The sequence below is a fragment of the Poecile atricapillus genome, chromosome 3 (genome assembly GCF_030490865.1).
Source record: "Poecile atricapillus isolate bPoeAtr1 chromosome 3, bPoeAtr1.hap1, whole genome shotgun sequence".
Lineage (NCBI taxonomy): Eukaryota > Metazoa > Chordata > Aves > Passeriformes > Paridae > Poecile > Poecile atricapillus.
Window position 1 is genome coordinate 6,517,193 of NC_081251.1, and position 144,179 is coordinate 6,661,371.

At 40.5% G+C, this 144,179-nt stretch overlaps 2 protein-coding genes and 1 long non-coding RNA gene across 5 annotated transcripts; all 3 read left to right on the plus strand.

The window, feature by feature from the left end:
* Positions 1-11,340: 11,340 nt before the first annotated feature.
* On the plus strand, positions 11,341-17,826 carry LOC131577822 (uncharacterized). 2 transcript variants are annotated; one of them, XR_009277295.1, is made up of 5 exons: positions 11,341-11,382; positions 11,657-11,897; positions 12,025-12,192; positions 13,000-13,106; positions 17,534-17,826. It is a non-coding gene; the product is annotated as an uncharacterized LOC131577822 (long non-coding RNA). The 2 variants fall into 2 exon arrangements; XR_009277294.1 differs by lacking the exon at positions 13,000-13,106.
* Positions 17,827-24,847: 7,021 nt separating this feature from the next.
* CD2AP (CD2 associated protein) lies at positions 24,848-101,753 on the plus strand. Its single transcript, XM_058836016.1, has 18 exons — positions 24,848-25,085; positions 47,109-47,269; positions 62,273-62,426; positions 65,995-66,095; positions 70,122-70,242; positions 72,603-72,787; positions 76,142-76,250; positions 79,580-79,671; positions 81,208-81,312; positions 83,628-83,664; positions 84,033-84,095; positions 87,373-87,532; positions 89,354-89,496; positions 95,621-95,736; positions 96,549-96,635; positions 97,253-97,437; positions 98,193-98,256; positions 99,447-101,753. The coding sequence occupies exons 1-18, from the start codon at positions 25,082-25,084 to the stop codon at positions 99,486-99,488; spliced, it is 1,929 nt and encodes a 642-aa protein (XP_058691999.1). The 5' UTR covers positions 24,848-25,081; the 3' UTR covers positions 99,489-101,753.
* A 5,623-nt stretch (positions 101,754-107,376) lies between these two features.
* On the plus strand, positions 107,377-115,727 carry ADGRF4 (adhesion G protein-coupled receptor F4). 2 transcript variants are annotated; one of them, XM_058836902.1, is made up of 8 exons: positions 107,377-107,454; positions 107,845-107,881; positions 108,002-108,162; positions 109,159-109,431; positions 110,141-111,505; positions 112,376-112,417; positions 112,497-112,556; positions 114,776-115,727. In XM_058836902.1, exons 1-8 carry the CDS (start codon positions 107,377-107,379, stop codon positions 114,779-114,781), a joined length of 2,022 nt encoding a protein of 673 aa, XP_058692885.1. In that variant the 3' UTR covers positions 114,782-115,727. The 2 variants fall into 2 exon arrangements, with proteins under 2 accessions (XP_058692885.1, XP_058692884.1); XM_058836901.1 differs by having other exon boundaries at positions 112,497-115,727.
* The last annotated feature ends 28,452 nt before the right edge of the window (positions 115,728-144,179 follow it).

Here is a 144,179-nt window from a genome sequence, read left to right on the forward strand (position 1 = left end):
GCACAGGGCACATGTCTGGCCTCTTTTCTCTGAGCCGGGCTTTCCTGCTGGCATATTTACACTTCTGGGGACAGGGGCTGAGATGCATTGAACAAATATTTCAGTTCTGTGTCTGCACAAAATATTGATAGGAATGGGCAGGTGCTATGTATTGCGTAAATAATAAACATGTTAATTCTCTCAAAAAAAAACAACCATGTGTGAAATAGCACGTTACATAATCCAAAAAAGAGCTTCTACTTTGTCCATTATATTGAAATGCACCTTCATTTGTGTATCATCAGTGCATTTCAAGACCAAAGTGCGAAAAAAGCCCTTTATGTATTTGTTACTTACTTATAACATTTCATTTGTTTGATTATAAGGATTTTTTTATGACCCAATAGCAAACCTGGGCTGAAACATGGTATTTCTGGAGTATTTTCATTAAGGCAGCTGTGGCTGGAGTGCTTTATTTGCCTGACTGATGTGAGACATCTGTCTTTTGCACCACATTCCCTGTAATATTTTATTGTCTTATTCGGTGTTACATTAAAGAACATTTGCAAGTCAGAGACATTCTTCAGTGGCATGTAACAGCAGAGTGACAGTGCTGTTCTCAGCCTGCTGCCAGTGTGAGACACACACAGGGACATGGTGCTGCAGGTGGAGAGGTGCCCTTCCTTGCTGGATGATGAGAACAGTCCTTCATTTCTTTCTGGGAAGGTCTGCATGGCTTAGGAGAAGAGGGAGATGGTAACAAATTAGGCTCAGGAAAGTATTGGAGCAAATCAAACAGCAGATCATGGAATCATTTAGGCTGGAAAGGACCCTTGAGATCTAATCCAACCACTGACCTAACACACCAAGCCCACTACTGAATCGTGTCCCTGAGTGCCATGTTCTACACATCCTTTAAATACCTCCAAGGAATGGTGGCTCCACCACTTCCCTGCTCTGAGCTGGGCCAGTCATCTTCATCTACTTTGCACCAGCTTGGTCTGAATTCTGAATACAGACTTGTTTTCTGTTTTCACTTGACATCTTTCCCAGAACTGCTGCATGTCAAAGACATCAGGTGACAAACACTTGGCAGGGCCACCTGCTTCCCTCCAGCCCTGCTGAGACCTCCCTGCACTCCCAGGAAAACATCTCAGGAAAACATCTCTGAAAAACTGCCAGAAAGCATTGGAGTCTGGGTCACTGCAGGCTGCTGTGACATTTGCAGCCTCCTGTCTCTGCTTTGTCCCTGACAGAATGCAGTGGAGAGCACCAAGATCACATGAAGGTAGCACTGATCAGTGTGGGAACCACACTGAGGAGAAGAACATCTCCTCAAACAACCTCCTACACGTTTGTTTGCAGCCAGCCTTGCTCAGCTTTGGTCTTAGATCCATCTTCTCCATCTCAAATCCTTTTTGGATGAGTGCTATGACCAAGACACAAAGGAAAAATATGGAGGTTTTTTTGCCAAATGCTCCTTTCCCTTGAGGACTTCTTGTGCAATCTTAAGTTTGACCTGGTTTGGGATGTGTTTTTTGGAGTAATGTGACATCGTCTTAGGCAATGAACAGACTGAACTTTGTGGACCAACCCTCCTGCTGGATGTGCAAAAATGGCCAAGTGCCCTCTTAAGTGGGGCTGTGATTCCATGGAAATAATTTTTGGCATAAGGCTAACTCTGTGCCTTTAGTTTTGCTTGGAGAGCTTTCTTAATATTTACACCTAGGAAAGGATGCACAGAGAGAAACACATCCCTCTAGAGAGCAATGCTGGAAGGCAAATTATTCATGTATTTACTTAACACAGGATCTTTCCTATGCTATAGTAACTTTAATATTCCTACAAGAAATTTCCCATTAAAAACATCAGGTTCTGTAAAATCTCTGTGGTTAATTAAGGGTTGTGCATGCCAGTGCTAATTATACTATGTTAGATTATAGTTAAAAAAGGTTTAATTTCAAAAATTATGTAATTAGTGCAATTTAATCTTTGGCATGACTTCATTAAATCATTATGAATAGGAAAAATATTTGAAAATTAAAAAAGAATAATATTTTTAATGCTCTTTTGAGGTTCATTGGCTTCCAGTTTTATTTGACTCTGTTATACCAGAACATATATGTTAGAAAGATTTCAAAATTTCCATAAACTTGTAAAAATGAATTTCTATGTATGAATCATAGCCCAAGTCGTCCTGAACTGCTGCCATAGGTAGATGAGTAATAGGTGCTTTTTTTAATATCACCTAATCACTAAACCAAGAATTTTACCAGTGTGTTTTCTGTATGACAGGACTATCCAATATATGGCTGAAGAACAACCTATGCAGGCTTTTTGCAATATATATTTGATAAAAAATTTCAAATTAAGAATGAGTCTTGTGAAATTTCACTTTGGTCACTGAGGAAAAACTAGGACAAGGTTTTATATTTTTTTAAAAAATATTTTCTTGAAATAGTTTTCTCCCCTTTTACATTATACAATAAAGTATTTTAAGCATGCTGCTGAAATGAGCCCAAATACACACCTGCCAACAGCTCCTGCTGCAACACAGGGGGCTGAAATGCTGCTTTAATCTCAACATTGATTAGTTTTTTATCCAGTGGTCACATAGAGTCAATTCATCTTTTATTAGTTCTGCTTTCTTCAGTATGTCAAGCATTAGTTGTATAATTCCCCATGAACTTTTCTCCAGTACAGAGTGGCTCTCCAGAAATATAGGTCTAGCATGGTTCTTCACATATCCAAACTTCACCTTTCTGTATCTGCCTAAATTAGATCAGCTTTATTCTTCCCCTCTAGCAACTTTCCTGTACAGGCTATTTCCTTTGTTTGCTGACAAAGTTTATTCAGTTTATTCTGAAAGAGACATATCCATTCATGGCTCCTCCCTGAATTAGTAGAGAACATGTAAAACTTTAGTGATTTTCAGGGTCAGCTTGTATGAAGACAAAGCCCAAGATCTGCTGAAAAGACTGTTCCTTGCTTCATGAACATCTTATGCAGACATGGGGCATGCAGAGGAGAGCACAGATGCCTTGTATAATACAGAAAACACCTTATTTACAGAAATGGTGATTGAATAGTTCAGAATTCAAAGTCAGCTCAGATCAGAGCTCTTGCTAAAGCTGAAGCTCAGGAATCCTGTAAACTCTGAGTGTTGCACACCCTGGATGAGCTTCATGTAGGGATATGTTTCTGTCAGAGAGGAGGGACAGTCCCAGAGACACGGCTCTGTGATCCCGATCCACAGAGCAGCTGCAGGAAAACACAGCTCAGCTACTCCCATCAGACATCTCAGAGCATGAGTGGAGAAGAAGCTGGAGAGTGGAGTTTGGGCATGGGGAGCCCACGGTTCTCCTGCTCCTTCTGCATCATTTCCCTGGCTTAGGAGGTTCTCAGTGTCAGCATGAGGAAACACTCCTTCTTCTCTGGGGTGAATTCAAGGAGGGGCTGCATGGTGGGAATGGATCAAGCTTTGCCTGTGATTAACAGAACTCCAGGCTTGGAAAATGCTAAAATTTTTATGTTCTGGGTCATGTTTGATTCTGAAAAGCACAGGGATTTATTTCTGCCAGGTGATGAAAAACTGGCAGTTCAAGGGTTAACCTGGACACCCCTAAGATGTTTCATGACAGAGCTGCCAAGCAGGTGGGAAATAACTCCGGGTTAGCAGTGAATCCTGCAAGCAGAGATGAGGAATCACTTTTCTTGGCTCAGCCCATGCAGAGGTGCTACAGACCCAGGAACAGAGCAGTTCACCCCCAAGCAGAGACAGATCATATGCACAGACCCAGCACCACAAGTTATTACTTATTTTTAAACTTTCTTTTGTTGGTTTTAGGGTTTGTTTGTTTGTTTGTTTTTTTGTGAAACATTAGAATACTTACACTTTATCTTTTGCCATATTTATTTAGTAATGATGCATCCAAAAAGGAAAGGAAGTATCAGCTGGTGTTCTTTAGCTCAAACAATATATTTCTTGTAAAACCTCACAAGCAATTCATATCTGATTAAAGTTGGGCAAAACACTTTTCCCCCCTAACTTCAGACCTGCCTTTCTATTATGCTTCTCATGAAGGAAAATGTTTGTTGTGAACAATAAAAGGAAAGTCCCACTTTCCTGTGAATAGCTGTAACATCAAACCTCAGGCTTTTATATAATGGGTTCCTGTTCTCTCCCTGGACTGAAGGGCAGCCTAAGTGAAACATTCCCAAGAAGAGCTTTGGAAAAAAATCTCCTAGAAACAATAAAAAAAATTCCAAACAACCAAACACTCGGACTTTGTCTTGTGCCAAATCTCTCTGCTTTGCTTTTAACCTGTCTGCCAACAAATGCTCAGATTATCCCAGAGCAAGACACAGGATCCTTTTCCCTGCACCACAGCTCTCACAGGGAAAGCAGAGACCAAGCAGATGCAAAAATAAAAAGGAGTAGAATTTCTCTGTAAAAAGCAAGAGGACAAAGATATGCAATGTAGATGTGAAAGAGATGGATGACTCATTGACTAAAAGGGGAGATGCAGCCATTTTTGCCATCATGTAAAGATTAATTAAATCATGTTCTGAATGGGGGCACTGATGGGGACTCCCTCTGTGCCTCTTCAACTCACTGTATCATTTTGTCTCTTCCTGCCAGGCAGGAAGAAAGAACTTTACCTGCACTGCTGAGGTGTGAGAGATCAGTTAATGATTGAAGAGGATTTTGAAGATGGGAAGTGTGGGGCAATAAAACTGGTAAATACCAGGTGGCTCAAGCTTTGCCCTCAGCTCACAAAGGCAGTCAAGCATCTGGACTTTTACATTTTCTTTCTATTTGGAACACGCTCAGTTTGTGCTTTGAATCACACTTAGAGAAATGTTGCAAAAAGCTACTGTCAAAACTCTTAATTCTATTTAAATAAAAACATATTAAACTGTAGAAATAAGAAATATCAGAGAAAAACAGTATTATGGAAACACATCAGAACTGTCAAAAATACTGTTTCCTGGCTAGTGTGGGAAACATTCAGAAAATACTCAGAAAATATTTGAGTTTGGGTTTATCCAACCTTTGCTAGAGCAGCTGTTTAATCATACAGTTAGGTTTCGGGTATTCAAACAGAATAAAATGTGCTTTCGGTGGTCAAATTGTTCCTCTTTTGCACGTCTATTTATAAAAATGAAGAAATATAATTACAAAAAATATCTGTGGTATTTTAGTTAAAATGTCTGCTTACTGTTATCTGTCAGAGAAAAGCTAAGCCACCACCCTGCATGACAGAAGTCCTGAATCAAATGGGTTTGGGCATGATGAATTCCTATGACTATTATAAACATAGGGACAAAAATGAAGAGCAGAATAAGATACAACAAGGAACTGGAATGAAAAATAAGATAAGGATATTCTCCAAAGATATGAAAGATAAGTTAGTCCAACATATGATGGGAAAGGAGAAATAATAATGGGTGACAGGTTTAAAGCCTTTTTCCCTTCAGCAGTTGCTTTAAAAAAGGAAGTTTATTTAAAATGGTTAAGTAGCTGTTGTGAGCAGGATGAGATGTTAGTGATCCTCCCAGAGAAGGCAGTGAGGACAGATGAGGTTCCAGGGTGGAACAGGAGAAGAACAATCAGGGTGACTGCTTTCAGGAAAGAAGGAAGGGAGGTGCATTGGAATTGTGACTAATCAACCTGATTGCATTTTCTGAAAAAAATAACAGAACAGTGTTTGTAAGATGCAGGAGACATCTAAATAAGAAAAGTCAAGGCAGGTTTGCAGTAATCAATTCCACCAGTAAGATGCTGAAGTATCCTTGCCTGTCTAGATAGCACTGACAAGGCTGGAGTCCTTGGTTTGGGAAAAATAATTCAGAAATGATAAGCCAACGAATCCATTTCTAGAAACTTCTAGACATTTCTAGAAAAGAGAGCAGCTGGAAAATATTTTAGCAACCCTTAAACACAAAACACCTCCTGAAAAGAGGAAAAGGTTTGTTCTTCTTGAGCACTGTGAAAGGAGATAGAATAATCAAATTACAGAAATTACACTTGCACTGATATTTTGAAGTCCCAAGTGACTGAACTGTTCCAGCTTGCATTTGCTGCAGTAAATTCTGTCCTCTCTTGCACTGCAAACCAGTCCTGTCCCACAGTAAGTGGTCTGTTTACATTAAATGCTCTCCTTTGTGGGAAGTTGATCTGGCAAAAATCATTGTTGTACCTCAAACAGTGAGTCACTGAGCTTCCTCTGTAGCAGGACAAATGAAACAACTCTCACAGTCATCCAAATAATCCCTGCAGATCATGAATTCAGATGGTTGGAAATCATTGCAGGCAATCATTATAAAATTTCCTTCCTCTGTACAGAGGCTCCTTCTGAATAATAAATATATAAATAAAGAGTGCAAGAGAGCCAGGGTAACCATATGGTGCTGCTCCTGGTCAAAGAATATTTGCCTACGATATTTTTTCTTTGAACCTATGTACAAGAGGGTGGAAGATAGCAGAAACAGGGGCAGTTGCCTGGAAATCTGAAGATCTTTTCTTCCTTTCCACAGCAGGTTCCTAAGACAGGCCTGTAAGGCAGATGGCAGCAGCAGACACTTCAGGAGAAGACACAAAGCCCAAATTCCCTGTGGGCTGAATGGAGAATTTTCCAGACCAATGTCGGGATGGTGGCCACCAGCAGGATGCTCGCAAGGGTAGGAGCTTCCTGAAGGTCTCTCTTTGCTTTTTGCCAAATTTTGGCTTTACAGATTCTCATAAAAAAGCCAGCAGGCAATTCCTGAAGGGGCTCTGGCACCAAAGAAACACCCTCCCAGTCATGCCATGGATGTTTATGGGCCTGTAGGGGCCTTCCCTTAACAGAGGTGGAGGTGGAGTCTTTGCTGAGACAATCTTGCTAGAGTACAGTACAGTGGGGATTCAAAGCATTTCAGGAAAAACTGCAGCTGTAATATGAAGTTTTCCTCCTGGGCAAGAGATATGGGCAGTGGGGTTCCTACAAAAGGTAGGCATTGCCCCTGGCTGTGCATGTGGGATCACAACATTGTGTATTGTGTATGTTACACAACTGGAATGAATCAGACCAGACAAGGGTTGCCCAATTTCTAAATTCTAAGTAGCCCTTGGCCAAAAATGAAGTCCAGAGAGGTTTAATCCAGACCAGTGTTTACTGTAAAACATGTAAACATTCACATGTACCACGTTCCCACTGAAAATGCTAAAAGCTCCAAAGCAGGTTGTGTGCTTCAGATGTTTTCAGTGCTAGTGAGTGATTTTTTAGCATCAGAATTTTAACTGAGCTTGCTGTGGTATGGAGCCCCTGCCAGTTAATTTTAAATTGTGCTCCTGTGAACAGAAATGTGCCATTCTGATGCAGCATGTGTGCAGTGTAGATATGGGGCAATTATTGCTATGGCCTGCTGCCATATCACCATATTATTATCCCTTGAGAGGGAAACAATGTAGATTTATGCTTTGCTTGAGTTCTTTATTTTGGTTATTTTTTCCTGCCTGGTTATTTTTAGTTCAAAATTGTTTCAAATTATGTCAAGGACAGGAGAAGTTGAACTAAAACCATCGGAAGTGCTGCTGTCTGTGAAGGATGTTTCTGTGAACAACAAAAGCCAGTGATATGTTCTATTGCATAACCCTAAAGAAATCTTTAGAAAGCAAAGTGCTGCCTCTGTTATCTCCTGACAGTCTCCAATCCAACCCGTCCTGATGTGAAGAAGCTGGCTGTCAATTTTAGCGGCTGCAGGATCACAGGCTCTGATGTGAAACAGCCACTTTCAAGAAAAAAACATGTCTCTGTGTAAGGACATGAGTTAGCTGGCACAGTCCCTCCACTTCCACTCCTTTTGAAGAATACACATTATTCAAACCCCGACATCACTTGCAGGTTTATATCCTCTGCTCAAGACATTTTACATCTCCCTGGGCTATTTGCTTTCGGAGACAGACCCATGGTGTTTCCCAGAAATTAATTAACAAATTCACAAGCTCTTTTTCTGGCTTGGGAAACAGCAGCATGGATGAATGCTCCACTGATAAGGTTTTAATGTTGAGTTGTCAGAGGTACAGGTACCTGACAGCTCTTGAAGATTAATTATGGAGCACAGCTTTCTCTGTTCCTGTCTGCCTGCTCCAAAGAGACAACTGTGTTTCCTTCCCTTTAATGAATGTGTTCTGTAATAACAGCTTGCAAATATTTTACCTCTGGAAGCAATTACTGAGTTTGTTTTAAAAGCTGAGCTAACACTGAAGACATGTTTGCTCTCCAAGTAGACACCCTGTATTTGAGCTATTACATTTCTTGTTACTATTTTTAAACCAGTGTTCTGCAGTTGTGAATGCAAGTTGCTTCATCTGCTACAGCAAATACCCTAATTTGTTAATAAATTAGCAAAAGGGGAATTGAGGGAGAGGTTTCAAGCAAAACAACGTGTTGGGAAATCACCTCAATTCCAAATTCAATTAGAAGTGTGTGATGCTGCCAGACTTTGTGGAAGCCATAATGAGCTGTGTAATGCTCGCAGCCCCTCTGCTCCCCTCCCTCTGAATTCTTCTCCACTCCCTGGTGCCTGCAGCTCCTGCTCCATTGCCTTCTGTCTCCTGTGAGAAAACAATGGCAGCAGCCACTGTCAGGGCTGGGACATGTTGGCCTCCACTGTCACTTTCAAAATCCTTTCAATACTACTGTAAACCTTTATCTCAAACAATCTGTACAGATTAGGGCAAATCTCCATTAGTCTGCTCTTGGGAGTAGCCTCAGATGATTTTCTTCTCAGCTAATAATCGTCATGTCAACGATTACTAATTTAGTGGAGACCACCTTTGGAAGTGGCCAGGAGGTTGGCAGGAGTGTGAGTCACGGAGTCAAATTCAAGGCAATTGTACTTTTCTGAATATGAGGGAGCTCAGGAAGATGCAAACTGGACAAGTGAAGTTACAATTTTTCTGTGTTATTTTTCCTTCCTTTCCTGGAGGGAAGCTTGGTGTCAAAATCCTTCTCTAGCAATTAGGAAATGTAGGCAGTGTATCACACATCTTGTGTTCATGGTTCTCTGCGTAAAAACTAATAACACACCTTTGAGAAGAAGGAGGCAGCATTATATCCACAATGGGTCACACTGAATTTTGGGAAGGGTATCCCATTTCCCCTCAAAAATACTGTGCTACAACACCAGCACAGTGTGGGAGGCATCAGAGCCACCTCCCCTCTGCCACCACCATGACACATTTGAGGTCAGGTTGAACGGGGCTTTCAGCAACGTGATGTAGTTCAGGATGTCCCTGCTCAATGCGGGGGCCATGGACTTCAAAGCTCCCTTACAACCTAAATATCTCTAAGATTTTATGGTGTTATTTTGACTCAGTGCAGCCCTCTACCCCCATCTTTCCTTTGCTCCTTCCCCTTGTACCTCCACTGATCCTTTTTGGTCCATTGCTTGTCTCCTTTTGGCATTTTGGTGAAGAAAAAGGACAACAGATGGAAAATTTCTGCTCCTCCTGTCCCTGGGAGCAGAAAGCCAGTGCAACACAGCCCTGGTTCTGCTTCCTTCCTATACAGAGGAGTTTAGGATTCCATCACACAGTGAGAGTACAAAACTGCCTCATTGTCCCAAAAAGCAATGTAAGAATCTAAAATAATTTTTTGCACAATCAAAGTTGATGAGCGGTCTTCCCACCAAATTCACAAGCAGCAGGACCAAGCCTGTACAATTAAAATGGAGCTCAAACATCAAAGGCAGGCAAAGAAAGGGCACAGCATGAGCTCATGGGATTGTTTACTATGCAACTGTGCTCTCCATATTTTTAAACCTTTTGCTTGAATTTCATTTTCCTTTGAACTCCAGACATGTTAAGGCCCACTAAAATACATGATGTTTTCTAACAAACTACAATGCAGATTAGATCAATTCTTTAATCTCGTTTTCCTCTTGAATGCTGCAATCAACCATTTTATGCTCAGTTGGATATAAAATTAACCCAGGCACTTTAGCTTTATTTCAGAATGTTCTGTAACACACTGCAACAGTTCAGTATTCTAAACTTTCTAATTTTGCTGAGAATATGCCAGGGTCTTCTCATTCATAAAGGTGAACATAGCCCAGATCTAAACAGAAGGTTCATAGATACTTTATAGTGAAAAAATTGGGTGAGGTGGAAGCACACAACATTTTGATGGGTATTAAAGAGAGGCCACAATCACAGGCACTTTTGTCCAGGGAAAATGAACAACGTGGAGTATGCTAGTGAATTTGAATAAATAACTTCAAAAGAAAAGGCAGCTCCAGAGAACATGTTAAAGTTCTGAAAATCCCAACAATAAAACCACAACTGGCAATGTTACTTTTTTAACATTTGCAGTTACTACTCCAGCTACTCTCTGCCAGTGACTCTCTCCTACAGGCGAGTTTTTTCCTTGAGCACATGGATGGTAACAGTCAGAGAGCTCTCTTCTGTAAAAAAAGGTCTCAAGAGTATTGGGAAGCTTGTGAACAGGTCCTTGTGGTACTAGAAGGGAGACAGACCTTTATGTAATTTACAGGAAGTGCTTTTAGCAACTTTATGACTACAATTTCTATAAATATCTGTTGTAGAAAAAACACAAGGACACAAAGCAGCTTTCTCAGAAAAACAATGAACTGTTATAGGCTGACTACGCTTTGCAAAAACTATGTTCAGAAGCTTTGGTTTACATTTTGAAGAAGTAACCTGCAGCCTTCAGATCCCACTGGGCTAAACTAGATTGCTAGATTCCTCTTCTTCCATTAAGTCCTTTTGATTCTCTACCTGGGCTGGACTAGCATTGTTTTCTTGTAATACAATTTGATCCTGGGCAGAATTGTGGACATGTAGTTTCCCATATTTAGGACTTTTGGGAGCAGGTTTTATGGGGACAGGTGTTTCACAGTACTTAATGCAGCTGCAGCCTTTTTCCAACAGACAGGTAAACCATAAAAGTGTTCTCAGCTTTTCTACAATATTTCTGGAGGGCCCTGGATGGCAGCTATAGGGGATGGCTTTGATTATCAGTGAAGGACTGTTGGGAAGATTGGTTTGAGTCCCAGCCCAGACACCTGAGAAAATTTCTTTTCCAATCACATTAATGAATCACTGTGATTAAAATGACAGAAATTTGTTAAAGGTGGAGAAATAGGATGTAATGACCAGGAGCACTTGTCCTATTAAGCAATATTAAGCAATTAACAAAGTAAATATTATTAAGCAATAAACAAAGTAAACCAATTTGAAGTCTCCTTCTGTAATTTAAGGATTTGTGTCTCCAGTACTAACACCCCACTGGGCAGACTCTATGCCTGGTCTCTCCTCCCAGGATAAAAAAAGCTGATGACTCAATTCTGAGCAACCCTTCAGCCAACCCGAGCTCCTTCTCTCTTTTGACTCCTCCAGTAAGTAGTCCCTTTTTGACTTTTACTCCTCTTCTTCAATCATTTCTACCCCCAAGACCCAATTTCCCTCAAGACCCTCCTTACCATGATTCCTTCTCTCTCTTGTTTATTATGTATTTTCATGTCCTAAAGCTACAAGCTGTGAAAGATCAGACCAGTCACTCCAGGCCTGTTTTGGCTTGCTGAATTGGCTCAGGTTTTTCTTGTGTTATACTAATTGTGTAATTTCCTCCCCTTTCTCATGTCTTTTTACTATCTTTATTTTTTTCAACAGAAATTCTCCAAATATGAAGAACTTAAATGAAAATCCAACATTTTCCAGATGGCTTCCTCAAACACAATAATTAATCCATTTCCCTAGGTGCCTTGCCTGCTTCCAGACTCCAGCTGTTTACTCCCTCTTTCCAGGCTGCCATCCTTTTAGAGCTTTCTGAGTGGAGTTCCCTCCTGTAGACCTCAGGCTTTTGTCTGCAAGGCTCAGCTCAGATCTATCTGATACAAATCCTTTGTGTGAGGTAAGTTTCCTCTCCAACATTTGTGCTCATTTCCTGGAGAAGGCCTTTTTTTCCCTGGTCTGTGTTTGCTGTGTGGGCTACAAGTCCTTATCAACCTTTTCCTCCCTCTGACCTCCTATCTTTTCAGCTTTTCTGTTTTCCATCTGTGCCTGGAGCTACTTTGCGTTCCCAGACCTGTCTATTGGAGCTGTCTATTCTCCTGCTCTGGTATTGCCTCACTGCTGCTTGGATCAAGCTGTGCTCCCATGTACAGACTGTCTGAGATTGGGAGTAGAAGTTACTTTATGAAAACCAGGTGACTTATAAAATTAGACAGTCAAAAATACAGGTAGTTATAACACATTTGTGACTGCTATAACCTCTTTGGGGAATGACTTGAGAGGGTTTTTAAAGCAGTAGGTGAATAGCTGGTGCTTCAAAGACAAGTATCATCCTGAAGCTCATTACAAAAATCATCAGCATTTCCTACAAATGGCAAGATACACAGAACAGACATCTGCATTAGATATCAACTCTTTTGTAAATTGTTTTACAGAAAGAAATTAAAATGGATACACAGTTTAAACAAATATGAATAGTGTATGTGGAGGTGAGGAGGAAAAGGAGAAAAATGGTATGGGCAAAGGGAGATTAAGCTGTTGAAAAAAACCCCAAATACTCATGAAAGGTGACACAGCAGAGGAATAGGAGACTGAGGAGTGCATAGGGCAGCGCTGTTGTACTGACAAAAACAAGTAAGTAGAAGGAATAAAAATCTTCTCATTTTCTAAGAAAAGAAGTTACCATGAAAAAAATGACATAATGGCTCTTGTTTGTTTTTTTTTTTTTTCTCCCTCCCTCCCTCCTTGCAAATGCAGTCTAGGAGAATGTGATTACTACATCACATGCATCCCATTTTCTAATGGAAGTTACAGTGCTGTTGCCAGATACTGCCATGACTCTCATCCCACTACAACTTTCTTCAAGGACCTTGTAGAGCAAAACTCCAGAGTGTAGTAAAATTAGACATATTTTGTGTCTCTTTCCTGTCTTTGGTAGGGGTGCAATTCAACCCTCTGCATATTTTATGTGTCTCGTAATAACACCCACTCCTTCATTGCAGAAGAGGTACTCTGTTGTCCTCCTGTGACACCTCCTTGGGATTGCAGCTGGAAGATGTCACTGGGACTTCGCTTTGCTCCCTTGCTCTGAACCAGACGCTTATGGCAGGTGCTGGATTGGGGATGTCACAGAAATAGATACTCTTGGCCACAGCTTGCACAAGTGGATACAATTGAAGTGTCTGGCTTGTGTATAGCACATATCACTGCTGCCTGAGCAAGGAGGTTAATCAGCAGCTGTCAATCAGCACTGTTCCAGCTCTCCTGGGCTGGGGTGGTAACTCAGTGCTGTGGGACTACAGCCAAAGCAGAGAGATTTCAGTTCTTGATTTCACCTGGTTTGTTTTGGTTGTTTGGTTTTTTTTTTTTGTTTTTTTTTTTTCCTTTTAGAGCAGGAGAGAGTTGTAGTCATTACTGCAGGTCTGTGCCTCTAGCTGCTCCTTTAAGGATGCCCTTCTGGCAATCTGAAGACTGTCCTTCCTGGGAAAAAGAAACAGAGGGAAAGTGGGACTGTGATAGGACATTATTAAACCCAGTCTGATGAGGAGCAGCTGAGGGAGCTTGAGGTGTTAAGCTTGGAAAGAGAGAGGCAGAGGAGGGACCTTCTCATTCTCTACATCTCCCTGACAGGAGGTTGTAGCCAGATGGGGGGTGCTTTGTCCTCTCAAGTAAAAAGTGACAGGACAAAAGAAAATGGCTTCAGGTTGCATTGGGGAGGTTTAGATTGGATATTAAGAAAAAAATTCTTCCCAGAAAGGATGTCAAGCATTGGAACAGGCTGCCCAGGCTAGGGGTTGTGTCACTATCCCTGGGGATATTTAAAGGATGAGTGAGTGTGGCCCTTGTGGACATGGTTTAGTGGTTGTGTGAACTTGGCAGTGCTGGGTGAAGGGTTGGACTCGATGATCTCAAAGGTCTTTTCCAACCTAAACAATTCCATCCATCCATTCTATGACTTCAGACTGCAGACTGCCCTGCTTGTTGAGATCTTTGCCATGACTGCTGTCACCAGGACTCAGATTTGGCACTGCTAATCTTGCTCTGGACCTGTGTTCTGTGTTGGAGTTACTCCTGGATGTTTGCATGTCAAAGGCAAAATGGGAATAGTGAAAGCCACGTTGTGCATCCTATCAGCCTATAAAGACACACAAACACCTGTGCCCTTTGTTTTCCATGAGCTGGCAAAAACTTGACCCTTGTGTCCAGAACTTCTAAAAATGAATAAATATGTACAGCACACACACACATACAAACATACATTCTATATGTATGTATGTTAATACATGAACTTAGGGAAATAATGTAACCAAGTCCTTTTTCCTGCTACTAAAGCAAATCACTGAATAATAATCCATTATATAGAAGGAACAAGCTTCACCCTGAGAGCCATTAAAGTCACTTCTCTCCAAACTCCTGTATGAATCTTGTTCCAGAATATCATGGCAGTGTTTTGCCATAATACCTCTTTTCTAATTTCCAGTCTAAGCACATCCACCACCATTTTTTGTGTATTGACTCTGAACAGTGCTGCTTGTAAGCTTTAGTCATGAACTAAATCTAATTCTGGATTGTCCAAACTGCATTGTTGATTTTGTTTGCAAGGAAAAGAGGTTTAGCAGAACATAAAGGCAAAACTAACACAGAGATGCTGCAAAAGGAACTTGTATGACGGCATTTGCTTTATCAGACTTCAGTCACCAAAGTCTAAGGTGGTTGTGTGTTTTCCCTCCACAATCACCAGAAAGATGCTGGCACCTCTCCAGGGTTTTTATCACTCAGGCACATATTTCATGGTCTGAAGAACTATTTCCCATCAGTGCCTGCTTCTTTCTTTCACAGAAGTGAATCTGTATCAGCAGAGTAGCTGAAGTATGTACCTAAAAGCAGATGAAATGAACCTCTCTTCACTGTTGATCTTAAAATCCAAAAGAATATTCCAGTCAATGACACTTGGATTTTTTACTCATTGAGAGGAAAAGGGATCACAGAGAAGTCACCTGATATGTCAGAGAACAGTTTTAAAAGAACTAAATTCCCTAAATCTGGTCTTTATTGATATGTTCTGAGACAAACACTGAAAGGAAAACATGGAATGTTTAAACCATTTTTCTTTCCCCAGAAGCAAGTGGCTTTTAGAATATTCATTGCACAAATTGCTCTAATTACAAATTGGAACAAGAATGTTTTGGAATTCTGATTTCACATGAGATAGGACTGATACTATGGTGTTAAAAATGGCTGAAATAGAAAATTTCCTCCCTTCAATCCTAGGTTGCTCTCTGCCCTTATATCAGACCAATTCTATCTTCTAGGATAGAAATCTGAAATCATATGATCCTTTAGCAGACCAGTGTGTTTAAACAAAACTATTGTTCTCCCTCTTGTTTGTGACAAAAGGTAATGAATGGAGACTGGGAGTTCCTGAGTACAGCAGGAGCTCTGGGATAACTATTCACATGAACTTCTGAAAAATAAAGAATTTGATGTGAAGGGCCAAGGCACAAAGACAAATTAGATAGAAGAAGAGATGCTGATTTTCCAGTCTGGGCTGGAAACAACACAGATGGAGAAGTGAACAAGAATAGTAAACATTGTGTCTGCAAACTGTTCACTGAGTGGGTGTTTTTGGGAGAATGCCAGCTAAAGGTTCAACTTTTGGTAGGATAAGTATGTGTTACCCATGCCCAAATTTGTGGGTAATCAACTCAAAAATCAGCTGATGAATTAGTTAAATGTTGCTTCCTTAGAAAAAACACTCAGGTTTGCAAATACCTTTGATAATACACTTTTGGGAACTCAGGGACATGCTGGGGCACGTTCCCCTTCTCTGTTGCACATCCCCCCTGCATTTTCCAATGGGCAAATGCAAGTCCAAAAATGCAACTAACTATTCTGTATTAACTTGGTGGTGTTTTCCTCTGCACACAAAAAAATTCCAGTTCTTTGCATATTTATCAGGAAAAGTAGCAATAATCTCAGCTCACCATCTCACTTAGAATGGGAATTCAGAAACATTTTACTTGTCAGGCCGTAAATACCATCTTCTGTTTGTGTCTCTAACTTCATTGGCTCTGAAAGCAGAACAGGAGCTGCTTTTCCTCTTTCAGGATGAGATTTTGGTAACAGTTAAAGTGGGAATACAGAGTCAAAATGTACACTTGTAGCCAATGAGTGAAAAAGAAAATTCATATTCTGCTGCTTTTGCGGGAATACACTGTGGTGAAATGAATAATCCCCAGTACTTTAACTTCCTAGGAAGGAGAATATAAGGCAATCAGGTGCTTCTTAAGTGCTCAGTCTGTTGTGCTGTTGGCTCAGTTTGCTGCCTCTCTAGAAAACCTGATGTGTATTCTTGGCAGCAGGCATCAGTGTCCCGAGGGAGAGGATATACAAGCCTGCAGGAATGTAGATAAACATATCAGTTCTTACTATACATAACAACAACAAAAAAAAAAACAGTGAAAGCTTTCAAACTACTGCCAAGGGGCCCTTCTTCATAGTCACAAGTACCTTACTAAGAGGAGAGCTTACACTCCTAATTGAAAATATTTCATATTTAATGGATTCAATCATAATTCTGACTTTTTTGACAACAGAAAAAATAATAATCTATAGGGTTTTATTTTTCTGGGGCCAAGTAGGGAGAGATGTGTGTCCTTTCTAGCACTGGGAAATGTTTTCATTGTAGAAATGTCTAATGGTTTTGTCAGTTGTTATTCACATAATAATTTTCAGAACCAAAAATGCAGGAAACATTTTTTGGTAAAGTTCAGTAGCTTGCTGGAAACAATTATACACTGCACACAAGCATCTACTGACTCTAGAAGCACATACAGTTCATCTGGTATAACTGAAGGTGAGGGTGTGTGACTGTCAGGGGAAATAGTGTTTTATTATAGAACTTTTTAACAGTGGTATTTGGTCATCTCTGGCAATTCCACAGACGTACAGAATGACTGCCCTTTGGGAATGCTATTTATAAACTCCAAAGCGGCTGAACAGCACTCACAAAAAGGCTGCCAGTTTCAAGAAAATTAATGACAATCTGACATTGTTGGACGATGAAGAGAGAAGAGCCTTTGTGCTGAGCTTAAGGCATGAAGTGTGTTTGCACTGCTTTGTCTTGGCCTCTCTGTGAAAGCCTGGGGTATTGATGGGATCACCCTGCTCATGGCATTGTCAGCTTAGGCAAATCAATACAGAAAAATGTAAACTTACAGGTAACTTCACTTTCTCCTAAAGGCTTTCAAGAGAAAACTGTGTCTTTGTGTCCTGGAGCCTTCAGGGTATGTCTTTGCTTTACTTCCATTAATAAAGAATCCACAACAAAACCACAAAATGCCCCCCCAAGACAATCACACCCAAAATAGTACCCTGAGTGCAAGTAGTTTGTGCAGAGTTTCTGCACCTAATCCAGGCTTTTGGTGACAGACTGGTTTTATTTGGAATTTTAAAAATTCCAGTTAGACATAGGTCAACTACAAGTCCACACTGATCTAAAGACTAACAATTTCCTGCTTTAAATTTTCCTACCAGGTATGGAAACTGAACTTAACTAAGCACAACCATCAGATGAGCACCAGAATTGGCACAGGAGTGAGAGAGCCAGAAAGAGAAATTCAGGGTCAAACAGTGACACATTCCAGCTGCTGTGTCAGTGCCTCAGCTGCTGTTGGCAACCACACTGCCAGCACAAAGGGCCTGTACCGATATCAGTGACTGTCACTGAATAAAAAAGCACTTTCAGTTGATTCCATCATCCTGCCTGTGGCACAGGAATGCAGGCACATAAATAACATGTGTGCACTTACTGTGATAGGAGTATTTCTGTATCAAATGTTTTAATAAAACTCACTGACTTCTGAGCAAACTTTGTATCTTCTGCTCACTTCAAGTTGGACTACATTGCTGTTACTGATGGAGTGAGGGGAAAATTACGTTGCCAATTCTGTATGTTTTGTGTGAAGTCATCTCTGCAGAAAAAAGGCTCTGTATCCTGCTCGTAGAGCATGTGTGAGAACTGTTACAAGAAGCAGCTTCCCCTTTTATTTTGGAAAGACAAAATGGCTGAAGGCCACAGCTGTTGATTTATTCAGATGCCGAAGGAAACCATTAGCCCATTGGACCCTGAAGATGAGATTCCTTTGTGCTAAATGTTAATATAAGGAAATCCCAAACCGGGGCTGCCAAAGGGACATAATACAAATGCAAAATGCCAAATGCACCTAGAAAGGAAGGAGGTAGATGGTTGTTTATTAGAGAAGAGGGGAAAAAAGCCAGTGAAAAACACAGTTTTCTTTCTTTCTCTTTCTTCCAAAGTACAGTGTGATGTACAAACTGTGGGATGAAAACTCTCCTGTGTTCAAATCAAACAGAATATCTTTGAAACATGCAGCTCCTCAAATGGTTGTACCACTAATGACTGCATGTCCATGGTTTTTATCAGCATAATGCTGCTCCACACATTCCCTGCTGTTTGCAGCTTTATTTTAATTAGTTATAATAGCCCAGTATAAATGAATTGCATCCACAGAAGAGAGGTCACAGAAAAAACATAATAGCTGTCATCAGGGTAGGCAACTCCTCTTTCAGGCTGCTGCTGTAATGGCCTCATGGCAGAAACATGATTAATCATTGCTGGTACTTAGCCTGAATTTCGCAAACATCTCCCTCTCTGCCAGTTCTTTTCCTTCAAGATTCAACAGTTCCAAGTACTTTATTTCATACCTGTGCAGAAGTGACATTTCTAATACTTCATTCAGAACTTTAAAAATGTTTAGTACAGGGCAAGCTGTCATCTACAACAATGTTTAAATCAAATGGAATCCTATTTAGAGGATGTATTTTATATGTCACAATGAGGCCACAGAATTGAAACCTGTCCTGGCTCCCTGTCTTGTTCTCAGCCCAGCAAAATGGAGTTTTGGCATGTGGCAAAGAAATGACAGGAGGAAAAGGAACAGAACTCTCTAGTCAAGTGTGAATTGAATATAGCAAAGAGAACATCATTGACTGAGGAGGTTGATAATAATGGAGGAAATAGACCAAGAGTGGTTGAAACAAAGGACAGAGGAATTTGTTTCCGCTGGCTGATGTTCCTCCACTTTTCCAACTAAGATTTTAACCAATAAAAAACAAACCATGTTTGTGGTGTTGCCATGACAGTTTCCAGTCAAAGACAAATCAAATCAGGATAAACTTCAGCATTCATATAATTTCCCTCATTTTGGTTGGTTGCTTGCTTAATAAGTGAGAATGCAAAATATGATTGGTTTACAAAGTCATTAGCAGTTATTTGCACAGCAGTTCTCATAGAGTTCTTACAGATCAGCATTGACCCACATTCCATGGTTTCAAAAATATGGCACATGATTCTTTCAACAGCCTGAAAAACAGCCCCACCAATTCCTTAGTGTCACTGGCTGTATTCTGGGGTGTCGCCCTGAAAACTCAGCTTCTGAGCTTGCTAACATAGTTTTCTAAAGACTTTCCCAGGACAGTAACTGTAAACATAGATATGTGTACATTCTTTCTGTTACACGTCTTGTGATGGACATCTCTCATGGCCAGTGCAGTGAGAAAGTGTTATCCTGACCACCCAATCCCTGGCTGTGGTCAGGAGCCTATAAATCCTGGAGGGAAAAATAAACTCTCTCTTCTCTTCACCACACCTCGACCTATGTCCGTGTGATCTATTCATCTTCAGCGGCAACACTGGGGATCTTTGCTGTGTCCAGCTGGTTACAGTTTTTCATCCTCCTTTAGCAATCAAGTGCACGATGGCCTGTGACCAGCTGCTCTTGGCCTGGCTGGAGGGAGCTGTGCTGTACCCAAAGGGTCCAGCCTGTGACCCTGTGTAGCTGCTAAGGTGTCCCTAATGGAGTGTCTGCAGTGGGTAGGAAGAACAGGAAAAACAAAGTTTGCTTTGCTTCTTTGAATAATGATAGAATCTGAAAATCATTAAAGTTGGTAAAGACCCCCCAAGATCATTGAGTCCAACCTTTGACTGTGCTAACTAAACCAAAGCACTGAATGCTGCATTCAGTCTTTCTTGGAGATTTCCAGGGATGGTGACGCCACAACCTCCCTGTCAGCCCATTCCAGAGCCTGACAGCCCTTTCACTGATGAAATTCTTCCTGATGTCAGTCTGAACATCCCCTGGCACAGCTTGAGGCCATTTCCTCTTGGTCTGGCTGCCCCCCACCTGGCTGTCCCCTCCTGTCAGGGAGTTGTGCAGAGCCAGAAGGTCCCTCCTGAGCCTCCTTTTCTCCAGGCTGAGCTCCCTCAGCTCCCTCATCTGCTGCTCATCAGAGCTGTGCTCCAGACCCTTCCCCAGCTCCATCCCCTCTTCTGGACATGCTCTATGCAACCACCTCCACAACAATCCAAAAACCGGTTCAATATTATTATGCAAGCTTCTTTTTTCCCCTTGCTTGAAAATCTGCATGTTGACACAATTTTTATTTACAAAAGAACTGCTCTGTGGTTTTATATTTTCTCCCTTATTTTTTAAAATAAGAGTCCTGCCTCCTTCTGTGGAATAAACAGATTCACTCTTCACTGATTATGCAGTGAAGGGAAAAGTACTGTATGTGTTGAATGAGTATTTTCCCAGTTTGTATGTTTTAAAATGAAATATATCTGCTGCTGCTTCAAACCAGCAGAGGGAGTTTGCTCATCCAAATAATTTTTAAACTTCTCAACACAATCCTATTTTTTCAGTACTGTTGTTACCTGGCAGGAACTGCTGCTGAAAAGAAAAGGTGAAATTTTACCATCCAGACAGTTTAACTCCTTAGTGATAGAGGCTGCTTGCTTCCAGTCAATTTTTATGGATATCATTGGGCAAGAAGTTGCTGCAATCAAAAATGCATTAGAGAATTAAAAGCATAAAAAAATCAGCTCAGCTGGAATGTTTGGGAGCAAAATATTTGGTTAAAGGGGAATGTACAGTTATTGCAATACATGTGCCAGTCAAATGTGCATGAAACCACTGTGTGGTAACAGTTGACACAGGTTTTTTTGGAAAAAAAAAGTCAGTTCCTTTATTTTTACACTCTAGAGAGAAGCTTTAAAGTTCCTGGTTTAGGTTTCTTTATTTGGAAATACTGGAGTAATTTTAAGATGATCACAGTGGCAAAAAGGGTCAAGTGAAAAGTTCACTGTAACTGTACCAGGGAAAAATTCTCATTATTGCTAGTTTTTTTTGTGAGAGAAAAGAAATCAGCTCCAGTGGTGACAAATTGTATCATTCTTATCTTGTGTTATAAACCTGCATAGCAGGAACTATACAATGATCTCTCTTGTAAAATGAAATTATACCAGCTACTGACGTTAACAGTGGATATTATCTTGATCTGCAAGTATGTCACAACTCTTTCTCTCTCAAAAGCAAAGTAGAAATCCAGATATTCTATTTAGCTCAATCATAAAACACTTAAAATGCTAATCTTTCATTTTAAAAAGTTTTGTTGAACAGATCTGTGAGACGATTGTGTTGTTTTTGGGAACCTAATTGGATTTGAAAATACTCTGAAACAAATTGGCACTTTTATAATTACATAGAATCAGAATATCAATTCTCTACACCTTGAACTGAAAGGAGGGTCTGAATAAAAAGCAAGAGCCACTCTTCCTTGTATATCTGCTCGAATATGAGCAAAACTATTTTTAAAGGACTACATAAATACCAATTATTGACTAATATCCAGGGGAAAATGGCTTATTTAATTTTTCAGCTTTTACTGAAATGGAAAATGAGGAAGGAACTCATTGTAGGTGATCTAGAAGGTAATTTTTGGTAAATAAGCATTTAGCACATGCCACCAGACATAGAGCATAGAGAAAAGAAATGAAGTAGGCACGTGATTTTGTGATTTAACAGTTGAGTGAAAATAGTCAATAGCCTGGCACAGATGTATTTTCTTTACATGTATTACAATTGCCAGCTCACATGAGAATGCTAAATACGGGTCCCGATGCTGCTCTGAGTCACACGAGCAGATTTGCACTTTTGCAAACCTCAGTGCTGGGAAGTCTTTTCAAACTCAACAAAGCGTGGGGCAGACACAACTGCCAGGGCCACACACCTCACGGGCCACAGCCCAGCTTTAGACAGAAAGCTGCTCAGGCAGCAGGTGATGGATTCAGCATCATCACAGGCAGACACCACTGAGAAAGAGACTCGGGCTCAGCAGCCACAGGGGCTCCCTCCTTTCTGCCTCCCTGGTACTGGAAGGAGGATGGAGACTGAAGCACAGGACCAGTGGATGCTGGTGCATTATCACTGGAGCAGATGGGCTTAGAATAAAACTCAGGTTTTTTTTACTCAGACTGCTAAGAAACTTTGAGCCAGCCCTGGCCAGAGTAATCAAGGCATGTTGAAATAAAACAGAATCTCACAAAGCCATTGTTTTATCTGTCCACGGTGTAAGAACCAAGAGCCAGGGCTTTGGTCTCCAGTCTGTTCTAGGATGAAGGGAGGGGCAAAGGCAGCTTTATGTCAGCATGAGTGAATATGAACGGCAATGAAATTTGGCCAGCTTCCAGAAAGAAGCTTCCAGAAAGAAGGCTACATGGTGCTCCTTCAATGCTCTGTAAAAATGTACACTATTGATATTTATTTCTCACCTCTTGTTTATGCACAGTTAGCTTAGTGGCAGAGTTTGAAAAAGTAAAAACTGCTACATCAGATAAAATTTATAATTCCTTTAATCCTTTGTCCTGTTTTAGCACGTAGCTCTACAAAGGAAGTGGAAAAAAGTGATACTTTAGACAGATGAGGACAATTAATTCTCATGGAAGTTATTTTCTGAATTTTTATTGGGAGCGATTTCAAACTCCTAGGCTCATGTTTCCTTTCTGTCCCAAACCTCCTCTTCTTGTTAACAACTTTAAACATGGGGCTGCAGGAGGGTTGTAGTTTTATAAAAAATAAATTCTCCTTTAAAGGGTAGTATCGTGGGGCCATTTATCAACAAAACATTGTACCTGCATCAAGGAAATTCTGACTATGACTTGTACATTCTCAGTTGAAAAACACTGAAGCACCTGCCTCAGAGTATGGTGAAGCAGATAAAATACTATAATAAAATGTGATATATACTTGTTTATACACTCAGACTTCATGTTTTGTCTTTAGTGCTCATGATCTGACTCATTTTCCCTTTCTGTGCCATGAGAAAGATGCTAAGCAAAAGCTGACTCCTGGAAATACTTGACATTCTTTTCAGGCTAATTTTGTCCTGAGCTTGGCTGAAACAGCTCATTTGGAACCACTCATAAAAGGATGTCTGCAACAAGGAAGAGGGAATATTTTCATTTCAGAGAGCCCTGCTGTGTTATATTCCCTGATTTTCATCAAAACCAGACCATGTTTACTTGTCCTTTTGGCCTCAGGGTCAGGGTTTTTTCTTTAAATTGCTTCAGTTCTAAGTAGTTGTTTCATTCATTCCTGAGTTTCCCACAAAAACCTTAACAGGGGCAGCCCGCTATTGCTTGGAGCACTTTCCGACATGCATCTGAAGTAAAACCCCACCCAACAGAAAAGACCCCTACCCTATAAACTCTTCAAAAGCAGTGCACAAGCCCACAAACACATGCATGATGTTAATGACATTGGCCAAATGGATGGTTAGGTTGGAAAAACCTCTCAGATCATCCAGTCCAACCTGTGACCAGACAGCACCATGTCAGCTAGACCCTGGCACTCAGTGCCACGTCCAGTCTTTGCTGAACATCTCTGTGGGGATGGTGTCTCTGAGCTGCCCATTCCAGTGTGCAGTCACCCTCCAACCTGAGCCCACTCAGCTCCCTCAGCCTTTCCTCATAAGATTTGTGCTCCAGACCCAGGGGAAGAGGACTTTGTGCCAGGAAGCAGGGCAGGAATGTAGGGTGGCCCCAGCAGTGAAGGGAGTGGTGAGGGGGTGGTGCTGTTTTTGAGCCCTTGAGGCCAAAAAGGCAAAAGGAATCCTGTGTGCATTAGGAAGAGCATTGGAAGCACCTCAGGGAGCTGATCCTGCACCTCTTCTCAGCCCTGCTGAGGCATATTTGGGGTGCTGTGTCCTGTTCTGGGCTCTGTGAGAGACATGGAGCTCCTGAAGTGAGTCCAGTGGAGAGTATGGAGATGATGGAGTGGAACATCTCTCTTACAAGAAAAGACTGAAGGGATTGGGGCTGTTCAGCTTCAAGAAAAGACAACTGAGAGTGGTCCTCATCCCTGGGTGTCCCTGTGAACAGTGACCAGGCTCTGCTCCATGGGGATCCAGCAATGGCACCAGAGGAATGGGCAGGAACTGATCCCAGCAAGTTCCACCTGAACAGGAGGCAGAACTTCTTCCCTGTGCAGTGACCAAGCACTGAACAGATTGCCCAGAGTGTGGAATCTCCCTCACTGAAGATATTCCAGAACTGTGGACACAATCCCATGCCATGTGCTCTGGGTAATTCTGCTTGAGCAGGAAGGTGGAACCACTGTGGTCCCTTCCGGGCTGACCTATTCTGTGATTGCATGAAGGAGGCTGTGAGGGATGTGAAGGGGGTGATGAGGGGAGTGATGAGGGGAGTGATGAGGAGGTGGCTGAAGGGGTTGTGAGGGGTGGTGAGTGAGTTATGAGAGAGCTGTGAGGAGGCTGACTGGAGAGTGATGAGGGAGCTGTGAGGGGGTTATGAGGAGGGGGTTTGAAGAAGAGAGGAGTGCTGAGGGGGATGCTGAGGGTGTGGCGACAGGGCGGTCCCGGGGCGGTCCCTGCCCTGAGGGGCGGGTCAGGGGGCGGGGTCCTGTGAGTGACGTCACCACCGCCTGGCAACGGCTTGGGGGCGGGGGCGGTGGCGGCGCGCGGCTCTCGCGGGACTTGGCGCCCCCCGCCGTGGGCGGGGCGGAGCCGCCGGTGCCCGAGTTCGGCTGAGGCGGCGGCAGGAGCGGCGGGACGAGACGGGCGAGCGGCCCCTCTGCTCCGGGCCGCCTGCGGCTTGGAGCCGCCCCTTCCACGCCTGTAGCGCCACGGATGGAGCCGCAGTGTCCGGTTTGAGCGCGTCGGCGGGACCCGGAGCCGCTCCGCCGAGCCTGGGCGGGCGGGCGCAGTATGGGTGAGTGCGGCGGGGAGGGCGGCAGGACCAGCTCCCTCTTCCCACTTCTTCGGGGGCGCCTTCGCCGTCCTTTGTTTGAGGAGAGGGCTCGGACCCGCGAGCCCCGGGGAGCCCCCGAGGTGCCCGTGGCGGGAGCGGTGCCGGTACGCAGGGGCCGGTGGAGGAGTTGCCGGGCCGGCGAGTGCGGCAGGTGCTCGGTGAGCGCTCCCTCCTGGAGAGGCCAGGGCCGCTCCGTCCCGCCCGGCCGGTCCCGGGGGCTGCGGAGGGGCCCGGGCTGGGAGGAGGCGCGGGGAGTCCCGTGGGTTTCGGTGGGGAGAGTGAGGTGTACAGCAGTGCCTGGTGCTGCTTGGACGAGTGGCTTGGTGAAGCATAAAACTTTTTCTGGTTAAATCCAGCTCTTTCGCCTTTTTTGTAAATTTTTTTTTCCACTGAACGTCAATTTGAACTACGTCTTCGCTCATTTCCCCACCAAGGCGAGAAGCACTCACTGTATTTTAAAGAGAGGGAGCGTAGAACTACTGGGAGCGTTCCTGTGTTCAGGATGTGCCAGTTCAGGTTCACACTGGGAACAGTAAGTTGTGATGGATCTAATTTTTAGTGTAAGCGTCGGTATAGGGAAGTATGAACGAGTGACTTGGACACCGTTCTTGAGACCCCTCTGCTTATAGCGACTTCCCTTTTATAGGGACTTTGGACCTCGCTGGAGTCGAAAGAGGTGCGCGGATCATTTTGTCTGTCTCTGGTGCTTCCACCCTGCTGTGCTGTGTAACACCGGTGTAATCCTGGAGGGTGGCAGCGGCTTCAGTGCCCTGTGTGCTTATGCTGTTGTGTGCAAACATGCTCCGTCAGAACGGGAGTAAAGCTTTTGAAGTGGAAGGATACCTGGGTTTTGGATAGCTTTTCTGCCTCCCTGTTGTGCATGAAAATGAAGAAGTGCACGGTTTGCAGATCAAACGTGCAGTTGTGTAGCAAGAAGCACTCCTCCTGGCTGGTGTTTTGCTGATTATCAAGATAGGCTTTCTGTGTGTTCATCTCAGTGGAAGCTCTCTTATGGAGTCAAAGCAGACTTTAAGTCATTTTAAATGAAATATGAAAATATAAAATTAAATTAGTGTTTTAAATTCTGGGAGAAACCAAACATCTCACTTTTCGAGGCTTTCTGTGATTATTCAGAATAGGTAGATTTGCTCTTCATTTCTTTTCGGGCTGCATTGTTTCATTTGCAAGTGAGAAATGTCTGCCCAGGTCATTGTAGTGGCCTGTGATGGTAGTTCCTAAAGCATAAAGACTTAGTGTGCTAATTAAATGTATTGAACTCAGGCTGTAATGCTGAAATGACAAATACCTCAGGATTGACATATGGTAGGTTTGGGTTATTAAAATCCTTAGTATACTCAATTAGTATAGTTAGGAATACTGTGTAAGGGCTGAGTCCAGTTTATGATTGTATATGATTATTCTGTGACATGGTTTTATGTATTTTTGTCCTTAAGTTTCCTTTTCTAAAGGAAATCCTCTTCTGATGACCATAATGAGCATGTTATTACTGTTCTAGATATGAGTGAAGTGAGCGGGTGCACACATTGTCAAGTATTGCTGTTGTGTGGGTTATTTGTTACCATAACAATTTGTATGTATGTGGAGTTACAGAGCAGTTCCTGCCAGGATGGTGGCCAAGCTCTAGAAAGAATTGTATGATAATCCCAGAGCCTTTTAAACAGATTTTCTCTGAAGGTCTTGTCCTTTATTCAGATTTCCAAGTATTTCTTTCATGTGGTCAAAAGGAATGTACAATAGAACATCACTAAAAATAAGAGTGGAAAAAGAAGTAACTGTAACTTGCTCTGTACTCACTGTAATTAGTAGTTGCCTCACAATTTACCTTCAGAATACATTAGTTGATTATTTTATTACTGGCGTCATGGTAGAGCTGGCTCCTGATAATAGATTGTCTTCTATGTCAACTTGTGGAAGAGGTTTTACATATGAGAGATAGCTTAGAGGGGAGTGTTGAGGTATCTTTGGTGAACTCAAGGCTTTTTGAGATTTATGAAGTAAGAACAGCCAGTATGACTCTGGAGGAACCAAAAAGAGAAGGGCAGAAGTACAGAATGTCTTGGAAACAAGTTCTTTCATGTTCTTCTGGTAGCTGGAAATTAATTTTTCAAGAGCGTATGTCATTCAGGTGTCTGAAGGATGGGGAGGGGGATGTGATCAGAGGTGACACACACAAGACCATATAAAGTTATTGGTAATGTCCAGTGACATCCTTGAGCCCTGTCATTATAATTCTCTGCCTTCTGCACCAGATTGATAAGCAGATTAAAAGGAAAAAATATATTCAGATGTTCTAGGTAGAAAAGGCTTTATTTGATTGAATTGTCTTTTGCTGTCTTGGGTTGATAGTAACTTGGAGAGATTAGCTTCCAGCTAATTGTCATATAGCTTTATAACTAGGGAGGAAATATTCCAGAAGCAGCTGATAAATTGCCACAGTAGAATACTGCAATCCACTGAACATCTGTCAGTATCTTCTTAGCTATATGCATGCCCCCAACTTTTTGCTTCCAAAAAATTTGTGCAGACTTTGATTTGTGGTTATATATTAGTATATTTATTAGTATAGTTAGTATATTTGAATTTTCTGCATGTGATCTTCAGAAAAAATTATAATTTTGGAATGCTTTAAGAAGCCACATAGACTTCTTCATTGCCAACAGAGTAAGTATATATATTGTTGGTAAGTTCATTGAACATTAAACTTGTGTGATGCCTTTTCCTAACTTCATGTTGGCAACAAAAACAATCTAGAAGGTTTTTGTAAGCAGACTTAATACTTTTAACATATTGTCATGGAGACTGTGACAGTTTCGGTATTCACCAGTAGTATTCCAAGAACCTCTTTAACATTACTTCAGGATTTGTTCTTCAATTAAAAAACAAACAAAAAACCCTTACAGAATAATGCCCCCACCAGAAACCAAAAATCTACTCCATACAGCCCCAAACAAATGGGATAGCATAGATGAAGAGTCCTGCTGCTGGTATTTTTACCAAGAAATGTGTAAGGTGGGATGTGCAGTTGAGCTTCAGTCAGACTTTATTGTAAAGTGACAATCAGAAGTTCAAGTTGTTAAACCCTTCTGTACTCAGGTACTTGATGAGCCTGATGTTGACCAGCTGTACTTGTGGTGATCAGCAAACTGGTTTCTCACTACCATTTTCTTTATTGTAGACAAAACCATATGGGAGTGTGATGTAAAATTGACTGGAAGTTACTTGCCTAAGCTACTGGGAAACCAAATTGAAGTAAGATCCTGACTTTGTGTCAAGACAGAGTAGAAATTGCATCAAAAGGTGCTAGAGATTCTGTCGGCTCAGCTGCTGCCTTTTCTGGTTTTTGTTTTTTGGGTTTTTTCCCCCAAGAAGTTAAGAACTGCTGTGCTGAGAGTCCTGACTGTGGAGACAGGTAGGGAGGAAAAGGATAGGTGAAGCAGGTTTGTTATGGAAAGTTTCTTTCTTTTTTTTTTTTTTTTTTTTTTTTTTCTTTTAATAAAACCCCTGGTCTGGCAGTTAGTGATTTATGAACTTTCTCAGAGGTGTTTGTGGTTTCACCAGATCGCTTTTTATAGCTGGTTCAAGTCCGTGGTTGTCCCTCCCTAAGGGGCTCAAAAAACCCCTGTGGTTTTTGCCAACCACCACTGTCTGTGACAGTGGGAGTCCTTGTTTAACATATATAGGAATGCATGGGGGAAATACAGCCTTTCAGTGTGAGGTTTTTTTTGCCCCAAAACTGCTCCTTGTTCTGCCAGACTCCTTTGTATTTTTGAGAAATGGTGGGTGATTATTTGGTGGCTTCATACTGAGAGTTCCTTCATCTAGTTTTGTCATGTGCCCATCATTCCAGGTGCTGGTCACCTTTACTGGATAGTTATTTTAGTATTGATTGTGTTTTCATCTTGTTGAAAAGAATTTTTCATGTTCTTTAAGAATTACCTTCATGTAGGGGTGCAGTTATATTTGCTGTCTTGGTTTCTTCTTGCAGTTTCTTTTTTCTAGCAGTTCTTAAGAGCTTTAATTTCAGCTAGGTAGGACCTTGCCCTTGAATTATCACCTTCACTGGCTTTCTCCATTATCTGCCTGTGCTTGTTTTTTTTTCCCTGAGTGGGTTTTTATTGCGTAAACACAGGAAGTGTGTGGTTGGGCACGCTGTGCTGTGTGGGGCTGAGTGAGGCGGCTGCCTGCTCTGTCCCACTCTGGCTGTCACAGCTCTGCTCTTCTCGTTCATTGTGCTTCCCTGGAGATGCTGTTACATATGACTGCTGGTCTGGTAGTTCCTCAACCTGGCTTGATAAAAATAATTTGTTAGGAAAGAGGAGCAATGAAAATGCTTAAAGTGACTAAAATCATCTTGACAGAATTGGTGGGTCAATCAGGTGAAATTTGTTGCTAGTGGGTCTGGGGTGTAGCAATTTTTAGCAGCTGTGATTGCTACCTGGGCACTTAAAATGTGTCTCTAGTCCTTGGCAGGTGTTTAACTTTTTTCTTCTACTCCTTTTGAAGTTGGTATTTGTTTGTCTTTTTTTAAACCGGCATCCTGTATTTTGTAAGGTAGCTAAATTCCATTCTGCTTTTTCTTTCCTGATACTTTTAATTTCCATGATGTTACTTTTTGTTTCTGCTCTGAGCTGTGAATATACTAATGATCTAAAATGTGTTCGGTGGAGGTGATGCCTGAGCCTTTGCTGTCCCTTACTTTGGATGTGGGGTGGTGAGAAACAGATTTCTCCAATGCAGTGGTGGTGGAAATATAACCCTGCTTGAGCATCACCCATGGCTGTCCTGGTGCACTGGTGACAGCAGGACTGAAGCACTAAAACTGCCTTTCCAGCTGCCTCTTTTCTGGTCCGAACTCTTGGCACATTAATAAGTTTCCTTTTACCCTAAATTATTCCCTGTTTCCCAGCATAAATTTAAGACTTCATTTCACCAGCACTGCTATTTACTTTCTCTGAATAATGCCAACAAGAGTTTTTGGGTGGGATTGTGTTTTGCTTCATTACTTCCATGTAGAATTGACTTTCTTCCAATACAATCGGTATTAAATACTTCTTTTTCAGAAACGATACATTGTAGATATTTTTGAACAAAAATTTAAGTCTAGCCAGAGTCCTAAATCAGACTGAAGGAAAAACCACAGTATGTGTCTGTCTGCCAAATGAGTTAAGTCTTTCCACTTTCAGGGTGATGTTCACTGTAGAGAGTATAATATGAGGTAATTTAGAATATTAAAGTTCACTTTTTTAAAAGGAATATTTATTGCCTATAATATGCTCATGACCCTGAGATTGGCTCAGCTCATCAGAGCCTGGTGCTGAAAACACCAAGGTTATGAGTTTAGTCCCTGTATGGGTCATTTATTTAAGAGCTGGACTCCATGGTCCTTGTGGGTCCCTTCCAACTCAGAACATTCTGTAAAATCTGTATTAGGCCAGGATTGCTTTCAACAGAATAAATTAGAATATAATATTTTGAATAATTAAAAAAATGAAGCATTTTTCTTTAATTTCAGCAGTTTGCACAGTGCTGACCTGTGGTGTTACAGGTGAGGGTTGTAGCTGCTCTGCACTTAGTGCTGAAGAGCTTTGTGATTGCAAATTGAGTTTAAACTTAACATTATTGTTAAAGAACTCAATGTTATTGCTTTCATTGTTTTAACTAGATAAAGTGTTGCTTTAAATTATTTAAATGATTTAAGATTGCACTGTTTCTTAACAGTAAGTAAATCACTGTAAACATGATAACTTTTTGTCATTTACAGGCAAATGGTTTTGGAATTAAGCAGTACTAGGCAATCTCATTATTTTTGCTTCTGCAGCAACTGTGAATAGATTTTTGTGGATGGGAGTTATTAATGATTTTTTACTTTAATTTTAAATAAGGCAGTTTTACTAGAGTTCCTGGAAACTTGCCTTACTATTTAAAGAAGACTTATGTCATCAGTTTGTGCTTCTTTGATAAAATTTCTAAGTGGTTGGCTATTGTCAAATGTTTTTGACTGTGGATATAGTTTGGTCTTTTTAAGCTGGCACTGAAGTTAAGTCTGAGCCTTTGCTTACCTCTGGCTGATGAGCATTGTCCTCTTCCCTTGCTTGTATAAACCAAATAATCTGAAATTTCCCTGTCTTCCTGAGTCAGCTTTCAGCCAGGCTGGCTGTTCAAAAACTGAGACTGAGCTCATGGCTGCAGGAGGAGGATGAGGATGCTACTGACACTGATACCAGCTGCAGTACACTTTCAGCAGTTGTCAACTTGGCCCCTATAGAAATTGTTTGTCTTCAGTTTTGGCTCTTCAGTTCAATTGTGGCTTAATTGGTAACATAGCAGTATACCTTCATTCCTCTTAGTGTGGTTTTATTTCCCCAAGTTGCACTGTTTCTTCATTTTTCAGGAAATATTTAAAAGCAAACTTGTCAGAATGTTTCTAGTTGTTTCTTCTCAATGCATCTTTGGCACTTGGAGAGAAGAGTATCCATCTTTGCTGCTTGAAGAAATAAAACCATGGTTTCATGAAGTGAAGGAGAATCTCATCACTTAACTCTGAACTTGTACCTTGAGCTATGAAGAGATTTGTTTTAAGGCTGCTTTGCATATAATCTCCCCTGTCCCAAAGTCACGTGGTGGGTGCAGTTCCAGGCTGTGCTTCAGAGATAACTCCAGGCGGCTGCCGGAAGGGGCCCGAGCTGTGCGGTGCCTGTATCTGGTTTGCCCTGGCTGTGAGCCCTGCTGGGAGCTGATGAGCTGGCTGGTGGGGACAAACCCCTGTGCCAGCTTTGCCATCACAGCAGCAAGCTGGATGGCCTCACTCTGGCTGCATCCTTACCTCCGGGTGAGAGAGTGGAGGGGACTGAATTCCTGGAGTCAGAGACTGTGGAGTATTTTTCCTTTTCCATTTTAACCTGCAGTTACTTTACACTAGATCTACGCTAAGATTTCAGAAGTTTCTTCTGTCTGTATTAATTGTTTTTCCTAAGTGTTCATGATCCACCAAACTTATTTCACAGCATTCTTTTTCTGTATCTTTAAAGGGGTATTTTTATCCCTAGCAATCCATTTTAAGCCAGCCATTAAATATTGTTTTTAAGCTGTAACTCTAATTTGCAATTTATTTATTGATTTAATAATATCTTTAAAGAGAAAATAGTTTCTAAGCAGCTAGAACCTGTTACTGAGATGCCTTTTGTATTTATGTAGGTGTTGGTTTTGGTTCTCAATAATGTGTATGTCTCAAGAAGAGGACTGAGCACAATATGTAAAAATATGCATCTGTTCTTCTGTATCCTGATTTTTGCAGGTGGGCTGGACTTGCAACCTTCCCATCACTTAAATGCTTTTATGGAGTTTGGCTTGTGTAGCACTATCATAAACTAGTAAATGCAACATTAAGTAGAATAAGCCTGTCTAAAACTTGAGGTAAATCACATTGCTATTTGCAATCATTTTAACATCTAAATGTTTCTGTCAGGAAAGTCATTAATTGCTAGACCAAACTGCCAGGAGAACGCTAAATCCATCATTTCTTGGTATGGTCAATCCCTGGATAATGCAGATATCAGTGTGTTCTTTAATCTCCCCTTTTGGCAGGTTTAATGATCATGTGTCCATCCAATGATCTAGTTCAAGACACTGGCCATGGTTGAATCCAGCTGGAAGAGAACCAGCTGGCTGATTTGGCAGCAAACTAGACTGACACACCCTGGAGCAACACAGCTGTGGGACCAGCACAGGGAAGAGGTAATAAAATGAGAATGAGTAGAGAGAGACCATGCAGGGTCTCCCCTTTAGCCTCAGATTGTTGGGAGTCACTGTAAAACTCTGCTCTCTCTAAGCGACTAAAGCAGTTCCTGGAAAGCAGAGCCTGTTTCCCTTTCCTAAGAGGTTAAGTGAAGAATATTCTTAAGAGATTTTGCTATAAGACTTGACAAAATTAGCAGGATTTCCAAGTGGCATGAATGTCTGCAGGGTGGGCCATGGGCTTTTTGTTTGAAACCCCAGTGTCCCAAACAACATTTTTGCTGTGTTCAGCTGAGTTGGTGCTGTTCTGAAGCCAGGTGGAATGAGATGCTGTGCTGCAAGTGGGGCAGTGGAAGTGCTGAGGTGAGCAAGGCTTTTGAAGCTATGAGGATAAAAGCAAATATGTTAATCCCATGTTAATCCCAATGTTACGGCATGCTGTCGTGGATATGTGGTAGTTAAGGAGGCAGCAGTTTTTCTTGAAAAGTGCAAACAGCAGAATGTAGCCTTTTAATTAAGGATAAATTACCGTGAACTCTGCTGTTTTGCTTTTTAAAATCAAACACAAGTCTTCTTTGCCTGACCCACAGGTTACTGGAGATACATCTCATCCTTCAGCACAGGGAAGGAGACTGTCTGTGAAGTGGAAGATGATAATAAAAACCATTATACTGACACATGGGCTTGATAAGAAACCTAAGTATAACAGGGTCTGCTTTTACAGCCTACCAGTATCTGAGTAAGGATGCGGTGCAAGGAGGTAGGGGAGTTGCAGACAACCTCAGGTGATACCCTTGGCAGCTTGAGGAGAGCTTGAAGGCATTTCTTAAATCATGGTGTCTGTAGGGCTATATGTATAAATTAAGTGTGAGGTTGTCAAGTGAAAGCACAATTAAGAGTGTATAAAATTGCTTCCTCTTGTTTTCATGTGCTCATCACCTTACTAGATGCTTATTTTGTGGGAATAGCTTGCTCTTTCAGTCTTAGTGCTTCATCCTTACTGAGAGAAAACTCTAAGGCACATGTATGGATTATAATGTAAATAGCTTCTAATATGTAGGTTGTTGGAGCAAACCTGCCCTGCTAGATAGACAGAAAGCCTCAGGCTGGATGAACAGCAGATGAAATAGAGCTGTTTATGAAACAGGAAATGTGCTGTCAGTAGAATAAGACACAGCCTGCCATCTCCATGCAGCAAGGAGACTGTACTGATTTCCCATCAACACCGAGTTGCTGGATCCTGCTGTTTGCTGCTGTATCCTGGATTTTCAGTTCTGAGCAGCAACTGAAGTGGTGAATCCTGGCGTTGGTGTTTGAAAAAGCCAAAGTTGTATTGCTGGCTCTTCTCTCCTGATTTCACTTTTTTTTGTGTGTATGTAGCTGGGTCCCCAGGATTATGCCTGTAGCTGTGAATATGTGGGAACAATCAAGAGTGTTTCCTATGTGTTTCTGAAATCCGAGCTACTCTTTCAGGTGACTGTGTTGAGAACAGTTGAGGTGAGAGTTGGCTTTCTATGAACTTGCCTTGGGTGCTTTGTCTCCTCATGGCAGCAACTGCTATCCCTTGCCCAGGCTGCTTTCCATAAACTCTGGTAAGGCCTCTGATCCCTTCTCAAATTCTTCAAATACCAATCAAGGTGCTATTATCAATTAGCTCTGCAAGATGAAGCACATGCTGTAGCTGCTTCCAGGCTGCATATTTGGTGATCAGCCAGCCATCAGGTTAAAAGGGCAAGTGTTGGGGCAGTCCTGAAGTGTTTTCCTTGTGAAGGGCTGAGATTTGAGTGCTTTAGTGCTGGCTCTACAAAAAACCCTAAAAATAAAAAATATAGAGCTCTTATTTTAGAGGTACTGCTCTTCTGGCATGTTTCAGCCAAATGGGTGTACAGGTGAAGAATTATTTGGAGTGAAGCGGGAGGACAGGCAGGTAGGGATGTTCGCATATTGCTGATTTCTTCAAATGGTCAAGATTATGACCAGTACCTGCAAAAAAACTCCACAGTTAATGTGGTGGGGGATGACTGATGTGCTGCAGTAGTAATGGACTACCTTACTGTCTACCAGGGGGCACGAGCAGGATAGTAGCCAGCAGGTCATGGGCGGTGGTTGTTCCCTACTCCCTGGCACAGGACTGTCTCTAAAATTCTGTGTCCAGTTTTGCTCCTCTCTCCCCTCAAATGCAGTGGGAATGCCATTGAACTGGAGAGTTGAGGGTGGTTGGGAGAGTGGTGAGTATGGTGTGCAAGAAGTAGGTGTAGCCTGGAGAGAACAACCTACTCTCCTTGGAGGCACAGTGAAAAATTGTGAACCAATGCCTGAAGGTTAGGACAGTGGTAATTCCTACTGAATATAATGTGGAAAAATTATTATGAGGATACAGTATCAGAAAAGGTGCTTGGGGTGGTTGTTTTATCTCTTTCAAGACTTGTAACATTTAGCTGGCCAAAGCCTTGAACAACCTGATTTGACTTTGACATTAACCTTGCTCTGACCAGTTCGGAATAAATAACCTCCAGAGTCCTTTGAAATGCTGTTTTCCTGTGAATGGAAGTGTTACAAACCATGCAGATGGAAATAATGATATTAATAAGAATTACTTCAATCCTTCTAAATACCTGTAAAAATAGGTATTTAAAGGACTTGATCTCTGAACTTTTAGAACATGATTGACCAAATGAAACAATTTTTCCTTCTTTAAAACTGTCTGATTGAGATTGTAGGGTGCCCTTGAATGTTTGCTGTTTTGACTGACTTTTGTAAGAATCCATAACAATTTCTTTCTGTGCTTTTCCCTCAGAGGTTCAGTATGTCTTGACTAGAATGTCCACACTAAATTGTAAATGAACTTTATGTCACAATTAGTATGCCCTGACAGCATGCAGTCAGATACAAACACTTGCTCCTGTTGTAATGCTAAGCATACTTTGTGGTTTTTGCAAGATTCCAATCTGGGACCATTCAGACTCTTGCATCATGTCTGTTTTTACAGATGAAGGGAACACTTTGTGCATGCTCCAAATAATGCTTATAAGTTCCTGTAAATTTATTTCAAAGCCAGATTCTTGCCATGTTTGCACAAGTACTAATTGTCATTCAGAATTAGAGATGTGCCAAATTGTAGGCTGTCTATCAAAGCATTTCTGCATTTCTTTGGCGTGTAAAAGGAGTTTTCATTTAAATCTGAGAGGCTTTCAGAAATTTTCCTGTTTTCATAACTCTTGAATTCATAACCTGGGGCTATGATCATGATGTCCTTTTTGGCTAGGAGAGTCCTGGAAAAAAAATCTGGAGGAGGAGGAGCTGAAGCTTTTGTAGTAGTGTGGAGTCCTGATAGAAGAAAGGAAACTTCAAATAGAATTTTTTATTTTTCAAGGGAATGACTTTGTAAAAAGAGTTCTTAGATAAAAGTTAGCTTGAAGCTCTGTTGCTTGTGAGCTAATTATCTAGTGAAGGCTTTAAGGGAGCACCTATAAATACGGTGTTGACCTCATGGTACTTTCACTGCTTAATTTGGTGCTTTGGGTTTGAACAAAATATAAATGAGGTATGATTCTTTTGTTCTTCAGTGCTTTTTGGCATGGCTTTGTTTTAGCAGAATTTGTAATTCAGTGTTTTGTGACTCACCTTGAATGCTTTGCCAAATAGATGTTATAAAATTAACTTTAGGGAAGGAACAGAGGAAGAGGCATAAATCTATATATGGAACAATGTCTGAGTCATGGCATTAGAAAATGTGGTTTTTTTTTTTTAAATACATTCCCCTGTGACCTCAAAGATCTCTGTTTTTCTCTGCATTGTGAATTAATAGCATTTTTTCACTTCTGCTTGTGGAGACATTTGCTGCCTTTCCTGCGGGTGTCACCTCTCATTTCCAGGCTGCTTTCTTGCTCTCAGCTCTGCTCAGACTGAGGGAAATAGCACGTAGCACAAACCATCACTTTCTGCTTCATGTCACTTCCCAGGTGAAACGTTTTGACCTCCTCTATCCTTACAAGGTATTAAATAGCTGGAGGTGGTTGAGGTTTTATTCTAATACTTCCTGTTTAAAGTCTTGTGCTGTAAATGGAAGAGCCCAGCAATTCTGCTTATGGAAGTGAAGGGGTAAATTAAATCCACAATTGTAACATTTATTAAATTTATGACTGACTTTAAGGAAAGTATTTCTGATAATATTGGAGGAAACATGATGGGGTACTTGTAGAGTTGATAAATCTACAGTGGAGTATTCTTAAAACATTTTTCTTCCCATCTGGTTGAAAGTCTACCATCTACATGGCATCCTGTCATCTACAGAATACAGTTGTAAAATTATGAGGGGATGTGTGAAGACAATTTGCTTTAGGTAAGTGAAAACTGACAAACGTTCAATTTTCAGCTGTATTTTATCTTATACAGTATTAAGTGCTGTAATGCACTTCAGAAAATTACAGGAGCCTGGAGTAGGAAAATGAGGCATATGTGGTTTGTGTCTTTCAGGGCAGGGTTTCTGCTATACTGTTTAGTTTCCTTCTCAAAGTCTCTTGCTAATTGCACCCAAGCCAGCACAAGAAAGTGACGTTTGAGGTGGTTGCTGTTAGAATGCAGTAAGTTTCTCATTAATTGAAATAATTTAGGAGGAAAAGCCTACATTTTTAACTGTTTTCAACTGTTTGTTTCCCTAATTATTTCAGGCATTCTTACTGGGCTGTAAAATTCAACACAAACTTTTTATTAAAAATGCGTGGTGAGTCATATCTTGGAGAATGCACCATTGCCTTACCCAATCTAAAAATGCCAGGCGGATCTAGGGCGGCTTCCAGATGGACGAGTTCTGTGCTGACAGAACCAAATCTCCTGGCTTCAGACTGTCTCAAGGGTAGACTGCTATTTTTGTTTTTATTTTCCTTTTTTTTTTTTTTAGGCAAGCTATGGATGTAGAGGAATTGTTGCTTTAAGCAGAAAATATTTGTGCTAGAACTGGGTGATGCAGCACGCAGCAAGTTACAAAAGAAGTAAGGAAAAATAGCAGATACTGCAGGGTGGACAGAAAAAAAAGGAAAAAGAAGCTTTAGTTAAGTTGCCTTGTCACTTAAGACACTGACCCAGGCTGCTCAGAGAAGCTGCAGATGTGTTATCCCTCGAAGTGTTCAAGGCCAGGCTGATGCGGCTTGGAGCAACTAAGGTCTGGGGGAAAGTGTCCCTGCCCATTGATGATCTTTAAAGGTCCCTTGCAACCCAAGCTATCCTGTGATTCAGGCACAAATATCTTTTACGATATTTTGTCTTTATAGACCATACAAATAAATGAACTAATCACTGTCATTAGCATGTTCTTTTTCAGAGACATTCTGTACCTTTCACAGATTTCTTATAATCCACAAGGTCTCTCATATCACTCACAGAAGTTTCTTACTTACACTTGTGATTTTACTTTTACAGCTGACAGGAAATTCTGCAGAAGTTGGCCAAACTGAAATTAGTTTCAGCTACTAAACACTCCTCCCAAAAATATCTTCTTACTGCTATGCCACTGACATCTGAATCATGAACTCTCAGACAGTACAATCCCCAGCCATCTCCAGGTGCTGTCTAACCATCTGCAGGAGCAGGAGCTCCTTCCTGAAGTCTAATCTAAATGTCTTCTCTGTTAGTTTAGAACCAGTGCCCCCAGTCCTGTCACTACAGACCTTGGGAAAAAGTAGATACTGAAAGGATGCAATAAGGTACCTATTATCATTACAAAGTAGAAAATGTGGTGAGACCCCATACTTCAGGAAAATAACAGAACTGCCTTTGTACCATCTTGTTCCTTCCTTTCTTGCAATGCAGTTTTTTCCCCCCTTAAGCTCATAGTACTTAATCAATGTGGGAAGCTGACAGTAGCTGGGCTGTTGTTGCTCTAGTGTGTGGAAGTAAAGGCTTACATGAGATATTGGATATTGCGAGAGTTTCAAAGTTGCTTTGTTGCCATTTGTCGGTTTGCTTGTTGTTGGTTTTCTCCGTGGTGGGTGTTTATTCTGACTTCAGTCTTTTTTTTCCTAAAAACTATCTTTATAGCAGTTTAAAGTATCCTCAGTGTAAGCACTGGAGAGTTCTTAGGAAGTTTTTAACAGGTCTTTTAAACCATCACATATCCAGTGGCCTTTTGGTAGTGACTTGGGATAGTTAAATTATTCCAGAAGAATGATATATTTTCTTGATAACAGTGCAGTGATTTTTTGATTGAGAAGACTCTTATATTTAAATTCCTGAGTTTTTTTAGCATCTGATAGAGGAATGGGAGCTGCAGTTGAAAGACCGAGTTGCCCAGGCACAGCACTTTGTCCTGGGGTGTATCAGGCACAGCATTGCCAGCCAGATGAGGGAGGGGGTTGTCCTTCTCTGCTCTATGCTGAGGTGGCTTCACCTTGAATATTCTGCAATTGTGGATAAACAATGGAAAAAAGATACTGAACTATTGAAGAGGATCCAAATGAGGGTAACCAAGATGGTGAAGGCTCTGGAGAGGAAATCCATATGAGGTCATTTGGCTTGTTCAGCCTGGAGAAAGAAGAGACTGAAGGGAGACCTCATTGTGGCCTACAGCTTCCTCATGAGGTGAAGAGGGAGGGTAGACATGGATCTCTGCTCTGTGGAGACCAGAATGGCCTGAAGTAGTGTCAGAGAAGGTTAAGGTTGGATAATAGAAAAAGTTTCTTCAAGTAGAGAGTGGCTGGGCACTGGAACAGGCTCCCCAGGGAAATGGTCAGAGCAGCAGCCTGACAGAGTTCAAGGAGTGTTTGGATGATGCTCTCAGGTACAGGGTGTGACTCTTGGGGATGGTCCTGTGCAGGGCCAGAAGTTGGACACAATGATCTTTGCGGGTCCCTTCCAACTCAGCCTGTTCTGTGATTAATTTGATGTTGGCTCAGATGGGGGATGGTGCTCTGACTGGTTAGCCCATGTGCTAAGGAAGTGGAAACAGGCTTATTGAGAAGTTAGCCTGACTGCAACAGAGTGTCTGATTGCCCTCACTCATCTAATGCTGCTTTGAACTTGCTGAGCCTTCTGAGATGGGGTGTGTTGAATAGACATGTATAGTTCATAGTCACTTGGACATGAAGTTGCTTTAAACAGAGCAAATACAGTTGGCATCCAAACTGAGTTGCCAGTGGGTGACAGCAGGGTGTTTGTGGTGCTTCCAGAGAACTGGGTGGACATAGCTAGCTCGTTTTGTGTAGAACCAGCTTGGGTCCAACACTGTGTTTGTATGTATTGGAGGCATCTTTAGTGCTTGAAAGGATTGTTTGTTTGCCCAGCAACATGAACTAATAAATTGTGGATTTAGGTTCTCTGTCTTTGAAATAATCCATGACTGGAATAATCAGTTTTCAGCAAATTGGGAATTAATTGTATATGCTTAAAAGAAAATGTAAATAGAATGGCATGACAATCTTTCTATTTCATTGGCATTATGTTGTATTATTATAAACTAATGAAAGAATTCTCATGGCTCTGGGCATTTTGCTTTAAATAAGACCATAAGTAAATATTTGAATAAATGAAGTCAGCATTATCTTAAACTGTAGAGAACCTCCTCTGCAACATCCCTTCCTTGTGGCAGCAGAGTTTGCTTGGCTGGCACACAGGATCAAAGCTTCAGGAGCGGAAGGAGGTGCAAGTGCTGTGGTACAGAGCTGTTTGGCTGGACTGGAGCTGGCACGACTGGTGTGGTTCCCTTGGGAGGAGGCACAGGTGGAAATGGCTCTGCCATGTGTCACTGCTACTCCAGGGGCCTTCAGGAGGCACCCGACCTTCTGAGCTGCTGTGAAGGTAAAACATCTCATTGGTGATGTTCAGTGCTTGCAGTAGCCCTTGTGATGCAACTGTTTACAAGTCCTCCACGTGAAATGTGAATGTGATGGCTCTGCATGGCTCAGCTCAGTGAAATGTCTGCTCTTCTGTGTGGTGTGGCTCAAAATTAGTGACTGTACTGTTAAATATGTGTGGACTGCATGGTCTCCATTAGCTAATTACACTTGTTCAGTTTCTTAATAGCATGGAACTGCATCCTTACCATGAGAGTTGACAGGACTTCTATCAATAATGTGTTATGTTAGGATGTGGTTTCATGGCAGATATTGGCTTTGAGCAAAGCAGCAAGTGGTGAGGGGCACACTGAGTGGATCTGTAGGGGGAAATTTCTTGTGTGAGAGACCATATTCAGGTTTCAAGTTTTGGACATTTTTATATCCTTGTACTTTGAGTCTTGTCCTATGGGCATAATGCCTGTTAAAGATTAATGTGTATTAAGTACTTTCTTGGGTTTCGTTTCAGTGAAAATTCCAGATTACTTTGTGAGACTTCCACACTGAACTGAACGCCACAAATGAGGGTGGTTGGGAGCTTCACTGAGCAGTGTGCTCGTGATCTGGGCTGTAACAGGGATGTAGAGGTTGACCTGAAGTGGGTTTGAAGCAGTCCTGTGTCTGACCCTGCAGTGAGACATGTTAAGGAAATTAACTTGCAGAAAGTTGTCACTACAAGCTTTCTCTTGGGCTGTGTTCTTTACCTGATTCACTAGTATTATTTATAACTACTAATTTAAGCAGAGAGCAGGGGGAAAGGACTGGTGAATGCACACAGAAGAAAGCATGGAATCACAACATCCTCAAGTTAATATGTCTTGGAAATACAGCTTTGTGGGTTTCCCACTCTCTGTTGATGTAGCTTTATTGGGCACCATAAGAAGGAAGTAAGAAATACTGAATATGTCCATCTGTTCAAGGTTCAGTCCCTCGTCTGGTTTTCAGTTGGATGGTTATTGGGGTGTGAAAGGAGGGGAGGGACTTTTGCACAAGACCAGTGCTCAGAGTGGTTTCCCTGATAGTGGGAAATGCAAGATGCTCCCCTATTCAGACTGAGGAAGAGCAAACCCACATGTTTACCCCAAAGGAATACTTGGATCTTTGGGGAACTGGTTTTTATGGTAATTTGTAAACAGGAGTGTGAAGCAGGTGCAGAGCCTGGAGGAAGCCTGGCTGCAGAGCAGTGGGAGCTCCTAGCCAGGAGGGATTTGTCTTTGGTTCTCAAACCCTGGTGTGCACCATGTGTATGTTTCTTTACAGGAGAGCTTTCTAGACAAAACTCACAGTTTTGGGAGCAAGAACTAGATTTTTAAGAGCAGTGGGAAGTCTGTCAGGCCTTTCTATTTAAGCATCTGGGTTGTCATCAGTGACTCAGATCAGGGTGACAGGAAATTATATGGTATTGTAGGGGAAAGAAAACATCCTTATAACCACTACTTATGTTTAACACTTACAAAGGTGTTTTCATTGTTCAGCACTGAAGCTGCTTTTTCAGTGTTAAGGTCTGTCTTAAGTGGCTGAACATATAGTATTATATTAGTATTAAACCAGCTGGAATTCCTATAGCTCATAAATGGTAGAAACATTTTTGTGGGAATGCAGTTGTAAGGATTATTAAGTTCAGCACCTGATTTTGAAATAGTTGTGAAGAAAAGTATGGTAGTTAAAAGGGTAAGATTGTGTCGTCTGTGGTCTTTTGTCTCTAGTGGAAACTTGGTCTGCTATAAAATGAAATACCTTTGTAATTCTATTCATACATAATAACAAAATTGTTAGGCTTTGTTTTATAGGAGACTAAACTTAGAAGGTTTTACATGATTAATGTACAAGTGGAAATAACAGTACTAATGAAGTTCGTTTTAGGCATCTAGCATCTATTGTCATAAATTGGAAAAGCAAAAGCTCAGTTTCTAATGTAACTGCAGTTCTGCTGGCAAGGTACTTCTGGAGGTCACACGACTTTCCAGGGTTGTTGTTCCAGTAAATGACTTTGAACTGGCCTGAAACCTGCCTGAAGAGACCTTTGTGGAGAACCGCAGCAATTCTTGCTGCTTCCCGTTGGATTCTGTCCTTCCAGGCCTGCAGCAAGTTTCAGCAAGGCTTCCCAGTAGGATTTCAGGTATCTGATGAATCCCTCTCCCCTCTTTAAAATAAATGTATAATCTATTAAAGTGTGTTTTTCATGGGATTTATTTTAAATCTGATTTGTCTTTTTTTGGCTACTACAGAAAGGTCCCTGGCTTCTGACAGTATTGTATTACCCTAAACAAAGTACTAAGAATGTGAAATTGTGCTCTTTGCTGGATGAGTGTCTCTTTCTATTGAAGATACAGGCGTGCTATAATTTTGATATATTTTCCACTCTTTTTTTAATTTATGTTTTGATTTCTGCTTCGGAGCTACTAGAGGGCCTTAGTTACCTCTAATAGGCAACTTCAGAAAGACTGTGAGTAGCTGAAGGCATCCTTTGTTTACAATGAGAGAAGATGGGTATAATATGGCCATGCTTGTTGGGAGACTTGGCCTCTTCCTTGGCACTGGGATGTGGTTGGCAGAAGAGCTGGTTGTGGAAGGTTTTTAGAAGCGGGGAGTCCAGCTATGCCAGCAGTGACTGAATGCCTGGTGCAGGGAGTGTTGCTGCCTTGGTTGACAGTGGGAGCTGTTTTGTCAAAGAGGTGCTAGGTAGGACAGTTTGTCTGTGCTGTGGGGAATAAGATAGTCTGTAGCTGCTGACTGGCATTGATGTGTTCGGTCTGTTTTATCACAGAATCAGTCAGGTTGGAAAAGAGCTCTGAGATCATCAAATCCAGCCTGTGACCACCATCATGTCCACCAGACTATGGCACTAAGTGCCACATCCAATCTTCCCTTAAACACCTCCCTGGGCTGTCCATTCCAGTATCTGATCACTCTTTTCACCCTTTTGTGAAGAATTTCTTCCTAACGCCCAACCTAATTGTTTCATTCTCGTTTTGTTAGTGAGGTTGTTGTCTTACTAAAAAGCAAGAGCTGAGCAGACCCTTCCCCCAGAGCCATTTTCCTCCAGAGATGACCTGTCAACAAATTGTTTTTTTTTCTGTTGATTTTAATCAGTCAGTCGCCCCTGAAAATGGGTCAGAACCCTCAAAAAACACCATCTGGAAGGTTCCCTAAGTATGTTGGAAAGCTGTCATGGCTGGATGAGACAGTGTGTTTATATATGTTTAAATGGCATTTGTTTGGTTTCATTGTGTCCCACTGCATCTTGTGTTTTCATGGGGCACTGCTTGGTCTTTTCCACACCCTGATTGATGAGATATCTCTGAGCCTTTTTCCAGCTTTTTCAGCCTTTCCTTGTATGCAGATACTGTGAATACTCAGGAGGAAATTGTCTCCCCCTCTCAGGTGAACTTTGGTGTTCCTGGATGTGCTAGAAGAGCACAGTAAACCTCACAGTGTTCCTGCTTAAGCCTAAGATTGTTTTTCATTTGAGACTTGATCATTAAGGACTTTAAGCTACAGATAATTCATCTGAGTGGGGTTTGAAATGGCAAAAGCAGTGTAAAAAAAAAAGCAGAGGGGAGATAGGTGGTTTTGACAGTTTTGACAGCTTGTGTTGCTGAGGAGTTCTGCTGCACCTTCAACCTCTAGTTGAGAGGTTTTTTAAAAAAATTTAGACCAGCTTATATTACTGGAATCTACCTCCTGACAGATTGCAGTGTATCTGTTCTTGAGAAAAGCTTTTAAGTGAGAACCTGAAGTGTTCAGAATGAGTACAAGCATTAAGAAGTATAATCAGTAAACTAATGTAATTTCTTGTTAGTGTTATTGTAAGGAGTTGTGATTCCTTAAAAACATTTTCTGTCATTGCTGGACTCTGCTTTTACTTGGGTAAATATTATACTTCACAATGTTTCAGAGATTTATTTAATCTGGACTGTTTAGGCAGTATGGAGGTTTCTTGCCCATCACCTGGATGATTCAACTAGTGCTACTTGCTAATATTGAAAAGCAAAACTACTAAGTGTTCTTCTTGAGGACAATGTATTGTAGTAGCAATACATGGGATGTGTAGCTCCTTGCTGTTCCTCTGCTATCATATGAAAAAAAAACTATGGGATGAAACTATTTTGACATTCCCTGTGCTCCCTTCCACTTTACAGATGAGGCAACAGAATTCATATCTGGTTTGTCTATGTATCCATGAGAGCAAGGGTGGCTTTGGGTATCACTGACAAATACAAGAGGAAATTTAGCACTTAAATTTCAAGTGTAAGAAGCTGATATCTGTTTACTGCTATTTGTCTTTGGAACATAAAGACATATGGATGATGACTGAGAGGTTCTTCAGGTTCTCTATTTTTTGTTGGCATGACAGAGTCGATGTTTTATAGTCTGGAAAGGTGACCAAATGAATGTGCTGTGTATTTCAAACACAAATACAGAAATGTCCTCCCAAGGTAGTAAATAAGCTTTCAATAGAATTGGTTCATGTTGACACAGTGTGAGTCTGATTATCTACTGCTGCTGTGGAAAGAGGACCAGGTGTTCAGTAGTTCAAGTCACTGCTGTGAACATTTGCCATGACTGACAGTCTGTTGTGATCAATTTTCCATGTTTAGCTTTGTAAAGCTGTCCTATGGTATGTATATTGAAATATGCTACCTGCTAATGTACTTCAAAACAGTGTATCATGAGAAAAATATGTGTCATGGAAATTTCTTACATTTTTCTACATTTATAAATTTCCAGAATAGCTGGGTTGAATTGGTTGGAAGGTGATGTTTTCATTTCCAGACTCTTAGGTGATGAATGGCTGTTGTCTTTATGATTTGTGACTGCCAGAATTTCCTGTATGTTTGGTAATATTTTATGTCAGCTACTCAAGAGACAGTTCTGTGCAGAAGCAAGACAGAACTATTCTGCTTGCTGCAGGCAGTAATGGGGGAATATGATGCTTTGAAACAAACAGAGAGTACATTTGGCAGAAATAAAAGTCTACAGTACAAAAAGTGTGTGCTAGAAGTTCCAGGTGCGTAACACAGGTAACTCTCGTGATGACTTCTGTTCATAAAGAAGAAAATTATTTCTTTTGTTAAAGGAAAAAAGCAAATTTAAGTCTTTCTGTATGCACCTGTTCCTTTGTTAACAGGTGCATACAGAAAATAGTTTGCCAGACATATCATTCAAGCATCTCTTGCATCTGTAGCACCATCACGTAGTTCTGTTTTTTACTAAGGGTTTTCTGGCTTCATCCATAGGCAGCAGAGGGATAAAGGCTTAATTGCAATCACTGCAGCTGCACTTGTGATTAAAACTGCCCACAGATTGGAATTACACACTGGTTTAATGCAGCTGTAAGTTCAATGACAAGGAAATAATACTTCTTCCCATTTGATTATTTTGTTTTTTAATTAATTGTTGGGTATTATTGTGCACTGATAAAGTAAATTAACCTGGGAAAGCAACTTCTACAACCATTCAGGATTTTCTGTTTTAACCTTGTTGTGCTCTTCTGTATTGTGATCTGCAGAGGAGAGGGAGGTTTCAGTAAGAACAGCGTTTTAATATTTGGGAGTGGATATTTGACTGAATTTGATGAGAGGGAAGATTATTTGATTGCTGCAGGATTCTGGAAATTTCAGGCATGAACAGAGTTTCTTGATGAACAAATGGGTCTTTATTGCCAAACAAGTCTTAAGCTGTCAGTGAGCAACTCTCATGGATCTTGTGTAACAGATTGACAAGTATGTGGATACACTGCTGAGCTTCTGAGTAAACTTAAGTGTATTAAAAGTAAAGCTCACTTGCTTATTCTACTTCATACAAACCAAATTACTCTGAGAGAAGGTGCTTTTAACATCTCTGTGTAATTTAAGTTGCATGATACTGTCAATCACACACCTTCTGGCTATATTGCATTTTTTGGATCAAACCTGCAGAAAATAGTGTGCAGCAGTTAATTTTTTTGCAAACATAGTAACAGGCTGAAGTGTGAGAATTAACAAAGCGTTACTGTACACACAGTGTCTGATCCCTACTGGGCACTGAGTGACAAACACTTGCCCTGTGGTTGGTGATTCATAATTGGTAAATCTTCAGCTGGAACTTGGTGGGGAAAAAAAAACATTGCCAGCAATTCCTTCCACCAGACATGAACAAAAATCTGCCAGCCACCACCAAAATATGACCCAGTGTCATATTCCTAAATTTATTTTATTCTAATAGCTGGCTATGCAATTGTTTCTTCCTCCCAAAAATACATGGGACTGTCACAAATGAGCACTGCTGTGAGGGAAATGCCTTTTGTTAGCAGTCACTTTTGTTAGGTTTGTCTTTTGAACATGCATAACTTTCAAGTTGCATTTCCCAGTCTGGGTTGTATTCATTGTGCATTTTATTTTTTTTTTTTTTTCCTTTTTAGTGGACTATATTGTGGAATATGACTATGATGCAGTGCATGATGATGAGTTAACAATCCGAGTTGGGGAAATCATCAGGAATGTGAAAAAACTGGAAGAAGAAGGATGGTTGGAAGGGGAGTTAAATGGCAGAAGGGGCATGTTCCCTGACAATTTTGTGAAGGTGAGTATTCTGCACTGGCTTGATTTTACTGTGATGGTGTGGCTGGGTCATTGTTACTGAAGTAGTCGGAATACAGAACAGTTGTATTTGTAACAGGATGATTTTTTTTTTTAATAGGAATGCATTCAAGGTGCTGACAATTTTTTTATATGCTTTTGAAGATTTTTTTAAATTTAAGTTCTGCTGTCTGTTCTTACTTTAGCATTTCTTTTGGTCTGTACCCTTGCATTATGTGTTCTGTGTCACTGACTTCTGCAGTGCACCAAGTTGCCTGTGGCCATGGTTACCTGCTTTAGTGGGATGAACTTACTAAAACAACAAGAATATAAAAAACCCAAAACCTACCTCTACAGAAGACATCCAGTCATGAGAGAGTTGGGAAAGTGGGGTCACAGGTCAGTCAGCTCATCTGTAATGAGAAGCTGCATCCTCAGGCTGTGCTGATGTGGATTCTTCAGCCTGGATCAAGCTGCTTTATATAAAGGGGCAATTCTCCTTTATCCTGGACTCTGCTGCTGGCTCTGCCTTTTTTGTGACTCTATAAACTCCTTGGTGTAACACTTCCATATAGTCCAAGTGAATGTAGCTACTTCTGCCCCTTTTACTTATTTAAATTAATTCTTTGCAAACCAGAGCTATCCAGTGTATCTTATGGTGATACTTTCATGTTGTAAAACCCAAGGGGGCATTGGTCCAGTGCTATAAACACTTCTTTACACTTGCTTATTTTAAATTTGACAAATTTTCTGAAAAATTGAAAAAGCAAAATTATTCTTTTCACTTGTCTGGCATTTTCAAGTTGTTGGCAGTTAGTTTGAAGTAATTTTTGGGTTTTGAGTCCTGTATAAATAGTAATTTGACCTCAAGTGGTGTTTTGATGATTATTGTGCTGCTGTTCTTAATTAGCCCTCAAGTGCTGTGTAGGAAGAAAGCATCAGACTCTGCTCTTTGCTGGTTTGTGTGTCATCAGTTTGTCCTGCTGAAGAGCAAAGATGGGTCAGATATGACATGTTTCTGTGTTAATTACCATACTTATTGGTGTTTTCTTGCCCTTCTGCAGCTGTGGCTTTTATAAACTTTGTTTAACATTATTTCCATCCTGGCATCTCAGCTGCAGGTATTTTTAACTTTCCGGCTGTTCATATGTGCATGGCATCGTTGGATGTCCTGAATTACAGGGGGCAGTCAGTTTTCTAGAAGGCATAGGGCTTGGAGAAGTGGAAGGGAAGTTGTGTAGAAGAAAATTATCACTTTTGTTTCATGACAACAGGGGTGGCTTGCCTTCTTGGTGCTGGAGCTGAGTTCAGTTATGAGGCTGATATTGGGAACTTTTCTTCAAGAAGGTATGTTTAGGCTGGAAGGCTGTTGTGCAGTGGTGAGATCATGGGGAAGCATTGATTGTTAAAAAGGTGAAAGTTGTGTGCTTTCTTCATGGTTAATTTGATTATAATTTCTTTGTAAAAGTTAATTTACAGGTAGTGATAGTTTTGAGAGACTGTTTCTGGGAATGCTGTTGCAGAAGAGTGTTTTGGTGTTTTTTGTTAGTTTTTTGTACCTCCTCCCAGACCATTCTCATTTGCTGCTGTAGTAGGTTGTTGGATCATGCTGCAGGATCTATGGGACGCTGCTCTGACCAGTCTGCTCCAAGTACCAAGCCTCAGCAACTAAACTCAAATGCCCCTTCTTGGCCTGGTGTGCTGTTAACACCTGCAAGGTGTGGGTGACCTGCTGGAGGGAGGTGGAAATAAGCTCAAACAGGGCTGGACTTTCGCCCTGTGATCAGGAAAGTCCCTCAAGAAATGGGTTTATTTTTTTGCTGCTGAGAGCAACCCTCCACCATTGGGAGTGATAAGAACAGTGAGGATACTGACAAGAGGAGAGTGTTTTTATTTCTCATGACACACATGAAAGGGAAGGAACACAAAAGTCTGGAAGAGGACAAAAATGTGACCAGAGAGCACAAATTGCTGTGGACAGTACTAAGGGTTGCACCAAGTTTTACATATTTGGTTGCAAAATTCTGGGACTGTCCTTAAATATTTATTACTTCCTGGAAGGATCATCTTACTCTCCTGTTATAATTTCATGCATTAAATGAGGATCTGGCCTGAATGCATTATGTGGTTAAATTCGTGGTAGCTTTTTGGTGACATATAGATACACACTGGTTTGTTAAGGAATGAACTGAGTCCAGGATATAGCCTCCTCGTGCAGACTATGGATGGTAAATTATAATCTGTGCTATCTGGAAAAGATTAAAATTTGAAACTGAAAGTGCATGTATTATCCACTAGATTTGCCTTCATGTGTAAAATTTAAAAACAATAAATATGACAGATGAAACTTGGTGAAGATAAACATGTTTTCTTGTTCAAATGTTAGATGTTATTAGAGAAGATAAATTATTTTTTTAAAAATAAGTGAAGGCATTTGATTTTCATCAACTGTAGGATAATTGGGATGAAGGTTCTAATTCTAGTTTGTTTTTGCTATTTTGTTAGTTTGTCTCTTCTTCATCCTGTGTGAGGGCAGGAAAAGAGCTTGTTGCCTTGGTGCCAGCTGTACAAGGCTGCTTCTTGCCTGTTTGAAGGACAAGAAAAATTTGGACAGGAGGATTATTTCTGTGTGCTGCCTGAATATGTTGGATGCCCCAGATTCAGACTGTATCCTCACTGCTAAAGCAGATCAGTCCCCTTCTGTTCCCTCCTTCTGGGCTCTGCCCATACATTGGATTTACTGACATTTTATGCCACTTCTCATGCTTTGACAAATGCATCTTTCTGTTTGAAGTATGACTAAGCGCTGTCAACTTCATTTTGGGCTGTTAAAACAGGAAATAGTTTTTTGATTGTCTTCCTTTTATTTCTCAAGTCTTCTAGACATTGTAAAATAATTTTAAATTGCGATAGTAGGTCTGTTTCATGTAGTGGTAGCAGTTGGATCTTTGCTGTCAGAAGTGCAGCAGAAGAAGCTGAGACTGTGTTTTTAATTGGGTTAATTTGTTGTTCAGTGTGGGTGAGCTAAGCACTATGTGACTTTGAAACACTCCTACAAAGAAGGGAATTTATGGAAGCTTCCTGTGGATACTGATATAATGCAGATGCTTGGTACCTTATAACATCATCTAGTAACTTCTTGGTTGGGTTTTACTGGCTTCTACCCAAGCCTTTTGCATATTGATGGGGAGATCTGGGAGCATGATCAGAGCTTGGTGATGTCTGGTTCCTGGTGCCAGTTGGGGCCAGGATGTTTTCTGTGAGCGCACCGCTTGATGGGTTAATGAGCAGTCTGAGATGGTCTGTCCCAAAAAGTGAAGTTCTTGGTGCTGACTTGCATCATTTTGCTTTAAAAGAAAGAGAGCTGGTAGTCTCAGCTGAGGGGAACTCCCTAAAGGCTCTGAAACATCCTCAGATACTACAGTGCAGTGCCACTGCGTGGGGTGGGGAGTGGGAGGTGTAGTAAAGGTTGGGTGGGAACTCGATGTGTGGGATGTCCGAAGCAATCCTAAAACCAAAAGATGGTGGTAAATGTACAGTTGAAGACAAGTAGGTTAAAAAAAAATGCAAGCAATTACACTGCCTACTTGTGAAGCTCATTTCCTTGAATTCACTTTTCAGTGCTGTAGCTTCTTGAAGATGTTCTGCCTCTATTGCAGAGCTGGATTTTGGCGTGCACAGGTTTCCAGTGTTACTAACAAAACCTGGTGTGAAGTTCCTGTTTGAACTGTGTGCATATCCTCTTTGAAAGGAGTTGAATTAGAGTTCTTGTTTCTGTCAATGTTATTGCCATTTTTCTGCTTCTTCCTGTATGGGCAATTTAAAATAAACAACTTCATGAATTTCTGAAAGGAATTAGCAATGGAACCTAGGAGACTTTTATTGTTTTCTTTGAGAGCAGCTTTTCCTTTCTAAAATCCATCACAGTGAAAAATGTGCACATATTTGTTTGTTTCCAGTGTGATTTAGAGAAGTGCAGTAATGCTGTTTGATGTAATGTGTGAGATTTTTGGAGATCTTAAGGTGTGTGGAATGTGGAAGAGTTTTTGGTTTTGGGCTGGGATTTATTTCTGTTTGCTTCTAGACTTTATGTAATATACAGGAACAGTTCTCTGAAAGTAAAGATTAAGAGTCCAGGCCTTCCTTCCTTCAGGAAATCCCCCCGACCTCCCTCTTTCTCTGACCCAATGAATCTTAACTCCTTTTTTTGCATTTACTTTGACAAGATATGGACTAAGATTAATTTTTGTTGATTTATTCGTTTTGAGTAGTTCTATTCACTCTCCAGACACCTGTTGGTAACTGAAAGTGATGATTTGGTATTCATCCTTCTGCTTATTTTCTTAAGGTTTTTGTCCCTACATAGCTGAGTTTTTTTAAGAACTGAAGTTCCTGGTTTTATTTCATTTATTGCTATCTTAGTTTTGTAAATAGCTGTATTGTGAGTAATAGGCTTTACATGGTAGTAAAACCAGTTTGATCATAAGCTCAAGGCAGTAACTCGGATGAGGGAGGAGCAGTGGATAGATTAATCAGTAGCTTTCTCCAGTCAAGGCAGAGAAGTTTGCCAGCAGGCTCTGGGGACATTCTGGTGAGCGAGCTGGACACTTCTCTGAGCAAGTTTGGGACATGCAGCCCCTCAGCCTTGGAGCTGGTGCAGGGACAGCTTCCTGCCTGCACAGGTGTGAGCAGCTGCTGCCGCTCTAGTGCCGAGCCTGGATCCTCTCCAGGCTAACACGTGAACTTTGCTCACTGTGACATTTTTCTTCCTTCCCCCTAAATAAAAAAAACCTGCAACACTGGGCGTGTTCGAGCAAATATGTCCTTGGAAGTGGTAAGCTTGTTTTATTTTCTGTATGTTCTTAACATCAAATGTTGTAAACAGACTTTGTGTTTCAGGGTAGTGAATGGAAACAGCATGAATTTAAAAGTTATGCTTGCAGTATGATTTTGAGAGTTTTAGTATATGGTGTAAATTCTTGGTTTAAGAATTGTTTGTGTAATAAAATTTCTTGGGGTTGGTTTAGCTCGTGTCCCCTTCTGTAGTATAGGGAGATGCTTAGAGATTGCAGACAACTACTGTGCTTGCAGAAAGAGTTCCTTTTTAAAAGGATGATTTGTTTTTAGGTGATTCTGCCTGTTCAGCTTCCTGGTCTGTGTGTTTGTGGAAACAAAACACAGCCCAAGCCTCTTTTCTTCTCTTTTCATCACCCCTGGAGGAACGCTTTAGAGTATTAGCACAGCGGACCTACCTTCTTAAGCCTGTCTTTTCTGCCTATGTCCTGTGTTCTCACTGGAGGGATGCTGTTGTACACAAGTGTGCTCTGAGCCAGGGAGAGAAGTTTTGGCTGAAAGCTCCTTCAAGCGTAGCATCTTCCTTATTTCCTTTTCAAAAATTGTAAGTTGACCTTATCCAGAACTTTAAACAGGAATCATGGAGTTGGGAGGGATCGTGACAAGACAGACTCTTCTAGATTAGTTCCAATCTGAGCATGATTAAAAAGTGTAGTAACATTAGTTTAAAAAGAAAATTAATAAATAAACTTTTAAACAATGTGTATTGGTTAAGCCATACTCATTAGCTTGGAATAAGTAGGATGTATTTAAGGAATAGAATAAAATACCTATTTCCCAAATGTTGGTGTCTGCTCCTTGAAGTATTCTGTCCAAAATCTTTGCATCCAGGTAAGGCTTGGAGAAAACAAGATATACAGTAATTTATCAGTCCTGTTGGTTAAATTACATTTCAGTTTATACAGCCTTTTCCTTTGCTTTATTATTGTTTTGAAGGAACTGTCCCCACTAGCAGTGGGTTGTGCAGGGAGGTGACGCTGAGTGCTCGGAGCAGCACTGCTTCCCAAGCAGCGTAGGCAGCCCTGCTGGTAAGAAGGTGATGTTTGCTTCGAAGCTGGCAGTTCTTGTTTCTCAGAAGCAAAGATTACATGCAAGATTGAAAGCCATATTAAGTAATTTCGGTTTCAGTGCTGAGTGTATGAGAGAAGCGCTGGGCTCTTTGTCTTCAGGCAAGAAGTGAAGCTGAGCATTCAGGCAGGTGCTTTAAGATCTGTTGCCAATGCTATGGTGCCACCCATTGTTCCTGCCGATTTTAATTCGGGCTTTTGGGGGAAATAGGGCCACTGGAGGAGAGTGTTGTATCAGGGGGTACCTTGTGCAGCCTGAGCTGCAGCTGCTAATCCCATCCATTGGCACATGTCTGGATTTGTGAGAACGGTGATGATGATTCCTGTGCTTGTGGGGTGAGAGACAAGTCTCTGCTCTCCAGCTGTTTTGGCCTGAATAAACAAGGAAACAGTTTTTTTTCTAACTGGAATGTCGGTAATTGGCTTGGGTGGGCCTTGCTTATGATGGGGAAACTATTATTTCTAAAAGCAATAGTAAAGAAAATTAAATCAACTGAAAAAATTGACAGATATGACCAATGGCGCTGATATGTCAACATTTTCACTGTCTTTGAGCTCACCTCGATTTATTCTTATTCCTGTGACTTTTCCAGTTTAATCACTGGATTGACTGCTTGGGTTCAGACCAGCTGGGTCCTGACTCTGTGAAGTCCCTCTGTGCTGTGACTGTATCTGGCATGAAGAGGGGGCGTCTGGAGGTGTATTTGACTTAGCACTCTCGAGCTGCTGTTGCTGACACAGCTGGGCCCACGCAGCCATTTGTGGGCACCTGTGTGTCAGGTTGTCTTTTCAGCTGTCACCATGTCCACACAGGAATTTCCTTTGTCAGTATTGGTTGGGGATGTGTGAATTATTTCATATTCTGAGGCAGTATAAGTGTCTTGTTTGGGAAGAAAGAGCATGCAAGTGAGTTGACTATTAGAAATATTTATCTTGATAGACTGTTAGATCTGAAATGTCACGGATGCTTTCCTCAAAACTATTTAACTGCAGGAAATTCATTGAAATGATGTGGCCCTTTCTCTGTTCAGGGTGAGCACCTGTGCTTTAAGATGTTGAAAAAAATCACCTGAGAAGATTTCACTTTGCATTCTCACACTATTGTTTCAGTGTAAGAGTAAAAATTTGTGGCATTGTTAAGTCTTCGGTGGCTGAATGTGGACACAATGGGGAAAACGCTGGTGGGTCTTGCAATATTTAGTATCTTTTCAAATATGGAATATTATATATGTTGATACTGTTATATCAATACCATGTGTTGTCAAGAGCATGAGAGAAATGGAAAATGCTTCTAACTTTTGACTCAGTGGCAACAATGGTATGGAACTTTAGGGAACTTAAGGTGCTGTTCTGAAGGACAGCAGGATGAAGTGTGATTAATGATCTGTGTGAATACTGCTTAATATGCTAATTATTCCCTCTGATTTTAATTATCTAAGTTTGTTGATCTGTACCTGTGCCTCTTGCTTTTCTAAATGCCATATCAGCTTGTGATGTTTCTCTGTGGTAACTGCACACTCCTGGATACTCCCAGAGCTTCTCTGATAGAGGGTAATGGTTTGTGTGGAAGCAGCAGGTTTATACATGTCTTTATTCCTGTAATCACATGAAGCAGTCTGCTCCTTTGTCTGTCCTTATTTAGTTGTTACACTTGATTAGTGTGTAATTTTATAGCTTCCTCTCCAAGCACAGGAGCAAGGCAACCGTTCCCTGCCTGGAGGCTTCAAACAGGGTGTGCTCCATCAGAAGGTGTTTGCAACCACCAGAGTAAACTGCACAAAGCATTGCTGGCGTCTCAGGCAGCAGGGACTGTGTGGGCTTGTACAGGAACATGACTTTTAAATTTAGTCTTTCCCTGTATACAAAAGTCTAAAATAGAGCTATAAATATGCACTCTGGAATTAGCATATGTAGTATAGACCAGAGAGATCAGTTGTCCAGGTGCTGTTTGCTGTAATGTTTGTTACAGCCTGGGAGGCTCTGGCTGCACGTTCCAGCCATGTAATTGTAGTCCTCTGCCATATGTCTCATAAATCAACGTGTGTGTACACCCAACAGAGTTAATATTAAATCTCTTCTTTTGCTTTTTTATGAGGTGAAGTAATCTAAATGAACTTGAAGCTCAAATCTTCACAAGGGTAGTTCATCTCTGTCCTGTCATCTCTTAACATTTACACCAGTTGTGAATTTTTTTTGGTAGCTCATCATTTTAGAGGGGGAAGTTAGCTCATCTCTACTGTAGTGCTTTCAGTATTGAGTTTCAGATGTATGTGTTCCTTGAACACTGGCTTTATTCTGTGAGCTGATCTGAAAGTTTCTTGTGGTAAATATATTTTAGATTTAACAATCTTCTTCAATGCTCTTCACTTCGTAAAAATGTATTTTGGTGTATGTATGTGAATTCATTAGCTTTGGACTTGGTGTAATAAGCTTCTGAATTCTTTGAAACTGATGGTGATGGACATGTTACATAGATGTTTTTAAAACAGGAGCAGAAAGCAAGATGCTTTTTCAGTTAAAAATGTTAATGTATGAATCTTAAAGGTAACACTTAATCTTTAAACCTTTTCTAATCTACACTGAGACTCCAGATTTATAATTTTTAATATTATTTGACAATCTCTTAAGCATTTACTTTTGTGTCCTAGGCAAGACTTGTGAAGGGATGTGGATGTGTCAGTGTTTTAACTTGTGGCCATGAGTGAAGTGCTGCAGGTTTTACAGGGAATGCAAAGAAATGGTGCCTTGGAAAAAGGATTCAGGGGAGAAGAAAGCTGAGTGTGGCAGAGTGGATGCAGAAAGACAGTATGATGGTGAGCAGGAACAAGGGATGTTCTGAGTTAAACATCAAAGTGAACCTGTAGTGATTGCTGGATCCCACATTTCTCTGGACCAGCAGTAGAGGCAATTAACTGGGAGAAAGGGAAAACATGTCTTCCTGCCTTCCTGTGTTGGGAAGCTGATAAAACACATGTGCTGTGGGAGCTGGAGCTCTGTCTTGCCCTCTGCCACGTGTGATTCCTGCTTTCATTGATATGAAGCACTATTTTGTGGCTGGTGGTTGCCAGGGCATTAGCTGTTATTCTATAAAACAATTACAAGAAACAGAATTAAATTTTCATATATATGTATTAGGAAATATAATACAGAAGAAATGCAATGAGCATTTTAAAATGGTTTTATCTGGCTATGAACATGGCAGCACCATAAAATATTCTTAAGCTGTTATTTTCAGAAGTATTTTAAAATGAACTTTTTTCTTAATTAAATGGTTAGGAAACATTGATGTAAAGATCTGTGCTTCCTCTAGTTACTTCTGTTAATTTAGGATTCCTTGCTCTGCTGTTGGTAGACCTGGTGAGCTGACTGAGCTTTCCTGCATCCGGGCTTTCATGTTTTGTTTGAGGACTCTTGTGTTTTGACAGTATTGACAAGACTTTGTGTCAGATTCTGTTTTGACACTTGCTTGGTGCAAAGTGTGTGTATCCAATTCTCCATGACAAAATTGAATTATTTTTGTATATAAAAACTATATGCATGTCTTTTTATAATCTGTATCAAAATCTGAAACTTCAAGCCTGCTTCTACATTAGCTCTATAGAGTGTTCCTTATGTAGGAAAGTTCAGCTCTTTGTTCTTGACCTTCAAGTATCACAATTATTCAGTGACTCAGGTTTTAGTCTGTAAATCTGCAGCAGTTAATTTTTTATGCTTCCCGGAGATCCCACTTACTCCACATGTTGCATATTGTGAGGAAGAAGTGGTACCTTGCCTGATTGATGATTGTTTTCCTCCCACACAAGGAGACAATACAGATGTTTTAATCATACTTAGCATAGATTGCCAAATATGTAAAAATGCTGGTAACTTGTTAAACCGTGTTGTGTGATGTGGGTGTGGTTTTATGGAAAGCAGCAAGTCAGACTATGAAGGGGCAAAGGCAGGGAGTGATGCTGCCTTGCTGTTGATTCAGCCTGACTGTGGGTCAGCACTTAAACACAGTGATTTACTGTTAAGCATTCCCTACTTCAAGCATAAATTGAACCCCCAAAAATCAACCCTTGACACGTGTTACACTCTCCAGGAGGTAAGTTGTCTTGCAAAACAAAGGTTATCCATCTTGTCTGTTCTTGAGATGGTAGCTGCTTTCATCTTTAGATGTTTGTTTTTATTTTCAAAAATAACGTTTAATCTTCTGGAGAGTCAGGGGCAGCCTCTGACCTCTCCCAGTCATGCTCTTCTCTTGGGAGGTGGAGCCTGCTCTGATCTCCTGAATGCTCCAGGGAAGGAGCTCAGCAGCTTCTCAGCTATTTTGGTCCATGGATTTTCTTGATGTTTCCCTTTAGTTCATGTAATGAGACAGATAGGAATAGCTGCACATTACTCATCTTTCTTTCATTGTCTTTATTAAATATTGTGCCTCTGGGCACCTACATTGAGGATGAGAAATCATGTTTTCTACTCAAGGAAGAGACACAGGCAAAATGAAAGGGTGTGGGATATCTAAGATTTAAGGTGACTGGAACTGTTAAGGCTGCCATGTGCCTGCCTCTCTTTTGCTGCTACTAAAACTGGAAATGTGGTGCCTATATAATTAGTTATGGGAAGATATTTGTGCTCCAGGAACTGAAGTTTCATTGCCCTTGAACAGGTTATGGATGACAATTACCTCCTCTGTAGGCAGCTGTACAGATTTTTATATGTATTTATATACAGTCACACTTCTATGTGTTTTTTTTCAGGAATGGGATTTTGCAGGCTGTGAACTTGTATAAACAGAACTATTGCCTGCTTCCAATCCCTCCCTCTCCCCTAAAATGACAGATTCAATTCTGAGCTACTTATTTTCTACTCAGTAAAACATGAATCATTGACTTAATTTGCCAGTCCATGGGTTCTTTATTGCTGTTCTGATGGGGAAGAAAAGAGACAAGATAATTGTATGTGTAGGCTCAGACATTTATCTTTGTGTGTTCTTTATCTCAGCCTTTTTAGAGATTGAGATCATTATCTGCTGCTTGAGGTCTTGCTTTAAAATGTACTCAGCTACTAAGAGTACTGCACATCATTTTTGCACAAACTGGTGTTACAGTGGATAATAGTTAATATAAGAAGTCTAAAGATGATTGTGTAATGGCATATATAGGAGGAGATGGCAGCTGAAGCCTTAGTATTTATACTTGAAGAATCTAACTAAGGATTTAGATTTGCTGGATAATGAACTTCCCTGTGCCCTGTAATTCAGAAATAGACTTTGTATTTCTAACTCCTGGCCTTTCAGATGCTCTGACCTGCTTTCTGCATCTCCACTGCCTGGCTGATTAGAGTGCTCCTGGCTTCTGGCGAGGGAAGTGGGGAGGATCCAGCTGTCCCCGCTGGAGCCATGGGTGGGCGAGCAGCTGATGGAGGGGAGGCTGCTCCTGCTCTCCTCAGAAGTAGGTCAAGAGCACCCGCTTATTTTAACAGCATCATGAGGCTGTGCATGCATTTACATGTGTTGTATTTGTGTCTGCATCTAAAGAATAGTTTTTGCATGCACTTAAACGATTTTGATATTTTTATTTGTAAACATACATATTTCCTTGAGGGGTTATTAGACTGTAACAGATGCAATTAAAGCAAAAACTGCTTTTTCTTTTTTTTTTTTCTTTTTTTTTTTTTTTGTGCTAGTTAAATTTATGTACTTTTTGTTTGCCTATCAGGCTGCAGTGAGTTTGTAAGTGTTGCAAAATACACATTTAGTGGAGACTATGAAAATTTCAGACCTTTATGACTATTGCTGTAGCTCACAGAACAAGTGGGCGCTTGCTTCCCAGCGGAGTGTGTTTTACAGCAAGAGACAGTCTCTATTGACCTTGTACTGCCAAGTCATAAATTCATAAAATCTGTGCTGCTCATGGAAACACTGACAAGCCTTGAACTGCAGTGGATTGGCAGAATAAGAATAATAAAATTTCCAGCTGCAGTTAATGTCAGAGTTTCATTTTGGTTTTGCTGGCTGGCAGTGGCCTCATGGTAGAACAAATGAACTGTCCTGGAGCTTTTTGTTGATATTGTCACAACACAGATTCTCTCTGATAATTTGGATATATGAGTCTGACCTAAAACCAACCCACCAAAAACAAAGAAGGAAAACTGCCTTGTGAAACCCATGGACAGGAGTCTTGGGCATGTTCAAGTTGGATATAGTAGTGCCTCAGAGGTGAGACCCGTGGGCAGTGTCATTTTCCAACCACTGAAGTGCAAGCAAGCTGTTTGGAAGAGATGTAAGAATTGCAAACTCTTATTAAAATGTTATTAATGGGGCACAAATTAACGTTTGCATCAATAACTATCAGTTTTGAGATATCCAATCTGTCTTTGTGTAGAAATTACTTCCTTTGTGAAAGGAGTAGTAAGGATGATGCCCAGGATGAAGGTGCTGGCAGGGGTGATGGGTGTATATGTCAGAGGATCCTGATGTGTGCTTTTGAAAATGAATCTTGGAGAACTTCCTTACTGTTAGAAGACTGATGTGAACTACAGGGTTGTGGCATAATGGGCCGCATGCAGGTGTGGACACCAGAGATTCCTGAATTTGTTAGAGCTTGGTTTACTTTTAATATGATTTATAATGCCCCAAGGAAGGATAATTAATGTTGCAATTCTTCTTTAACAATGAGAACAAAAAAATAATTCTTGCTTTACAAGAATGTTACAAAGGGTAGAGAGGGTTAAATATGAAAAAAGCAGTTGCTGGCCCATTTAGGCATTGCTTACTGATGCCTTCTGTAGTTCTTTGTCAAAACCAGATTTATTCCTTGCATTTAGTCTAGATTTATTCATAGATTTATTCTGCTGTGGCAGAACTCTCTCATGTGTTTGTTTTTTCTTTCCTTGTTGCAAAGCAGCTCCCTGTGATGCTCCAGTGCTGCTTTCTGACACACAAAGTAAAACATCATTGTCAGCTCTGATTCAAAACTGGCTGGTACCAGTCCTGTACCCATGTCTGCTCATTGCAGATCTGACAGATTTGCATCCTCTTGGCTTTTGTGTGTCTTGGGTTAGGATGATTTCTCTTAACTGTGTATTTAAGTGTTCCCAGTTTTCCTATCCTGGCTGTGGTAGGAAGGTACAGAGAATACCTTTCTGGTGCTACTGCACTCTCCCACTGTCTATTCAGAAGCACTCTAGGAAGATTTTCAAGTACCAGTCTGTTTTTAAGGTGAGCAAAATGGCCTTGTCAGCAAGGCAGCTAAAAAGGTGTTTTGGAGGTGACAAACTTTTCAGCTGTAGCCAAATTTAATTGCTTATCAATTCTGTCAGACTTGTTTGGCCTTGTCAGGCCAAAAAACAGCCATAGGCCTGAGAACGACAAAATCTTTGAAATGTGAAATGGCTACTCAAATGGGAGGTAGATAGGATGCTATGCTATTCAAGAGGGGTTAGTTTTTTTGTTTTCGTGGTTTTTTGAACTTGGAAGATGGGATGGATCTCAGCAGAGCTAAGATCTCCAGGGCAGAAGTTACTGTGGAGGAAGGATAGTAACAGCAGGAAACTACTCGACTGCTTTTTAAAAAGCCTTTTTTCTGTAATGTAGATGAGTGGAAGGAAAAATCCTGCTGTCCTTAGTCTTGCTCTGTTCTTTTGAGAAATAGGAAGATAGTTTGGTCTGTTTAACTTGAGGTTCATAGTACATTTGAAAGCACCAGTGGCTGTTCAGACCTGCGGAGTTTCCCAGCTGGACAGCTACAAGTAAGAAAGCTGGGCTTTAATGGTCCAAAAAGCACCAGACAGACAGGTCCTGGGGAATATGTTTCTCATATTTTTGGCATTTTATCAATGTGTGTGCTTTGTTGTCTTGAAGCTCATGTTCAAGAGTTCACATGAGTAAGTGTATATGTATGCCTTGCCAATTCTGTTTTCAAGTATTAAATATTTTATTGCAGCTACAGCTGCAATAACTCATGAAGCTGTTAACCAGTGGCTACTGATGGTGGATACAAGAATTGTTCTGAAGTGGATCACAAAAAGCTGCAAGTACTTATGGCTGTTTGCATCCCCAAGAATGCTGTGGAGGCAGACAGGACCGTGGGTGCAGAAAGGGGTTAGACAGCTCCAGCTGCAGGCACAGGAGGGAGAGGAGGTGATCCATCTCCCTGATGGAACCCTCATGGGTGTTCTGGGAATGTGGGAGGATCTGAGCTGCAGGAGCTCTAAAGAGCATCTGGGATTTTGGCTGCTGGAAGCTGTGTCTGCAATTGATGGACCATTGATCCGACTTAATGGGTTTGTTCTTGTGCAAAGTGATGATTTCCTTCTTTCAGAATATCTGTTCTCCGGTGGAATCCCGTTTAATGAGCTGATGCAGTAGAGTGACTGTCGCTGCTTGGCCTTTTTGTCAAGAACTGGTGCTTTCTTCTTTATTGGCTTTTCAGTCTTGTTTGGCACAATGAATTTCATGCTAATATTCTAATTTAGAAAGATTAGGAGAGTGGAAGACATTAACCAGAAAAATGGTATGTCTGTTATTTTCCTCTTAAATCTTTCCCTTCACTTGCTCCCATTCTGTTTCTTGGAGCTCACTTTCTTTTCTACTCACATCTTTCAGCAGTCCAATTGCATCTCTCATCTATAAACACCTTGGAGCTTTCTGGGGCAGAGATGATCACCTAATGCAGTTTTATATACAAAAATATTTTAGTACCCTCCCCTGTGGTCTGTTGTTGAAGTAGTATTTATATTTTTAAAAATATTTCCAAATACGAGCTGTTACATTAAAGTTGTAATGTGAGACTTCTGGGCTCAAAGCTCCTTTTCTGAGATTATTTAGAGTAGATGGCTAAAATGCTGCCCCTGTTCCTGATTTTTTTCAGCACATTACCTATTTACTAGTATGGAAAAGTTTACTTGTATGGAAAGGTCAAGTTTATTACAGCCTTGGGTGTGTTTAGTTGTAGGATGAAGTCCATTATTTTTGAGTATATGTCATTATACCGCGAAAGGTAAGTACTTGAAATGTGTTAGTCTGTGGAGCACCTGTTTAAAACCACTGACCTCTTGGGTGATATAAGTGGCCTCTGAGTGTTTTAAATCTCTTGTTTCAGGAAGTTAAGAAGGATGTAGAGCCCAAGAATGATGCTGTGCCACTCAGGAGGGAGAAATCTGGCAATGTAGCCAGCCTTGTGCAGCGTATGAGCAGCTATGGGCTTCCAGCAGGAGGATTTCAGCCTCATCCCCCGTCCAAAGGCTTCAAGAAGAGTATGTGGTCTTTCCAATTCCTTCAATTGTGCATATTGCTGACATGCATTTTTAAAATAAACATGAACTACTTAATGCATGACTTAGTTTTAAGGTTACATGGAAAACTAGAAACAGAGGAGGAAAAGCTGATTCAAAGACAAATTTTGATCCTGTATTTATAGCTTAAATGTAGCTTTCAACACCAGTAATAGGGATGAATTTTCCTATGAACAGGATTTAGACTCCTTCTAGATCTCAGAGAGCTCCATAACTTCATTTGAATATTGTATTATCGGGTACCTGAATGGAGAGCTGTAGGCCTGTTTATGATAATAAAAATTTTTCCTCTGGTAATTTGAAAAGAAAATTTGAAAGATGAAAGCAGCAAGTTTTGCTACAAATTCAAGGCTCTGACAAGGAAACACTATGTAGTTCAGATTCCTTCTGATAGACTTGCTTCTGGTGTGAAGTAGGGTGCAGTTGGGGGTGTTAACAAAAAATGGAAGTTTTCCTTTCGTTGTAACAGTGACCCTCAGGATGGCAAGGAGTGTAGCACTGGTGCTTCTGTATCTGTGTTTTCTATGTTATAATGCCAGATTTTATATCAAGGTGACTATAAAGCCTAAAGCAGAAAACTTACCTTTCCCTGCATCCAGAAAATGGGTTTGTGATTTGTATTTGGACACACCAATCTCTTATAAGATATTGCTTTAAATTTCTGTGGCTTCCTCTGTCTTACAAGGTTTTGTAGGCATTTATGTTTAAGCTTACTTTTTGGAAAAGAATTCAGAACTTACTGGTTCTGGCATGTTTATGCTTTGAGGTTTTGCCTATAAAAGAAGAGCCACTAGTTGTCTTTTAAAACCCTGAAATGGGACCACCATCTTTACAGATTTGTTGAGACTTTGTTCCAGGAATCTAAGGGTTCAGAATCACTTTTTAGTGACTGATCTGTGTGTGCATGTTGGTGACAGCGTGTAGGTGCCTGTCAGATGTTTACACAGCAGGCTTTGGGAAAATCCAACCTGAAAGATTAATGCTGGTCCTAGATAAATACTGCCAGACTCTAAAAGGGAATTAATGTGATCCTTATGGGTGTTCCCAACTGGAGATACTCTAGGATTCTATGAACATGATCTGATACCAGTTCAGCTGTCAGCTATGCTTCTGGTCACCCTAACCCTGGAATGTTCCCATATTTTCCATGTCATATTCTCATGCTGGTGGCTGTTAATCACTACAGGCCAGGGTAGAAGATACAGCTTGGTCTCAAACTCCGCAGAGCTCTGGCTACTCATCATTCTGGAGAAAATGATATTCAAGCAGTTCCCTTTAGGCACACAGCTGTTTACCTGCTGCAGTGACAGTCTCTGCATTTCCATTGCACTTGCTGTTCCCTTTTTCCTGGAAGACTGTTTAAACAGCTCCTGCAGATCCTGTTTGCTCTGTGCCTGGGCAATCACTTGCTTTCCAGAGCATAGTTGTCTTTGTGTTTCTGGTTTTTCACTTGCTGAAATGAGGTTTACAGTGTTAAAACCAGTTAAGTTTTGTTCATCCAGCTCTCCCCGAATTCAGGTATTTTTGTGTCAGGTGGGTGGTAAGCTGCAGGCAGAATTTGAATGTCTGTCAGTTAGATGTCTGCCTTTGTTCAGCAGAAGGAAAATACAGAAGGCGTGCTAAGCGAAGGCAACAAAGAGCTAAATTTGGTTTGCCCTATACGAAACAAACAAAACCTGAAGCCAGACAAGTTGTTTTGGAAAGGGACAGAATTGCCTTCAGGCTGCCAGCCCATCAGTCCTGCAGCAGCACATGAAGCTGGAGTGCTGTTCTCTGCAATGGTTAGTTCCCTTCCTAGATTATTCTAGGATTTTCAAAAGTGGGAGGCAGTACGTCCTAAACTGTGTCACTGGAAACAGACCTCAGAGGAGAGGGAAGTTTCTGGATGTGAAATGCATCCACGGGTTTCTCTCCTATTTAGATCTAATTACACTATGAAAAAGAACACTGAGATCAGATTTACACCAAATGGCAGTGACTTTTTAATTTGCCTTTTTTTGGTATCAGTTAATCTCCTACAAAGCAGAAGCCTTGAAAGCACTGCAGGAGGCAGTAAAGGCCATTGAACCATTTATTGCAATTGCTCTTAACTGAACAATCCCTCTGTGGTCATGCATGAGTTGATAAAAGCATGAGCGGAGGTAAAAGCAGGGTGTATTATGTGGGCAATTATGTGTTATTAGAAATAACCCATGAAGCTCCATGTTTCTGGTTTATTTGTTTCTTGCATAAATCATACATCAGCATGTAGAAAATTCCTGATTTGGTAAGCACTCTCTCAGAAATTTTAGATGCTGAATATTACTCTGATGCCTGGCCTGTTTTGTAGTGAGGATGTTGGGTGTGGTTTTCTAAATGCCTTGCTCTGGACTTTGAACATTGCTATAAAAAGACAAGGATCAAGCTTGGAGGCAGTATCTGTGTTTTGAAATGTTTCTACACAGCCAGTCTTAATTGCTAAAGGTTGAGTGTCAAAGGAATACAAAGTATAAGAGAGAGCATGGAAATCACACAGCTCCTGTAAGCTTAGGCTTTACCACTTCAAGCTTTTGATTGATATTTTCATTTAAACTGTGGCAGATTGTTTTTGAGGAGGATAGGGAGCATACATGGGTCATAGCTCAAGATAATAATTGACTTCAAAAGCCTGCTGACTGCTCTGTTGTGGAAAAGGTCTGAAGGCATGGCCTCTTGTTTGAAGGAGAAGTGCATAAACTGTCTGGGTTCAGCAGCAGCAGCAGCACTCCGGGATATGTGCAGAGTGATTAGGCAGTGTGGGTTCACACCACTGTGGCTGCAGGGCTTGGGTTGTCAGAAGCCACTTCAATGCTCTCTCCTCTCAGGATGTCATTTTGCCTTTTTATTGCCTGTAGAGCTTTAATGATATATGGCAAACAGCTAAAGACTGCACTTGATTTTAATCTTGCTGTTGTCAAAGACTGCTAATTGACAGTTTGAATTACTAGATGCCATATTGGCACAGAAAAAAAGGAGGGATTTTTTTTAAATTCACACATAAAAATGAGTTCAGTTTTGAAATATGAGCCCAGCAAACATTGGCATTACCTCAGAGCTGTGGTTAGCAAGGTCCCTGTTAGAGGCCAGAAGGTCTGTAAGCTCTCCAGCACGGTGCATAACAAAACATGTTCCTGCTTTCAGGATTATTTAAGGACTGGAGGCTCAAACTTGCACATTTTCTTTCAAGTAGGTGCTAACTGGCAGTGATTGACATTCCTGCAGATTTTGGTTGGGAAATAGCTTGAGAAATTGCTGTAGTGGGGATTTACCTGGCTTGCTTGTGTCAACATGCTTTTTATAGCAGGTTGATAATTAATATGAATTGATAATTGAAATGAATAGTGTTCATTTGTCAGAACTATGGCTCCCTAGCCTAAGGTGACTCAAGCAAACCACAAAACCAGGATCAAAAGCTACATAGCTTTTTGGGATGTTTTTTGGGTCTTCAGGAGCAGAGGAAAGATGAGTTCTTTAATGAGTGTTCTTACTTTTGGTGTTTCTCTTGAATCAGGGTCCAAGAAGCGACAGTGCAAAGTGCTGTTCGAGTACCTCCCTCAGAATGAGGATGAGCTGGAACTTAAGTTGGGGGATGTGATTGACATCATTGATGAGGTAAGCTGTTCTACAGAGCTGGCCATTCATGTGCTGAGAGTCAAACTACTTTTTTGGCTGTTTAATTGTATTACAAGCATGTTGGGAAAATAGCATGTGAAGTAGTGTTTTTGCAGCTAAAGTTAATAATTCAGGAGTTTCTTCTCTCAGGATCTAATACTAAAACAATGAATGCTAGATGTTTGGAAGAAATAATTGATCATCACAGTAATAAATTGTGGTCTGTTGCACAGATTCATTATTTGAAAGCATTTTGCAGTTCTCCGCCCTTGTGTGATCCTTGGCTTTAGGATGCTTGTGGTAAAACTGTTGGACTAATTTCTTTAGGCTGACAAACTCCAAATTGGTATAGGTGAAAAACGTTATTTGACTTGATTTGTCAGTTTCAAGCTCTCTTGTAAACTCGTTGAGTTGGAGTGGTGGTTTCTTACCTTTTCTTACCCATGTGCTTCCTTTGTGTCTGTTCCATTCAGTAGCAGTTGTGGGAAGCTTGTATGTGTCGGAGGAGGGTCTCTTCCAAATGTGAAATCTGTCCAGGAAGCTGTGAAAAAGATCAGAATGATGGTGGAAGAAACCTTTTTAGAACTGGGTGGAAAACTTCTGCACAGCAGGCTCTGACCTTCACTGGTGCCATCTCTTCCTCCCTGAGGCTCTGAGGAAGGAGTGAAGCTTGCTTTCTAGCCATGTGTTATTGGTGGTGCTTTTTAAGTAGTTCTATGAGACTGCTTTTCCTGTGTGTGACCCTCTTTGGAAGAGAGTCCTAACCTCTGAGTGAGGGCTCCTCATTTTCCTAGCAAAGAAAAAAAACTGTGCCCTTAGATGCATTTGCACTATTACTTACAGAATTTAATATCTGGGAGTAAACAGAGCAAGTGACTTGCAAAACCTGCTCACTAAACTGAGTTTCATAAATACCTTTGTGCGTGGGTGTTTTTAGAGGAACGTTCCTGGGTAATCTCAGCAGTTTAACTTGTAGATGGTGCCTGCAGTGGCAGCTGTGACTGGATGGTCCAGTGGAAGCATTCATGAAGGAGCACTTGCAGTGAACTGTTGTGGGAGCTGCTGTTTTGACTGGACCTGTCAGCATCTGGAATTACTTTCACAGGGGTGTGTGGTGTTGTGTATCAGAGATGGCCAAGTAGCCAAACAGAATAAAAAGATCAGAGCATTTCCTCATCTAGTTTCTTAAGGAAGTGTGGATTATATTTTATCACTTAGATTTTTTTTGTTAGTTGCCATGCATTAAAAAAATCCTTTTTTAATGATTTGGAAATATGTTTTTGTAGTACCCAGTCTTTGCTACTTCTATTAAAACTCTTAACAAATTTTTATGAAAATGCTACCTGGTAGAAAAATATTGCAGCATACTATGCTCACAGAGGTGTTTGCACACTGTCTTCATGGTGATGTAGAAGAGACCTGACAGGTGTAGAATACATCTGTCTGCTTCATGAAACTGTACTGATGGGACCAGAAATGTAAAGAATGGTGGAAAATACTGTCCACTGGTTGTGCAATATGCTGGGATATCTTGTCTTATGTAACTTGTTCTCACTACTATGAGATGGTTTGCTTCTGTTTATATATAAAAGGTGCTGTTTCTGTACATGCAGATGACTTTTAACAAGGAAAGATTGGTCACCTCTTTCTGTGGGGAAAATAAGGTAAAATCAGCTCTGTAAGGGGATCAGCTCTGTTCTTCACTTGAGAACAATTCAGTATTTAGCTATTGAGTGTTTTTTGTAAATTGAGTAGATTCAAAATGACACCACTGATCAGGAAAGTAAAGGTGGAGGCAAATGGGTTCAGAAATGAAATGATTTTCATGAAAGAGAGCAGAAGTTACTTTTTGGCAAGAAAATCATGCTATGTGCTGGCTGAATCCACAGGGCTTTTTGTTTATAGAACGTTACATGGGTTTTACACATGAAGAACATGCAGAGAGTGCACGTGATGACTGTGTCATTGCTCTAAAACCTTTGTTTCTCCTTTATATCATCCCCTCTCTCCTGTAAGGAGCAGCACTAAATAGCAGATTTATTTTTGTAGTATTATATTTTTAGTATTTTTATACTGCTCTTTCAAGTGAAATAAAATTTCATATAACATCTTTAGGGAAGTTTTTAGTAAAAAAAAACCAACAAACCAGATTGGTAAAGCTGCTTATTTTAGCCTTCCTCCCAATTTTTTCTTTGGAAGCCTGAGTTTTTCATAGAAAGAAGTTGATGGGATTCACACTGAAAAAAAAAGTTCTGGTGTGTATACCAGGGCTGTACCTCCCTCTTGTGGAAATTGGATCATATGATAATATTTTGGAATGGAAGAAAAGGGTTATGAAACTGGCATCTGTGTTGTTTCTGCTAACAGATGTGAAGATGTTCTCCTCCAAAGTATGGAGAACTTCTTTAGTCTGTGTCTTAATGCTGATGAAAGAAACCTTTTCTGGCAATACGGTTTGTGTATAGTCAGGGGTTTATATAAGGGCAGTATGGGGAGGAGGCTAACATGAGTGTGCTCAAGAAATTTTGGATTTGTTCCTGAGTGCTTCTGAGTTGGCATCACTTTGCTTTGCTGTAAAGTGCTTTGCTGACCACATCTCTTGGCAGAAGAATAAATGGATGCTCAAGTTGCTTTCTGTATCGTAACCATTAAAAGTCCCTTTTTCATGGCTCCTGAGTGAGTGGTGTGTGTGAGTCAAGGCATTTGTATTTTAGTTTTCTGTTATGTGTTCCATAAAGCCTGAGGTGCCAGAGCCTGGGCAGCACTTGCCAGTAATCTGTGCTTAAAATTTGTTTTAGAGAACCAGTCTTGAGTTTGAAACATCCACAATAAAGCTGTATTTTTGCATCAGGATGCCTTTAAAAACAAGTGCTCCTTTCATTGCCTGTGTCTGCAGCTGCCAGGTTCTGCTTGGGCTCTGCTTGCCTGGAGGTAGGCTGGCATTTAAAAACTGTGCCTGTGTGTCAGGCATAGTGACCTACAAAGCCAGGCTAAAAAAAGATTATGCAAACAGCTGCTGCTTGGTTTGTTTTTTCTTTTCCTCTTGCTTTTCTTTCTTAAAAACAGCTTTCTAGCCTCAAAACAGGACAACATAAATAAACTATTCTGAAAATTTATCTTGATTATAGTTTTTAAGTAGTGCTCATCAGATAGGCTGAATTTATTTAAGACATTTTGAAAACTGTTCATAAATTGTAAGAGCACAGTTCTTAGTCCTTTGGCATCATTTTACCCCATCACCTCTTCCTACCTAGCTTTTGCTTGTTCTGCTTTAGTCCATGTGGTGTATTCCTGATAAATTTTCCGATATATTTCTAGCCTTAGGACTGCTGCGTGCCACCACAAAATCCTTGTGGATTCAGTGGCATTGGTCAGCTCTGATGGGCAGGTCCCTGCCCTGTGGTGCATGTAAGGCCAGGCTTTGCTGTTCAGCCTCCTGCTAGAAGGAGTGGACAGTTTAGCTTTGCATTACTCTGAGGTCCTTAAGGACTTTTCTCTGTTCTACCCAACATTATCTGTAAAAAATTTATCTTTGAAACTTGCCTTTTGATCGGAATTGTGTGAAGCTGCCCTGAGGATATAAAGCCAGTCAGGGCAGGACTGGTGGAAATTGGACAAGACAGAGGAAAAGATAGATGGACAGCAAGTTCGCATAAAAATTTCCATGGAGACACAGAGTCAACTTTTCATCTGTATTTCATGAACAGTTTAATACTTTCCTGTTGTGTTAAATGTGCAATGCCTCTTATTCTGTCTTGAGAAAGTTGATGAACATTTTGCTGCTTTTTGGGATTAACTGGCATGGGGATGATCTCCTGTTCCAGGATCATTGCTGTAGTGATACAAGTAACATTAAATTGTTTTCTTGCTCTTCTTTTTGACAAATGCTTCTACATATTTGATAGGTTTCTTTATAAAGAAATCATGATAATTTGAACTTTCCCCAAAGCTGGTTGTAGAGTTTGTATGGAATTGACAGGAATTTCCTTTGACTCCATTGGTAATGTGCAAAATATTTCTATACAGGTAGAAGAAGGATGGTGGAGTGGAATACTGAATGGCAAGGCAGGGATGTTTCCTTCCAACTTTGTGAAAGAATTGGAATCAACGGATGATGGAGAAACACAGGACGCTCTGGATGACACAGGTATTGTTCTGTTTGTTGCAAACTCTTAGCAAAGTAATTTTTGATTTCTGGTATAATTGAAGTATTACATGTTGTATAAAATACAACAAAGTTGTTTCAATTTCTTTCTAGAAAGTGTTGATGCTGAGTATGAAAATACCTGTCTGCTCCCATTTCACTCATAATAAAATTGCAAGGTCTTAATCTTGCAAATATGTGTTCTGCACTTTATCACAAGAAATTTTATGATATTCAAAGATGATATTTTTTTAGAATTTGGTATAAAATTATTATTTTGTTTGGTAGCTTTTTTCAGTCTTACTCTCATAGACATGAACTCCCTAAAACAGAAAATTTAAGTATACAACCGAGTCACTTGAGAATCAAAACAGTGTGGAGAGCCTCAACTTAAAATGAGTCCAGGGAAGGAGACCCTTATGGTTTTTATGCCTTTATGCCTAGATTATATTTTAATCTAACAATAAGATGTTTTTAAGGCAGAATTTAGATTTGACTGTCCTTTTCTGGCTATGACTGTGTAGCTGGGGCAGAAGCAGATGCTCTGTGGCTGAACAGTAGCTGAGTGGTGCCAGGCAGGTCTGTGCTTTACAGGCAATTACTCTGTTCCCTCGAAAATGCACTTCAGAAACATTTCAGTCTCTGAAGATCTGTTAGAAGGGTACTTGTAATATGGTATTGCTGAAACAGGAATGTTTTTTTGGAACATCATAGCAGGAGTTAATTGATTTTTAAAAGACAGCAGTGTAATGTTCAAGGAAAACGGGAGGGTTTTTTTGTTTGGGGTTTTTTTTGTTTTTTTTTTTAACCTTGTGGTAATGTGCACCCTCATTTACATGATGTCTGGTACTGATTGCTCCAAACAAGGGCTTGCTCAGACATAGGGAAGAGTCTGGCTTGGAATTTTTTTCTGGAAATTTTGGAAATCACAGTAGCATAAAACAAGAGTTTGACTTGAGCAGTCCCAAATAGCTCAGTGGCTGTTTCCTTAGAGGTCGGGTTCCCTGAGTTTAGTGGGGTCTGGTGCAGTGAATTTACAAATGGGAATGTGTTGGCCTTAATTAGTGAATACTGAGATCAATGACACTGCACAGTAATTTGAAGTAATTGTATTTTCTGTCAGTACCTAACAAGTTGATGTGTTCAGCCCCTCATCCCCCAGGGGTTATATTTAATACTCAGAACTTTCACAGTCAGGGTCTGGAGTATCTTTTGGTTCCCTCCTCACTCTTGGGAAACAGTAACTTCCTCTTTCATCACTGTGGTCATTCAAAGGCACAGCCTGGACTTTGCCCACCAATGGGATGTATAGCTATGCTTTTGAGATACCTGAGAGGATATAACTAAATAAAGAGCATCTGGGTAGACAAAAGGTGAGCAGCTGAAGTCAAGAGCAACTTAGCTTCATGGTACCATCAAAATATCTTAGACTTTTGATAGAAGGAAGTGACTTTAATCTTTATTGCAGTTCATAGGCCTGCATGGGCTGAAAAAAACTTGACCCAAAGGCTAAAAAATGCCATTTTGACTTTGGTTTGTAAAAGCTGTCTGTTTTCACATGAATCCTGGAATTCTGCATGCAAGAATTGCTTGCCTATGTATACTTATCTGTGGGCTTTAACAGATCTAACCATAATTTAAAAACTTAAAGAACTTAAAAAAAAAAAAAAAATAGCTGCAAAGCTCTTAACAACAAAATTGTTATTCTTTGAAATATATTTCTGGGGGTGGATAAATGCTGTTCCTTAAAACTGAAAGATTAAAATAATTTTAAATAGCTGAATTATCCAGCAATGTTTAATTTCCAACAACTGTATCTGGTTTGAATGCTTGGATCACTTTGAGCAATAGGAAAATGTCACTTTGGTTGCTTTAGGGGCATCACTCTGCCACTGAAATACACTGTGTTTTCCTGTGGCAGTTGAAACATGTTTGGATTCATTATGGACTTTTATTGATTATCACTTTCTGTGGCTGTTGCTGTTCAAATGAGAAGTTTTTAAATGTTGGACTAAAATACCATTTTCAGAGAGTGCATAAGCAGTGTTTCATAAAACTAATGGAAAACACTGACGTTAACAGGCTGTGGAGCCCGACTGCTAATTGAAATAGTAAGAATATTAGTGAGCTGTTGACTCAGTTGCCAGAGTAATCAGGGAAAAACTGGTGTAATTTAAGTTGGTCTTACATTAAATATAAAATGAGAACAAACATGAGGTGTTACAGCTACAGTGGTGTTCCTAGAAAAGCTATTTATCAGGAGCAGTGCACAAAACTGTGCTGCTTTCACTTTTTTTTCCCAGAAGAGCAAATAAAAAATTTCAGCTTTTAAAATAGCTTTCCCTTTCTTATTTTGTTTTCAGAGCCCGTTTTCAATAGTCCTACCTCACCTGTGACCTCTCCAGGAAATGGGAGTGAACCTGCACTGGGACCAGCACAGCCAAAGAAAATCCGAGGTGTTGGGTTTGGAGATATCTTTAAGGAAGGCTCAGTGAAACTTAAAACAAGATTATCCAGTAACGAATCAGAAGATAAAAAGCAAGATAAGGTTTGTAGTGGTACATATTTTCTTTTGGGGTTTCCTTTAAAAATAATTTAGGAGATGTGGAATCTGACCGTTATTCTCTCTTAGGACTCTTGCCTATAAAACAAAACAAATCCCCTCAAATTTGTTTCACAGTAAGTTGTATTTAACACTGATTCCAAAAGGTGTATTCAAATGTCTTGGTATTTAAACCATTAGAGGCTGAGAACCAAGCTTATACATAAATTGTCATTTCAGAGTCACATGGTAAAAGACAAAATGACATCTTGAACACATCTGCAGTGTGAGGTCAGACTTTATATAAAGTCTGGGAGAAGATTAAGTCTACTTATTCAAGTTAAACTTGTCTTTTAAAACAAGGGATATTTTGGCATTTCTTTGTGTTTTGGCTTATTTGGTTTTTTCTCCTCAAGTTTTGGCAGATGTTGAGACTGCTGTTCTAGGTGTCAACTGTCATTACCTTCAGTGAGTGCTGCCAAGCTGCTGGCTTCATAAATTACTGTTGTGTAAGCCTGTAAGCCTGAAAAATGCAGTTCTAGGATTTTGCATTTTCTTTCCCCCATTTTTTTATGAGTGAGAGTGAAAAGGAGCACTTTTATTCTTTGTTGTTTGGATTTTATTTTGATCTCAACTCAAGAGCGCTCTTACCTGTTGGAAGCACAGCAGTGATGCTCAGTCCTTTTGCTTGAACTTATTATTCCAAGAGCTTATATATGGATTTTCAGGTGTTAATAAATTAAAGGCAGCTGAGATAGTCCAGAATTTCAGTTTTGACTCAGGTGATCAAGAAAACTTTAAAGCCTTTGTCCATTTCAATTTTTGTTTGTGGGTTATGGTCATTAATGCTGTTTTGGTGAGTGTTTTGTTTTCCTCTGCCATGGTACTTAATAATTGTAATGTTGTAGGGCAAAAAGTGAGGTGAGTCCCTGGGAGGAGGGAGGGTCAGAGGCTTCCTTGAGCGTGTTTTCCCTCAATAGCAATGCTCAGAGTAATGGCATGGTGTGTGTAATGTTTGTTTCTAGTCTGGTAAAGAGCACCAGATGATTTGGAAAAGTTGCAAGTGTGTTGCCTTCTCTGTGTTGCTCGGAGAATGTTGCCTTCTAAAGAAGGTGTTTAGAAAAGGAGAACAGTGGCAGACCTTACTGCAACCTTTCAATATATAGATGGAGAGAAACTTCTTACTGTGGTCTGTAATGACAGGACAAGGGGCAATGGCTTAAACTGAAAGAGGGGGGATGAGGAAGAAAAGAGGGGAGATGAGGAAGATGTTCTTCATGGTGAGGGAGGTGGGGTGCTGGAACAGGTAGCCTACACAGGTTATGGCTACCACGTCTTTGGAATTGTTCAATGCCAGACTGGATGGGGCTTTGAGCAGCCTGGTGCTATGGGAGGTGTCCGTGCTCATGGGAGGGAGTTGGACTTGGATGGTCATGGATGGTCCCTTGCAGCTCAAACCTTTCTATGAGTCTGTGAAGTGACACGGATTCTCCTCATTCCTCTCCTTTGTCCCATGATGTGGCAGTCTGTGATCACTACATCTTCATGTGAATGCTGGTAGAGTAGGTTTTCAGCACCTAGCTTCCAGCTTGCTTTCTTGTCATGAGATTGATCATTCAAAAGAGTGCTTCCCTAGTGTCTGCCTTGTCACTTGGGAATATAAAGAACCTATCCAAAATTGTGAATTGATATGAAGTCTGCTCAGACCTTTTGGATTGTTCTATTTGACTGTATATAAGCAATAAAATATGCTGGTGCTGTGCAGTTTTGGTTGGCCTGTCTGGAAAGGTCTTGTAGGTCTTTTCTCATCAAGAGAGGAAGTGAAGTGAGAAAACAGTTTTGCATAGCGTAATGTCAGAGAAATAAACAATTTAGTTTAGCACTTAATATTCCACTTACACTTGTTGCCAAAGTCATCCCAAAGGTGGTCAGACTTAAAGAACAGCATGGAGAGCCCAAGGGAAATAATTCTCATGAAGCTCTTGTGAAAATAGATGGCTTCCTTGGATTTGTGCTTAACTTGCTTTGGGGTTAGCTGATTAAATGCTTGGAGAGCACTGTCAGTCTTTCAAGACAGTAAGGAAAAAAAAAAAGCAAGCTGTGTAGAGGAGAGAGGGCTCTCTTCCTTTGGGAAAATCAGACTGTTCTGAATTCAGCACAAGAAGGCTGAGCATTGATGGATCTGAAGTGCCCAAGAGTGTATATGCTGCTGCAGGAGATCTTTCCAGCTCTCTCAGCATCCTGCCTGAGCTGAGGCTATTTATACCCTGTCTGCCTAAACTTCCTCTCTTACTCCTAATTGCATCTCATGTTGGAAGGGGGAAATGCAGAGAACTATTTCCATGTTGGAGGTGTTTAATCTCAGAGGAGAGTTATTTTAGTGCTTCCTTCATATACCATTCTGGAGAGAGCTAAATTGCATAGGTACTGCAGGAACATCTCAAGTGACCTTGGCTTCTTCTATGGTATGTCAGAGGCACCAGGCACCAGCCTACAGGCATTGTCTGGTTCTAAGGAGAGTAATTCCAGATTCTCTGACAGTAGAAGATGTGCAAAGTTGAACTGTAGATGAAAATGAGCCGAGTAACTAAAGGCAGTGGGATTTTTCACATCAATTGTGCTGTTAGGGCTGCTCAGGTAAGTACTGACTGCAAGACCATATTCTGTATATGTAGCTCTTTGGGTGTGAAGAAGTTGATGCAGCTGAAGCTGTTGGAATCTGCCTGGCAGCACAGTAAGTCTCTGAGGTGAAAAATGAAATATTCTGTAATTTATTTTGGTTAGGTGTTGACTTCGAAACTTGTGGCAATGCCTCTGTTTTTTCATTTAGGAGAAATCTCTAGTGACACAACCTGTTTTGTACAAATTGGTGAGAGTGAAGGGAAGCTGGGGTGGGTTTTCATTTTCTCTTTCATTTGTCTGAGTAGTTGAAAACTGCTTGTCTGAGGTGGTGTATGGCTGCCTTATTCCAGTTCAAAGTAAGCATTGCCAGCGACTTACTCTGAGCAGAGCTGTTAAATAACTGCTTCTATTATGTGCTGTAGGAGGCAATATTCAGGCTAATGGGAGAGTAACACCTGGAACTGCTAAATACAATTGCTAAAGTATATTTGGCCATATCCTGAGATCAGCTTCCAGTTTGAAAGATGTGCTCTGTCTTTAATCAGTAGACAAACTCTAATTGCAGTGTCTGTAATGAAGTAAATACAGTAAGCGAAGTGCTTAGTGGGAAAGCTCATTAAATCTCTTGGAGATGATAATTTTCATCATCTCAGCTAATGAAAAATTATGTTCTGTAGCCTAATCAAAAACGCAACTCTGAAGAATTTTTGTTAACAAAGTTCTTTTCTTTTCATACAGCCATTACCTAACCATCCCCCTGGAACAAAGTTAATTCATTTTCCTAGTATAACAAAAAGTGAAAGCTCACCTGAAGTAATAAAACCAGAACCTGAAAGTAAACCAAAAGGTAAGGTTGATGGATATTTATATCTATTACCTGGCAGTCCTTTCTTATGAACTATTTGATTATCAATTTGTTTTTTGTGTTAAAATCTAAAATGTCTGTTTGTACTGGAGTTTTATGTAATGTTCTGTACCTTTGAAGAGTTGTGCAAGTGCAAAAAAATCTAAAGAAGTTATTGCTTATATTTCTGTAGAAAAAGAATTAAAAAAATTTGTAGGGTTGTCTCCCAGAACAAAATAAGGCTGGGGTTTTTTTTTATTGCAAGAGTCTTTTTGCATTAATTTTCTGTTGACGGGTTGAAAGGGATCTACTTTCTTCCTGGTTTGATTCTGGTGGGATGCTGGAGACATATTCCCATGGAACAGTGTCCCAGCACAATTTCTGTCCCCAAGTTTCACATATTCTTTTGTAGGCTCAGGATTTTCTGTGGAGGTGGCAATGTGCATCAGAAAGTCGCTGTTTATGTCGCGTTGTGTTGTGTTCCCTTGACAATCCAGTTTCATTGTGTTTCTGTTTATACTTTTTTTAATTTTTCTTTTTTATTATCTCTTATGAATTTGACTTAATTTAGCTGCCAAATTGTAGTTTTATCAAGAGAGATATTTTTAAGCCAACCCAAAACATCTTGTGGGAGTGCCAACCCCATATGAAAAGCTGACTTTATGTGATGTGTAGACTGCTCATTTCCCAGGTTCCAGAGCAGGCTTTTTGTCAACTTCCGTATTGTAATTTTAAGTATATTTTTGTTTCATGTGGAAATACCTTATTTTGGTGTGTTGTTTTTTATGGAATACGTAATTTGCAGAAATAAGAAAACTGGGACATCTTGTTTTTACACTATTTCAGTGCTATTGCTCTAAGAACCAGCAAGACAATATGTAGCCCTGAGCGTTGTGAAATTTGACTTGTCTAAAACTTTGCATAAAAATTAACTGCCTAGAAAAAATCCCAACATTCAGTGCTGGCACCCAAAACGTTCACTATTTAGTTCCTTTTATAGTTCAGGTGCATCTCATGCTAAAAGTGTGGAACTTGGACTAATCTTCTAGGCTTTCTGAGTCTCTTTCCCAGAGTCTCTTATGAGAGTAATGGTAGCTGTAGGAGAATATCAATAGGTGATACCTATAGGCACCAGATAAGAACATCTTAAGCCTTAGGAAGAAAGCTTGTTTTTCCTCCTTAGTGTTTTATTTAAATACAAACTACACTATGGTCTATATGTCTAACCCTCAGTTTTGAAAGACCAGTTTTTAAAATAAACTGTGTTCATCTGTTAGCAGATAAACACAGATCTCTGAAATGCTTTGGCTAGGGTGGCTTATTTTGCAGTGAGGTTCTTCTGGTTTGGAAGCTTGTTTTGGCCTCTGGTACATGTATGTAAAAATACTTTCTTTAAAAAGTGAAATAATCACAATTTGACCTCTCTTTCCCCCAGTTATGTGAGGATACAATATCTATGATTCCTGCTACTCTATTGCTAGCCTTGAGACTTTGGGAAAGACTAAGTTATTTTTAAAACATTTACTGAAATTTAAATGCTGTAAAGTTTAACTGGAGTCTTTCTTAAACTTAATTACTGGCAGAATACCAGGCTCACAAAATAAGATACTAAAGGGGAAATTGTACAAACTCCTCTCATATGTTCAGGTTTCTTGGTGGTGCTGATGCTGGGGATCACAGCCTGGCACATGGGGACCTGGGCAGGCTGCAGGGCTCCCTGTCTCCACACTTCTGGGAGCTGGAGCAGAGTGAAGCATCCCCTTTCTGGCACTGCTTTTTGTCTGCTCTGGTCTATGTGAGGAGGGGAGGTAAAGGCCATCTCCCCAGGCAGTAAGGAAATACATCTGTTTGCACAGAATCAGGATGTAGTGAAATGTATTACAGTCACTCACTGATAAAATCCTCAAATTTTGTAGTGTACCTGTTGAATTTTTTTTTAGAGTCATTATGAATTTTAGGCTTTGGACCTCAATTTAAGCATTCATCTCTTTGATGTGGTTCTTGGGTTTCTGTAATTATTCATGAACCCAAATGTATCAGGCTGTGGCTGAACGTTTTTGATTACTAGATAAGACATTGAAAAAATGCAAGTTCTTGTATCTAAGATTGCTCATGTGGTTACATGTCTGTGTACATACATATCTGTATCTCTCTATATTATCTCTTTAAGCTTGTCATACTTTGGCATTCAATATAGTGGTTATCACTAGTTTTTATTTGTGAATACAATTTGTGCATTTTTAAAGTAAAGATGTGTCTGCTGATTAAACAAAATACAGCAACAGCAAAAAGGTCTGACTGCAACTGATTTATTCTCTTACTGCCTAGCAAAAGCTGTCATTAAAAAATCACAGATGATTCTGTGTTTCTGTCACTTGTTCTGCTGCTCTAGCAGGAGGCTGAAGCAGCTGCTCATTGTGGTGGCAGTGCCAAACACCCGATAGGCTATGGCAGCACCTAAAGAGTCCTTTTTGTGCTTCCTCTTTCTTAGTGTGTCACATACAGAAATCCAACCTTTTTATCTGCTAAATTATTTTAAATGTGCTGGGGTTAAAAAGTCTATGTAATTTGGCCTTTCTCATGGTTTATTGTGCTAGTGTGAGAAAGGAAAAAAAAATCCTCTTGCTTTTTCATTTCTTACCACAATTTAAAATGGATTAGTATTGAACTGTACCAAAGGAAAGAAAAGAATTATTCTTTCTGCTTTTGCAGAAGGGGCTGTGGCTGAGTTGATGGCTCAGATGAGCTCTGGTTTCGGGTGTCTAGCCAAGGAATGCTTTTGCTAAAGTTACTTTGTTTCACTACACAATTTCTGAAGTCTGCTGCTTGAAATTTCTGTAGTTGTACACGTTAATAAAAGATGTCACTTGAAAACAACTGCCTGTATTTAATTAGGATTGCAAATTTGAAATTTAGATGAAATTTGAGAAAATACATATAAACTGTAATAAGCTTGAAACCATTTTTCTACAAAGTAGCTAAAAATTGAATATATAAATCCTGTGAGGGAGTGGGTGATAGATGGTCTGTTACAGTTTCTGACGCCTCTTTTCTCCCTCTGAAATCAGAGGGCTTGAATTACGTTGGTGTTGGGAAAAAATATTTTGGGGCTTATACTTCTAACTTCTCAAAGATTTATTTCCTTTTCTCAGTAAATATATAATCTTATTTTTCCTGTGATTTGAACATTCATAAAACAGTCTCAGGTTGCTGGTCTAGAACGAAAGTGTGATTATAGTGTGAATTTCTCAGCTCTCAGACAGCATAAGTGAGCTGTTACAATGAATGTTACTACTCATGGTATCCAGATTAATTGTGCTCCTCTGTTCCAGCCAAGGAGTATTGCAGGACAATATTTTCCTATGATGGCTCAAATGATGAACTCAGCTTTAAAGAAGGCGAGATCATTCAAATAATCAGTAAGGTAAGAAACTTTGGTCTGCTCTGACCATGTGTATGGCTTTGGTGAATTTTGTACAGGGGGCCATGTATGAGTTGAGAACCAGGAAGGTCTGTTGGAGCAGATATTCCTGTAGACTGATTTCTCACATGTGAGAGTCAACTCTTTGCTTCTGCGCTCGATGGAGGTACAGATGACTTCAAAGGTTGTTCCAGAGCAGGAGGTTATCTTGGGGTCCTCAAAGGCCAGTGGGATCAGTGTACACCAAATGCCTTTTCAGTGGGGAAATGGGAAAAGCTTTGCTAACAGCCCCTTTACCTTCAAAACCTGTTCTTTTTCCCTGGTGATTCAGAATAATCAGACAGAAATTAGTGATACTTTCTGTAAAAGCAACATCATTATTTAGTTGAATGTTCTCATTTATGTTGAATTCTGTTGAATATCTTTCTGATCATTTTGTTGCAGAGATGCTTCTAAACAGGAAATAAATTTACCTGTAATTAATTTCCCTGCAGCATTCTGAAGTCTTTTGTTAGTTTATTTGCTTGCTATGTTAAGGAATAACGACTTTCCTAAGAAAGTGGAAAGTTTCATGTTCTGTTTTTGCTCAGTTGCAGAAGAAAACAACACATTTTTCATTATTAAGATTTTAATTTTATGGAATTAAATAATTGATATTATGAGCATCACTGATCATAAGTACAATGGAAAAGAGTAGTTATGGAAGGCCCTTTGGTAAATACAGCAACCCTTGCCTCATCTACACTCGATCTTTCCTCTCTGTCTTTTTAAACCAATTTATCCCAAACACACACTGGTCCAAATTGCAGCAAAAAAAGAGTTGTCCAGACTGAGTGTCATTTCTGCCCATGGCAGGAGGTTTGAAATGGATGATCTTCCAGGTCCCTTCCAACTCAAACCATTGTAGGTTTGTGTGATTTTTTTGGATCTGAGGCACAGAGAAAAGCTGTTATTTATGCTGGTAAAGTATAATATCAAACTTTCTGTTACGGACAAAAGCCTTGACCCAGTAAAATCATGTAATGGATTTCTCTGCTGCTGGGTTAATTATCCAATATTTTATTTTCTTTTGTCATAGTATGTTTGTTTTTTCTCTCAGTGGGGTATATTCTTTTGCTTCTTTACCCTTTTTAGACCAGTGGAGCTGATCCATCACATCAGAATTACTTTCATTTGGTAGAATTGTGCGTCATGCCAATAACATTTGAATTATTTACTGAATAACTTGCTGGTCAAGGAAGCTGAGAAGATCAAATGTTGTGTGTTAGGTCATAACCGGCTGTATGTACTTTCCTTCTCTTTGCAGATCTTATCCATGTACCCTTATCTTATATGATGTAATATAATTTCATCTTGCATTTTAGAAAACGAACAAAAACTGACCAAACCTGGTCTGGTCTGCAGCTGTTTCCCCTTGTTAAGCTGGCCAATTTCAGACAAACCATTACTTTGTGTTGTGTGTAAAAGGGAATAAGTTGTGTAATTGTATCTGTTCTGGGGAAGAAGTAAATATTGGTTGAAATGACCTGTTTATTTTAGGATACTGGAGAGCCAGGCTGGTGGAGAGGAGAGCTCAATGGTAAAGAAGGAGTCTTCCCAGATAACTTTGCTGTTCAAATACAAGAGACTGATAAAGACTTCCCTGTAAGTTCTTACACCTATTGTTTAGTATCACAAAAAAACTATTGATGAAAATTCACAGAATAAAAGAGGTCACAGCACATTATGCTGCTTAAAATATTACAATTGTGGTTTTATCTTGACCTAGTTGTGTAAAAGAAGAGAGATGAAAAGGTTAATCTTTGTGTTTAACTTGTCCATAAATATTAAAGTGAGGCGTATTTTTTGAGATGAACTCCAATTAATGAGGATGATCAGGTCATTTAGAAAAGGGTGTAGTTCTGATAGCATGGTGTTACATGTTACTGATTACTGATTAAACCCTTACTGTTTAGAAAGGAGATAAGCTGTTGGTTTTTTCCATCTCAAGTCCTTAAGTAACTGTAATTACAAAATGCTGAGTGACCCCTCTGGGTCTGACTGGGATTTTTCTGTGTGAAGTAGGCTGCAGCATATGAAGGATATTTTTTGGGTGGGATTTAGAAATATTTTTTCACCATCATGTGTAGTAGAAATTCATGTTTTCACGTGGTATTCATTGATCTTATAATTTTGGTCCTTGTTTTACATTTTTTTTTTTGTTGATATTAGTACAATGTTTTGGTTCTGTCACGTTTGTGTAGCAAAGACGGTTGTGTTAATGCCCAAATGTACATCAGCCCCAGGTGGAATGGTTTCAGCTCCAGGTCAGGAGTTATTAATTTATGGTTTATCCTGAGTTGCCTCACATATACAGAAACCTACCTACCTACCCCCAGTCAGAATTCTCTTTTCAGATGGAGTTTCAGCTGTGCAAGGACAGCATAAATGCCATAGAATACAAGAAGAGAGGGTAGGTAGGGTTGCTGTTTCACAGTACAGAGTTGTTTCCTACAGAGAGGGGGTAAAACCAATTTTTTTTACCCTAAGCAGCATTTCCCTGCTTTGATCCTTTATTCTGCTTTGTGTGCAGTGTCTCAGGACAGGGATTCATCTTGCACTGAGCAGCTTTGAGGTTCAAGGCATTGGATGGCTGGTGATCATAATCAGCTATTTGATACTGACTTCATGAAAACACAGAGCAGAACTGTATAATGGCAAGTTGATGCTGAACTCTGTTTAATTGTTTTTGGTGTAGGCAGCAATGCTGCACATCTGGATAATGTAGTTATGTTTTTGGGGAAGAAGGAAAATAGTGTCTTGTTACTTAGGTTCACTTGTTTTTGTGTCCTCTGAAACCAGAGAAAGATATTGAATATGGGTTCTCCTGGTTGCTTAATTACATTTCACATGCTAGAATAAAATCTAGCTGCATTAAAAAGTGCTTATTCAGTAACTGTAGGGGCACAGAATTGAAATCCATCCATAGCAACTGTTTTAAATATACCCACTGCGAGGCTTTTTTGGAGGGGTTGTGTTAGACTGAGCCTGTATGGTTTCAGCAGTGCCTCTATGAAGAACGAGTGGTTTTGTTGGCTTTTGTATCATTTTATCAGGGAATCTTGTCCTTAGTACAGCCAGAAAGGGCCCTCTTCTAAAGCAATTTAATGAGTCACATTCTGAGGATGAGTGGTTGAGATCTCTCCTGAGAGACGCCAGTCTCCTTTCAGCAGGAGAGATTCAACTTCAAGTGTATCAGAAAGTGGGGAATGACTGTTTCAAAATAGTAATTTCAATGTACAAACTATCACATTGTGATACTTTGTACATTTTTAATGGCTGGCATAGTTTGTCCGTCTTTCCCACTTAAATATAATGATAAGGGAGCTCAAATCATTATTCTTCTTGTAACTTTGGTCTTTGAGACAAATGCTACCAGCATCTATTTGTTTTTTCTTACACTTGTAATTTAGAAGTCAATTAAATGAAGTCATTCCTCTGATACTTAATTTAGAAATCTGTTTTTAGTGAAAGTGAATGCTTTTGTTTCAAAAAATTACCTGGTTGCTCTTCTAAACTGGCATTGTACTAAGATTGAGGTTTACATATTGAAATTAAAATGAGTGTGATCAGAGCAATTCTTTGGACTAAAAAAGATGGAATTATTGGATTTTTTGGGGTTTTTTTCCCCCCTCTGTTTATGCACATTGCTGAAGCACTGATTTAATTTGAAAAGATCTGAATTTCATTCCTGATTTTTTGTAACTGGTTGTCTGGGAGATATCAGAGGAATTGTTCCAGGTCTTTGTGTTTCCTGTCTGAATTGATTGCCTCCTTTGTGAAATACTTTGAAATCAGCTAGTAAACAAGCTCCACATTACAGTATGCAAAACAAAACACAAACGAGGCTGTCTTGGATACAGAGAAATATCTGTTTGCTTGCTTATTTGACTTTGTTTTTTTTCCCCTTCATTTTGCAGAAGCCAAAGAAACCTCCACCTCCAGTTAAAAGTCCAGGTATGTAGTATACATGTATTGTGGTCTGAGAAAATACTGAATTTCAGAAGCAGTGCATGACTTCAAAAGAAAATTTTAAAGTAGCTTTTGACTTCCTAGTAATGCAGCCATAGTCACACTTTGAGGTTACTTTTCATACTTTATATATTTTGCTGCTGCTGCTGTGTATTTTTAAAATTATGGTGGAGCCTATTTTGGAAACATTTTAAAAATGGCTCACCATTTTCTGGGCTCAAGTGAGTTTTTATGAATGGTATTACACTCCTTGCAAAAGAGAAGACACAACTTGGCGTGAATCTTATTTTTAGTTAGTGACCAAGATAATTAAAGCTCTTTGAGAAATGTCTGTGGTTTGCTTTTGCATTCAGCTGCAAGACCTGAATTGCCAACTGGAGAGAAGAAATTCCTTTCTTTGAGGCCTGAAGAAAAAGGTAAGGACAGTTTTCTTCATGGAGACTTGGCTGCTCTGGCAATAGGCTCTCTGTTCAGCAGCCATCATACAAACTCCCTTGATAGCAGCTACTGAAGTTGTCATGTCCGTGATGTTACAGAAATACCTTTGGAATGGTTAGAGGAGCTGCTAAACTCTATTGAGATGTTTATTTCTTGTTATTGCATTACATTCTGAAGACTGGCTGTTGCACTGCACAGTAACATAGTTACTGTTAAATTCATGAAGGAGTAATTCTGTGACAGTGGCTGAAGTTTTAGGCAGCACTAGTAAGTTATTAGAAAGGGAAGGGTTCACTCCTGCAAAAGTCTGTTCAAAAGTATTTTGAAAGTGCTACACAGAACAGGTATAAGGCTCCTTAGATAGATGTTACGGTCACAATACTCAGAAACAGAGATTTCTTGTCCTGTTAATTCTTGCTATATTCCATATTTTTAAGTTTCACTGAATTTGGAGACATTTACTGCTTTATTTTTAAAATTTAAAGAACACTTTTTTCCAGAGGCAAAGCTACTGTAGTCACCCAAACAGATTCTAAAAGACTTCTTTCCATGTTCAAAAGACTTGCCAAGTGAAAATGTTTGATTGTGTTTAAAAGTGAGAAGCTTAAACAAATGTGTTGGTTGGGCCTTGCAGAAGAAATCCTGATGTTCCTGCAGCTTAACTAAATAACAAAACCACTCTGTGCAGTGAATGGTGAACTGTGGCTGACCAGCATTTCTAGCAGTGAGGCTGCTGATGGGTTTCTTGGCTTCCCTGCACAGTTTTTATTACTCCCATTTTAATAAGGCACTTTCTCAGGTATTGAATATGAAAAACACTGGTTAAAGTCAGTTCTGTTTGTTCTGTATGTGAGCAAACAAGTAATTTTTATCTACTGTTGGAGCAGTATCTTCAGGTGTGAATTGACATAAACTATATGATTCCAGAAAAAGGAAGTTTAATTTTAAACTGGTTCTCTTTGGACTACAGTGTTAGTTTTGGCATAGTAGAACTCAAATGTTCATGGAGGAATATAGGAAAGAATATTGAGTAACACCATCCAAAAAACATAGGAATGTGAAATCTACAAAATTACGTAAAGTAAAATACTAAATATTCTTTACAGAGCTACAGGAAATGAAGGAGGAAAAATTTTTCATTTATTCAGTTTCAAATCAGGTCATAAAAATTACTTTTTTATGTAGCACTAGTGTTTTACTCCAAGATATGCCCATTTATCAGTGCAGTTGTACTTGTGGAAAATAGCTCTGTTATTACTAGTAATTAAACCCATTAAGTATGAAATTTTTCTGTAACTAGTTCTCAGAAAAAAATATTGAGCAGCTCTAATCAGAAGCTGTCAAACCATGTCATTTTTTATGCCTATTGGGAGACTAATAAATCTGCCTTTAATTGCAGTCAAAAATTGATCTAAAATTTAAAGTAGAGTTTCTGTGAGTATTTATCTGTATTTATAGTGAAGGACACTTAGTAGTGTCATGTAGAAATTTTTTTCCACTGTAAATGTCTTCAGATTTGTATATTTTATTTCCATTACTAAACTGTTCATTTTTAGCCAACACTTTCATTGAGGAGCAGAATCCAAAAAAGGCATGTCATTTTTTCCAGCAGAAATGCCCAGTTTCTGTGCTCATGGTGAACCTTAGCCTTTGGTATTAATTTACTCCATTTAGCTATAGAATTTTTTATATTCAGATTGTGAGCGTGAGTATTAGAAGGGAGAACTGACAGATGAGAGTTCAGGAACAGGGTTCAGTGGCAGCATTTTTTTCTGCCCTGTTTATGAACTCACTTATTTTTAAAAGCCAAAGAGGTAATTCTCAACTTGTTCTCAGCATAGCTTCAATAAAGCCAATTGATCTGCAGTTAGTACTGGCTGGTGTTGGGTGTTAAAAACTGGAAATGTGTATTGGGTGGGGAGGCAGGAGTGCTGGTGCTGCTGATGTGCTGCTTTACAGAGGGCAGGCAGCCCCACCGTGTGGCAAAGTCTTCCACTGCTTCAGCATCCTGCGTTCCTGGCTCCTTGCTGAGAGGCGCTGAGAGGAGATGCCAGCCAGTTTGGTTTCTTGCTTGTATCTCCTCCTGATGTTCAAGTGTCCCAAAGCAGGAAGACACTTCTGCCCCTGAGCAATGCTTTTGACTGAAATGTCTCCAGGATCTGTTTGCTTCCCAATATTCCTCTGAAAGAACATTGGCTTCTTCTCATTTTAGGGTTGGAGGGGTGCTCAGTAGCTGCAGGACTTGTCCAAAGGAAATCAGTCCCAGACCGGGCAGTTCAGGCACTTTGCTGGCACGGAGCTGAAGCAAACACCCAGCCCTACTCCCAAATCCATAGCATATGTAAACATTTTACAGATCAATACTTAGTTAAAAGCAAAAAAAGGAGGGGAGGATGGGGAGAATCAAAGCTGAAGGTCAGTCTCTCCATCCCAGTTTACTGATTTACTGCCCTATAAGGGCAGTAAAGAACTGTAACCCTTTGCTGTAACATAACAATTATGCTTGTGTACACTGAACTATGGCAGTTTTACAGGGAAAAGTAGAAGCTTTGCTCTGGTTATCCAATAGGGTAGAGTTAGGACACATGGGTTGAAACCTATTCAACTATTGCTTGTGAAGCAGCTTGAATTTTTCAGTGTCCCATATGTTGTATGTCAGCTCCTCTGGACAGGATTCAGTTAGTTCATGCAGTCACTGAACAAATAAATACAACTTTTTTTTTTCTTTTTTTTTTTTTTTTTCTTCTTTTTTTAATCCATATCTATTTTTGATCTCTTTGTAGGAAGGTAGACTTTAGATAAAATAAATTCAGCTATTCAGATAAAAACTCATTTTTCTCCTTCTCCCTTCTTACATACATAAATTACACTGCTTGTGTGTGTAATAAGTCTAGTTACAATAAATAAAAGTATCTTCCTCTTTAAAAGAAAATCAAATGCATTTGTAGAAAAGACAAAGCAGTACAAAGATTTTTGGTTCTTAGCTGTCAGTTGCAGTGCAGTAATGTGAATGCATAATTTATTACTACTGTTTTCATGTCTGTAGGGGGGTTTATCTTACTCTAAGGTAAATATTTTTGAGCTCAGGTAAGCAGTTTGTGTGTTTTGATAAAGTGTCATTTAAGACACTTGCCTGTCTATTTTTCATTTTGATCTTCACAGAAGGCATTTCTGACAGCAGGTGCTTTCTAATTGATTAGCAGTGTAGGAATTCTAGGCAATATGGCGTTTGTAAAGTGTGACTTCTTTTGTCAGATGAAAAAGGAGCTTTGGATCAGAAGCCTTTGAAGCCACAAGCTCCTCAGGTACCACCCAAGAAGCCTATTCCTCCAAGCAAGACCAACAGCTTACTGAGAGCAGGGCTCCTGCACCCAAAACGTCCAGACAAACCTGGTTTGCCATCATCTGCATCCAAGTCAGTATGCCTTAAACTGTAGTCACCAAGTATATTCAATTTGATTTGTTGTTTGATCTTTCTTCATGGATGAGTTGGGAAGAAATGTGTGATTTAAGGGTGAAAAGGATGCAAGGATAAGTTTTGCCTTACACTTCCCAGTGGCTTAGCTCTCTAGGTCTCTGTCAGTGATCTTTCAAGTCCTTTGAGATATTGAATCCATCTAAGTGTCAGTATTAGAGCATAATTGACCATGGGGCAGATGAAATTGCTCATCTGGGGGCTGCTGTAGCTACAGTAACAGGGTGGAGTAAAAGAATGTGGGCATGGGCCTTGGGAATTATTACTGTGTAGAGGAAAACCCTGAGACTTAGAGCTGCCTCAGTGTTCAAGGCTTGAGCCTGTCTTACCTAAAGGGTAAGAGAGATGGAAAGGAAGAACTGAGCACAGGTACCTGTGCTAAATGTATTCACCGTGGCTCATGTCTGCTCCTGGGGAAGGAAGCACTTACTACAGAAGCACATTCAGATTCTCTGCTCTTGAGCCTTCCCACTTGAGTTTCTGCATAAATAGGGACAAATGCTTCTTCTACATCCACTTAGATTTTTATTTTTTTTCCTCATGAGTTTGAAGCTTTCACTAAGACCAATTTTGCATCTATACAATCTCCCATACAGAGAATTTTCCTTTCTGTCTCCATCAGAGTAGTTTATAGGCCCTTACCCTGAAGTGTAAAGCAACAGCTGACTGGTAACTGTCCCTTTGGGATGTTCAGTTGGCTTGAAAGAGCCATGAAAAAGTGAGGTTGTGATACATTTAGCCTTGTGGAAATGAAGCAGAAGAGCTTGCACCTTAAATACCTTTCCAGTATAGAATTGTATTATGTTCACTTGGCATTTTGGAGACTTTCCCAATAAAGATTATTTTTTTTAAAACCACAAGTCATATTATTTTCCAGATTAGAAAATAATTATTATTCTAAAGGGATGCAGTTAATGTGTTTAACATGTGCAGTTAAATAGAGGTCTGTAGTAAGCTGTGGACCTTTAATTACTGAAACCTTTAAATCCTAGAAATATTTAAATGTCTGAAAGTTTTTAACATTTTTTTTTTTTAGGAAGATCAGACTGCTATCTCTTTTTCTGCTGCAGTAAAACTTAAAGGCTTTGGGAACTGAATTAGTGAAAGGGGCACAGTTTATAGCATGTACAGGCCAACCAAATGATCAGGCCTGGTCAGCATGGGTTTGTGATGGGAAGAATTGTAAAGGAAAATGTTGCCTGTTCTTTTTTAATTTTTTTGGTGGGGGTTTTGCTACTTTAGATTTTTTTCATTGTTCCTGGGATTTTTTTGTCTGTTAATGATGTAAGCAGATATGTAAGGAGTGCGTGGTAGAACAAAAGTCACAAGGTAGCTTTTTCCATATCCAGCAAGAAATAACTTGTTCTTGTCAAGCCTTTTTTCCTGTACAGGAAGATTTTTTTTCTAATGTCAAGGAGTCAGTTTTTGAATTACTTCAAGAGGTATTAGTGAAAATGTTATTCAGCTCACCTGTTATTTGAAGTGTAATATTTTGGACTGAAATGTCAAAGTGTGTACTATAGTTAAAGTTTTGGATTGTTTTCACATGGGTTTTGTGCACATCTGACAACCCTGCAAGAGCTGGAACAAAAGGAAGTTTTCACAGGTAGAATTGATCTCCAGAAGCCTTGATTTTAAAACAAGGCTTTAGAAAGTGATAAAATCTACCATAATTTTTCATAATTTTTCTAATTCTTGGTATGATTCCCTTTTAAACTATTTCTTCTCTTGACTATGTATGTTTTTTTTTTCTTCCCACAGAACTAACGGAGAAGTTGTTACACTTCGACCGAAATCTGAAGTTGAGCCAGTAGCAAAACCAAAGTTAGACTCTGAACCATTGCCACTCAGACCAAAATCAGTAGAGGTAGATTCACTTGTGATAAAGAGCTCTAAAGAATCAGGTAAGAAAAGAAATGTTCTTTTGGGCCTTTCTGTCTGGATTGCTGTGTTTTACAGGGTTGGAATAAGCTTTTTGAGTGATTGACTCAAAATGCCACTGAGTGCATTTATATAAGCCTGTGTATTTTTTTAGAAGTGCTGTAGGCAGCTGAAGGCAAGAGTCAGGAGGGGATGAGCACATGTCAGCAAGGTATTTGCAGGTAGCTGCTGAGCTCTGGGTTGTGATAGTGGGCAGGAAGGGAGACAGAGATAATGGTTTGTTCTTCTAATTTTAAAGCTTTTTTTTTTTTTTTTCCTGCCACTTTCATTCTGAGTTTTATGAAGTTGTTTTCTTAATGGCTGGTTCAATTTGTTCTGCTCTTGCAGTTCAGATAACTTTGCTTTTCTGGCTAACTTCAGAATTCTTAGTAATGCCATTACCTTCAGTCTCTTGTGATTTAGTTCAGAGCTATTCTAGATTTTGACTTTACAATACCTTAAATTGGGGCTTTAAAAAAGCATGGAGCATTGTACATTTGAATAGCACAATTATGGCTTTGCTTAAAGCCACCTTGAGCCAAACTTGGTGTTTCCTTAATTCTAAATAGATTCAGTAAAACCCTTGATAGTGGTTAAAAAAACCACATTTAATGATCAGAACCTCTGAACTACTGTATTGGTACCATTAGCCCTTGACTGACAATGCAACTGATACCAGACCTCTGTGTGTCACTTCAGCAGAGATCAGCTGCTGTGGGCATGTTTTTCTGAACTCTAAATTATTTATATTTTATGATTAAAGACTTCAGAAAAAGTTGTAGTGAATTGTGCCTACAGTGTTTGTCTTTCATATCTCAAATGCAACTTCTTGTCTCAGAAAATATTTTAGTAATAATAAATTTAAAAATTCTATCAATATATTTATTTTTAAGGCAAATTATAACATTCTAGTTGTAGAATAGTTGGTCCAAAGTATAATAAATTCATCTGGAAGATCAAAATAATTATTTTTTTGGAATAAATTATAATCTGCATTAATTCTTTTAATCTGCATTAAAAGAACTGAAGCAATAGAAAAGAATACTCCTGACTTTTTCTCATTGAGCATGTTAAAATATGCTTTTTAAATGTAAATGCTTTGTATGAGGAAAGGTTAATTCATGTGTGTCTTTAGTACAGATGCTGTACTACTCAGAGTAGATAGTAGAAAAAAATTCTTTAATATGAGGGTGGTAAGGCCCTGGCACAGGTTGCCCAGAGAAGCTGTGGCTGCCCCATCCCTGGAAGCGTCCAAGGCCAGGTTTGGCAAGGCTTGGAGCAACCTGGGATAGTGGAAGGTGAAGATCTTAAAATTCCCTTCCAACCTAAGCCATTCTATGATTATCAGCTTTCTAGCTAGTATAATAAATTCCGTGATTATCTCTAGGGTCGTGCTAGGTGTGTTACCATATAGCATAGTATCATTTAACCTCAGGAAAAACTCCTCATGAAAACAACTGGAATATCTCTTTTTATGGTTTTTTTGGGTTTTTTTTTCCCCTTTACATTGTTACCTTGATATTTTTAATAACCAGGGTGGCAACATAATACCTTTGCTGTCAGGTGTCCATGTATATACTACAAATCAGAATATTATGTGATAGAAAAAGAATAATTTTACACAGATTGAGGGGAAAGCAAAAAATAAAGAATTTTTTTGCTAGTGTAAGTTTTTACAGGCTTATGGAGAAATTAAATATTTGAAAACCTGAATGGGGGAGGGCACAGGGGTCACAATGGGCTCATGGGTGAGGTCTGTTCAGCTCTGTTTGGTGCAAGCAGTGAAGGCTCAGGGAGTTCCTGTGGGGCTGCAGCACAGAGAAGGGTCAAGGAGCTGTAATTGAAGGAAAGTTTCAGAACTCCTGTTTTGTCAAACTGTCATTCCTTAAAACAAGCTGCGTAAGTCACTCCTATGCTCTTGTGAAAAGGGACTGATCCAAACTCCTGGCAGTAAAATGTAATGAATCTCATGCTCTAATTCTCTACATACTGTGCTGCTAAAGGCATAAGAGCCTATGCAGCCAAGGCCATATAAAACTATAAAAGAAAAAGATATTTGGTCCTTGTATAACATTTAAGACTGTTTATAATAACTAGACTAGGTATTAATAAAGATAAGGGAAAATGGATGGCTGGGGCTGGCAATTGCCCAGAGTCTTTTTAGGAAATCTTTGGGTTTTTTGTTTTGTTGGTTTTTTTTAAAAAATACGGTTCCTGTTTTTTTGCAACCAAGTTTGATCATGAAGTGAAGTTTAGATTGTGCCACTTTCAGTTTAGCATAAGAAGCTGTAAATGTTCTGTAATGGAAAAACCAACCCACCCCATGTCAAAATTATGTTGCCAGCCATCAGAAAAGGACAAATAACCAGAACCACTTAGAAACATTGATGACATTGAAATAATCCTCTTGAAGTTTTATTTGAAAAATTGCATAAATGTTTCTCTGATTAGAATCAAATACTGTAAAAGCCTAAAGCTGTAATACTACTGGCGTGCTGAACATGTAAAGCAATTCTGTTTCTTCTACAAATGTTTCTTTTTCCTGCTTTGTAAAATAATTTTTTTGTTCAGAATCTTTTTCTAGACATTCCTCTCCTTGACTTTTCTTTCCAGATTTTGTTTCCTATCCTGTTTGCCATGTTTCCCTTCTTACGTGTCAGGAAATTACCCTACCCTTCTCCATTTTGGTAAGATAACAATCTCTAAGGAAATCCAAATGCTTTATTCCATTCACATATCCTCTTCTTAACATCGTGAGCGTGGTTTTCAGTTGCAAATATTGGTACTAAAATTTTGGGGTTTCTATTAATGCACTTTTTTTTTTGTTTGTTTGAATGCCTGTTTTCCTTAGCAGTTAAAGAAATTACTTTAAGTAGGCTTTTCCATCAGGAGCTGGTGGGGACTAAAAGTAAGAAAAAATTTATAGTTGAGCTATTGATAAGCCAAACTTTGTGTTTGTTTGTAGTGAAATGTGTTCAGTACCTTTAGCACGTCTGGTGTATGTAGGTTCGCTTTATCATACTGTACACACAAAGAACACAGTCATGAAGCTTTTGGGCAATTAGATATTTTATAGCTTATAGCTGTCCCCTGAATTTTTGTGGGGAAATCTCAGCAAGGTGAATAACAGGAGAAAGGAAGCCATCTTTTTACTCCACAGATTAATTTGAGTTCTCTCCTAAAATACTGGATACATTTAACTTGTATCATGGATATTTAAACCCCAGCCACATGAAATGGTGGAACTATAATTTCTTCAGCCACCCTTCAGCTTTGCTTCTTTTTGTGAAGGCTTTTAAAGACAAGCTGCTATGAATCCACTTGAAGCATTCACAAATCTTAACAAAGCCTCTTGTTAATTGTACCTCTCAAAGGTCCTAACAGCTGTGTGGTGGATCCATGGTAAGCTTGTAGAAGAGACATTTCTAATGATCCTTCCTATTTAGCTTTAGGCTTAGCTCATATTCTTAGAAAGGTGCTCTCAGTCATAAAGTTTTTTTTTGACCCAGATTATCTCCAGATGTGTGGTATTTCTCTTCTGGCACTTTGATGGGATTTCCTTTAACAATTGCTCACAGACTGTCTGTAAGAATCTTATTTGGTAAATCATTTTATTGATTGAAATGTGTGTAGACTGTGAACTTTCAATGGATATCATCAGTATCTCTATTGGTTTAATAGTTTATTGGTTAAATTTTCTCTAAAATAACCAAAAATGCTGTCTAAAAAGAAAAACAATCAAATCAATCCCTAAGCCTACAGTAAAACCAATCAACCTATCACCACCACCAAACCCCAATCTCTACCAACCTGTATTTTAATTTCTTCCCTATACCAAAGGAATAAATTGGAAAAATAAAAGCAAAAATTCAAGTACAGTCAGAATTATGTCTGACTGTAATCTGCTGACAGAATCTTAATGTTGAGCAGTTCTCTCAGGTGTAACAAATTCCTTTAGAAGCTCTTAGAAATACGGAAAAAATCCTTGGCTTTTGTATCATTCTACCATCTATATTTAAATAGTACACAGTTCAGGACTGTAGCAGTCTTCAAGCTTTGTCAAATATTGTGAAATTTTTTTTCAAAGTTGACATTTTTATTAATATATTCTTGATATGCCTCATGTCTACTGTTTGTGTAGACAGGAGTGGCATTACAATCAGAACAGCAGCTAAATTTATAATTCTTACTTAAATTTCTTACAAAATGATTTGTCATTTCTGTGGAGTGACAAAAGAAGGATCACTTCAAGTCAGAAATTAGGGAGATGAGGGGAAAAAGGCATAAAAGTTTTTTCTTGTTACCTTTTTAATGATTCCTAACTAACATAAATCATAATTTGTCCTTTGGCAACCTGGTCTAGTAGAAGGTGCCCCATGGCAGGGGCTTGAACGGGGAGATCTTCAAGGTCCCTTCCAACCTGAACCACTCTGGGACTCTGACAGCTTCGTACTCTGGGGTTGCTAATAATTGAGTAAAGACCATACAGATGACCCTGTGCTCACTGTTGCTTGCAGTGCATTGAATGAAATACTTTATTGGCACAGACCAGAACAGAAATCCCTTCTCATTTATTTTTCCCCTCATCCTCTTTTCCGTCAGCTGCTTGCCATTCATCATTCTTCTGTTTCTTCCTTCTTTTTTTTCTCCCCCGCTTGTTTAATTGCAGGTATGATTGCTTGTTTACAAAAGACTGTTTTGACATTCTGTTCTCTTGAATAGAAGTACAAAGCAGTAGAACAGATTGGTAACAGTGCTATAAAGGAATGGGTGATGAAGTAGGTCTGATCAGGGCTGTCCAAAGGAGCTGAATGTTCTAAGGCCTTCAAGGATATTAATGCTGAGAACAGATTAAAATCAATTAAAACATTCAGTGGAAAACTTAGTACCTACAGGTATAAATTAGCTTGGACAATGTGTGTGAAAACTTGTATTAATCAGATGATTTTAAGACATCCAGAGCCTGAAGGGGTATGAATGGTCTGGCTCTGTGTACCCAAGGCTTTTTTCTTATCTGTCCTTTAATGGGAACGTAGGAAAAGAGATACCATAGGTTCTATTTACTAAATCATAATGTCAAGTAAGAATCATAGGTCATGGAAAAACATCAAACCCAAAATCTTCAATGTTGTTTATGGTGCCTGTAGTAAGTACTTTGTGGCATTTTAGTTACAGTCTATAGACTAACTGATTAATTTGGGTTGTAAATGATATATAATATCTGTAATCTTATGTCAATGCTTAAGTAAAAAACACCACTCAGTCTCACTAAACATCTGTTGTCAGGTAAGTATATTTATTTTTGTGGAGAAAGGGTTAAGTCCTCTTGTTACTTAGGTGAAATACTTAGGTTGCTAAGATTAGTTGTGGTCAGTTTTTCCTATTATCAACATTTTTTTTCCTGAAGTTGCCTGTTCCCAGAGGATGTAAAGCTTTTCTGCTGATCTGAGAGAGTTTACCTAGAGGTGTGGGCATGAAGAGACTAATGAGCAAAGGGATCTGTGTGACTGAATAAAGTATGAGCATGGAGTTTTGAGGTGTTTTATTAAAGACTATGAAGCTGTGTATTATCTTTAGATACTGAACATGAAAAAACTACCCTGCACTGGCATAGGTGCACTTAATGTCTTGTTAGCTTTCACCAGCATGTGGAGTACACCACTATGTACTTTACCATTTTGCTTTAATTTTGGTCTGAGTCACTCAACTTGCATTTTCATGCTTTTTATGCAAGTTCAGCAACAAGAAAATATGCTTTTAAGTAGTTGAATATGGCAGCTCTTGAAAAAAGTAATAAATATATTTTTTGCCAATGCTGTCATGTTGCTAGAGCATTTCTTCTGTTCACACAAATTAACTTGAATTTAAATCCTAGTTGAATTAACTCTTATTTTTTTTTTTCAAGGGGGAAAATACAGTTTCCCTGATATGTCAAAGTCATGCAGTTGTTTCAGATATCTCATGTGTTGTATATGGTGAAAATCCTCAAAACAATAAGAATTCTGATAATTATTTTTTTTTGTATCTCAAAAAAAAAAAAAAAAGATAAAAAGAAGAAAACAAAACCTTCTGGTCTTGATGGTGGTCTCTGTTTTAATCTTTTTGTAGATCTGTTAAGCTTTGATGATGTAATAGCTACCTCAGATAACCTGTCACACCCGACTGCGAACCGGCCCAAGATGCCTGGTAGGAGGCTGCCCTCCCGTTTCAATAGCAGTAGTCCTGTGAGTATTTTGGGGGTGTTGTCCTAGTAGGGAACTAAAAACTGGCTTCCCAGGAAACAGGACTGCACTGGGGAGTATTCTTGTGAGCCATTTATCTGTGAGCAAAATGTTACAGGGGTGTTCAGTTCCTGTAGGTTTTATTCCAGGGAGGTCCATTCCCAGCAGGGAAGTGAATGTAAGAGAAACAGCTGGAACTGTGCTGCAGCTGAAGGAGTGTTTCTATTCCATGGGGTGTTGCTGCAGGAAATGCTCAGCTCTTCTGGCCTCAGTGATGGTGAAATAGGTGTTGTACATACACACAGATCTGAAAGTGGCTTTAGTGACTTTCACAATTGGCCACTATAAATTTGTATTTTAATGCTGCTGTAACGTTGGGTTTATGATGTTAGTGCTGATGTGAGGCTGGCAGACAACGAAAAGCAGGTGGTGCAGAGTCCTTGACATCAGTTTTTGTCACTGGATGCTAGATAATTAGTCATGCAATTGCCACATACAGTTACTGCCCATTTGTGTTTTATGGAAGCACCTACAGGCTCCCAAAAGCATCACAGGTTTAAGTATTGCAAATATGCTTGAAAATCCTACCCAAGATTCCTGTTTTCGATTTAAGTTCAGATGTATGTGGGGAAGGAAAATTATGACTGTCAGGGGCAGAAAAGTCTTCTAGTGTAGCAATTTAAGTTCAGTTACTTGGTTTTCCCCTTGCTATTGCATTTTCAGAAAAGTTTTTTAATTTACTTTTAAGTTTTGTTGTTTTGTTGTTTTGTTTTAAATTCTGAAAACCTTTTCATTCCTTGTGAATGGTTTACCAGGCAAATCAAAATGTGGGTCCAGAAAAAAGTTTGAAGGTGCAGAAAGAAGAAGAAAGTGCCAAACCAAAGCCAGTTGAAACAAAGAAGGTATGATGCTACCAGAGTGCCAGAGGAGTACCAGGCAGCTTGGGGTTCTGTTCATCCTGTTTGCATTTCCAGTACAGATTCATGCAACCATCTGAATGCCAGTGCTTGTATTTAAGTACAAGTGAGCTGAGTCATTTAATATGAAGTTCATAGTAAGAAATTTAGTACTGAAGCTCGTTTATACTTACAGGGGCATGAGTTCTGATAAGAACTGTTGTGTCAGGTGGTATTCCCCAATTAAATTCCATATCTACTCTGCCTTCAGTCTCCTGACAGGCAGAACAACTGAGCAGATCAGCAAAGTGTCAAAAGTTTGTTTATAACAATCCAGTGGGATCCATTAAATCACTTTTGTTTTAAGTGTAAAGGACTGCAGTGTAACTACATTTTTCAGTGACTACAGGAACCTCAGGAAAATCCTTAATTAAGAGCTGCATAAAGTAACTATCTCATATAGTCCAGTAATCCATTCAAACTGGACATAGTTTTTACCTTTTAGGTAGAAAATTAAGGGAACTTATGCATGTTTAGCTCCCACCCTGGTACGGCCTGTGTGCTGTAAGCATTCAGTTCATAAGGATTTCACTTCTTACCTTTCTACCAATTCATTTTTTTAGCCATCTGCATTCAGCCCACTGATTCCACCTTCATCTCAGAGACCAAGTTCTGTCATACTCGACTTTTTACCTGGAGACCTCCAACTTAAAGGAGAAACAGAGGATGAAAAAATTTCTGTGGAAGAGCTCAGGTCTCAGGTTAATGATTTAATGGGTCTGGTAGACGCACTGAAGAAAGAGCATGGGTAAATATTTCTTTTGTCAATCTGCAAAGGGTTATATAAACATCTTATGAGTGTCTTCAATGCCAGAATAAAATAAGAAAGCTCTTCTATGCTAATAACATACTAATACATAAATTCAGATGTTTTCTACTGAAATTGATCCTATTAAATATCCTAAATATGTACAAATTTGATGTTAAAGTATTTTTGGAATTTTTACGCATTTTTTCCCTCCTACTTGCACTTCTAATGTGCATCTATTGGAGGCACTTCTGCATCCATTACATCTTTTGGAAAGTATTTCTTAAACAGTTTTTGCTTTCATTGTAAGGAAAAGTGGTTAATTTTTTGTGGTAATGACATAAGTACATGTGCAGGCCTTGTGTAACCTTTTACACAAGAACTTGCAGTATTTACATGACTGGTAGGAACTTTATATTCTAAGTAATTTATTCTCTGTGTAGAAGTAGCCAGGTTATTTGAGGTTATTTTAGCTTGAATTCAACTTCAAATATTAAATAACAGCACGGACTTTTAAGTAGCCTCCTTAAAATTTGGATTAAAAATTAGGGATAGGTGAATAGCTGTAGGTAAGAAGTGTTGAGTGATGGTGGAAACTTGTCCAACAGATGAGAGTAACAATTCACTGGTGGGTATGTGCCTTGTTTTGTGAATCCCACTTGTAAAATTTAACAAGGCCTGTGCATTCTGTCCTCAGTAATGTGAAGTTTCTTTTTCCCCCTTCTAACTTCTGTTTCCATCTTAACTACTATTAGGAGAGAACTAGAAAAACTAAAGAAGGATTTGGAAGAAGAGAAGCTGTTGCGAAGCAATCTGGAGGTAATGTTACCACTATGGGAGGGCATGGGGAGTTTGTGGGTGTGTAGGCTTTGTTCTGGGATTTGATGTCACAGGAAAGTCTTAACAAACCTGTTCAGTCTCTTTTTGTGTTGCTGTTTTATTTTGTGATTGAATGAATGCCTCAAGAGGCATTTGGATGTATAGAGAAGATCCAAATTCAGATTTATTTTTCTGGAATATTATTTTTAACAATAATTTAATAACATAAATAGTAACACCTGTGGAAGTTGGGATGGAAGTTCAGTGTTGCTGGATTCTGCTTTTTGCTAGAAATGTGTCCAACTGGACAAGTTCCAAGAGAGACAGTTAATACTTTGCATTTATAAGATTGAAAGACTTATTTAATTTAGGTAATCAGAAGAAAAATAGGGCAAAAGCAAACATCTCTAAATTTTTGATTAATGGTTTAAATATTAAATGTGGATAATTTGCCAAAAGATCAGAATGCATCTGAAAAATTTCCTTATGAATGAATGCCACTCTTCAGTTTACTGATGAAGAACACTACCTGCAGTAGTAGGTAGTAGTATGATGCCATTAAATAGTTAATAGGATGAGCTCACTGTAGGAAATTTTTTCAGTCTGGTACAAAAGGGCATTTTATTTGTGAAGTAGTACAGCTTGCTGGCTACAAAACTACTGGAGACACGAGAGAAACTTTTGGTGAGTCTCTTTAATGTGACTCTAAAGCAATTAATGAAGATGCCTTAAATATGCACTGGAGCTGAAGAGGAAGTAACTCCAGGTGTCCTCTAAGTCTGTTGCAAGAAATACATATTAATCCAGGCAGTGTTTTGTATGAAATGCTGTTTTAGAAAGTTACTCTCAGGTGATGGTGCAGCATTACATGTCAGATGATTCCATAACCCAGCTTTGACTTCTTTTTTCAGAGAGTTTATCCAGATAAACCAATTTCTAAAACAGTTGGTTTTTTTTTAATTTTAAAAAGATTATACCAGAACTGTAGTCAAATCTATAATTATTTTAAATTCCTGTTCATTTAGCAATACGGTGGTACAAAATCAGCTGTAAATACTGAGCTGTCAAATGCTTCTATGGTGCAATACATGTGTGTCTTTGAAATGCAAAGATAATAACTTTGGTGAAAGCTCTGAAGACTTTATAGCTACTTTAATACTGACTTTCTTTTCAAAATATGTTTTTTTCAGCTTGAAATAGAAAAATTGAAGAAAGCAGTGATGTCTACATGAGACAGCTATGGACTCAATGTTTTTAACTCACTAGGAATTCAAAGCTGAACACAAGGAGAACTGACTCTTATTTCATTATAATGGATGCTGGTGTTCTACAGTCTTAAAGAAAAAATATAGTAAAAAAAAAGGAATATAGTCTTATATTCAGAAAGACAAGAAGACAAAAAAGAATAACGGTGTAATTTTTTTGCCAATATAAAAGAGGCCTTATTTCTTACTGTGCTGGAATTGCAGACCTTATTTTTTTGGTTTGCTTGAAAATACTACTGAATCTGTATAGAAAGGAGAGGGAATTCTTAATAGATTTTTATTGAATACCTGTAGCTTAATTTTTAAAGAGATCTATACAATAAATAGGGTGATCTGTCTTTGCAACTAATCTGTAAAACAGTCCGTTGGAAGGGATGGAATAACTGTATCCTAATTGTAGTTACTACTTTTCCCCACCTGCAAAAGGGAATATGTGATATTTGTATAATTTTGGCAGTCGTACCCAGGGTTATGCTGATGTGCCTGTCTGCAGTGAGAATATTAATACTATGCTGTTCATGAGTAATGAGATAGGAATTTGTTAGTGCAATGAAGCAGGTGAGACTCCTGTGCATTGTAGAAAGATTGAAGAATCTAATCCGAGTAGTTCAGCAGAACAGTTTGTCACTTGCACTATTGGATTAAAAAGGGATTTAAGACTGAATTGTGAAATCATGACAAAATTAACTGTTAAACCACAAAATGCAAGGAAATCAGAAACAAAGCGAGAGCCCAGTCTTAACTCAACCTGTTGTGCCTAAACTATTACAGTATACAGCATGAAAGAGTAAACCTTAAGTCACAGCATCTGTACTTCTGTGTTTCTGAAGTCATCAGTCTTTCTAGTTGTTCAAGTATGCATCTTGATCTGTTTTTACAATAGTCAGGTTTTGTTTATATCTCCAAATAAATCCCTTTGGAACTTTGATACTCTCAAAAGCTCTCAATATTTATATATTTATGCCATAAACTTTCTCAATATATTAAGTACCTCTAAACTGAGTAACGTCTTTGTATTTAAATGAGTGATTGGAGCAATTGCTTTGACATCATTGTGCTGGTGTCCAGGATGGTGTCTTTACTTTTTGGAAAAGAAGTTGAGCTCTTGTGGATTACCATTATCTTTAACCCCTGGGCTCAAAACTTGCACCAAAATAATACACAAATAACATGCAAAGTGATGTGAGACAATGGTATTTATTGCTGTGTTTGTCTGATTAAAGAATTAAAAAACATACAGCTTAGAAAATCAGTCAAATTCATTAGTTCTGTTAATCAGCTCATTTTCTTTAGGTCTCCTATAACTTAAAAGGCAAAAACATGCCATATAGTTTGGCAACTTCATCAATAAAAGAAAGTAATTAAGCTTTTCTCCGTGGGAGTAGTCATAAATAATTATTCAGTATGTCACTTGTTCAAGTGACATGCAAGTGTTAATCCTTGAGAGTAATCCCACGCTGTGGGATTCTTCCACAGTTGGTGTGTCGTAAAATACAAATGTCAAAAAGTTAGTTGGGGAATGTTTGTCCATTACTGATTCAGATTGTTCATGAAATCTCCTTGAAATCTGATCAATACACTATGCAGTTACTGAGTAATATTTGCTAGTCAAATTGCTAGTAAGGTGATTCACTCTTAGTGCTTTTAACCTTGAGTTGCCCAGTTGCATCACAGATGAATTAAGGAATCATGTGTTTCTCGTCGGACACTAAACTCTTGCCTGGAATTCATACCTGTAAAGCAGGTGATGAGGGACAAGAATTGAGCCTAATGGAGGACCCAGTTTTGTTATACAAGCTCTTCACTGTGATTGGAGCAAGAAAGAAATCTTGGAAGGGGTTGCTGTGCAGAAACTGTGCCTGTGTGTGAGCTTGCAGAGAATGAACAGAACAAGACAATCAATTAAAGCCACAAATGAAAGGTGTTTGTTATGTAATGGCCTTTGTTCGCTATAGCAATAAATGACCCAAGTGCAATGACTTGATTTAATAAACCCTCCTTTAAAAGTCGCTGCTATGAGTATTTGTAGCCATAAGGAAGTTGCCCTGATGTGTGTCTGTCTTGTTTTCAGCTAGTGTTACGTACTGGAGTGGAGGGGGAGAGGGTAATGGTTTTGGAGACATTCCACAGTACAAGTTCCTAAGAGCAGTGTGCTTCACTGACTTGTCTACCGGTGCTGTAAAATGATGCATGCTATCCAAACTCAGCAAATAAAATGAGTATAAAAACCTCTTCAGGTGTCTGCTCAGTTCTGTTCAGGAGTGTTTTGTATGCCATTCTTTGCAAGGAGGAGTATGGGGAGCAGAAGCAAAGCATTTATGATAGTTCCCCTTTAAAGTTTTCAGATTTCCATTTACTCACAGGGATGCTCTGGCTCCTGACTAACAGGATGGCTTAGGATCCAAACAGTTGGAAAGCTCAGGTTTTATTTGCAAATGTAACTGGGAGTATTTAACTTCTCAGGATCTATTCATTCCCCCTCTTTTTCCCCTCTTGGCCCATATTGAACTGACCTTACTGTGCATCATCAGAGGCTTTATTTAAGATCCCTATTGCCACTCAATAACATGGATAAATGCATGTTTGAGTCCCCTTCTTAAGTATATAGTGAAGAACTGAAGACTGAGGGTATGGCATGTTTAGGAAGGATATGGAAAAGGGAAAAGGCACATAGAGAACAGAACAGCAGAAGGGCATTTTTAAACTGCCAGGTTTTCATTCAGTCTTGTCTAAAACTCTTCTGGTAACACACAAGGTATAGTTAAAAAAAAAAAGCAAAATCACAGGTCTACTTGATATTTTTCCCACAAAGATGAATTTTTTCATTAATGTTAGTGGAAGTGAATTTCTGATGGACCTGTGATTATTGCAAGGTTTGAAGTGTATAGCAAAGTATCTGTTGAACTTCTAAATAAATACCTGGTATTCATTAAGTTAGCACAAGTCTGTTGTTAACTCTTTCCAAAGGAAATGGTAAACCCAGGTTTCCACAGCTGCCTTTTGGCTGCTGTAAAAGTTACCTGAGATGTTTCTGATCTCTGAGAAAGCAGGTGGTGAGCACAGCATTGAAGCAGCTGGTTGCAGATCTTGGGTAATTGGATTTTGTAAGAGCTGTGAAGACAAACCCCTCCCTGTTTGTTCCTGAGGAATGTAAACAACCCCAACCAGCTTGTGACTGATGAGACTGATGCTGCTGGGGTCAGGGTTTGGAGTGCCCTCTTTGTTGGGAGTCATGGTTTCAGTCTCTTTCCAAGCCCCCTGGGAGCCCAGATTCGCACACCTTCCTTCTGGGAGAAGCGTGTGGGTGCCTGAGGGCTGCAGGATGTTGGGTTTTGTGTCCTTCAGAGAACTCTTGATGTTGAGGAGGTGTTGAGAATCAAGGGCCATTCAGAGTAAGGGATCAGGGAGTGTGTAGAAGCACAGCTCCAGGTGATATGGGCAAGAAGCCTTTTGAAATATGTTCATACCTTGACATGATACGGTTTTTAGCCTTTCTTAAAGCATTTTTTTTGACTGATCTCTATCTGGTTGTGTATCAAGTACAAGGAATAAAACCTTCCCAGGTGGCTATACTTGATTGTGCCTGGCTAAATTCCTACTTGATGCTGACGTGAGGCTGGCTATATCAAAGCAGAACAGTAAATAATACCTATCTTTAGGTTGAAACTGGAGACATGACTGTGGCTGAGCACACAGGTTGGAGTTTTGACAGTAGACAAAATGACAGGAAACCCTGTAAGCTCCTGACTAACACACTGCAGGAATGTAGAAAAAAGATTAGCGATCAGAGCTCTTCCAAGTCAGGCCTGTGTGAAGGAGTGTTAGGAATTGCTCTTCTCTAGTGATAAACTACTTGCTGTAAATTTCTGGCTATTGGAAATCTGGTTCTTGGAGTTGAGGTGACATTTAGAGAGCCAATAGTGACCATGGCACAAGGTTCAGCAGGTAACTGTCACCCTTTATGATGGGGTAGCCCTGAAGAAAAGATTATTTTTTGCTCATTGGGCTTTTTAGATGCACAAGGTGCTGTCAATAGTGTGCTCTTGCATTTATGAAGGATAATGCATTAACTTGACCAGATTTTGATAATTAATGTTTTGAGGTCTTTAAGAGATTGTTGTTTAGAGGAGTTATGGATGCTCCATCCCTGAAAGTGTTCAAGAATAGGTTGGAGGGTGCTTAAAGCAACCTGTGACAGTGGAAGGTGTCACTGCCCATGGCAGGGGGTTGGAACTGGATGGTCTTTAAGGTCTCTTCCAACCCAAATCATTCCATAGTTGTGTGAAATGCAGGAGAGCAGAAGCTGCCACCTGCACCCAGAGGAAGGGCACCAACCCCTCAGGTGTGACTCATCCCTGTGGACTCCTGGCAGAGGTGGCAATCTGGCAGATTTGTGGGTGTGTTTGTAACTTGTTTTGTCATTTTGCAGTGCAATACCTTCATCTGCAGGTTCCTCAGCCTTAATCCAGTCAGGCAAGAAAAGAAGCAGCTGCGGCACAACATTATTTCTTCATGGGAAAACTCCAAATGAATCGGAGCACCGAGACAGGGCTGGGTAAGGCAGAGTGAGACTGGGAAAGGATGGCAGCACATGAGTGGTTAGACAGTCACGTCTGAGACCTTGGGGGATCCTTGGCTGGGTTAATTTTGCTCACAGTATTCCCTGGACTTCTGAAAACAGTGAGTACTTCCACAGAACATCATTATTCCAGAGCTGCTGGAGAATTATCAGTAGTCTGTGAAATTGGTTCATTCATAATCTGAAATGCATTTAATTGCTAAGCCTGTTTTTACTTCGGGCTTCTTTCCTTAGTTTTATAATCTTTTTACGTCTGTGAAAATAGTTAGATATTTTAATTAACCTCTTGGTTTTTTTCTGCTAGTTTTGTAATTGGTCTCTAATCAGTGTTGTCACTTTGAAGAAAATTTGGAGTTTTCTTACAGCTATATATAAAGATAACTTTCCTTTTAGAACTTGCTTCACTTAAAGCTACACTTTCCAACTATGGTTCCTTTAAAAATACAACTAATACCATTCTGAAGAATTTAGAGCTTTACTTTTTATCCTTGGATGACCATGTGGACACTGAAGCCTCCTGCTGCAGCTTAACTTGCTTGGTAGCAATGGCAGGTTACCATGTTATAGTGATTTATTGAGTTTTAAACAAGCCATGCGGCCATTCAAGCCCTAAAACCAATAGATTAGGTCCTGTAATTATGGGCTTAATACTTCTGATGAATGTTAAAGTGGCGAGTTTGTAATATTTCAGAAAACATTTCTCTAGCAAATTATTGCAAGATCAGTATAAATCTTAATTTTGCAAAAAGTGTGCTTGTAATTTTTTTGTGTGGAACATCTTTGTAAACTTAACTACAGTTTGTTTTCTGGAGTAGTGGAGAGGGGAGAGAAGTGACTCAAGGTGATGAAGGACCCTTTGGCCAGAGCCTTTGGGCCCAGCACTGGGAGGGGTGTAAACCCCATAGTTGTCATTATTTGAACAGATCCCTCTGTTTGCTGTGCCCACATAGGGCCAGACTGCTGTGCAGTGCATCCTGCCAGTAGTTAAAATTAAAAATATGCTTGGGGTAGAGGAAAGGAGGATAGTTCTGTAGAGTTTTACAAAATACTTCAATTTCACACCAACAGGAGTCAGAGTAAGGGATTTGAATGTAAGGCTGTGAGCATTAACCAACATAGGAATTACTTTTTAAATTTACAGCCAGTTTTGTTTTGTTTTTCTATTTTAAGAGACTCTTTGCTGTCTTGTAACCCCTGCCCATCCACTCCTTGCTCTTTCCCTTCTGATGAGGGCTTTGAAATGAACTGGAGAAGGAGGATCACCAGCTTGTGACAATCTCCTGAGCTTGTGGTGTGGAAGTGTCCCCTTACTAGAAAGTCCTTTCCACATGAGAGGGTATTGACACCTCAGCTGCTCATGTGCCTGTCTCCTGATACATGAATGAAGCAGAAACCTCTGGAGTAGAGGAGTATCATGTTTACAGCTTCTTACAAAGGCAGGGATTACTGGCAGTAGATAGTTCATGATAAAGAGATAAACCATCCTCTCTGTTTATGCTTTCATGTGGCCCAGTGTCACTACACCCATGTTTTTTCCTAAAGTAACAGTGACTTGCTGCAGTCTTGCTTGTTTTGTCCCGAGTTTCTCCACTGCACAGTGGTTGCCTTGGCAGGTTGCAATGCTGGGACTGGGTGGTTTCCAAGATGAGTCAAACAATGCAGCAGAGTGAGCTCAGTGTTTCACTGCTGGCAGGGGCTGGTCTCTCGGTGAGCCCGAGATACTTGGAGATGTCCCAGATTTCTCCCTCACTCAGAGGTAACAACCTCAGTTAGGTGGAGTTGCACCTGTGATTAAATACAAAATGAATGTGAATTAATTAATGGTCAGACACGATGAGCTCAAGGATTCCGAGCTGTGAAACGGAATTAGGGCTACGAGCTCACAATAAACATTTAATGACTGCAGAAATCAGAAAAGAATTTGGTGCAGCCTTTCACCCCAAACCTGTAGGTGTTTCCCAGCCACCTCCCGTTCTTTGGCAATATTGATCTGAATATTCTGCTTCACTTCTCCTGATCATTTTATTTCCTTAGAAGAGCTAGTGGCTGCTAGCTTTTAACTCAGAAAATGCTTTTCATATTAACAGCTGAATTCTGAGACTGGCATGAGGTTTTCCTTAAGAGCTACCTTAGAAATTCAGTGCATTAGTTGAACTCTTACTTTTATGGCAATTTCATGATTAAGTAATAAACCTCCAAATCTAAGAACATAGAATGGTGACCAAGCATCACAGATGAAAGAGGCAGGCAGCTGTGTGCCTGGGCTTTTGATTCTGTCAGATGGGAGAGCCTGGAGCCTCTGGATGGGAAAACTCATTTCTGCTGTCCCAATGCAGGACTCCTGCTTCTGATCAGCATCATCTGTGCTGATCTATACGTGTCGGGGAAAATTGAGGGGCTCCTCTCAAGGCTTGGTAATTTGATGAGGTTTTTCATGTTGCCTTCTCTTGAGATCCAGCTGTCATCCTGTTTTGCCACAGTGCAATTGCTTCTTGCTTTAGTGGTTTAACTCTATGACTTTTATGCATTTTTTTTCTTTTTTTTAAAAATTAAATTAACCTACTTGTGGTGATAGAAGATCAGTGTCTCAATTCTTCTGAACTCACAGCAGTTGCTTTTGCCTTGAACATGTCTAGCATCTAATAATCAGATTTGATGTACATGCTGTTTTTCCTTCATTCCCTTTCTGGATTATTGTTCTCCATCCAACAAATATACCTGTAACAATATACCTTGCATCCCAGGATATTTAGCTTTCATTTAGGATTGTGGGCAACTTCATGGAGGGAATAGAGGTCTGAATCCTTCTGCAAAGGAAAGAACTCTTCACTCTGGCCCTTGTTTGTCATATTTTGATTTCTGGGCCCTGGGTGCCCACGTTTCCTACTCACATGGTAGGAACTGCCCAAGGAGAGCAGAGCATTGAACCCAGTGGAGATGAGACTGTCTTAAATCACTTCAAAAGGGACCCACAGGCTGAACTGTTTTAATAAGCTCCCCAGCTTACAGTTTAGAGTAAATTATTAATGCAGTAACATCCAGTGTCGAAAAGATTTTTTTATTTTTAAGAAAGGGTTCACAAGTCATTCTCAGTAAAGGTAATGAATTATGAATGCCCAAAAATCACCTTGCAAGCCCAGTAAGGACAGTCTCTGGCATAGGTTTAGCTGGTTTTTTTACTAGTAGGTAATCAGACTGTGTTCAAAAAGTGGAAACAGAGATGTCTAAACTTCTTTAACATCTTTCTTCCAGGAGGAAATCAGCAAATGAGTGGTGATGGATGTGAGGGTGATCCACTGCCTGCTCCTTTGGGCTGCACACTTCTTCCTGGCCATGTCACACAGCACTCCCAGGGTAAGTTTCACTAGACCAGGCTCCTCAAAACCCCATCAAGTGACCTTGAACACTTCCAGGGATGGGGCAGCCACAGCCTCTCTGGACAGCCTTGTGGCATTGTCTCACCATCTTCATCATAAACAACTTCCTCATCTGAGATCTCATCTGAGATCCTGTGCACGAGCTCACAGTGTCACTTCAGTAGCAGGGTCCAACTGAAGGCTTCATATGTAGTGGCAGACCTGAGTAGAGAGTTCTCAGCTGGTCTGTATGAGCAAAGGGCCACAAAATCTGCATTCTGAACATCAAAAGGACTATTTTCCTCTTGAAACCCTTTCTGATTTGTACCAAGGAGTCATCTTTTACTTATGTAAACATTCACTCTACGTTCCACTTCTTATTTTTCAGGTTCTCAGTAACAAATCAAAGACTGGTGATGAGCAAGGTACAGTGCCTTGGTTAATGCTTTGTGAGATGTTATCGATACTTTACACCCCTGATACATCACAGACCATGGTATGCTGTCTTTCACCTTCTAACAGTGTCTGCTTGGTTTATTTTCCAGATGCCTGTATAAATCTCATTCCCTGCCAAGATAATGGAGCAATTTGTATTCAGCCTTGCTCTCCCTCCTTCCACGGGGAGACAAGTTTTGTCTGTGAAGACAGAAAGTGGCAGCTGTTGTCAGATGCTTGTGCAAGCCTGGATGTTCAGTCCCTTTTTCAGGTGAGGATGCTGTTGTGCACCTACTTTGGGCTGTGCTTTTAACTTCTTGCAAAGACAGACCCTTTTTCTGTCTGCTTTCAGTCTTGAGCAAAGGGAGATGAGATCCTAAAACACAGAGTAACAAGCTTTGATAACAGGCTCTGACTTCATGGAATCAAAGAATTGTTTAGGTTGGAAAAGGCCTCTAAGATCATTGAGTGAAACCATTAGCCCAGCACCACCATTTCACTGCTGAACCACAACCTCAAGTGCCACCTCCACACCTGTCCAGGGACTGTGATTCCACCACTTCCCTGGGCAGCCTGTTCCAACACCTGACCACCCTTTCAGAAATTTTTCCTAATATCCAATCTAAATCTCCCTTGGTGTGTCTTGACACCATGGCCTCTTGTCCTATCACTTGTTACCTGTGAGAAGAGCCTGACCCCACCTCACTATTACCTCGTTTCAGGTAGTTGTAAAGAGTGATAAGGCCCCCCCTTGAGCCTCCTTTTTTCCAGGCAAAACATTGCCAGATCCCTCAGCCACTCCTCATCAGACATTGCTCTAATTATTTCACAATCTTGAATCAGGTGATAGGAAATAAATTTGGGAGATTCTTGTGTGGAAACAGAATTCAGAAATGAAGTTGCCTTGTTCACTTGCCTGGTGTTCCTCACCAGTGGATCTAAACCGAGATAAGAACACAGCAGGATGAAACTGAGGAAAGAACAACACCAATGTGTGTAATAATCAGATTATTTATGACAAATTCACCTCAGCTGCAAGATCCTTATTCATGTCACTTCAAGAATAAGATACTGCATTTAGTTCTCGCCCCTTCCTTCATGTGTGTAGTGTAACCATGATATTCTTCTCAGGTCAGCTCTGGTCCTGAGATTCAGTCCATCTGGCACCTTCTCTGCACACCCAGGGCTGCATCTCTTGCCTAGTTGTAGCTGTGGATTAATTTTCATTCTTTTCACTGATTGTCTCAAACCTATTTCTTCCCTCCAGAGGATATCCCAAAGTGAACTCCTCCCATGCTCTGCAGGACATGGTGCTGGAGCACATCTTCCTTTTGGAGGAGGAAAGCTAGGGCATGGGAAGCCTGGAGAAGGAGCAAAGCATTTTGGTGCTGGGAATCAGAGCTGCCAAGCTGATTTTTCTTGCATCATCCCAGATATCCTGTCTTCACCAGCCATCCCAGGAAACATTGCTGATATAGTGGAATTGCTAAAGATGATTTCCCTGCTGCTATCAGAGAATGTCACTAGAGGAAAAATGCAGGTATTTACTTTTATTGGCTTTGGAGGTGCTTCTGAGCTTTATGGAGCATCCACACGTATTTTGTCCTTATGGCCACTGTCCAATGAAGTGGTGGCTGCAAGTCACATGGAGATCACCTGGAAAGAGTTTCTAGAGTGGGATATCTTGTCAGAGAAACTTTTTGACTTATTCATGTGTGATGAAAATAGACTGTGGAATTAAATTTCTTTACAAACAAAGGTTTCCAGGAACTGCTGTTATAGGCATGGGATAACAGTACAAGGAAGAATTAATTTCTAAAGTATGACACTATAGGGAAGGCAACCTTGGAGATGCTGACCTGCAGCTGTGTTGTCATGTGTTGTACAACAACAGCCAAGATCTTTCCCTGATGAACTCAGAAATCAGAGAGTGGGGGAAGAAATACAGGGAGTGTGATAAAAACCAGACCTGCATTGTGGGTCAGCATCTGGAATAGTACTAGGGTGTCCTTTTTGCGTTATATTTACTTCTCCAATCACCTTTTGATGTAGGATATGAAGAGGATGGGACAATTCTAGTAATGAGATGTTTGGGTTTGATTGGGATGGATCATGGGAACATATTCATTGTCAAAGGATTATTCTTTTATATAAATCACATGAATTTTTTGGGGGCATTGCCAGAAGAATAATATTTGGTTTCTTGTAACATAAAAATAAATAAATTCTATTTTGCTTGTTTGTTTCAGAGCTACAGCAGGATAGCAAACCATATTCTGAACAGCTCCGTCATTTCCAACTGGGCTTTTGTAAAGGACAGAAATGCTGGCTCAATATTACTGGACTCAGTGAATTTATTTGCTGGGAAACTTCTTCTAAGGAATGAGTCAGAAAGTATCCAGGAGCCCTTCATCGCTACCAAAGGCTACAGCATACACAGAAACGCTTCTGGAAGGAGCTTCGACTTTTCCATGGAGTTCAACAGCACAGGCAACATCACTGGGAACGTGGTGATTCCAGAAGAAGAGCTTCTGAGGTTACCCAGGGCTTCCAAAGCCATCAGCGTTGCATTTCCAACGCTCGGAGCCATCCTAGAGACCAACCAGCTGGACCCTGCTTTTGTGAACGGGATGGTGCTGTCGGTGTTGCTGCCAGAGGAGCTCCAGAACGTTTTGCTCACCTTTGAGAAGCTGAACAAGCTGGAGCAGGTGGGGGCTCAGTGCGTGGGGTGGCACTCGGCCGAGCGGCGCTGGGATCCCAGGGCGTGCCGGCTGCGCGCGCACAGCGTCACCGTCGTGGTTTGCGTCTGCGCCCACCAGCGCCGCACCTACAGGTCCTTCTCCATCCTGATGGCCCCGGCCGCGCCACGGAGCTTGGTGCTGGATTACATCACACGGGTGGGCCTGGGCCTGTCCATTTTCAGCCTGGTCCTCTGCCTTGTCATCGAGGCCGTGGTCTGGCACCACGTCACAAAAACTGAAATAACCTACATGCGCCACTTCTGCTTGGTCAACATCGCAGCCTCGCTTCTTGTCGCTGATGTCCTGTTCATCCTGGCAGCCATTGTGCACAATACAGCTCTAAACTACCAGCTGTGTGTGGCAGCCACTTTTTTCCTTCACTTTTTCTATCTTGCCCTGTTTTTTTGGATGTTTACCCTGGGCCTCTTGATTCTCTATGGATTATTGTTAATTTTTTTTAAGGTAACAAGATCTGTATTCCTGGCTGCAGCATTCTCTATTGGATATGGATGTCCCTTGGTCATATCTGTCCTCACTGTTGCTATTACTGAACCAAAAAACGGGTATTTAAGGCCTGGAGCCTGCTGGCTCAATTGGTATGAGACAAAAGCACTTTTGGCCTTTGTTGTACCTGCCCTGAGCATCATTGTAATGAATCTCATTGTGGTGGTCGTGGTTGTGGTGAAGACTGGGAGATCCTCCGTTGGAGAAGGCTGCAAGTCACAAGACTTGAGCAGCATGATCCGAGTCAGCAAAAACGTTGCCCTTCTGACACCTCTGCTGGGGCTCACCTGGGGGTTTGGACTGGCGACGATCATCGACAGCCGCTCTCTGGCCTTCCACGTCGTGTTTGCACTGCTGAACGCCTTCCAGGTAAACTCTGGGACACTGGGAGTAGTGTGTGTGCTCAGACCTTGGGCCTGGCATAAAGGTACCAGATCAAAGGGGAAATGGTGTTGTGTGTGAAAAGCAGGATCTCAGCTTTCCCTTCCACTCGGTGCTTTCCTGCACACGAGACATCCCGGGTTGGTGTTTTAGGTGCAGGTGGGTAATGGAACAAACTGGTCTGCTTGGAAGTGGAACGAAGAATTAATCCCATGATTAATTTCTGTTAAATGTAAAATACACCAGTTCATGTCCATCACTACAAATCTGATCCCCATCAATTAACAATTGCACAGAAAAATTCTCCCTTCCAGTGTAGATGACAATGGCACAGGCTTCCCAGAGTAGCTGTGGCTGTCCCATCCTGGGAACGTTCAAGACCAGGCTGGATGGGGTTCTGAGTAACCTGGTGCAGTGGAAGGTGTCCCTGCCCAGGGCAGGGGGTTGGAACTGAATGTCCTTTAAGGTCAATTCCAACCCAAACCATTCCATTCCATGATTCCATGGTTTTGATTAACTCATCAGCATAAACACCAGTGTTACCTGATGCCCTGCTGCACACCCAGTCTGCCTTAGCTCTCCCTGGCTCAGGCTGCACTGAGTGGGCTGAGACAGCCCTGTGTGTTATATGGTGTGTTACCCATCAGTCCAGTCCATAGTCAGGAGGAACATAGGCTATATCCATTCCTGATGTTCCCAGAGAGCCCTTGTGACCTGGGTGGATAAAACCATTTTGTGCATTGCTGTTACCCGAATCATAAGTGATGAGATCTCTCCTTAATGAAAAGACATCTAAAAACACTTAAGAAATATCATGTGGTTATGTTGGCTTTGTTAACTGGTTTTGCAATTTCTTAGGGATTCTTCATCCTGTTGTTTGGGACACTTCTGGACAGAAAGGTACTTATTCTGGATTATATGAACATTTTTTACACCTTGAGAAACTGGTCCCTTTAATATTTTTTATTTAAATCTGCAGACAAGAGAAGCCTTAAGGATTAACTGCCTTTCATCAAGGCGTACGTGGGGTCTAGAAAAGGTAAAGTTTATTTATTTTCCTGTTAATGGCTAATTTACCAATTTACAAACCTTATTTGTATGTCAGAAGCAGGGAACCATCCACTGCATTTTACAGCATATAACATTTTTCACATGTAAATCCTTGCTGAAGGACATACAGGTATCTCAAAAGTCTGCTCAGGGTATTAAGCTTCTAAATATCAGAAGTGGCAATCGATAGATTTTTGTGACTCCCACATAACCTTCTGCTGTGGTTACAAAGTCAAAAGTGGTATTTTCATCTAATCTCTTCACCTGCAGATGTCAAAGCCCTTTAGGCAGACAGTGCCAGCAACTTTTTCCCCCCATATGTGAATTAGATTTACTTTAAGGTCACTGAATAAGGAAGGAATGGAATTAGGAATCAGAATTCCCAATATAATGACCTGTTTGCTGCCTTCACAAAAACATGGATCTGTATGCCAGCAGGGCTGCTTTAGGATGTCAGAGAGTTCTTCTGCTTTCATCTGGGGGTGGAAACCACTCAGAGCCCAGACAGTGTGTTTGGTGCTAATTGATGTGCACTCATGAGAGCGTGAGGTTCTTTTAAATATCAGAGCAATTCATTAAAAGCAATATTTCAACCGTAAGGAAACAAACCATGTTTTAGCAGCTTCCTGCAAAAACTTTGGCAGAATTGTTGACATCACTGAGTTGGTGTTTCCTACCTCTACTGCAAAATTTCTGGCTGTTGTCCTTGGATTTCTTTTGGTACCAAGGCTTTAGTGGTTTCACACAATATTTATAAAAGGGAGTGCCCTTTAGATGTCTCAAGAATTACCTGCAGTGTTTTTTCTGTCTGCCAAAAGAAACTGTGTCAGTCCAGCTTGGACATGGGAAAAATAATTTTTTTTCCAGTCTATTTCTCAGTTATGATCCTTGTATTGAAAGCTGTGGAGGGCTTCCAGTGACTGTGTGTTCAAATGTATGTGGTTTATGAGGGGAAAATAGAAGGATTAAGGCAACTATTTCTCCTCTCTGAAACCAGCATTTGGGTCATTTGGGGCAGAAGAGACTGTGCAACTTTGAAATTACAATTCTTTTATTGATCCAGGAAGATCCAATAAAGGTATTTCACATCTTGTCAGGCGTTAGGTCATGGTTGAAAGTTTGAAAGTTAAAATTCTCTCAAGACACCTTCAGTATAATAGTCTGGAAACAACAGATGGAAATGTCACTAATCCCATGACTCAGCAGCATTTGATAAAAATATTGAGTGATCTCACTGGGCAAAACTTGATGTGGAAACCATGGCTGCGTGTGCCTTGGAATTTGGGTCGATGTTGTCACTCACCTGGGTGGAAGAAACCACGTGTAGGTGTTTACTGTGGCATAACACAGGGGAAAGATGTGAGTCATCCACTTTTGTAAACTTGGGTGTAAACATGGAGTTTGACTCATTAGAGCTGGAGAAGTTTGTCACACCTGATTGTTTAAAAAAAAATTAAAAAAAAGTATTGTTTCAGAGAATTTCAGAATCAGGATTGTTTAGGTTGGAAAAGACCTTTCAGGTTGAGTCCCACCAAGACTTGGCTGCCAGCACTGCCAAACCCATCACTAAACCACGTCCCCAATGGTCACATCTATGTGACTTTTAAATACCTCCAGGGACTCCACCACTGCCCTGGGCAGCCTGTTCCAATGGTTGACAACTGTTTGGTGAAGGAATTATTCCTAATATCCAATCCAAATCCCCCTGGCACGAGGTGAGGCCATTTTCTTTTGTCCTGTTGCTTGGTGCATGAGAAGAGAGCCTGACCCTCACCTGGCTGTCCCCTCCTGTCAGGGAGTTGTGCAGAGCCAGAAGGTCCCTCCTGAGCCTCCTTTGCTCCAGGCTGAGCTTCCCCAGCTCCTCCCTCAGCTGCTCCTCATCAGAGCTGTGCTCCAGACCCTTCCCCAGCTCCGTTCCCTTCTCTGGACACGCTCCAGCCCCTCAATGTCCCGCCTGGATTGAGGAGCCCAAAATGGGACTGTGTATCCAGAGGTTTAATGGTCAATGTAAAACACTGGAAGAGTTATGCAGGCTCTTGCTTCAGGTCTCTGAGTTTCCCCAGACCTGCAGGAGCCTTTCCTGTGGGTCACATTTTAAGGTGACCATCTTGTGTTTGTCACAGGATGCTGAGGCAGCTCCTGTTTGAAATGGACCCTCCACCTCCAGAGATGATTCTTGTAATCTGACCTGATTGTTTTCCCTCCTAGTCCTAGCAGTGGACTGTTGTCTTCAGTGGATCTGACCAGTGAGAAGAAAAGGAGCACTTCTTGCAGAGAGGTGCTGGTTTGAGGGGAGCAGAAGAGCCTGCCCAGCTCAGAGCATGGACAGCACTGTCCTGGAGCACAACCACGGGAAGCATCGTGAAAAGCAGAAGAGAAAAGGCCCTGAACCTGCTGTCAGGAGCAGGAAACCATCAGTGTTGCTGCAGCCCTTGGAAGAAACATGCTGAAACAAAAAGCTTGTTTCTCACCTTTGTGAAAACTGCTGTGAGGAGAGTTTGTCCTCATTTCCCATTTCAGTGCTTCAATTTCTTTCTTATTTTCTTTTTCCTTCCTTTTATTTTTGTCAGTGAAGTAAGGAGCTGTACAGTATGTGGAGCTGTTGTAAAATTATTTAATTTTTCATGTGATGTACAAATGTTGAGCATTATCTAGCTGATTTTGGCTGTCTTTTGAGTAAAACTGATCCTATTTGTTGCTACTGTATTCATCATTTCCATTTGTCTTTCCAGACTGATGGACAACTCTGCATTGTAGCTGTTCTCTCCCTCCCAATATTTGTTGTCTCCCTCTCAGTTCTTGTGTGTCAGAGGAACTGTACAAAGCCCTTTTCTGATCTGTCCAGACAGAATTTTCATTCTTTTTCCTGTTCTGCAAGACAATGACAGAGATGAACAAGATGAACAAGAAAGAGGACACTGCAAATTATCAGTTTCCCCCTTTAGATGTGGGAAAGCAAGCAGAGCTGAATCAGATGGATGGACAATTCCTGTGCAGTGTCCTAACAAAGGAGATTGTTTCTCCATGTCAGATGGGGTATCTGGTTTAAGTAGAAAATCTGTCCTTGTTCTGAGAAGCCCTTTCTAATGAGGGCTTTGATAGAAGCATTATTGCCTCTTGTCAGGATAAAGTCATGGTTTCAAATGAAAATAAAGTTGAAATTTTGTCACTGTTTCTAACAAGTAGTACTTATCCTTCTCTACCAAAAACCTAGACAAATGCCCTCAGTATTGCCTCAGGTCAGAAGTCACTTAAACCAAAGTGGCTTCACATACATTTGAAATATAGAAGATTTAAGCAAAATAACACAGTTTAAGGTCATGAGCAAGCCTTTACTGAGGAGGGAGAAAAATGCCCCAGCATGGGAAAACCCACAGCCAGATGTTCTGATGGGAGGAGCTGAGGAGGGTCTGGAGGGAAGAGCAGTGCTTGTTTAATTGACAACATAGAGACAAAACCTGGTGGTTAAAAAGGGGTTCTAGGAGTTTTATTCTGGTTTCTTATTCTTGTATTTTTGTTAATTAACTTTCTTTATTCCTTTTAAGTTTTAAATCTGTTTTACCCTTCTCCTAATCCATATCTCACAACAAGAAATGAGTAAGTTTTCTAGTGATTTTTTAGCTAATGCTTTAAAACCACAACATGGGGCAGTTCTTGTCCTCAGGACCCTGTTGCTTCCTCTCTCCTCTCCCTCTCCAGACAGGAGTCCATCCCTGCTCCTTTCACACAGCTCATCTTCATGTTTACCTCTATTCAAATAGAGGTAAAATTGGGTCTGTGTGCTGCTGTAACAAATTTTAAAAGACCATTACCTCAAGGTCTGCTTCTTGGTGTCATTTAATTAATGAAATGATTGGAATTTTTTTATAGCACCTGAAAATTTAAGCAAACTTGCCACAGCCCAGCAGCTGCCCTCCTCTCATGTGTGCAGGTTAAACCAGTTTGTTAAACAGTGGAGTTTATAGATGGTCTCAGGTGAGGCTTCCTTTATTGCACAGACCCCTTCCAGAATCCCAGGAAATTCAGCAGGAGTCTTGCCCCAGCAAAAGCACCATGAAAGGAATCTGTTTCATCTGCTGTTTATCAAAGGGTGTTTGAAGCATGGTGCTTATTTCAGCACCTGGCACATAGCAGTGTTTTTCCCTGTGTTTTATGGTCGTTCAGGCATTTAAAAGTAACAGAAGTGGGGGAGCTTTACAGAGAGCCAGTTCATGGTCCAGGATGAGGAGGGGCACTGAACTTCTATTTTTAATACCCCAAACTTAAACTGCAGGAGCATTTAGTGAATAAATATATTTGAGAGGTGAAAGGTGTGGCTGTCCTTCGTGGGCTGTAAACTGGTATTTCTCAAAATACCATGGGCTGACAGCCCAGGTTTAATTGCAGCTGAGAGGGAATCTCCAGAGCTGGAATTCTGCCAGTTTCACAAATTAACTGTGTAGCAACAGCTTAATAATGTCAGTGTTGCGTGGGACACTTGGACTCCTTGATGTGCAGGAGCTTGATTGGAGCTGTTCCCCCCTGGCTGCCAAAGTGGTGAGACCTGGAAACCCCCAGTGCCCCCCTTGCCAAGGTGTCACAGTTCATTGCACGTCCCATTTCTTTCCAGAGACCTTCAGCACTGGCTGAGTAGCTGAGCAATGTGGCTGCACAAACAGGGGCTGTGGGGCCATGTCCTTCCAGGGTTAAGTCTCATTTCAGGGGAAAAGCACAGTCTGGGACATGCAGCCCTATTTCACCTCCTGCCCCACAGGGAGGATGCTCCTAAAATCCCTGGTGGATGTGTTCCCAGGAAAGGGCTCCTTCTATAGCTCATTTCAGTGGTTTTGTTTAGGCCAACAGCATGATGGGAATATATTTTAGCACAGAAATCTGTGAATGCCATCAGGTCAAAATTCCAAACTCACCAGTATTCCCCTTCCCTGCCCCTCCAGGTCAGATGTCCCATTTGTATCCTGCAGGCAGGGCAATGCTGATGATTGTTTCCAGTTTCTAACATATTCTGTATTATAAAGCAGATTATTTTTTCATTCTCTCAAGGGGGGTACAGTCAATATCAAATTGATACTGGTGCACAGGAAGTCCCAGCTGAACTCGAGGAAGAACTTTGCTGTGCAGTGAGTGAGCAATGAGCAGATTGTTCAGAGAACATGTGGAGTCTCCCTCACTGGAGATATTCCAGAACCATCTGGGCACAATCCTCTGCAATGTCCTGTGGGATGATGCTTGAGCAGGAATGTTGGACCAGATGACCCCACTGTGGCCCCATCCAACCTGACCCATTCTGCCATTCTGTAAAATGCCATTGGAGTTGTTTAGAATTTAACTTCCCTGTTAGGTTTTAATGTAATGGAAGCTTTCGATGGTTTTTCTCTGCAAATTGTGGTTGGAGGTGTTTTTTCTTCAGTAACTTCCATCTGGACACAACAGAGAGACCTTTCTAATGGTGTGAAGCTTGTGAACATGTTTACATGTCTGTGTTTCAGATCAGATGTGGCTGGACACTGCGTGTTCCTTCAAGCCCCTCAGTTTCCTGTGGTATCTGAAACTCGGCTCCAGTGGTACCCTGGGGCTACTTCAGGCTTTGGGAAAAGGTGCATGTCCCTTCTGATCTGATGAAAATAGTTCATCTGTCACTAATTACTGCAGCCATGTGCTAAGGCTGTTCTTTTTCACAACTGGAAAACATAATCTGAGGTCTATTTATTTACTTAACTGCAGCCAGTCAATGGAATGGCACTTTTATTTGCTCAGCAGTGCTAAACTTGAAAAGCCCTGTGCTCTTTTGCTTACTTAAGCATCAATCTTTAATTATAGTTCTTCAACCCACATCTAAGACATATGTGTAGCCTTTGGGTACTTTTGGTTCAGGTTGAGACCAGCAATAAATCACCTCTTTGGGCTGTTTGAGGATTAAGTGTTGAACAATGGATTTATTAGCAAGATCATTCCAACCCTTGGGCAGTGCAAGCTGAATTTTATAATGAAATTCCTATTCATGCTGCAGTGTCTCTGGGCAGGGATCAGGCAGACTGTTGAAATTACTGGGCTGTTGGAAGATGGAGCTGTATTTAGCTTGAGTTTGGCTTTAAATAGCCTTGTTTAAGAAGGGCAGATTAATAGAGGAGTAAATGTTTTGAGAAGCAGTGAGTTTTCCTTACCCTGGTGCTGCTAAACAGACTTTCAGTAAACACTCATCACATGCAGATTCACATCCTGTGAAATGGTCCCTGGTGGCCTCAAAACTTGATCCCTCTCCCAGGCTGTCCTTCCACTGTAATATTGATATCAGCAGCCAAATGGGAATTTCTGGGGTTAGAGGTGGCCATCTGCAGGCAGAGCTCTCTGGAAAAGGAAGCTGGGACACTTCTTTCAGTATACCTGCATCAATGCCAACCTTTTAACACACCCTGCTGCTCATCAGTAGTATTTTTGGCACACAGACTTGCTCTTAGAGCGTTTGTCTTCCAGAAGTGCCCCACTGATGTCAATATTTCATCCTGACTTTTTGTGTTACAAAGGAGCAGAACTGGGCTTGGGGTACCCCTGGCCTGTTTAAATCCCATCAGATCCCTCACCCTGCTCTGTGCCTTTCTGATGTTTCCACAGTAAATGATCCATTTTTTCCTGGGTAATTGCAGTTACTCATGCAATGCTTATTTCTGTCATGCTGCAGCTGAAAATCACCCACATTGCTGAGCTGGTTGGGTTGGGAGCCCTGGGACTGCCTGGATTTCTCCTGCATTATTACAAAATGTTATCTTAATCCCTGCTCTCTGCAGAGGGCCTGGGGGATTTGTCTGTGCAGCTGGGGAGGTGCAGCAGAAATCCCCTGGTGATCTGCTGTGCCTCACACACGGGAGCTGCAGGGCAGAGCAGGGACAGGGCACTGGAACAGGGGATTTTGACTTCTTTATCAATCAGCTGAAAAGCTCCTGGAATATGATGATGTGTGTCAGGCTCTGTCAAAAGAACTGCTGAAGACAAGACTTGAAGGCTGACTTTGAAGTGTGCTGATAAGCACTAAAATTCCCTTAAAAATGAACTGCCAAGCTCTAAGTGTCTGGAAAATGTCTCCTTTGGGGAAAAGGCTCACTGATACTTTCTAAAAGCTTTTATATTCTAAGCCAGAAGTAACTGCTGAAATTAACCACAGCCTTCTCCTCTCTTATGTGATCAAACCACCTTTCAAGTTTCTTTTGATACATTGACCTGTCTTTTCCTTTTCAGAAGAGGAGTTGTCGTATTGAGTTTGTATTGATTTCCATTTTTGGTGGCAGACAGAACAATTAATTTAGTACACAAATGCACCCATCAGGTTACAAATCGTGTTAAAGTAATAGGAATTTGGGTCTTCCTGTAATGAATGTGTGTGAAAATGTGCAAGGAAAAAGGAGCTCTCCCAGGTGATCTGGAGTGCTGCTGTGGTTTGGCAGCAGCAGAAGGCAGCCCCTGTGGAGGATGCTTCACTGTGGGGTGTTTATGAGGAATAAACAGGCAAAATGTGGTGCTCCTAATGAATATTTCATTTTTTATAAAGGAATGCTCCCTGTATTGCTGGTTAAAAATCTTAAATTAGAGCCACAGAATGGTTTGGGTTGGAAGGGACCTTAAAGATAATTTAATTCCAACCCCTGCCATGGGCAGGAACTCCTTCCACTATCCCAGGCTGCTCCAAGCCCCATCCAACCTGGTCTGGAACACTTCCAGGGATGGGGCAGCCACAGCTTCTCTGGGCAACCTCTTCCTGTGTCTCAGTACCCTCACAATAAATAATTTCTTCCTAATATCCAAGCTAAATTTTCCCTATTTCAGTTTGTACCCATTACTCCTTGTCCTATCGCTCCAGTGCCTGAAAAAGAGGTCTCCACAAAATCTTCCCTTCTTGCAGAATTATTATTAGTTAATAATTTTTGTCATTCTGGTTGTGTTGCTTCTGGTGAAAGGGGACAGAAAGACACCAATTCTGTAAGTTTTGAGGAAGCTTTTCCCTCTGAAATATCCTGGTGAGGGTCAGTCTGTCTCACATTGCACATCCCTGTAGCAAATTTTGGATGGAGTTTATGATTTTGTTTTCTCTAACAACATGTTTCTAAGTGTATTAACTTTTTTTTTTTATTTTTTATTTTTTTTTTTGTAAGGAGTTGTAAAGGTAGAAAGTGGTAGATCTGTTCTTTGGCTTTATCACCAGACTTAAAGGTGTGTGTATGCACATGTATCAAAATACACTGCACAGCCTTTGTGCAGTAAAAAATACATCTCTTCATGCAGTATCAGTGGAGGCTGTGCTTGGAATAATTTATTTTTGTTAACATCTTTATGCAGCTTTGGATGTGTAGAGCCATTTAAAATAAATCACTGAATCAATTAAGCAAAATGCCTTTGATAGGATTAAAATTTCCCAATTTGTGGCCAGCAGCAAAGATGTGGTGTCTGTTAGTGCTTGTATGGCTGGGGCCCCAGAGCAATGCAATTGTTGCCTGCACTCATCTAAGGAAGATGAGGAAAAGCAAGTTAATTTTTTTAACATTTTTATTTTATTTATATTTTGTCTTCAAAGATACAGGCAGTAGCTTCTCAGAGAGGCTGAGGTAAAGGCAAAAAGTTTTTCCCTAAAGGCAGACTGAAGGATTTTAAAGATGGAAATAGTGTGGTAAATATGGAAATATGAAAAAAATATAGAATAGAACAAAATTATGTAATTTTGCTTACAAAGAAGTCATAACTTTCAGTTAAAAAAACCTAAATGCTTTAGAGATTTGCTCTTTTAGTATCAGCAAAAAAGGAATTTTCTGGGAGAAACAGAAGGATCCTTTGCCCTCTTCAAAATTGTCCACCAAAAGAATTGGAAGCAATCATATGATGAGGAATCAGTGGAAACATTTTTTTAATATCTTTTGACAGTGCTGAATTTGAGATGAAAATCTGCTTTTGAGTCCTTATTCAATATTTCCTGGCTGTAGTGTGGACCCAGCACTGACTGTTCTTACCCTGTTGTTTGCTGCTTTCTGTCAGGACCTTTGTTGTAGATTTTAGATGGGCTGTGGTTTTAGGTTCTTCTCAGCTTGGTTACTCGATGTACCCAGTGCAGAGCTGGAAACCATCTCTGGAACACGATTTGTTTTGCCTGGTGGGAGCTGAGCACCTTTGGAATCGGTGTCCTGACTGTCCCCATGTGCTCCTCTGTCCTGTGGACTCCAAGGAGGAGCCCGGGACAGGCTGAGCATCCCCATGGCCAGGGAGCAGCACCCAGGTAAAACTTTGGGCTCCTTGCGTGACCTGGATAAAAGCATTTCTTAAAAGTCAAAGTCATCTTGCTCAGCACATTCACACTTTCTTTCTCCTGACAAGACAGACTCCGAAGGTGCAAATCTAATGGAATCTGTCGTTTTAATGTCATAGATTTTCACCCTCTCATCAGTGAGAGCACAGGCCTGTGGGGAATTTGCAGTGTGAGCTCTGAGCTCTCCATCCTGTGAAGAACCTAATTTATTAACCAGAGCCAGCTGCACAAAGCAAATCCAAAAAGGCAGTGCTTTTTTAAACCACAAAATTACATATTCGGAGGAATAATACCCACAGACACACAAACTTGTTCTCTTTATTGACCAAATCCTAAACCAAATAACAAGTTTTTCACCCTTGAGACCGTGGCACAATCTTAAATATTATTTTCAGATATTTTCAATTTTGAAGATGAATTATAGGTCTACATAGTCCCAGATCTTATGGAAGTTCTTACAGAAGTCTGTAAGAAAATTACAGGGAGTGTGTAAAACAATTCTCCATCTCACTGAGTCCAGCTCCTCACAGGGATAGTGTAACAGAAAGCATGCATGAGATTATGAAATAGAGCCCATTTCTACTAATTTATAATCACTTCCTCTCTCTCTGTGTGCTCACTGCTAAGCACCTCCTACACTACCCAAATATATCAGGGAAAATTCCAGAAGCACCAGCCCTTTCTATGATCCTGTGATGCTGTTGGTAGGAAAAATGTTGTAAATTCAGCCATGTTTTACTGGGAGCTTTCAGAAATCTGAACATTTGTCTTTGTATTTTCTGTAAATATTGACCTAACTAGAGCAAAGGCGAAGGGGTGAAGACCTCTAGTCACTCAGGCAAAAAATTCCCCCAGCCTTCAACCTGCACCTTGCCATCCTCTCCCTGGGACTCTCAAACAGGTTATTGCCTTTTCCTGCAGGGAAATTTCAAGGAAATGGAGTAATTTGCAAATGGAGGCATTTGCAGCTGAATGATTTCCTCAGCTTCTGTCCCTCCCTCAGCTCTGAGCCAGACCATGCAGCATTCCATGAGAAAAATGCAATTGCCCTGGAAAAAAAATCCATGTCTGTGTTTTTGTCCCGGAGGGGTGGCCAGGAAATGCTCCAGAGCATCACTGCATGATCCCCCCTGGGCAGGAGTGGGCACTGGGAATATCTGCTGGGACCATGGCTGGGATCAGACATGGGCAGGGAGAAGGAGGAGAAAGGCAGTCCTGGATCATCTGCACAAGAAACTACATTGTCAATACTTGTGGATTTGATAATTTCTGGTGTGGATGCTGTCCAGGATGAGTCATGAGTCTTCTTTCTGTATCTCTCTGTACCTTTCTCTATCTTTTTCTATCCTGATTAAAATTTCTAAAAATGGCAGAACAAGTGGGTAAAAGTGGAATTCTGTTCTCAATTTCGTTGCACACAAATTTTAAGGAAAAAGCTGAAGTTCTTTCAAATTCATGAACATTTGGTTAAGCACTTTATGGAAACAATAAGTCAGCATTCTCCTTATGAAATCTTTCATTTCCAGATTTACTTGCTAGCAGAACTTGTCTCGTGTACAGTTGTACCGCAGACTATAAATACAACACAGATGACAAACGTCATCTCCATTCTGCTTCCTGTGTTATGGGCAAGCATGAGCAGATCTTCTAGAAGGCCAGTCCATCTTTGCTCCATTTTCTTCCCAGTCCCTGTGGTTGTTCCAGGCTCTTTCCACATGGAGTCACTGATACCAGTTTGGTACCTGTCTGACTGGAGGTTTAACTGAAATTTAGTCAAAGTGTATTCAATCTAAAAAAATGCCCAAGACACACATTAGAATTAATTCACAACCCTCTCCCTTCCTCCATGCTTGACACATTTTTCTCTTTTTCTTAGTATTAAAATGCAGTTCTGCTGATTTGCCTCTGGAACTAAAGGTACTCTCAGCAAACCCTATTTTCTTAATCAGTTTTCTAGATTTTTCTCATCTGTTTGGGATTTTTTAAAATACTCTGTCACTGGAGCTGCCTGTTGCATTCTAAGATGTAATCACAGCTAGAAAAAGGTTGAAAGAATTCTCTAGGCAGAATAATGGAAACATCTTTTTGTCTTGGCAAGTTAATGCACAATTTCACCTTTGCACATGTACAATGGCTACATCAGCTGAACATTTTATGCTGTTGGTATTTGTTTTCATTAGAAATGGGAGGTGATGTGACTTTTCCTATTATTATCTGATTTTTCTTTAGGGGAAAATGTCAGTGTGACCTGATTAAATTAACATTCTTGAGACAATTTCTGGCTGTGAACTTTTCTCAGAAAAAAATCACCCATATGTGCTGATCATCTTGAACTTTAGCATGAATTAGGCACGCACTAATTTTACTGGCAAATTGTTAATTAAGAAAAACCCTAAATTATGCCTTGCAAAGTTGTTAAAAGCAAAGCACAAAGGCATAGACAAATATAATTTTCTTTTAGGGTTCTTTATGATGACTTGTGAACAGTAATCTTAGAAATATTTTAGTTATATTTCAGGATTCCAAAAATCTCAAGAAGATTGAATGGGTGGTATAATACAGAAAATCACTGGTTGAATAATTTTAAAATTGATTTGGGGTGTAAGGAAAAAACATTGCTGTGAAATATCTGGGATCCTTTCATCAAATTCTGTGGGAGCAAGAAAGAAAAATGTACCTGTATATTTCTGCTTAAGAGTGGTCATTACAGATTTACAATCTGAAGTAAGAAACAAGGATTATAATGTCATAAAGTGTTCAGAAAAAAGTAATAGTGGATAATCTCAACCTCATGTGGTTGGCAGCCTGTAGAATTGAGCCAGAAAACCTTTCCAAGCTTGAAGAGTCCTGGATTTTACAGGGAGTTCAGAGAACCATAATTCAGCAGTGCATCAGAATAAAGTTCTAAGATGTGTCCCAGCTGTGCACAGGAAGGCAGGTGGGAGTGATTCCAGGGATGCTCTGGGGGCCACAGCTCTCAGGGCTGTGTGGAGCTGCCAGGCAGAGTTAAACACATTATTCTGGCAGAAATGGTTTAATGGCTGATCTGTGCTTGCTTGTGACACAGAAAAAGTCAATCTGTTTTCTTTTCACAGAAGGACCAGGGACCTCCTCAAAGCAAAGATCAGAATAGCTTAGCAAAGCACCTACACATATTCCTGTCTCCTATATAATGGTATCATTTAATTCTCTTAAAGCTCTTGGGAGTGAAGGAAAAGCACTGAATGCTTCACTCACACCTGCATTTTTTCCTAGAGTTAGTTTTCAAAGTAGCTCTGTACTTCACTTCTGTTACAATTACTCAGGGAAAAAAAAAAAAGCTGGATAGAAGAAGGAAACCTTTCTGTTCTTATTCCTAAAAGAAATTGCCAGTGTGCTGTTTCAGTTTGATCTGTGCTTCCTGGTTTTCTTTAGGCTGAAATAATGAACTAATGAATTTAATAATGGCTTTTTTGTTGTTTCTCTGCAGAATTAATGACAAAATTTTTTCTAGAGAAAAGCTCAGGGACCTTGGAAATATGCACTGCACCAGCTCCTACCAGCACATTTGTGTTCAAATGTGCATCTTATATATAATTTATAGGGATGCCCTTGAATAATCTAAGCATGTTCAGCAGTGGCTGGTGAGTGTGTGATTCCCTGTCATGATATGCCTGAATCTTTTTTTGAACATCTTTCATTCAACAGGAAGGTGTTAATAATTTACCAGCTCTCAAGGGATTGTTCTCAAAGTTTTAAAAATTCCAGTTATCATTCCAGTAATTATCTTTTATCCTTCTGTGCCTTCCAGGGGACATTATTTTCAAATGCTGTGTTTGCACTTCTAATGAAGTTATTTATGAAATCATTTTCTGCTTATTGGATAGACATTTTTTTCAAGTTCCAGTTTGTGTTCTAAGGTCCAGCCTCTGACTGGGAGCTCTCAGTATCCCAGCAGAAATCCTAACACTGGTGTATCACCTTTTAGAGGGAGAGGCTGCAAACAGCAGGGGATGTAAAATAAATAAATAGATCCTTCCTGAACATTTGGAATGGCTGAGGTGAAGGCTTATCCACCATCATGGGTTTGCATGTTTTCAAATCTTTTATTCCTTTAGGAAGAAAATGTTTTTAGAGGATAACACTTCAGGTTGCACATTTTGGACTGGAACTTACTCAGTTGCCACGTGGGACTTTAGGCTCTTGTAATGTGAAGACTCTAAAATTAATCCACTGGGGGTAGAGGGCTCTTGCTTACACAGAATTTTCTCCATGCTGCTGATGGTATGATCTATACTGCAATAAGAACATCATGAAAGAAGGGTTTTGAAAAAAAATGGTGTCTGTTCTCATTGACCTGTCCAAGACTGAGCCAGGCTCATCTGCTTACACAGCCATGAGCTCCATCCTCACCGCTCTGTGCTGTGCTCACTCCGTGCTCCACCCCTCCTTTGGGCTCTGTCTCTCAGTGAATATAAGCTGTTATAAGTATTTTAAGTGATTTTACTGCCCCATTTGGTTTTACTCACCTTTTAATTCGTACTCTGCTCATTTTATCATCTCCTGATTAATCTACTTTGGTCTCAGAATATCAACCATCTTGTTAAAAATATACTATCATAGTAAATGATTTAAACTCATGCTAAATTGAGGACAATAACAGCATTAGTTTTGCAATACTTGGTGTAGTGTGAACAAGAATTAATCATTAAGAGGTGATTCTTTTGCTTACAGAGAAAAAGTACAAATAATACAATGCCTGTTTCAAGAATTAGGCAACATTTTCTTTGTTGTTATCAGGACATATTTTATATAGAAGCAGAGGTACTTTTGTTTCTTCTCATATTAATGATCAAAAAGCCATTAAAACCCAATTTTTCCTTATTAGAACACTTAAACTGCCTTATTATTACTATTTTTTTAATACTGCAAATGTTCTTGGTCCTGCTTCCCTTACTAAGAAGTGAGGAAGTATCTCTTTTATTAGAAATGAATTGAGAGAACCATAGATTCATTAAAATTAGAAAAGACCTTTAAGATTATCAAGGCCAACCATCAACCCAGCACAATGACTAGTGAAAAAAGGAGATTTTATTTGCAGGAATTGCCTTTACTACATTAACACCCTGTGTAATATTGCTGTGGGGTGACACAAAAATGCCACTCAGGATTATTGGAGGACATTATTTTAATTGCTCTCTTAAAAAAGAACTTTTAAAAAAGAGTTCAATCTCTTATTGACTTTAATATTTAAAAAGAAAAGGTGCTCATAAACCCCATAGACTGGGAAATTAAAATGTCAATATTTTCTCAGAAACTGGGGTACTTCTACATTTGTAGTTCCATATATTCACATCTAACTGTTACAGAGACAAAAGCAATCCTTAGTCCAAAGGGAAATATTGCTTCTGACTGACTTGAGCCACCAGGAATACACCAGGTCTGTCCCTGATGCCCATCAGGAGTGATTAAACCAGCAGGTGCAGGGTGAGTTGGCCATAGGAGCATTATCAGGGTCACAGCAGCTCTTTGGCCCTGGTGCCAGCCAGGATTTCCATTGTATTAACAAACTCTGCTCTCTAAAATAATGTAGCTACATCCAAACCCCCTTTTGGGAACGGTTCTGGGGCCACAGCTGGGATTTCTTGGTTGGGTGCTGGTTTGTCTTGGCCAAACTTTCAGCAGAAGAGCAGGTGACAGATTCAGTGCCAGGGAAGGATTTCCCAGCAGTGAAATCTGAGTCACTCTGAAGTCTGAAATAAGTGGAAATGGGGTGAGGCAGCTCATGTCCAAGGACAAGGGAGGTACTTAGGAAATAGTGTGAGGAGCTGCTCTGAGGTTTTCTCCTGGGCTCAGCTTATCCTGGTCTCATCACAACCCTCATTCCACTGATGTCAAAAATCTGGATGGTCTCCTAAGTTTTAGCATAGAAATCTTTCAAAAATGCAGAGAAAATTAATCTCTCAGGTACAGGATATATATACAAATATATAAAATATAAATCTTTACCCTGGGTGTAGTGTCTCACACCTATAACAAACATATTCAAGTGCAGAAATAGGAACATTTTCTTTGTACTGTTTTCCAGAAAAAGAAATTAATTTTTTAAAGCCATAATCTTCTGCTGTGTGTATATATATATATAATGTGTATATATATATTTACTAATTACACCTTTAGTTTTTAATAAGTCCACTGGAAACAGATCAATGATGAAAGCTCCACAAGTTGATATTTCACCTCTCCAAGCACATCTCCAATGCCTCCTAGGTGATTTGAGGAACTTTCAATTTTTCTTTGTGGCATTGAAGGTAATTCTGTTTAAGACTGGGTGGTTTTGGTGGTAAAATTGTTAATTTGATGGTAGAGCCTTCTCACCACTGTGCTGCCTGCAGAGACTTCCCTGTCCCCACGCCTGCTCTTCCCAGCTGGGACAATCCGTGTTGGCAGAGGACTGTGGGCATAACCCAGAACAGGCACAAAAGTCTCCAAAACACCTCACAACTCCTTGGTTTTCCTGCCAAGTAAACAGAGCACAGTAAATAAACTCCAGCCTCACGCCTGTGGGACTGGGAAGGTGAGGAGACTGGTCCAAGGACTAAAATGTGTAACATGCACAAGGAAGCACCAGTGCCTGGGAAGGGAGTGAGGAGAGAGGGGAAAAGGCAAGTGAAAGACAAGGCTGAGGTGTGGAATTGCACAGGGAGATGGAGAGAGGTGTCTCTAACCTGCAACTCTGAGGGGATTTTGGGGATCATTGCATCATAGAAGATGCAGTTAAAATGACTGAGGATATATTTTCAGAAACTCTCCCTCTTTCTTTTTGAGCGTCTTTCATCTTCCAATCCACTTTACTTCAAGACTTTCTCCCTTGCTTTTATCAGTTTGAAAATGTTTCTTTTTTCCCCCTACCTACTGCTGTTGCTGCATATTCTTAATTTATTTTCCTTTTCCTCTCTTTTGCAATTCCCTTCCCTTCCCTTCCCTTCCCTTCCCTTCCCTTCCCTTCCCTTCCCTTCCCTTCCCTTCCCTTCCCTTCCCTTCCCTTCCCTTCCCTTCCCTTCCCTTCCCTTCCCTTCCCTTCCCTTCCCTTCCCTTCCCTTCCCTTCCCTTCCCTTCCCTTCCCTTCCCTTCCCTTCCCTTCCCTTCCCTTCCCTTCCCTTCCCTTCCCTTCCCTTCCCTTCCCTTCCCTTCCCTTCCCTTCCCTTCCCTTCCCTTTCCCTTTCCCTTTCCCTTTCCCTTTCCCTTTCCCCTTCCCTTCCCCTTCCCCTTCCCCTTCCCCTTCCCCTTCCCCTTCCCCTTCCCCTTCCCCTTCCCCTTCCCCTTCCCCTTCCCCTTCCCCTTTCCCTTTCCCTTTCCCTTTCCCTTTCCCTCTTTCCCTTTCCCTTCATAGAGTTTGTGTTTTCTCTTGTTTGCTCTGCCCAAAGTGTACCCAGAGTAAAGAAAGACTGGAAAATACAATTTACAGATGTAGTTTCCATTGGACATCTCAGCTGGTGTTCTCAGCTGAGTCATCCTTGTGTTAAAGTGCCTGATGTGACTGCTGCAGTTCCTGGATGTTCCTCCTTGTTGAGGTCACACAGGCAACAATCAAACCTTCTCCTTGTGGTGAATAAACAATTGACTCCAGGGGAGACTCAATGTCACATCCTGGGAATCAGGTAGCACCAAATTTTGCTTTTAAATGAACATGTGTAATAGGGCATGAGCCAACAAAGGTGGATAAAAAATATTCCCTCTGTTTCTTTCCCCTCTTTCTCCCAGGAGAATGGAGCTGAAAAATGCCTGGGGCCCCAAGGAAAGGTCCACCATTGCTTCAAGGGTATGGAGTGCATAAAAACTTTCAACTTTTCATGGAATCACAGATTTAGGTTGGAAAAGACTGTGAATATCATCAGGTCCAACCACTAACCCAGGTCCCTCAATGCCACATCTACCTGTCTCTTTAAATACCTCCAGGGATGGTGATTCCATCACTTCCCTGGGAAGCCTGTTCCAGTGCTTGAAAGTGCTTCACCTTTTGGTGAAGAAATTTTTCAGATCACATTCATTAAATAAAAAACAAACAAAACAAAACCAAAACAAAACCTGATTAATTTCACACCTTCTGCCAGGTTCTGCAAATGTTTGGGTTTTTTTATGATGTGATACCAAGACAGTCTCAATTCTCTCTGCTGTTGACTCAGAAAGGTGTAGTCAGACCAGGCTGCCAGGATGCCCAGGAGCTGAATAAACTGAATAAACAGGAGCTGAAATGAGAACCACAAAGTGAAAATCATTATTATCTGTAAAGGATTGTGTTGGAGCAGTGGTGACTGCACAAGTGGAGTCTTCTCACAATTAGGAGAAGTGCTTTGGATGGAATCTCATCACAACCACTTGTTAAACCAACTGGCATAAGTTGGATTAGTTTAACAAAACTTACACAAATAGCAGGGAAGTTTGCAGCTGAAAGAATGGCAGGTGCAAACACAGGCACATGTCTTCAGATAAAGATGGACAGGGAAGGGATTTGCTATCAAAGAAGAGATTTGCTGTTCCAAACAGTGAATTTGATGGTCCCCCTTGTTTTGCCTATGGTTCTGCATCTCCTTTATCTGTGTTTTTTGCCATTTTTTCAAAGCATTAAAAGAGATATAGAGATTTCCACTAGTTTCTGTTTATGAGGGAATCAACAAGTTCAAAAGTTATTGGAGAAACCTTGGGCACTGTAATTGTGTAGTCCTCATTCCCCTAAGAAACCAAGAAGCAAGTAAACTACTTAACTTTCATTCAATTTTCAGAATTAATATGTATTTTCAGGGATGAAGAATTTAAAAATTAGTTTTTAATCTAACATCAGAAATTTTAATTTTAATTTTTTTAATCAAGCTCCATTTTCCCATTTCTCTTTAACCAATTTTCTCCTTTGAATGATTCCATGATAAAAGTGGTTTCTGTTTAGTTTTTTTTTTTGTTTTCTTTGTTGGTATTTTTTTGGTTTTTTTTCCTCATGCCTAACGATAAAAAGCTGACAGGCTGACAGGTATTTAAATTTTGATGTTTCACCAACTCCCATTAGGTGGGATGGATTTTAGCCTGCACATAAATTGTCTTCATATGGCATAGGATAAAGTCTGGAATTCTGCTCTCCTGCACTTTATTGGCTGTTTCTTTGCTCTGTGCCATCCCTGTCCCTCCCCTCGGGAGGGTGGGGAGCACTGGCTGAAAGCAGAGCATCCCAAGGTGTCCTCACTGCTGGAGAGAGCCCTTTTGTGAAGTGAGATGTACCCAGATGGCCTGAGAGAACTGTCAGCAGGTGGCCTCGTTTGAAGTTGTCTTTGGCAGGTTCTGCACACCCAGAGGACAGAATTAGTGGCTTGATTGATCACACAGATTCTTTTATGCCTTAGTAAGAGAAATACATTGCTCCATGCAGGCATGCTAAATGAGACATTGCCTACGTTTGCAGTGGAGGTTGGTGCAAGGTGCTTTGGAGGGATGTGTGAGGAAAAGTTAGAGGTAGGACTAATTTTAGACCTAGTTCTTCAGTTCTAGAAAACTTGGCATTTTTAGAGGGCAATTCACTTGGCTACTCTCAGCTCGTCATTCTTAGTGAAATGAAATGGCCTCTGTAATTACATATTTAAGAAGGATGGAAAAAAGCCTCCCTGTTGGAGTGAGAATGTGTGAGAGGAACAGCCCTGCAGACACCAAGGTCAGTTCAGAAGGAGAGGCAGGAGCTGCTCCAGGCACTGGAGCTGAGATTCCCCTGCAGCCCCTGTGAGGATCATGGAGAGGCAGCTGTGCCCTGCAGCCATGGGATCCATGGGGAGCAGAGATCCACCTGCACCCATGGGATCCATGGGGAGCAGAGATCCACCTGCAGCCATGGGGTCTATGGGGAGCAGAGATCCACCTGCAGCCATGGGGGTCCATGGGGAGCAGAGATCCACCTGCAGCCATGGGGGTCCATGGGGAGCAGAGATCCACCTGCAGCCATGGGATCCATGGGGAGCAGAGATCCATCCACCTGCAGCCATGGGGTCCATGGGGAGCAGAGATCCACCTGCAGCCCATGGAGGAGCCCACAACAGAGCAGGGGGATGCTGGAGCAGGGTCCTGGCAGGACATGTGGCCCCATGGAGAGGAGCCCACGCTGGAGCAGCATTTCTGGCAGGATTTGTGAACCTGCAGTGGACCCCACTGGAGCAGCCCATTCCTGAGGAATTGCAGCCTGTGCAGAACTAGTTTGTGGGAAGGAGAAAGAAGCAACAGAAACACCATGTGATGAACTGACCACACCCCCCTTCCCCATCCCCTGGCTGAGAGGAGGAGGGACAGAAACTCCAGGGTGAAGCTGAGCCCTGGAAAAAGGGAGGGGTGGGGGAAAATGTTTTGGGATTTTATTTTAGTTCTTATTACCCTACACATTTGCTCAGCAAGGTATCTCCCTTCCAGAGGGTAGGGCACTGTGGAGAATGTTTAAAGGGTGAGGGCAGTAGAGCTCCTCCAGTGTCATTCCAAGAGGGAAGACCTGGGCAGGAGCACAATTGTTCCACTTGGCAAATCCTGTCACAGCAGGGATATTTAAAATATCCTTCAGAATGGCATGAGTGGATCCAGCAGAGCCCATGGCCCAGTTAACATGTTGTGGCAGACAGAAGATGACCCCCCAGAGGAGAGGATGGCACCCACCTCACCGAGCTCCTCTGTGCCCCAAAGCACTGGCGTGGTGTTAATTGACTGTGTCACACATGCTGCAGTGCATGACTGGGAGGTTTGCACACTCTAATGAGTCCTGGCATCTCCTTCTCAATGAGACAATAATAGGAATAGGAACAGTTTCATTGGATACATCCAGATGGATGAAGCCCTTGCACTCAAATCCCCTTCTTTCATTCCATTTCTTGTAGTCAAGGATGAAATTGTGGAAGCAGAGCAGGCAGTTAATTTTTATCTCAGTTGATCAGTGTGACATTAAGCATCAAGCCACAATTATTATTTTTTTAATAACCACGTGAGTAAATGCACTGAGCATTTCAGACACCCTGCCCCTGGCACATGGCCACGTTTGCTCTGCACTGGTGCTCTTTGTGCTGCACCAGGATTTCCCCACCGTGCTCTGCAGCGAGCACAGAGCTTTGCTGTGCTTCGTGGTGGGTGTTGAAAAGACACCTTGCAGTGCTGTGGTGCATCAATAATGGAAATGCTGCCATTCTGATTTATTCTTTATTTACTGTTGCACTAAATCAATGATTTTTTAAAAAGCTGCTTTAAAAATAGAAAGAATTATTGAATGAGTGAACTGGTGGGCTGAAGGATATTTTTCCCTGTACCTTTCTTTTTTCCTGTACATTTTTTTTTCCAAAAAAATCAATGAAATATTCAGTTTTCTGTCCTTGCAAGCATGTTCAATATTGTTTTTTATTTCTCTGTTTTTCATGGTACATGACACTTCTGTTTATTTAAGTTTGGGGAGACCAGCAGTTTCCTAGTTTTCTTTAGTCTGTGGAACATTTTCCAAACTATGGGTCTTTTTCCTCTGATATTCCTGAAAAAATTGTTCAACAACTTGAATCCTTGAGTCTCACCTCTTCTCTGAGCCTGAACTAGTTCATGAGACAGTTCACAACAGTCAACTACATCCTCAGCCTGGCCTGGCACAGTCAAAATCTTCTAAAATTCCTCAGTTTTATGGTTCTCCTGGGGCTATTTTTATACTATTTTTATTTTTATTTTATTTTTATTTTTATACTATTTTTTTTTATTTTTATTCTATTGAGCTTCTTTCCCAGCCATCTATGAACCCTTACTGTGGCAGGATTTTCACTCACATGCGTTTTTTTGCTGGGATTTTGCCATTTGTAGTAAGACTGAATATTACCAAATATGAGCAAGTCCGGTTTAAAGCTATAGGACAAGGACTGTGATTAAAAAAAATAATCTTCTCATCTCTTTTCTTATTTTGCTGTTATGATTTTAGTGCCCTGATGACTTTGATGCTTGAGCAAGGAAAGCAAGACCAGCTGGTAAGACCAGTTAAGATGGGAGCTAAGATGAGGACAACATCAGTGATCTTTTACTAACAATGACAATGCCACTGCCTGCAATAAACTGGGGAATAAACTCAATTTCCTCCCATTGCCAGCTTTCATGAGTTGTTAGCCATGATTTCTGTAAACTCTTTCATGGAGATAAGTGATGTGCCCCAGAAAGACTTTGATTTATAATTCACATCTACTGGTTTTTTGAATCTGTGGCAACTATCAAAGTCCTCTTTAAGGAAACTATTGTTTGGAGAAGATCCATGTTCCTGTTATCCCCCAGTGCCAAGGGCTCTGGATGATGCTCTAAATTACACCCCTTTCCTTCTTTTCCACCTTACTTCACCCTTTCCAGGTCCTGGTCATCCTGAGTTATGCTGCTCTCTAACCCTCACAAAATGCTGATGTTTATGCTCTGCTCCATGCTGATGTGAAGAACTGGAGGTGAAAAGGTCACCAGGTGTCACCTCAGGATTTACCAAGCAGGCTGCTCCCCTGGTCTGTTCCTGAGCCTTGCAGGGCAGCAGCACAGGGTTCTGGAGGGCTCAGAGCCCCACATCCCAAGAGCTTTCCTGGTGTCTGCAGCTGTTTTGTCACACACTGACAGTTTGGAAGATTGAAGTTCTTACCTAGAGTGAATTTCATCTTTGGAAAGTCATATACTTTTCACCTTTCTCTGCCAGGGTTCTTCACCCCCTGAATAAAACATGGCATTAAGGATGAGATGAGCGTGTTCTGCAGAGCAGCCTCAAACCGAGCGTAAAGCTCTGTGCTCCTCTTAATCCTGCACTGAACTGGCCTCCAGTCACTTGCCAGCTGGGTCTTTGATGGTGCAGCCTGGGTTTTGGGTCAGTTAGAAAATCCCTTTCTGGAGTTTCATGATTCCTCCCTTTACAGGCAGTGCTTTTGGGCTGAAGGACTTGAGTGTGCCAAGGAAGGGTGAACTGACTGCAGCCAGTCTGTACCCAAAAACTGGGCTACTCCCAGTTCTTTCATAAGGAAATGAGAAAACAACTTGCTTTCCTTTTTTATGTAACCAGCAGAGAGTGGTATCCAGCCTTACTGTGAGACTCTGCCCTGACTCAGAGGAATCTCATTATTTCTGCAAATAATTAGCTGCCTCTTATCTTCTTTTACCATTTTAGGAGAGAGTCCTTTGCTTGTCTTTTACTGCTAGAACACAATCTTTCCACCTTTGACAAGCATAGAAAGACATCCATGAAATCAATATTTTTTAAAATGAAACCAAAAGAATGTCATCATCTTTACTTTTCTTTAATACTAAAATGTCAAGTGAAGTAATTAATTAAAATCTTTCAGTGACTTCTGCAGCCTCTTAATTCCTATCCCCTTGCCAGAGAGGTGATAGGGTGGTAAGTGTTGGGTTACAAAGCATCTGAAAATGTTTGCTGCAATATTCTTTCTGTATTCATGACTGGAATTACTTTGCTGTGTTACCTGGAAAGTGATTATTGACCAGAGCTGATGAAAGAGAACCGACTCTGAGATTCAGGTGTAGAGACTCAGAAATCTGCCTCAGTGAAGAAAATTGAGGATCAATCCCTGTATTTAATCTTTTGTGGGTTTCAGATTTTATTTTGCTGCAGTGGGGACTGAAAGGGCTTCAGTTAATGTAAAAATTTTCTGAGTCCGGGGTGGTGATGATGATTTACACACATATCTTTACCATCCAGCCCAGTCACCTGGTGGTGCTGGTGAAGAAAAGTGAAATGCAATACTAAAAAAGCTTTTGTTACCTCTGTGAAAGCAACTTTTAATACTGCAGATTTTTTCCCTCTCTTACCAGAAAAGTAAGAATAACTTGATGAGGAAAAGCTCCTCCAGGTTTAAAAGCCTCCTCTGTTCTGTGCTGGGGGCGACGCGCAGGGTTCCAGCTGTGCTGGCAGGAGGGACCAGCAGCGTGTGACAGCTGGTGTGACAGACTCTGCCTGGGTCTGGCTGAGCCCCTTCCTCTTCCCGGGGTCACCCTGGGGAGCCCCCACACTTCGGGAAGCCGCCTGGCACAGGAGAGGGGCAGGATGCTCCAGAGAGGAATTTCATGGGGTGAGATGGATGATGGACAGCAGCACCACCGGGAGAGTGAGAGCAGGAACGGCGCAGAATCCCGGCTCTGGGAGTCCGGGATGGGAAGTGGGAGAAGGAGGGGGATTGGCTCGTACTGAGGAACAGAATGATTTCCCCCTCTCCCTCTTGAACTCTGGAACTTGAAACACCAGGAGCACTGTGGATTTATGCTTTTACAGATCACTTTTAAACAAAAGCAGCTGTGGAGCTCTAGGGGGGATGCTCTATACAGAGTTCAGTAATAAGGTAAGTCCTTTTTCTCCTCCTCTTCTAGTAAGATGCTGAAAGTGTGGGTATTTACATGTACAAGAATATGCAGGTGCAAAATGGCAAACACAGATAAACACCAGGGTGCTTACCTTACTTATTTTCACTGTATTCTTAATTTAGGTCCATTTTCATACTGTCTTTGCTCATACTTAGTTTCTCAGAGAATCCATTTAATACCTATTCTATTTATCTTCTCCTGGAATAAAATGTTTCATCACAGGAATGAAGATGTCAGGGTACATTTGAAATGCCTTCTGAAATGTACCTAAGAAATTCAGAAAAACTTCCTGAAAGTTTTGATATTGCACAGTGTCATTTATTCTTTTTTCTCCTCCACCCCTTCTGAAGGCACTGGAGTCTCCAGGCATGTGTGATATAACAAGGGATGATTTCATGATGTAAAGGACTGGCCAGTCTAATGCCAATTTGATAAATATTGTCCTTTCTGGACTGGTGTTTCCATTCTGAAATTCTGCCCAAATCTGACATTGTCTTTATTGCAGAATGAATTTGGAAGAGAATTGATCCTTTGTGTCTTTAGGCAATACCAGGAACCTAAAACATCAATTGATTTGATACTGATTATCTGATTGGTAATGATTTATGCTGATCATTGGTTAGTTTCAAAGGAAGAAATTAAAATTAGTATCCCAAAACATTTCCTTACAGGAAGAGAGAAAGTATTTGCAGAAACTTTGCTCACAGACAGAAAGGAACTGCCTGGAGTTGTAAAACTGTAGGTCAGCACAGGGTTGTGATAGCACTTTGCACCAAAAAATAGCAGTTATTTATATTTAGCAGAACCCTTAGTTTCATTTAATAATAAAATAACTTGAAGTACTCACCTGAGAATCAGGCATCAGCAAATCCTTGTGTTTGCATGCATTTGGAGGATGTTTCTTTGCTGAGCTGGATACAGACACCCGCTCTGTGTGCCTGCCTGCACCTCAATTTGCAGTGCTGAATTTCCTCAAAAGTAAACAGGCAGCAAAAGGACAATTTTAATACCAGGGTCAGCCTGTAACAAGAGGAGATAGATCCAGCAGAGAGAGAAAGTTGCATTCCCAGCCCCTTCCTGCACGTAGATGACTAAGCTGCTCTAATTAAGTTTATGAGCTGGAAAATGGTTGTGCCTTTAGTTACTCTAAGCCTTATGTTTTACATGAGAAAGGATCAGATGAGATTTCATCTGCTGGAAACCACTTGTTTGTCCCTGGGACAGAGTCAGGTGTCTGTGTGCCTCCAGGACATTTGTTTCATGGACAAATGGGAAGGGATATCGAAGCAGAGCCACAGGATTTCCTCTGCAATAGGAAAATTCTATGGAAAAGTGCTCCAGGAGCCAAAATTTCAGGTGCTGTATCTTGTGATCAGGCACTGCCTTTCTGCCCTTCAATCTGGTCTTGTTTTCATGGCTTTTCCTCGTTGCTTGTTCTCCAGTGGTGCTATGGTTTTCCTGGTTAAAACATCCCTTGCTGGGTTACTGAGACCTTGGTTTGTTCCTCTCTAAATGATGTTTGGCCGTGACTGTTTTCCATTTTCTTCTAGACAGCCTCTGCTGATTATGTAGCTCCCACTTTTGAGTGGCACATGCTTTTTTCACAAGTCAGCCTCAGGGATGCAGGAGTGTGAAATGCTGTGCTGTGCTACCCTAGAAAGATTCAATAAAACCTTTACAGCCTCTCCAGAGCCTGTGAAATGTCTGTCTCTGTTTTCTTATGCTTTGTTTTGACTCAGGTCTACAGAGACAGCCAGGTTCCCTGTGCAAGATTAGGGGTAGAGGCAGATATTTGTCACCTTCCTTTGCTCTAGCAGGTTCACAACGTTGATCTGGTCACTCCCAGGACTCCCAGGAACAATATTGCAGGAAAATATGGCCCTTTCTGCCCCAGACAAGCACAGAGGCAGGTGCCACGAAATTCATGATCAAGGTGAGCTCCAACACAGATGTAAGGAAATTCTGATGTGTCAAGGGATTCCTGGGAATGCAGTGGGAACACAGATCTTTTCTCCTAATAGGCTGGGCATCATCACTGAGGGGCTTTGCAGAGTGATCAGATCTGGTTGTGGGGTTGTTGCCTACGATGCTTTGCAGTTAGGTTGGGTTTATGGCCTAAAGCCCAAATAGCAGGAAATCTCTATTGTTGTTTATCAAACATTTACCTTTACATGGTTCTTAATTTTAATATCTCAAATCGAGTTGTTTTCAGTGCTTCTTAAATGCCTTCTATTCACCAGAAAAAGTAATGTTTGATTTTGAATTCAGGTTCCTGTGAATTTATCTTATTGCTTTCCTCTCACCTTCCTGTACTTAGGCCTCTTGCAGTTCATGTATATTTTCTTATATTATCATGGAGCATTGAATTTTTTTCTGGAGTCATTAAAAGCACTTTTGATGCCCCATTCTTGCCAAGTCAATATTCTCCTACCCTTCTCCATGTTTGTTACCTGTTCAAGGCACTTGAATTTCCCTTTGTTGCACACAGAACTGCTCATAATCCACTTTGCATTAACAAGGTTTTTGTCAAGGCTGAATTCAGCAGGTTATTGGATCTGCACTAATTATACCCCTAAAATACTGAAATGAATCCCTAATATTATTTTTCCCCAAAAAGATCTACCTATATCAGATATTAAGGATTTGGGAGGAAAATGAGTCTCTCTGAGCTAATGATGTAAGTTGTTTAAGAAGTGCATAATCTCAAGTTTCTTTCTTTGAAAATTTTGATTAACCTCAGGAAAAATTTACCTTGGGAGACTGTGAAATTTTCATTATTAGGAACAGTCTGGACACTCGTCTGTAACAACAAAACCAGGATTTAACCTTCTGTGAAATCAGATAAGGGCTGAAGGAAGTATCCCATGATTTGCATGCCTCAGCACCTTCAGATTCTGTTCCTCGACAAAAAATATATGTATGTGGTCATTTTTAGGGATATTAGCAGGCCAGAGAGCATTATTTGTTGTTTTATTGAGCTATGGGAAAATAAACCCACAAATAATTGAATAATTTAGATGACCTCAGGCTTGTGGATGTTGTTAGGTGTCCTCTGGATATTGAGAACTAACTGTATAAATTTTGAAAACAATAATGCTTGTGGTTATTCACATCAAATATTGAAAACATACCAGGCTGCTGAGACTATCTAAAATTTCAATTTTGATCTCTTTAATGTAAATAAATCAATTTTCTTCTGAAGATGCTGTCCTGGGGAAAAAAACCCACAACTTCAGATCTCAGAGTACATCTATAAAATCTTAGTCTGTTAGAGCTAGGAACTTCATTTGTACTTCATTTGTACCTCTCCATCCCTTAGGACACCTTGTGGTTTATAATAATTTTCCAAACCAGCAGAACACATTATTCTTGCTCGGATTGCTGACTTGGGAGCCATTGCAGCAGGACACATTAATCCATTGGTCACCTTCCCCTGTAGATCCAAATTCCCTCCCTTCTTCTTTGGGGGGAAGAGGTTTAGCAATTTGCTGTAATTTCCACCTCAAGTAAAAGAAGGGATGAGACTTGGCAGGACCCAGGGATTTGCTCTGTGCTCGGTCCTCCAGACCTTTCTTCTCTCTCAGGTTAGGGACTCTAAGAATTTCCTTCAGAAGCTGGGAAAACGTTTCCATCAGGATCTCCCCAGCCAGGACAGGTTTTGTCAGTGGTTTATAGAGTTGCTGAGGCAGCAGCTATCCTGAAGCTCCCACCTTCTCCAGGTGATGCTGCAGAGGGATATGGGACCTAAAGGCCTCACAGGCTGGAGTTTGTTTGGGGCATGGAAAATCTTGGCTGTGCCTGCTGTGATCCAGCCCCTGAGGGGTCTGAAAAACCCTGAAACCAAATGTCAGTGCCAAATAAATAATGGAAATAAAGCACCTGGGGCAGGGTTAGATTGGATATCAGGAAGGAATTCTTTACTTTGAGGATGGTGAGGCCCTGGCACAGGCTGCCCAGAGAAGCTGTGGCTGTCCCATCTCTGGAATTGTTCCAGGCCAGGTTGGATGGATCTCTGAAGCACCCTGGGCTAGTGGAAGGTGTCCTGCCCCATGGCAGGGGTTGGAATGAGATGGTGTCTAAGGCCCCTTCCAATCCAAACCGCTCTATTCTGTGATTCTATGATAAATGACAGGTATCAATCAGGTCCTTTTGGTTGCTGTCACTCATCTCCTGCAAAACATCATGCTTTTGGCAACTCTGTGTGAAAATTCCCTGGATTTGCCTAAACCTTAGGAAAAACATCAGGTGCTTTGTAGCAGCAACCAAGATTCGCTCCCTCCTCCTTCTGTGCCCTCCCTACAGGAGGAAGAGGTCAGGAAGGTAACCATTGCTTTGTGGGTGACTTCTGTCCTGAAACTTTGTGGGCAGGGTGTGTCCTGGCCTTTGTCAGGGTAAGAACTGCCTGGCCAAGCCATGAAAGATATGTTGAAACACACCCAGTGAGAGACAAGGAGAAAGAAGGGAAAAAAACTGATGTAGGGCTGGCAAAGCTGCATTGATTAGGCCAAACAAGAAACCTCAAATCACTTTTTTTTTTCCTTTAATCTCAGAAGTTTTGAGGCTTGATATTGAAATTTTAATGTGTCTGTGTCAGGGGTTTGTATCTCTTGAGGATGGCTACAGTGGAACAGTTCCATTTAAAAGAATATATTATTTAAAAGTGGAATTGTTTGTGTATTAATTAAAGATGAGTGTCTGCAGCACTGATATAAACACGAACCCATTTCTAATAATCAGAATGAGTTGGTTTCTTTTATTGTGGTTTTAGATCTGTTTTCACAGGCACTGGGGGCCTTCCAGCACAGAATGTGCTGGAAAGAGGGTGAGTAGATGGGCTGGATGGCAGCCTGAGCTGCAGTGCTCTCTGCCCCCAGCCTTGGACACTGGAGACAGACCCATGTGGAATCTCTTGGTCTTCTGGGGCAGCAAAACCAAAACAAACCAGTCCTTGATAACTGGATCATTTCCCAGTGCCTGTCCAAGTGTGCCTACCACACTGCATGAGGCACTTATGACACAAAACACCTTTTGGGAGCCTGGGTTTTGATCTACACTTATTAATCAGAATCGAGGAATCAATTATAAACAGGGTCATAATTGACTTTTTTAAAATATTTTTCTGTTTTCCTTTTAGTGCTTGAAAAGTGCACAGCCTTGGTAAAATGAAGGCCCTCAACAGCAACTGTTTTGCTCTGCAGATCCACTGCTGTGGGTCTGTGCAGCCTAGGAAAGTGAAAGCAGCTGCAGACACTAAATTATATTTTTAAAAATTATTGCAGGTTTTTCAAAGCTTGGTAATAAGTCTTACTGCATAGTCTTGAAACTGGAAGGAAATAGAAGCACCTAGATGGGTCTTTATTTAAAATAATAAATAAAAATAAATATATAAACATCTGAGTGGTGTTTAGCCTGAAATGGGGACCACATACACAGAGGGGAGTGAGGAACTGGCTGCCAGAGAAGCTCTGGCTGCTCCATCCTTGGAAGAGTTGAAGACCAGGTTGGACAGGGCTTGGAGCATCCTGGGATAGTGGAAGGTGTCCCTGCTGTTGGTTTTTCAAGCAAGGTGGACACCCTGGCTTAGAAGCCAGCACGGTGGCCCCCCCTTGGCCACCGGACCACTCTACCCACAAGACATCAATGTGATGGATGGCGAAGCAATGGCATTTATTGCAGGAGAATTTGACCTTTTATAACCTAGGGTCATTGTGTTACTCCCATCTGCTTACATCACACTTAGGTGCTATTGGCTAATTGCAGGAGGTTTTACTATCCTAACAGAGAGGGGTTTTGCTAGCTTTCCGTTACATCCCGAAATCTTCCGCAGCGCAATGCCCTAGACTACAACACCTGCCCATGGCAGGGGGATGGAATGAAATAATCTTTGAAGGTCCTTTCCAACCCAAACCATTCTATGATTCTGTGATCTGAGTGTAGCTTTTCTCTCACCCCCACCCTTCCAGTGCTCCTGTGAGATGTTGCATTAGGTTGTTTGGGCACGTCTGCTGTGATAGGTAAGCATGAAGCGTTTTCCTGGTATCAACAGACCAAAAGCTGTTGTTTCAAAAGTTCTCTATCTCTCTTGTGTGAGAAACATGAGACATATCAAATTTACTCCTTTATGTCATTATTAACACAAATGCAGCAGTGGGATGTGATGTGATGGAGCACAGTGCACTCCTGAAATGTAGAAAATGTTAATATTTTAATTTAGTGCATTCAAAGTGATGATTCCTCTTCAAGAGGTGGGAGTGAATCCACTGTAAAATAACCAGCAGCCTGGTGGTTGAACAAGCCTACTGAGGACAAAAGACAGATTTCCAGTCCATAGATTGAATCTTCAGGATTTAATCCTAAAGTGAGATGAAACAGTGCCCATTTTTCTTAAAGGAATCTCTTTTACTACACTAGGAGATTGAAAAAAAAGAAGAAAATAAAAGAAAAAGGATTGTGCTCTGTAGGTGTTTTGAGATAAGTTTTCTGATCCTTGTTATTTGTGTTCCTAAATAGAGTGGCTGGTTGGACTATGGGGAAGTACCTGGCTAAGGATGTGTGTTGTAGACATGAGTTTTGCCAGTCACCAGGCTTTGTGCCAGCAGTGCAGCTGCCAGGATGGTGTGACAGGACAAGGCAGTGACTTCTGGGACCTTTGTCTGTGCTTCCACAACCCCAGTTTTTGAAAGGAGCTCCTCAAAATACCCAGGGGAAGTTTAGGATCAATGTGGCACTTGGCAGTGTGAGTTGGGATCCAGCAGACACTGAGATGCTGTGGAGACACTGAGAAATGGATAACATTGGACAAATTAGGAGATAATTACCTTTTCTCCTCTTAAAAAGATAATATTTGCTGGCACTAATTTATCCTTTTAGCTTTTGTCTTTTACTCACTCAGATAAAATTATTCATAGTTTTATTGTTTTTTAACATATCATGAGAGAGCAGAAAATTATTTTCTTAATTAACACAATTGATAGTGTTATCACTTTAGCTGTATTAATCTTTTGAATGAGCCCTACTGACTTTTTCTATGAGGTGACTCTGGGTCCATGGACATCTTTTGTTTCACTTTGCCATTTATCCCCTGCCATTAATCTGCTTTTACAAATAATAGAAACACTTGTCTGTGGGCCATGACTTTGGAAATAATGTTTGACTTCTTGTGCTCTCTTGTCCAGTACATTAAGGCATTCCTGCCTCAGTAACTTCCACAGAGGATTTCCACAGCATCTGAGAATAGTTCAGTTTCTGGTGTTCCTATGGCACACAGTAAACACTGCTGTTTCCCATACTAAATAACTTTTGTCATTGAGCTTTTAGTTTTTTCAGACTTTTTTTAATGGTTGGTGTCAATATTTCCTTCCTTTGCCTGTAAATTTACAAAAATGCACTCCCCACTTTATACCAGCTTGGCTGTCCTACATAAATTGGGTGCATCCACTTTTGGCTGGTGATTGTTTTCTTAGTAATTTAGATTAATTACTAATTAAGATTTCTTACTAATTTAGATTTTTACTGATTTATATTAAGGACTTTAGATCTTATGTCCTATGTACTCATATTTGTCTAAGCCCCATGTAAGAGGACATATTAATTTGAACTTGTGTTGCTTCACCTCCCATTTGCAGCTTCTCAAAATGTTTTAGGAGTTCCCAAGAACTTGCAAGCAATGAGCATTGGTACAAGCATGGATCACTTGTGTTTCTATTAAAATAATATTTTATAGTCCCTGTTGCTGACTCATTAACTTTTAGGAGCTATGTATCAGATTTATGACCTTTTTCAGGCATTTAATACCGTGATACCTTACAAAACACATGGATAAATAAAACCAACTGATGCCTGAGTTGGCAGCTCAAATCTTTGTTCCTGAAATTATGTAAATTGTAAAAGTGCACATCCCCTACATTTGCTAGGCTTTGCCTACTAGTATGAAAGTTATCCCTCTCCACATGTTTTCACCCAATGTTTAGA

Coding starts and splice junctions, on each gene's coding strand:
- CD2AP (XM_058836016.1), top strand. Junction 79,672..81,207: donor TCATTCAAATAATCAGTAAG/GTAAGAAACTTT, acceptor TGTTTATTTTAG/GATACTGGAGAGCCAGGCTG. Junction 98,257..99,446: donor TGTTGCGAAGCAATCTGGAG/GTAATGTTACCA, acceptor TGTTTTTTTCAG/CTTGAAATAGAAAAATTGAA.
- ADGRF4 (XM_058836901.1), top strand. CDS start 107,377: ATGGATGTGAGGGTGATCCACTGCCTGCTCCTTTGGGCTGCACACTTC. Junction 108,163..109,158: donor ATGTTCAGTCCCTTTTTCAG/GTGAGGATGCTG, acceptor TCTTCCCTCCAG/AGGATATCCCAAAGTGAACT. Junction 111,506..112,375: donor CACTGCTGAACGCCTTCCAG/GTAAACTCTGGG, acceptor GCAATTTCTTAG/GGATTCTTCATCCTGTTGTT.